This window comes from Eucyclogobius newberryi, unplaced genomic scaffold, assembly GCF_026437365.1.
Source record: "Eucyclogobius newberryi isolate DKJ021-1_F unplaced genomic scaffold, fEucNew1.0.hap1 SCAF_17, whole genome shotgun sequence".
Taxonomy (NCBI): Eukaryota; Metazoa; Chordata; class Actinopteri; order Gobiiformes; family Gobiidae; genus Eucyclogobius; species Eucyclogobius newberryi.
The window spans coordinates 3999764-4143942 of NW_027315801.1; the positions used below are offsets into that span (position 1 = coordinate 3999764).

Consider the following 144179-nt stretch of genomic DNA (forward strand, 5'->3'; position numbering starts at 1 on the left):
GTTAGTTCTTTTGGTCGTGTTTTAAAGAGCGTCTGACCCTTGTCTCCCGTTGCAGGACGATCTCTCCCTGGAGAAGCCATCTGCCGTGGGGCTGAGAGAGCCTGCCTCGCTGGCCCACTCGGCCTACTCTCTGGCCGCCTCTGCCTTCTCGTCCCAGGACAGCCAGCTCTACATCAACGGGGCCGGGCTGAGCTACGGGTACCGCACCTTCCCCGCCATGGGCGCCATGACGCACCCAGTGTCACTCACCACTGCTCAGACCAACGGTGAGGAGACCAGGGTGCTGGTGCATGAACGGAAACACATCTCGTCACAAGTGATTCTGTCCATCAAAAGAACGCTTCAAGACTCTAATCACTGCCCACATTCTGCACAAATATTAGAGAATAAGCTGAAGCCAAAGCGTTTACACCTGAAACTTACATGTGCATTACAATCTGTTTCAATCAAAATTAATGTGTCTCATCGTTTTCATTAAAATATTTACTTCAACACCAACATCGATGTTTAAAAAGAGTGTGCAAACACGTGACACACGGCCTGAAGAAGGAGCAGGTTTCGACCCGCAGATCAGCAGCTTGAACAGCTTCTTAATCAATTCCATTTTCAATATTGACCTTTATTTAAACCATAATCGTCCCACTGACATTTGGAATCTCCTGCTCGAGATATGAGCCGATGAACTCATGTTAGTGATACTGTTTAAATGACTTAAATGACTGATATTATATTGTATAGAGCGGTACATAGAAGAGACTCAACAGCCTCTTCACCAGAGGCTTTATCAGCACAGAAGACACTGGAGTTCAGGACCACAGAGCGTCGTGCATCTTAAAGCCTCTAACTGCTCTACTGAAGACAGTGAGGAGAAGAATCTAATCTGATCTTTGTTAAAAAAAGAAAAAACATCTTTCTTTATTGACACGGGGGGTTAAGATTGAACCTTCTTGTTGTTTATAATGGAACTTGAATCCCTGGAGAGGTCGACACCCAGAGAATTCAGATGCTAACCAGTTACACAGTGAGGAGAGAGAGTGAGAGTCAGGGACAATAGGAGGCTGATGGCCCATTAAAGGACTGAGGTTTAGTTTCCGGTGAAACCAATAACACCTTTTCATCAGGAGGTCCCGCCCGGTGGGCAGGGCCTACTCAGAGTAGGATAAATATCTGAGTTCCCAGTCTGGAGTTGCAGATTGAGAATGACTCTTGGATGAGAGTCGAAACGTTGAGAGTCCAGATGATGTAACTGAATGTGTCACATGACCCCTGAGTAATGTAACTTAGTAACTAGTAACGACTCCATTCTCCCTCCTCTGCAGGACCCACTGACCTCAGCATGAAGTCCCTGTCCTCCACCCTGACCAACGCCCACGCTGCCAACAGCCTCATGGGGCGGGGCGGCGGCGGCGCAGCAGGAGGAGGCGGGGCATCCACCCAGCTCAGCCAACCGGAGATCACGGCCGTGCGTCAGCTGATCGCCGGATACCGGGAGTCGGCCGCGTTCCTGCTGCGCTCTGCCGACGAGCTGGAAAATCTCATCCTCCAACAGAACTGAAGACTCTCCTCAGCGTTTGGGAAACATCCGTCTTGTGTTTTGTCTCTTTCCTCCTCAGAACTGAAAAGACGCTTTTCCACCGGGACCAAGAAGGAGCCAATCATTCCTAATCAACAAAAGAAGATTCCTTGATTGAACGTGTGTGACTTCTGTCTCCTCTCGCCTCACAATCAAAGCTGCGCTGGTTTAACGAAGCGCAGGGAGGCGGCGCCGAGGAGCCCGCGTCCAGGAGCCTGCGCCCAGGAGCCTGCAATGAGGAGCCTGCCTTTTAAAACTCTGAACAAAAACCTAATCAAAAATGTTTCAAACTCAGCCACTGTGGAGGGCCTTGACTGACCAAGGCCCTGACCAACACTCTTGACCAATGCCCTGTCCAACGCCCTGACCAACACCCTGACCAACATCCTGACCAACGCCCTGTCCAACGCCCTGACCAACATCCTGACCAACGCCCTGTCCAACGCCCTGACCAACGCCCTGTCCAACGCCCTGTCCAACGCCCTGACCAACGCCCTGACCAACGCCCTGTCCAACACCCTGACCAACATCCTGACCAACGCCCTGTCCAACGCCCTGACCAACGCCCTGACCAACGCCCTGTCCAACACCCTGACCAACATCCTGACCAACGCCCTGTCCAACGCCCTGTCCAACGCCCTGACCAACGCCCTGACCAACGCCCTGTCCAACACCCTGACCAACATCCTGACCAACGCCCTGTCCAACGCCCTGACCAACGCCCTGACCAACATCCTGACCAACGCCCTGTCCAACGCCCTGACCAACGCCCTGTCCAACACCCTGACCAACATCCTGACCAACGCCCTGTCCAACGCCCTGACCAACGCCCTGACCAACGCCCTGTCCAACACCCTGACCAACATCCTGACCAACGCCCTGTCCAACGCCCTGACCAACGCCCTGACCAACGCCCTGTCCAACGCCCTGTCCAACACCCTGACCAACATCCTGACCAACGCCCTGTCCAACGCCCTGACCAACGCCCTGACCAACGCCCTGTCCAACGCCCTGACCAACATCCTGACCAACACCCTGTCCAACGCCCTGACCAACGCCCTGTCCAAGGCCCTGTCCAACGCCCTGACCAACACCCTGTCCAAGGCCCTGACCAACACCCTGTCCAAGGCCCTGTCCAACGCCGTCCTGTGATTCTCTCAATTAACACAAAAAAAACAAACAAAAGACTCCCTGATGCATTTTGAGTGATTTAATTTGGGAGTTTTTCTATCTTTTCCCTCAAGTGACTGAAGAAACAAAGACTTCTTACAAAACAAATGGGTTTAAAGATTTCTTTTTTTCCTGAAGATAAAAAGGATGTTTGGTTGTGCTCGCTTGTACATAAGCTGTGTGTCAATAGCACTTTTCCTATCACCAACTCCTCCCTCCTAAAGCTAACCCAGGGAGCTACTAATTATTACTTAAAGCTCCCATATTGTGCTAAACCTGCTTTATTTTTCTTTCTAATCTTGCGTTTTCCTATGTCTAAAATCTCCTTTGAGCTGCTTCTGTTTCGTTCGCGTTTCAGTTTTTCTGTACGTGGCTGAAAACGTGAACGCTAAACGTGCTAACCCTCGCGTCTGTTAGCCGAACGTGCTAGCTAGCGCTCCGTCTGAAGTCCGTACGCTCTCACCAAACCCATTTCACGGCTAAAGCTGACGTCGCAGCATGTAACTAACCGGGATGCTTTTCAGGTTTGAGTTTTCTAATGGTAAAAACCACTTGGCGCTCCCCTTTGTCGTCAGCAGAGGGCGCAGGAAGTAGTCGAGCCGTCTTCTATGCACCAAAATCAGGGTTGAATTTTTTGAATCAGTTTTCTTCCCGTCTGCATACATTTTAATGTGAAATATCAACATTAATGTGTCTGGAAGTTTTTTGTTTTGTTTGTTTTTTTCCGAAATGGACAAAAAAAAAGCATAATATGGGAACTTTAACTTGGCTTACTTATGCATCGAAAACTACCAGGAAATACCTCAGATGAAACCTGCCAATATCATTTTTAGTGATTTTTTAAAAAAGGCTTGCTTATGAAGCCTTTGAGGGTTTTGCAGGAAAAGTGGGAGGGAACGAATCAAAATTTGCGCGAGATTTTTTAAGTTTTTTTTTTTTACTTTTGCGTGTTTGCTGTATATATTTACCAATTGGAAAATTTCTCAGTGACAAAAAATGTACCTCCCGTTTGGAATTTTTCAGCCAACAAAACCTCAGCTACGTTCTCCGCCTCTTCTACCATTGGACCTATACTTTACGTGGACCTAAAGCCCCGCCTCTTTTCTAAAAAACAAAAAGGGGGCGGGGCCTCTGCGCTCAAGTCTTAACTGTGTTTCGTCTGTTGAACTAAAAAAAAGAAAAAGAAAAAATGGCCATTACTTGTCGTTCTTATTGCTCTACTCTGATTATAATGTCGAACTCTTCATGCTGCTGCTGCTATTTTAAATGTTTTTTTGTGGTTGTTTTTTTGGGGAAACTCCTGGACCTTTCTGCCATACACAACGTCAACCTCAAACGGGACGGTGAAAATGTGTCCCGCGTCAGACATAGCCAAAACGACCAAGCTCCTCCTACGACAAAAGCCACCCAGGATTCCTTTAGCCCGGCTTGTTTCTCTCTTCTTTTTTTGTGTTTTTGAATCATACAGGGCTCAATCTTGTGCATTTTGTTTAGTTTGGAGGTTTTACATGAAGAAATCTGTGTCGTTTACCACAAAACAAAAGACGGTGCACTGCAAAAAAAGCCATTTCGATTCAAGTAAAATGGCGTGAATTCAGAATATTTGATTTTTGAGTGGTTTTAACTGGTTTATACTGGTTTTCCTATTCAACTTTGGCGTTCTTGCTCCACGGATCATTTTGATTGAATTAAACTGCCGTAAATGTATTCATATGCCGTAAAAACTTTAGTTCCACTCAAATCGTGATGTATTTTCTGAATTCACGTTAGTTCGAATTGTCTGTGAAACGACGAGGTTGCCAAGGAAAGCCCGAACAGTGGAGCTAGCAAGACGGTATTCGATTGGTGAAACGTGTCAAAAACAAAAAATGTGTTTCAGAATTCCTATTGTTTTTTTTAATGGAGTTTTGTGTCTATTGTTTGCACTGAGTTGTGAGCTGAAGCGGGCGTGTCGTGAGCTGAAGCGGGCGTGTCGTGAGCTGAAGCGGGCGTGTCGTGAGCTGAAGCGGGCCTGTCGTGAGCTGAAGCGGGCGTGTCGTGAGCTGAAGCGGGCGTGTCGTGAGCTGAGGCGGGCGTGTCGTGAGCTGAAGCGGGCCTGTCGTGAGCTGAAGCGGGCGTGTCGTGAGCTGAAGCGGGCGTGTCGTGAGCTGAAGCGGGCGTGTCGTGAGCTGAAGCGGGTGTGTCGTCGTGAGCTGAAGCGAGCGTGTCGTGAGCTGAAGCGGGCGTGTCGTGAGCTGAAGCGGGCGTGTCGTGAGCTGAAGCGGGCGTGTCGTGAGCTGAAGCGGGCGTGTCGTGAGCTGAATCGGGGGCGTCGTGAGCTGAAGCGGGCGTGTCGCGAGCTGAATCGGGGGCGTCGTGAGCTGAAGCGGGCGTGTCGCGAGCTGAAGCGGGCGTGTCGTGAGTCGTGAGCTGAAGCGGGCGTGTCGTGAGCAGAAGCGGGCGTGTCGTCATGAGCTGAAGCGGGCGTGTCGTGAGCAGAAGCGGGCGTGTCGTCGTGAGCTGAAGCGAGCGTGTCGTGAGCTGAAGCGGGCGTGTCGTGAGCTGAAGCGGGCGTGTCGTGAGCTGAAGCGGGAGTGTCGTGAGCTGAAGCGGGCGTGTCGTGAGCTGAAGCGGGCGTGTCGTGAGCTGAAGCGGGCGTGTCGTGAGCTGAAGCGGGCGTGTCGTGAGCTGAAGCGGGCGTGTCGTCGTGAGCTGAAGCGGGCGTGTCGTCGTGAGCTGAAGCGGGCGTGTCGGGCGTGTCGTGAGCTGAAGCGGGCGTGTCGTCATGAGCTGAAGCGGGCGTGTCGTGAGCTGAAGCGGGCGTGTCGTGAGCTGAAGAGGGCGTGTCGTGAGCTGAAGCGGGCGTGTCGTGAGCTGAAGCGGGCGTGTCGTGAGCTGAAGCGGGCGTGTCGTGAGCTGAAGCGGGTGTGTCGTCGTGAGCTGAATCGGGGGCGTCGTGAGCTGAAGCGGGCGTGTCGTCGTGAGCTGAAGCGGGCGTGTCGTCGTGAGCTGAAGCGGGCGTGTCGGGCGTGTCGTGAGCTGAAGCGGGCGTGTCGTCATGAGCTGAAGCGGGCGTGTCGTGAGCTGAAGCGGGCGTGTCGTGAGCTGAAGCGGGCGTGTCGTGAGCTGAAGCGGGCGTGTCGTCATGAGCTGAAGCGGGCGTGTCGTGAGCTGAAGCGGGCGTGTCGTGAGCTGAAGCGGGCGTGTCGTGAGCTGAAGCGGGCGTGTCGTGAGCTGAAGCGGGCGTGTCGTGTTGTTTCTTGTTGGATTTGACATTTGCGATGCAGATGATAATCAAAAGCATTGGCGCTTCTTTGTGTTGTGACACTTCAATCCACCACCAGATGGCGCCCTCGAACTTCGAGCTGAACTCTTATAGACCAATCACCAACCCCCAATTGAAGAAAAAAAAAAAACTTGTAATCTATTTAATTTAACTAAAACTAATTAGATGTGTTTTTGAATGTTTTTTTGTTGTTGTAATCGTTTTTGATAAAAATGGAAAGCTGTTTTTAAAACAATTGTGAATCAGTTTTGACGACGAGAAATATACAAAAAACAAAACACATTTGGAGGAGAGAAGGAGGATCCTGTGGTGTCAGAGTATTTGTATTCCAATATCAGTTAGTGCCCTTTGTCCTAAAAATATGAATTATTTAAGTTTTTAAATGAATTGTATTAATTTATTACTATGTGAACCCAATCGGCGTACAATCATATTTTATTTTATTTATTCATGTTTTTTTGGAAGTGACACCAAAATGGCGTCGTCCTGCTCTCCACTCTGGACCTCACTGTGCTCCGCCCACTGCCATGCCCCGCCCCCTGTCTCTGGCGAATGGCTGTCAATGTTTTTCTGTTTTGTTTTTTACATTATTCTTCAAATACTACAACTCTCAAATCTACTCTGAAGTCGATCCTACTGCTGTTTTGTGAATGAGGCTTGAATATTTATTTATTTGATTCTTTGTGTTCGATTTAAAGAGATTGTTTGTGTTGATTAAATTGAGACTTGTGTTTATGGACTCGGAGTGTTCCAGTTGATTTGAATTCAGGAAGAAACAAAAAAAAAGCCGTTGGAATGAACCTTTTTTGACCGTGTTCAGACCTACAATACAAACGTACACACCGTATATTTCTTTACATTCATTTACGGTTATGATCTAATATTATTTTTAACTGAAGGAAACGGTTGCTATGTCACACAGGCCACAATGAGGTCACAATAACCACAAGGTGAAGCCACAAGGACAAGATGCAGGATCAAGTCAATATCGACGGAAAATCCTTTCACCATTTTTAACCTTTCAAAATAAAAGAGAGCATTTATCACATGTGAACACAGCGGCCAAAGGTGACGTCCACGATCTTATTGCTCATAACACCTAATATTTCACTTTTTAGTCAATAAAGCCGCGGCTCTCGGTGGAAGCGGGCGACGCGTCTTGCCAAAGGACACGGCGGCAGTAGGACCGCGCAGCAACTGTGCCCCAATGATCTCTACCGCGCGCTCCGAGCGTTATAACGATGACGACAATGGCGACGTGCGAAGTTTGACGCCAACGGAATGGAAGGGACTATTTCATCCGTTTCTCCTGTCGACGTTTAGTGCTCAGGTTTTTCTTTTTTCCTTCTTTTTGAGCCTGGGGCGCTTCACCATCAACCGCTGCACCTCAGACAAACATTTGATACTGTAACAAGGAATAAGAGCAAATGACAATCTCTACCAAGGTCTAATTTGCTTACGGTCGGCGTCGCGTTCCGGCTGCACGATGTTCGCCGCAGCCTGAGCCGTAACTGCCCTTTTAACCGTTAGGCTTTTCAAAATGGCCGCCTCGTCTCTATTTCTGTTCTCAGTCGCCATGTCCGCTTCCTCTTGGTGTTATTTAATAGATATATTTTGTAGTGCGGGTCGAGTGGTCTTTTTTTTTTTTGAGAAGACATTTTGTACAATTGCTGGTCGTTACCGGATACGAGGGAGGTCAAAATGCAAAGATACAACCGGCGTCATGAGCAAGTCCATCGCCAAATTCTCGTCATGTTTCACTCAGTGCTGTCAATATTTAAAGGTGTACTTCTCCAGTTACAGGAGTCTCTATAAAGGCTGCAACGATTAATCAACTAATCGCGACTAATTGATAATAAAAGATAATCATGTTGTGTTCTGTTCTGTATTGTTGTAATTGTTCTCTGGACTATACGGACTCTAAAACACATGGAAATGCCTTTTTATAACAAAGACAGTGGCATTATCAAATCAAAATGTCCAAAAATGATAAAGGATTAGTCGTTTCCATCAAAAATACATTTTATTCGTAAATATCCTCTACCTAGAAGCATTCAGTTGCCATATTTCACCCTTTATTTGGCTGAGAATGTGTTTAAAAAGTCTCAATGTGCAATAGAAATAAGTGTTTCACCAGTCGACAAATCAAAAACATAATTGCTGACTAATCAAGTACTAAAATAATCCTTAGTTTCAGCCCTTGTTTGTATTATTCAAAAAGACAGTGAAAAACGTGCACATCGCCTTCTCCGTAGATCTGACTAAAAGGTAAAAGGTTTAATGCCGTGCTGTGGAAAATCCCACAAACGGCGCAATAACATCTCCATGGAGACAGGCAGATGGCTGCGTAGTTCACTCGAAGTTTAGGTAGAGAAGGTTTGTCTTGTGCGTTTGACCATCACCAGAGGATCACCAGTTCAAGGTCGAACTGTCAGATCTAATGTAGCGTTTTTACCTTTTTAGGACTATCCTTGTGACGGAAGAAACGGGTCCATGGACTTCCTGTTCACTACTGCCATAGCCCCGCCTCCTCAGAGTGGCATTTTTACTGTTGAAAAATTGCTGTGAACATTTGTTTTAATCTTTACGTGTAGTTAGCGTTTTTTGAACATTGTGTGGGCGGGAGTAGGGGGAGGGTGAAAACGGGACTTTTTTTTTAAAGCACTCGAGCCGCGATTCAAACGTGCAAGAATCAATCAAAATACTACTTACTACTACCATTTCAAAAGCACCTTAAAGTACATTTTACATATGTCTCCTTTAAGTGTTTTACATGGAGAGAAATGACATGCAGTTGACAAAAATGTGTGATTGGATGAGACAAACTTGACCAGAAATATATAAAAACATCATTTGACGAAAGCGTAAACACCATTGTCACACCACTCGTTGCTATGACGTTGCATTCCTCAAACATCCCCAAAGGACCATGTCTCCCGAGGTTTTCCCGTCCCGCCTCAGTTCTTTAAAGGTTATGTTTACTTGCCCCGTCTCCCGGTATCGATTCATCCGCTGTCGGTGCCGGAGAGTCGTACTTTATCGTTAAACGTGGGCGACTCTCGATGGGTCAAAGCGTCACCGTGACCTGACGCAGACAGATTAAGCATCGTTATGGGAACAGCCGATGTCCAGAACGAGGCACGGATAAATCAAATTATTTTTTTTTTTTTAAAGAATCCACTCCGTTGCAGCAAGAAGTTTCCAGGGTCAAGTCCCGATCCTTGTGGGACAACTTCTGTTTTTTCCGAAATGCAAGACCAATTTCCAAACTAGGACCGAAAAAATATAACTCAACGTTAACTTAGTGACGCTCTTGAGAAGGGTAATGTTGCTTTAGGATTTTTTGTTAAATCTTATATTAGTTTGTGTTGTACTGTAGATCAAACTTGATGCTGGTTGTATCCTTGCAAAAATGCTCATAAACACAAATGCTTTTTATTTTTGTATCGGATGTACAGAACAACATCAGTCGGAAACGATATTATCTTTTCATTTTGGTGCTCGTTCTTTTTCATTCAATTCTCTGACACGTTCTGGTCTGGACCGTTGATTGTCTCGAACCGGGAACGGCCCAACGTGAGCGGGACCTGGTCATGATTTTACTCAGTGGAAGTGTGATGTTTACATGTACAGACGTTTGACCATTCTGTATATTTTTGGGGTTTTGCTTTGCATTGTTTATCTCTTTTTTGGTCCAAAGTCTCCTGATACTCAAGGGAAATGGGACCGCGTACGAAATCAGACGTAATTCACAACAATCTGTGGAAACTGCCTATAAACCATTTGATATTTCGGCAAACGTGCTTTTTTATTGTTTGGGATTGGACTAAATTGACTTCCGTCTCATCACTGTTGATACTAGTGATTACAGTATTTGTTTTTTTGACCATCTGCAGTAAAATACAAGTTATTTGACATGCATTTGACCCTATTTTGCTGAAACATAATTTTGCCTGAAATTTGAGCAAACAATTGAACTCATAATTTAAAAGTAAATCGTTTTGGAATTGTCGTAAAAAAATGGAATCCAGACAAATAGGTTGAAATCGGCTTGTATAATAGACACATTACACTTAAGTATTTCTGTAACTACAACTACGAAAGCTCTTGTTACATCTAAGATCCGAAGATTTTTTAACCTTTTATTCACGATTTAATGCTTAAAATAAAATAGTAATTGTTCGCTGACACTTCTTAAAGGTACAAGGTTGTCCTATCGCGCCCTTGAAGTTTCTAATGTCCGAGCTCAATTCCACCAGAACACATGTTTGTTATTGAAGTTTTATCACAAAAAGTATCAAGTTGTTGTTTTTCTCTGACTCTTGTTCTGACCAACGCGTAGAGAATGAAAAGCCATCTCTGACCCACCGACCCGTGTGCAAACTAAACTACAAAACATCTAAACCTCAGGAACAAGTCGTCTAAAGCCCATTTCCCTGTCCACACCAAATCACATCATTTGATTTCAAGTATTTGTTTTGATGCATTTACGGCGACAAAGAATGTGCACATCAGTTTTTAGAAATATCTAGTCGTTTTGACTAGATTTATTCATTGTAATTAAATACTAATATTCCAGACTAGTTTTGAAAGGACTCGAGTTCAGAAAATTCAGGGGGAAAAAACGTTATTTTATGATAAATCAAAATAAAACTTGAATACATTTTCTGAAATCAAATATTTGTAATGGCAACATTCGTTCTTGCAGTGAAAATGTGAATTCCTTTCTTGCGGCAAAACATTTAGCCAATTTTTTATTAAATTAAAAATATATATTAATTGAATTGTATTGCTTTACTTTTCTTGGTGTTTCTTTGTCTGTTTTGCGCTGAGCCGGAAACATATCACTTTGGTCCATGACAATGAAACAAACAGAGTTTTCTTTGTGAAGTCTGAACTGCTGAAGCTGAATCGTGACCGTTCATGTTTTTGTTGAATTGTTGATTTTTATTTTTTCTGGTTTTCTCCCGAGCTGTACGTCACAAAGCTTAAATATACTAATAAACCGTGTGCTATCTATCAAACGATGCATCTTTGTGTCTTTATTGTAGCTTTGCATTCATTTGGGGTTCACACAATATTTGATGGTGAAAACGTGAGTTGAAGAGCAGAGGAAATGTTCTTTCTGCATCAAACCCTTGTCCGGGATTAAACCTCCTGAAAAACACTTTTGGGTTTTGAGGGAACGAGCGATACGAGGCAGATGTATAAGATATTTTATATTTAGTCTTGTAAAATACATAATTAGAAAGCAAATTATAAAAAAGAGTGTCAGGCTCTATTCATTTTTAATTCAGTTTATTATGGCAACATATATTATTATATATGTTATTCTGCCTCTTGAGTTTAAAGGATGAAAGTGTTTCAACCAAACTACTGCCACACCTGAGACACAACCAAACTACTGCCACACCTGAGACACACAACCAAACTACTGCCACACCTGAGACACAACCAAACTACTGCCACACCTGAGACACACAACCAAACTACTGCCACACCTGAGACACAACCAAACTACTGCCACACCTGAGACACAACCAAACTACTGCCACACCTGAGACACAACCAAACTACTGTCACACCTGAGACACACAACCAAACTACTGCCACACCTCAGACACACAACCAAACTACTGCCACACCTGAGACACACAACCAAACTACTAACACACCTGAGACACACAACCAAACTACTGCCACACCTGAGACACACAACCAAACTACTGCCACACCTGAGACACACAACCAAACTACTGCCACACCTGAGACACAACCAAACTACTGCCACACCTGAGACACACAACCAAACTACTGCCACATCTCAGACACACAACCAAACTACTGCCACACCTCAGACAAACAACTAAACTACTGCCACACACAACAAAACTACTGCCACATCTCAGACACACAACCAAACTACTGCCACACCTCAGACACACAACCAAACTACTGCCACACCTGAGACACACAACCAAACTACAGCAACACCTGAGACACACAACCAAACTACTGCCACACCTGAGACACACAACTAAACTACTGCCACACCTGAGACACACAACCAAACTACTGCCACACCTGAGACACACAACCAAACTACTGCCACACCTGAGACACACAACTAAACTACTGCCACACCTCAGACACACAACTAAACTACTGCCACACCTGAGACACACAACCAAACTACTGCCACACCTCAGACACACAACCAAACTACTGCCACACCTCAGACACACAACCAAACTACTGCCACATATCAGACACACAACCAAACTACTGCCACACTTGAGACACACAACCAAACTACTGCCACACCTCAGACACACAACCAAACTACTGCCACATATCAGACACACAACCAAACTACTGCCACACCTCAGACACACAACCAAACTACTGCCACACCTGAGACACACAACCAAACTACTGCCACACTTGAGACACACAACCAAACTACTGCCACACCTCAGACACAACCAAACTACTGCCACACCTCAAACACACAACCAAACTACTGCCACATCTCAGACACACAACCAAACTACTGCCACACCTCAGACACACAACCAAACTACTGCCACACCTGAGACACACAACCAAACTACTGCCACACTTGAGACACACAACCAAACTACTGCCACACCTCAGACACACAACCAAACTACTGCCACACCTGAGACACACAACCAAACTACTGCCACACCTCAGACACACAACCAAACTACTGCCACATCTCAGACACAACCAAACTACTGCCACACCTCAGACACACAACCAAACTACTGCCACATCTCAGACACACAACCAAACTACTGCCACACCTCAGACACACAACCAAACTACTGCCACACTTGAGACACACAACCAAACTACTGCCACATCTCGGACACACAACCAAACTACTGCCACACCTCAGACACACAACCAAACTACTGCCACACCTCAGACACACAACCAAACTACTGCCACACTTGAGACACACAACCAAACTACTGCCACATCTCAGACACACAACCAAACTACTGCCACACCTCAGACACACAACCAAACTACTGCCACATCTCAGACACACAACCAAACTACTGCCACACCTCAGACACACAACCAAACTACTGCCACACCTCAGACACACAACCAAACTACTGCCACACCTGAGACACACAACCAAACTACTGCCACATCTCAGACACACAACCAAACTACTGCCACACCTCAGACACACAACCAAACTACTGCCACATCTCAGACACACAACCAAACTACTGCCACATCTCAAGACACACAACCAAACTACTGCCACACCTGAGACACACAACTAAACTACTGCCACATCTCAGACACACAACCAAACTACTGCCACACCTCAGACACACAACCAAACTACTGCCACATCTCAGACACACAACCAAACTACTGCCACACCTCAGACACACAACCAAACTACTGCCACATCTCAGACACACAACCAAACTACTGCCACATCTCAGACACACAACCAAACTACTGCCACATCTCAGACACACAACCAAACTACTGCCACACCTGAGACACACAACCAAACTACTGCCACACCTCAGACACACAACCAAACTACTGCCACACCTGTGACACACAACCAAACTACTGCCACACTTGAGACACACAACCAAACTACTGCCACATCTCAGACACACAACCAAACTACTGCCACACCTCAGACACACAACCAAACTACTGCCACACCTCAGACACACAACCAAACTACTGCCACACCTCAAACACACAACCAAACTACTGCCACATCTCAGACACACAACCAAACTACTGCCACATCTCAGACACACAACCAAACTACTGCCACACTTGAGACACACAACCAAACTACTGCCACACCTCAGACACACAACCAAACTACTGCCACACCTCAGACACACAACCAAACTACTGCCACATCTCAGACACACAACCAAACTACTGCCACACCTGAGACACACAACCAAACTACTGCCACACCTGAGACACACAACCAAACTACTGCACACCTGAGACACACAACCAAACTACTGCCACATCTCAGACACACAACCAAACTACTGCCACACCTGAGACACACAACCAAACTACTGCCACACCTGAGACACACAACCAAACTACTGCCACACCTCAGACACACAACCAAACTACTGCCACACTTCAGACACACAACCAAACTACTGCCACACTTCAGACACACAACCAAACTACTGCCACACTTGAGACACACAACCAAACTACTGCCACACCTGAGACACACAACCAAACTACTGCCACACCTCAGACACACAACCAAACTACTGCCACACCTCAGACACACAACCAAACTACTGCCACACCTCAGACACAACCAAACTACTGCCACACCTCAAACACACAACCAAACTACTGCCACACCTCAGACACACAACAAAACTACTGCCACATCTCAGACACACAACCAAACTACTGCCACACGTCAGACACACAACCAAACTACTGCCACACCTCAGACACACAACCAAACTACTGCCACACCTCAGACACACAACTAAACTACTGCCACATCTCAGACACACAACCAAACTACTGCCACACCTCAGACACACAACCAAACTACTGCCACACCTCAGACACACAACCAAACTACTGCCACACTTGAGACACACAACTAAACTACTGCCACATCTCAGACACACAACCAAACTACTGCCACACCTCAGACACACAACCAAACTACTGCCACATCTCAGACACACAACCAAACTACTGCCACATCTCAAGACACACAACCAAACTACTGCCACACCTGAGACACACAACTAAACTACTGCCACATCTCAGACACACAACCAAACTACTGCCACACCTCAGACACACAACCAAACTACTGCCACATCTCAGACACACAACCAAACTACTGCCACACCTCAGACACACAACCAAACTACTGCCACATCTCAGACACACAACCAAACTACTGCCACATCTCAGACACACAACCAAACTACTGCCACATCTCAGACACACAACCAAACTACTGCCACACCTGAGACACACAACCAAACTACTGCCACACCTGTGACACACAACCAAACTACTGCCACACTTGAGACACACAACCAAACTACTGCCACATCTCAGACACACAACCAAACTACTGCCACACCTCAGACACACAACCAAACTACTGCCACACCTCAGACACACAACCAAACTACTGCCACACCTCAAACACACAACCAAACTACTGCCACATCTCAGACACACAACCAAACTACTGCCACATCTCAGACACACAACCAAACTACTGCCACACTTGAGACACACAACCAAACTACTGCCACACCTCAGACACACAACCAAACTACTGCCACACCTCAGACACACAACCAAACTACTGCCACATCTCAGACACACAACCAAACTACTGCCACACCTGAGACACACAACCAAACTACTGCCACACCTGAGACACACAACCAAACTACTGCACACCTGAGACACACAACCAAACTACTGCCACATCTCAGACACACAACCAAACTACTGCCACACCTGAGACACACAACCAAACTACTGCCACACCTGAGACACACAACCAAACTACTGCCACACCTCAGACACACAACCAAACTACTGCCACACTTCAGACACACAACCAAACTACTGCCACACTTCAGACACACAACCAAACTACTGCCACACTTGAGACACACAACCAAACTACTGCCACACCTGAGACACACAACCAAACTACTGCCACACCTCAGACACACAACCAAACTACTGCCACACCTCAGACACACAACCAAACTACTGCCACACCTCAGACACAACCAAACTACTGCCACACCTCAAACACACAACCAAACTACTGCCACACCTCAGACACACAACAAAACTACTGCCACATCTCAGACACACAACCAAACTACTGCCACACGTCAGACACACAACCAAACTACTGCCACACCTCAGACACACAACCAAACTACTGCCACACCTCAGACACACAACTAAACTACTGCCACATCTCAGACACACAACCAAACTACTGCCACACCTCAGACACACAACCAAACTACTGCCACACCTCAGACACACAACCAAACTACTGCCACACCTGTGACACACAACCAAACTACTGCCACATCTCAGACACACACCTGTGACACACAACCAAACTACTGCCACATCTCAGACACACAACCAAACTACTGCCACACCTCAGACACACAACCAAACTACTGCCACATCTCAGACACACAACCAAACTACTGCCACATCTCAAGACACACAACCAAACTACTGCCACACCTGAGACACACAACCAAACTACTGCCACACCTGAGACACACAACCAAACTACTGCCACATCTCAGACACACAACCAAACTACTGCCACACCTCAGACACACAACCAAACTACTGCCACATCTCAGACACACAACCAAACTACTGCCACACCTCAGACACACAACCAAACTACTGCCACACTTCAGACACACAACCAAACTACTGCCACACTTGAGACACACAACCAAACTACTGCCACACCTGAGACACACAACCAAACTACTGCCACACCTCAGAAACACAACCAAACTACTGCCACATCTCAGACATACAACAAAACTACTGCCACATCTCAGACACACAACCAAACTACTGCCACACCTCAGACACACAACCAAACTACTGCCACATCTCAGACACACAACCAAACTACTGCCACATCTCAGACACACAACCAAACTACTGCCACATCTCGGACACACAACCAAACTACTGCCACATCTCAGACACACAACCAAACTACTGCCACATCTCAGACACACAACCAAACTACTGCCACATCTCAGACACACAACCAAACTACTGCCACACCTCAGACACACAACCAAACTACTGCCACATCTCAGACACAACACCAAACTACTGCCACATCTCAGACACACAACCAAACTACTGCCACACCTCAGACACACAACCAAACTACTGCCACATCTCAGACACACAACCAAACTACTGCCACACCTCAGACACACAACCAAACTACTGCCACACCTCAGACACACAACCAAACTACTGCCACACCTCAGACACACAACCAAACTACTGCCACACCTCAGACACACAACCAAACTACTGCCACACCTCAGACACACAACCAAACTACTGCCACACTTGAGACACACAAACAAACTACTGCCACATCTCAGACACACAACCAAACTACTGCCACACCTCAGACACACAACCAAACTACTGCCACACCTCAGACACACAACCAAACTACTGCCACACCTCAGACACAACCAAACTACTGCCACACCTCAAACACACAACCAAACTACTGCCACACCTAAGACACAACCAAACTACTGCCACACCTCAAACACACAACCAAACTACTGCCACACCTCAGACACACAACCAAACTACTGCCACACTTGAGACACACAAACAAACTACTGCCACATCTCAGACACACAACCAAACTACTGCCACACCTCAGACACACAACCAAACTACTGCCACACCTCAGACACACAACCAAACTACTGCCACACCTCAGACACACAACCAAACTACTGCCACACCTCAGACACAACCAAACTACTGCCACACCTCAAACACACAACCAAACTACTGCCACACCTAAGACACAACCAAACTACTGCCACACCTCAAACACACAACCAAACTACTGCCACATCTCAGACACACAACCAAACTACTGCCACACCTCAGACACACAACCAAACTACTGCCACACCTGAGACATACAACCAAACTACTGCCACACTTGAGACACACAACCAAACTACTGCCACACCTCAGACACACAACCAAACTACTGCCACACCTGAGACACACAACCAAACTACTGCCACACCTCAGACACACAACCAAACTACTGCCACACCTGAGACACACAACCAAACTACTGCCACATCTCAGACACACAACCAAACTACTGCCACACCTCAGACACACAACCAAACTACTGCCACATCTCAGACACACAACCAAACTACTGCCACATCTCAAGACACACAACCAAACTACTGCCACACCTGAGACACACAACCAAACTACTGCCACATCTCAGACACACAACCAAACTACTGCCACACCTCAGACACACAACCAAACTACTGCCACATCTCAGACACACAACCAAACTACTGCCATATCTCAGACACACAACCAAACTACTGCCACATCTCAGACACACAACCAAACTACTGCCACACCTCAGGCACACAACCAAACTACTGCCACATCTCATTCACACAACCAAACTCTTGCCACACCTCAGACACACAACCAAACTACTGCCACACTTGAGACACACAACCAAACTACTGCCACATCTCAAGACACACAACTAAACTACTGCCACACCTCAGACACACAACCAAACTACTGCCACATCTCAAGACACACAACCAAACTACTGCCACACCTCAGACACACAACCAAACTACTGCCACATCTCAGACACACAACCAAACTACTGCCACACCTGAGACACACAACCAAACTACTGCCACATCTCAGACACACAACCAAACTACTGCCACACCTCAGACACACAACCAAACTACTGCCACATCTCAGACACACAACCAAACTACTGCCACACTTGAGACACACAACCAATCTACTGCCACACCTCAGACACACAACCAAACTACTGCCACACCTGAGACACACAACCAAACTACTGCCACACCTCAGACACACAACCAAACTACTGCCACACCTCAGACACACAACCAAACTACTGCCACACCTCAGACACAACCAAACTACTGCCACACCTCAAACACACAACCAAACTACTGCCACATCTCAGACACACAACCAAACTACTGCCACACCTCAGACACACAACCAAACTACTGCCACATCTCAGACACACAACAAAACTACTGCCACACCTGAGACACACAACCAAACCACTGCCACACTTGAGACACACAACCAAACTACTGCCACACCTCAAACACACAACCAAACTACTGCCACACCTCAGACACAACCAAACTACTGCCACACCTCAGACACAACCAAACTACTGCCACACCTCAAACACACAACCAAACTACTGCCACATCTCAGACACAAAACCAAACTACTGCCACACCTCAGACACACAACAAAACTACTGCCACACCTGAGACACACAACCAAACTACTGCCACACCTGAGACACACAACCAAACTACTGCCACACCTGAGACACACAACCAAACTACTGCCACACCTGAGACACACAACCAAACTACTGCCACACCTCAGACACACAACCAAACTACTGCCACACCTCAGACACACAACCAAACTACTGCCACATCTCAGACACACAACCAAACTACTGCCACACCTCAGACACACAACCAAACTACTGCCACATCTCAGACACACAACCAAACTACTGCCACACCTCAGACACACAACCAAACTACTGCCACACTTCAGACACACAACCAAACTACTGCCACACCTCAGACACACAACCAAACTACTGCCACATCTCAGACACACAACCAAACTACTGCCACACCTCAAACACACAACCAAACTACTGCCACACCTCAGACACACAACCAAACTACTGCCACATCTCAGACACACAACCAAACTACTGCCACACCTCAGACACACAACCAAACTACTGCCACATCTCAGACACACAACCAAACTACTGCCACACCTCAGACACACAACCAAACTACTGCCACACCTCAGACACACAACCAAACTACTGCCACACCTCAGACACACAACCAAACTACTGCCACACTTGAGACACACAACCAAACTACTGCCACATCTCAGACACACAACCAAACTACTGCCACACTTGAGACACACAACCAAACTACTGCCACATCTCAGACACACAACCAAACTACTGCCACATCTCAGACACACAACCAAACTACTGCCACACCTCAGACACACAACCAAACTACTGCCACACCTGAGACACACAACCAAACTACTGCCACACCTCAGACACACAACCAAACTACTGCCACACCTCAGACACACAACCAAACTACTGCCACATCTCAGACACACAACCAAACTACTGCCACATCTCAGACACACAACCAAACTACTGCCACATCTCAGACACACAACCAAACTACTGCCACACCTCAGACACACAACCAAACTACTGCCACATCTCAGACACACAACCAAACTACTGCCACACCTCAGACACACAACCAAACTACTGCCACACCTCAGACACACAACCAAACTACTGCCACACCTCAGACACACAACCAAACTACTGCCACACTTGAGACACACAACCAAACTACTGCCACATCTCAGACACACAACCAAACTACTGCCACACCTCAGACACACAACCAAACTACTGCCACACCTCAGACACACAACCAAACTACTGCCACACCTCAGACACACAACCAAACTACTGCCACATCTCAGACACACAACCAAACTACTGCCACATCTCAGACACACAACCAAACTACTGCCACATCTCAGACACACAACCAAACTACTGCCACACCTCAGACACACAACCAAACTACTGCCACATCTCAGACACACAACCAAACTACTGCCACACCTCAGACACACAACCAAACTACTGCCACACCTCAGACACACAACCAAACTACTGCCACACCTCAGACACACAACCAAACTACTGCCACACTTGAGACACACAACCAAACTACTGCCACATCTCAGACACACAACCAAACTACTGCCACACTTGAGACACACAACCAAACTACTGCCACATCTCAGACACACAACCAAACTACTGCCACATCTCAGACACACAACCAAACTACTGCCACACCTGAGACACACAACCAAACTACTGCCACACCTCAGACACACAACCAAACTACTGCCACACCTCAGACACACAACCAAACTACTGCCACATCTCAGACACACAACCAAACTACTGCCACATCTCAGACACACAACCAAACTACTGCCACATCTCAGACACACAACCAAACTACTGCCACACCTCAGACACACAACCAAACTACTGCCACATCTCAGACACACAACCAAACTACTGCCACACCTCAGACACACAACCAAACTACTGCCACACCTCAGACACACAACCAAACTACTGCCACACCTCAGACACACAACCAAACTACTGCCACACTTGAGACACACAACCAAACTACTGCCACATCTCAGACACACAACCAAACTACTGCCACACTTGAGACACACAACCAAACTACTGCCACATCTCAGACACACAACCAAACTACTGCCACATCTCAGACACACAACCAAACTACTGCCACACCTCAGACACACAACCAAACTACTGCCACACCTGAGACACACAACCAAACTACTGCCACACTTCAGACACACAACCAAACTTATTGAATCCCACCCCTGTCTTAAATAAGAAATTAAAGCATAAATCAAAAGGACAACAACATAATATTAAATTCTTGTTGTTGTTGTTGTTTTATGGCGGTTGGCATCCAAGCGTTGCATTACCGCCAGACTTTATTCCTCAGACTTTGTCGTATTCTTTAGAAGTTCTTCTTCCATTACTTTGGTGTTTCAAAGCCCATGAGTTCAAAGCACGTTAGAGCATTACCGCCAGACTTTATTCCTCAGACTTTTCGTAGTCCTCAGACTGTCGTAGTCCGTAAAAGTACTCCTTCCATTGCTTTGGTGTTACAAAGCCCATGAGGTCATGATATGTCTTTGTGACTAGAATAGTTGTTGTTGTTTCAGAGACCGACAGGCTTTATTCCAGGGAGACTCATCTTCATCTTCCTCTCCTTCTTTGACGTTCGGTGCTTCCACCGTACAGCTTTATTCTTTAGGCTTCATTCTATAGGCTTTAATATTTCCACTGATGTCGCCGCTTGGTAGCCGTGCGTCTACGAGACTGGACGAGGACAGGAGACCACCCCCACTCCCATCTCGTCACTCTGATCACTCTTTGACTCCCCAAAAGCAGACCCCATCACTCCGACTCCCATTTAGCGCCTTTAGCCTGTTTTCTATATCTGCCCAATCAAGCTCCTTTGTTCCAAGGAATCTCCCTGCAGCTTTAGCAATGATCCTGATCCTTTCAGTTCTGCTTTGAGTCTGAGCAGCACAGTTTACAACATCCACCATAAAGAGTACAAAATCCTCTCTATCCACAACCAGGGTATTCTCATTAATTCTGGAACCTGCACACTTGGGACCTCCACTCTTGAAACCTTCACACTTCTTGGGAGCCACGCTGGCCTTTCTCATTTCGCCCTGGCTGGGAGCAGCGCTGGCTCCTCTCTCTGTATTTACTCTAAACTCGTTACTTGAAACTTTCTTGACTGCATCTGCATAGGATATACCTTGAGAGACCTTTATTTTATGCACCTCAGCAGCTCTTTTGCTAAACCGGCATCCCCCGTAGGCAGAGCTATGTTCTTCCCCACAGTTACAGCACTTCAGTTTTGCTCCCACGTCACACTTCCCATACTCGTGATCTCCTGCACATTTACCACATCTTTGCCTCCCTCTATAGACCGCTGCAATATGCCCAAAGCGCTGGCACTTAAAGCAACGCAGGGGCGGAGGAACATATGGCCTAACGTCATGGCACATGAACCCAATGAACACCTTACTAGGCAGGCACCTCCCTTCAAGTGTTACCATTACCGACAAGCTATCACATCTTACCCCAGACCGGGTCACCTTCAACCGCCTAGCGTCCACCACCGTAGCTCCAGTCAAATTCTCCTTAACTTCATCCACAGACGTCGCCGTAGGGACACCTACGATAACCCCTCTGACCGTGTTTCTTTCAGCATCAGACACAAGAATGTCCTTTCCACCCAGACGTTTAGTTCCAATCGCCTTCCGTTGCTGAGCCGCGTCCTTGCACACGACCAGCAGCGAGCCATCTCTAAGGACACTCGCACGCTTGATCACTCCCACAGCTACAGTTAGGCTCTTTGACAATGCCACTGAATTCCACTCCTTAAAGGATGCACTATCCTGTGCAAGCTTTATGATCACCTTACAGTCTCTGCTCTCACCCCGGATATCAATAGCTTCAGCCTCATCCTGCTGCTCATTCCCGGAACCCTCGGACGAGCTAAGGGACTTTTTACGTTTCCGGGCACGTGCAGCCAGAAAAGGCTGCTCCTCCACGCCGTCCAGAACGTCTTCGACCACCGATCCACTCTCCTCCGCCATCTCCCGCGTCCAAGTGTTACATTACCGCCAGACTTTATTCTTTAGACTTTATTCTTTAGATTCAGAAGCACAGAATCTTCTTGTTAGAGAAGTTAAAAGAGACTTTAAAGTTCCCTCCTGATGTCAGATGGTGCTTTGAGTTCAAAGTTTACTTAGAATCTTCACGCTCCACTTTGATCACTTTGACGGCTAAAAGCATAAAAACAACAGCAACAGTACGTGATGGTCATGTAGCGCTTGGATACCAACCGCCATAAAACACAGAGGAAGAAGAAGAAGAAGAACCAACCGCCATAAAACACAGAGGAAGAAGAAGAAGAAGAACCAACCGCCATAAAACACAGAGGAAGAAGAACAACAACCAACCGCCATAAAACACAGAGGAAGAAGAACAACCAACCGCCATAAAACACAGAGGAAGAAGAAGAACAACCAACCGCCATAAAACACAGAGGAAGAAGAAGAACAACCAACCGCCATAAAACACAGAGGAAGAAGAAGAAGAACAACCAACCGCCATAAAACACAGAAGAAGAAGAACAACAACCAACCGCCATAAAACACAGAAGAACAACAACAACAACCAACCGCCATAAAACACAGAAGAACAACAACAACCAACCGCCATAAAACACAGAGGAAGAAGAAGAAGAACAACCAACCGCCATAAAACACAGAAGAAGAAGAACAACAACCAACCGCCATAAAACACAGAAGAAGAAGAACAACAACCAACCGCCATAAAACACAGAAGAAGAAGAACAACCAACCGCCATAAAACACAGAAGAAGAACAACCAACCGCCATAAGACACAGAAGAACAACAACAACAACCAACCGCCATAAAACACAGAAGAAGAACAACCAACCGCCATAAGACACAGAAGAACAACAACAACCAACCGCCATAAAACACAGAAGAAGAACAATAACAACAACCAACCGCCATAAGACACAGAAGAAGAAGAACAACACCAACAACCAACCGCCATAAGAAACAGAAGAAGAAGAATAACAACAACCAACTGCCATAAGAAACAGAAGAACAACAACAACAACCAACCGCCATAAAACACAGAAGAAGAAGAACAACTAAACCCAAACTACATTCGAGCTGAAACCTGTCCCAAGCCACGGCCAGACCACACTGACCAGACCATGGAGACCAGTAAAGACCCGAGCCCTAGTGAAGGCCCAGCAGAAGCATCCACAATGGAAACATGTGGAGCACTGGTGGAGAGGACCCAGGGAGAAGCCCCGGGTGAGACGACCCGGGGAGAAGCCCCAGGTGAGACCCAGGGAGAAGCCCCATGTGAGACCCAGGGAGAAGCCCCTGGAGAAGCCCCGGGTGAGACCCAGGGAAAAGCCCCGGGTGAGACCCAGGGAGAAGCCCCGGGTGAGACCCAGGGAGAAGCCCCAGGTGAGACCCAGGCAGCAGCTCATCTTATGGAGAACCTGTTGGTTCTGATTCAGAAGATTGAGTCAGATGAAGATGGAAAAGAAGCTGAGGCTTTCAACATGTCCGAAAAAGAGATAAAATCCCGACTGAAGAAGAAACAAGAGGACAAGGAGCTGAAGAGAAAAGAAGACATGTTAGAGATCGCTAACGCCACAATTGAGACGCTGAGAAGAAAGTTAGCAGAGCAGCAGAAGGTGACGGAGCGGCAGAAGCAGCAGCTGGAGGAGCAGGCGGCAGCGATGGCCTCCATGGAGGAGATGAAGCGAGCTCTGCAGCAGGAGAGCGCTGGCCTGAGGAGAGCCATAGAAACCATCATGGAGCAGATCAAACTCCTGACAGAGCAGAAGGAGAAGAGATGGAAGAAGTGGTGGAGATTGTTACGCGCCACACAAACAGATCGATACTGACACAAACACACTAACAAACACTGACACACTCAACTCCGGCACTCACACCTCCACCTTTGAGTGGCAGGTGTTCAAAGAGGCACTTTTGGATCACTTGGAATGGAAAAGTCCTCTTCAGGACTTCAGGGAGTTCCAACTTTGGTTTGTAAATCTCCAGGTGAAAATGCTCTTCATATGTTTTGGGCATGAGCTCTTTTTTGTTTAGTATTTTGTTTGTTCTGTTGTAGTTCATTTGTTTGTGTGTCGGGGTCAGAGAGACCAGAGAACAAATGTACAAGAATGATTTCAATAATAAAATGGCTTTTGAAAGAAAAAAAAAAGACCACTAACATATTTTAATGTCAATGACTTTCTGGGTTTAAGTGAGCGGTCGAATTAAACTGACAAAGATGAGTCAAAATAATACTATCCACCTACAAGAAACCCACTGAAATGACTTAGAACATCCAAAATGCAATAAATATGGCTATTACAGACTTTACTATTTAAACATCAGAGGGGTGTGGCCTGATCTTGAGCAGCCTTTGAACACAAAGATAGAGATGACACTTTTGTACTTGTCAATGACATTTGGAAGTGTATTTACTGTGTGAAATGCTCCACCTCACTTTATACTGAAGTTGTGGGTCTGATTGCAAACCACTCTGGGGGAACCCTTGTTTGTGGTGGAGATTGGAATTTACATGTTCAGACGACATTAGGGCCGTATTTTGCCCCCGGACTTAGCGTTAACAGGAGCTTTTTCCAGAGGACGTTCCAGGGCGCTATTTCCTTTCCGACCTTAACGCTGGCGTGAAGAGGCTGGATCCCGAAGCGCACCCTATCAGACCTCAGCGATGACCCGCATTAGCCATCGCCAGGCCTCGGAGCCCTCGGTGATGGTTGTCACCCAGAGTTTACAGGCAGAAATGTGTGCGTGGACTTCTTGTGTGTAACTGTGTCCTTGAGATGGGATTGTGTCAATTTAACTGGACTAAACCAAGACCAGGCCCAGGACAACTAGGACTGCATGAGTCACGTGCAGCACCGCACTGTAACGCACAGCTGGACACATGAGACTTGGTGGGATGCTACGTGGTCCCGAAGGAGAGAGGACAGAACGTTTGACCGTACGTCCGCATGAAGTTCCTTGAAGGCCAAGGATTTTGGGAAAATGTGACGTGACAGTGGGGATTTATCCAGTTTTCCAAATAGACATTACTCTCTAAGCTGAGCACATGAGTTTGCACGGGTCCAGTCTGGCCCTGACCATGCCGTACAGGTGACCAATGCTGGAGTGTCCAGTAAAGAGCATTAGGCGCCGAGTGCGTAGAGAGTTACGAGAGTGGGAATGGAAAAAATAACCAGGTAAAATTGGACTCTTCATTATTTTGTAGTTTATAGTTTGTGTTATTTATGCCCATGAAGGTTGTTTATTATGATCATCTCGTCCATATGAAGATAGTGCACTCCACCTCATATTAATAAGAATCACACCGCCCTGCGCTGTCTGCAGCGCCCACGCTAATGCTAAAGGGCAAATATACCATCCCTCTGAACTTTAGAACTATGTGCTTAGGCCTCAAAACTCCTGCTATGGACACAATAAATGGATACATTTGGAATGTACTTTTGGCAGGAAAAAAGGTCATCAACAAAAAATGGTTGACACAAACAACCCCAAAGGTCACGGACTGGACTGACATTGTAACAGACATTAGAGGGAAAACTAACATCGTGACTAAGTTTGGAAATGGACAAAATGGGACATTGGACTTTTTGTGCCCTACTTTTCTTTGGATGTCTTTATGACTTGTATGACTTTCTGTTGTGATGCCTTAATAATGTAATGATTTCAGCTCATAATTATATTTTATATCAGTGATCAGAACAAGAAATGTCTAACTTCTGTTTGCGTACAGCTTTTCCATTTTGGCTGATTCGTTTGTTTGTAAGTCATAGAACAATAAAGTGAGTGACAGTATTTAATCAGTCCTTTATTTACAGTGAAACAATACATTGCACATGACACTGGGTGATCTGTGAACAAAGCCCAACATACACCATAAACAGCCCAAAAAGTGTGTACAAGTGTGTACAAGTGTGTACAAGCGTGTACAAGCGTGTACAAGTGTGTACATGTGTGTGTACATGCGTGTGTACAAGCGTGTACACAAGTGTGTACAAGTGTGTACAAGTGTGTACAAGCGTGTACAAGTGTGTACAAGTGTGTACAAGTGTGTACATGTGTGTACAAGCGTGTACACACTTGTACATAAATTTATGTATTTATTTATTTGTCTATGGGAGTTTTTATTTTATTTATAGGAGATCTTCTACTGAAAGTGTTTTTCAGACTTCCTATAAGTGATCTGTTCTTCTGTATCTACCTATGTATCTACCTGCGTTGCACCAATGAAATTTCCCCATGTGGGACAATAAAGGAATATCTTATCTTATCTTATCTTATCTTACAAGTGTGTACATGTGTGTACATGTGTGTACAAGCGTGTACAAGCGTGTACATGCGTGTACAAGCGTGTACAAGCGTGTACAAGTGTGTACATGTGTGTGTATCATCATGTGACCTTTGCCTGATCCTCTGCCGTAAAGTGAACGCCAAAGACACACCTCATCACGTAGCCCCGCCTCCCCGGAGCAGGTGCCCCCCTCCCTCTCCTCCCTCCCTCCCTCCGCCCGTGCTCCCGTGCCCCCCCCCGTGCTCCCCCCGGTTCCACTCGGCTCCGGTTAACCCCAGATTAACTCGGGATTAACATTTTCTGGAGAAAGTCCCGACTCCCTCCGATTATTGAACGTGTTGTTGGGTTTTTTCCACATTTCATTGATTCTTCCGCGGCTCCTTCGCCCGTTCCTACCGCGCCGCCTCCGCCGCTCCTCCTCGCGTTCACCGGGCGGAGCGGACAAACCGGTCGGTCCGGTGGCAGTAGTTTGCTTTCTTTTTCCCTGGGATAAGAGCGGCTGCAGCAGCGGCAGAGGCGTCATGTTGCGGGACCCACACCGGTGACGAGGAGCATGGAGGGCTGCTGCCGCTCCTGCATGCCGTGCTGCCGCCGGCTCTGGGACTGGATATGGCCCGGGTTCCGCTACCCGAACGTGTCCCGCAACGGCAACAGCAACGGCGGCGCCACGGTGCTGGAGAACCCCGCCGCGGAGATCCGCACCGTTTCCGGGGACCTGCGGGCGCCCGCGGGGGTTACGGTGCCCGCCGCGCCGTCTCCGCAGAAACGGCCCGCGCAGCTGTACCAGGCGCTGTACGACTTCGATGCGCGGAGCGACGACGAGCTGTCCGTGCGCGGCGGGGACAAGCTGTCGGTGATCGAGAAGCGCGGGGAGTACGTGCTGGCCAAGAAGCTGACGGGCCGCCTGGAGTCCGGACTCATCCCGGCGAACTATGTGGCGCTGCTGCAGGACGAGTTCTCCAAGCACAAGTGAGTGTCCCTGAACGCACCACGGGAGGGTCTTGTGTGTGCCCCGGTGCAGTTAAAACATAAAGAATGATAAAGAATGCAGCAAATGTACCGTATTTAAAGGTGGAATAGACGATATTTTTCAGCAATTTTTTTATCATATTTCCTCGTGGCGTGGATAAATCATTTGTCCTGCCACGTATCAATCATAAAACGCACCTACCGCTCACCTGCAGCCGCGTCAGGCTCGTCCCCACGTTTCCGCGTGCCTAAGCGCATGGATCTATCATAATATAGTTCCCTCAGTGTACGGGACAAAATGAAGACGGAGAAAGACAGTTCGAGCTGACGCAGAAGTGGACGGAAATCTACGGGAGACGAGAGATGCGATGCGCTCCGTTACGCTAATAAACAAACGCACGTGTGTGTTGTATCAGTCCGCACGGGGAGTGCGCATGCGCACTTCAACCCACGTTCTCAAATCGCCGAAAAATCGTCCATACCGCCTTTAAGTTAGAAAAATGTATATCTGGAGTAAAGTAAAAGTATTTCACAGATTGTATTTATGTTCAGTAGCATGTAGCGTCAAAGTGAAGTTACATGGATAAAATCTATGAAAATTACTGCATTTTCTTTTATTTTAACTTCCCTTTACGTAACTTTTTAAACTTAAAATAGAATGTTTGTTGTTTTGTAATTTTGGGTGTTTTTTTTGGGACATTATCAAAATAGAGTTATATTCTGGCTTTTTAAAAACTTCAAAATTATTATTATTGTTATTTATGTATTTTTGTCATTACATTGTGGTGACCAGACGTCCCCATTTGCCCGGGACAGGGTCAGATATGAGCCCCGTGTCCCTTGTCCCAGCAGCTAATTTGTCCCAGTTTCTGACCCAGCAACAGTATGTGTTGTCTCTTTAGCTAAAATAGAGAAAATGAGAATACGCCACAAATGCTTAAAATCTGCTCACATCACATTACATTAAATCACATTTCATTACATTAAATCACATTACATTAAATCACATTACATTAAATCACATTACATTAAATCACATTACATTAAATCACATTTCATTACATTAAATCACATTACATTAAATGACATTACATTAAATCACATTACATTAAATCACATTACATTAAATCACATTTCATTACATTAAATCACATTACATTAAATCACATTACATTAAATCACGTTACATTACATTAAATCACATTACATTAAATCACATTACATTAAATCACGTTACATTACATTAAATCACATTACATTAAATCACATTACATTAAATCACATTACATTACATTAAATCACATTACATTAAATCACATTACATTACATTAAATCACATTTCATTACATTAACTCACATTTCATTACATTAACTCACATTACATTAAATCACATTACATTAAATCACATTTCATTACATTAAATCACATTACATTAAATCACATTACATTAAATCACATTTCATTACATTAAATCACATTACATTAAATCACATTACATTACATTAAATCACATTACATTAAATCACATTACATTAAATCACATTTCATTACATTAAATCACATTACATTAAATCACATTACATTAAATCACATTACATTAAATCACATTACATTACATTAAATCACATTACATTAAATCACATTACATTACATTAAATCACATTACATTACATTAACTCACATTTCATTACATTAACTCACATTACATTAAATCACATTACATTAAATCACATTTCATTACATTAAATCACATTACATTAAATCACATTACATTAAATCACATTACATTAAATCACATTACATTAAATCACATTTCATTACATTAAATCACATTACATTAAATCACATTATATTACATTAAATCACATTACATTAAATCACATTACATTACATTAAATCACATTATATTACATTAAATCACATTACATTAAATCACATTACATTACATTAAATCACATTTCATTACATTAACTCACATTTCATTACATTAACTCACATTACATTAAATCACATTTCATTACATTAAATCACATTACATTAAATCACATTACATTACATTAAATCACATTACATTAAATCACATTACATTAAATCACATTACATTAAATCACATTACATTAAATCACATTTCATTACATTAAATCACATTACATTAAATCACATTACATTACATTAAATCACATTTCATTACATTAAATCACATTACATTAAATCACATTACATTAAATCACGTTACATTACATTAAATCACATTACATTAAATCACATTACATTAAATCACATTACATTACATTAAATCACATTACATTAAATCACATTACATTACATTAAATCACATTTCATTACATTAACTCACATTTCATTACATTAACTCACATTACATTAAATCACATTACATTAAATCACATTTCATTACATTAAATCACATTACATTAAATCACATTACATTAAATCACATTACATTAAATCATTCATTACATTAAATCACATTACATTACATTAAATCACATTTCATTACATTAAATCACATTACATTAAATCACATTACATTAAATCACGTTACATTACATTAAATCACATTACATTAAATCACATTACATTAAATCACATTACATTACATTAAATCACATTACATTAAATCACATTACATTACATTAAATCACATTTCATTACATTAACTCACATTTCATTACATTAACTCACATTACATTAAATCACATTACATTAAATCACATTTCATTACATTAAATCACATTACATTAAATCACATTACATTAAATCACATTACATTAAATCATTCATTACATTAAATCACATTACATTAAATCACATCTCATTACATTAAATCACATTACATTAAATCACATTACATTACATTAAATCACATTACATTAAATCACATTACATTAAATCACATTTCATTACATTAAATCACATTACATTAAATCACATTTCATTACATTAAATCACATTACATTAAATCACATTACATTAAATCACATTACATTAAATCACATTACATTACATTAAATCACATTACATTAAATCACATTACATTACATTAAATCACATTACATTACATTAACTCACATTACATTAAATCACATTACATTACATTAAATCACATTACATTAAATCACATTACATTAAATCACATTACATTAAATCACATTACATTAAATCACATTTCATTACATTAAATCACATTACATTAAATCACATTACATTACATTAAATCACATTACATTACATTAAATCACATTACATTACATTAAATCACATTATATTACATTAAATCACATTACATTAAATCACATTACATTACATTAAATCACATTTCATTACATTAACTCACATTTCATTACATTAACTCACATTACATTAAATCACATTTCATTACATTAAATCACATTACATTAAATCACATTACATTACATTAAATCACATTACATTAAATCACATTTCATTACATTAAATCACATTACATTAAATCACATTACATTAAATCACATTACATTACATTAAATCACATTACATTAAATCACATTTCATTACATTAAATCACATTACATTAAATCACAGTTAGCATGATACATTCATTACTATTTAAGCACTAGAATCGTCAAAAATACTTAAAATCAGATAAATATAAATTCTAAAACAAAATCACATTTACGGGACCAAATGTGACTGAACAGTTTTTCCAGGATTATGAGTTTATTCTGAAAACTGTTCATGACGACCACATGGAAAAGTAAAGACCAAAAAACATTTGCATGAAAAGAGTATTGCTTTTGAAATCAGCCTATTTGTTGGTATTGAAATTAAGTTTATTGTTCTTTCTTTAATGAGTTTAAATTCATCTTTTAAAGTAAATTGAGTTGCGTTTGGTTATTAAACAAACACAGGCAAAAATGCAATAAAATGTCATATATTTGAATGATTATTTTGAAGTAGGGCTCAGAAACGCGGCGATACGAAAACAACACTTTTTCTTATTCCCTATTGGTCGGTCTCTGAGAGGCTCTGAGTGACAGCTGGATAAACCAATCACAGAGCAGTGTGAGCCCTCAGAAGAAACAGACGACTTTAGCTCTGAAAAGCAAAAGAATAATACAAAGACCTGGTGTAGTACTAGTTAGTCCTCGTTCAGACCTGGTATAGTACTAGTTAGTCCTAGTTCAGACCTGGTATAGTACTAGTTAGTCCTCGTTCAGACCCGGTATAGTACTAGTTAGTCCTCGTTCAGACCTGGTATAGTACTAGTTACTCTTAGTTCAGACCTGGTGTAGTACTAGTTAGTCCTCGTTCAGACCCGGCATAGTACAAGTTAGTCCTTGTTCAGACCTGGTATAGTACTAGTTACTCTTAGTTCAGACCCGGTATAGTACTAGTTAGTCCTCGTTCAGACCCGGTATAGTACTAGTTAGTCCTAGTACACGCTCCTGATCTGATCCGTGAGGATTTTACCGACATAAAAATAATAGGCGGCAACATTTAAACAAACGCAATGAAAAAAGAAGACCAGAACAAGACCAGAATGCAAACAACGGTAGACATCCAACAAATAATAAAGCAAAAAAAGGCACAAAACCCAAAGAAAACGTCCCATTGAGTCCAAAGTCTGTCAAATGACTCTTCTTTTCCGTCCTAAACAATTAGACTTCTCTCGACACCTGTTCTCAGACCTGAACCACAGATTGAGAATGACTCTTGGATGAGACACTCTTAAACTGTGTCCGGATGATGCAGCCGGACACTCCTGGACGAACGAGGATCACGCCAACTTAATCCACCTCATGTTTCCTGTAGTAGAATGAATGGAAGTCGGGAGTGTATGTTTTGGGAACGACTCCTGCACCATTTGTCAGTGAACCAAGCTTTTACTTTTACAGTGTATAGTGGCAAACATATTTAAAAAAATCAGTGCCACGTATCGATCTCAACAGAACTTATCATTTTCTCTGGATTCTAAACCATCGACACCATGAAGACGATCACACGCTGAGCTCACGTGGGATCGTCCTGAAGTGTGGCATCGTCATATTTGGCAAGAGAAAAACCTTGATTTCCCGTCTTCTTCTTACAATAGAACAGATTACAGTGAGTGACAGACGTGAACATCTCTGAACAAGTGCGGGCGCTGCAGCGCTGCAGAGCCGCTCCTGCTTCATTATTCATCCTCGCTGTAGGGCCCCGGCATCCTCACGTTTCACCCGTCTCCCTTCTCTCCGGTCACACGTGCAGTGTTCGATGAAGCGGGCGGAACCTGAGCCAGTTCCTCTCGCCTGGACTGACCACACCCGGAGCCGGACCCGGAGCCGGACCCGGACCCGGAGCCGGAGCCGGCCCCTCTTCATGTGGAGGAGCAGCGGCTCTACTCCGAGCCCCCCACGTGTTTACACCAAAATGTTTTAAAAGATAATCAGATAAACGGCCCTTACCATGGTGCGGGTGACGAGTTTAAGTTGTGTAGACGGCACCATAAATCTGTCAAATCCTGATTAATATTAAAAGTTTCCCTGGAGATGTTTGTGAGGAATAGACTTTTTTATAAAGCGCTGCATCTTTAACATTTATTGATAGTGAGTTTAATGATCTTGATGAAATGGTGAAACGGTGTTCAGATGGAACTGATGTGGAGCGGTTGTACGTGACAACACCTGATGCTCACTTGAAAGTCATTGGTTAACTTGATATAACAATGAAATCACAACCTAATCAACAGTTCAAAGTTCAATAATGCAAACACTGTTTTGAAGACTCAAAATGTTTTCTCTCGCCTCATTGATAAACTCTACTCTACACGACTCTAATACAGATTCTGAGCTGTTTTGAGAATAATTCCACAAACAAAAGCCCAGAAAGTCACGACAGAACTGCATCTGTGGCTTTGATCTCATTTCTCCATCATCTGTTCACATCTGCACAACCGTCTGAAACGTCGATTACATTTTTTATCATTGCGGCTGACGCAGTTCGTTTCTCAATTAAAGCGTTCAATAACTGATGAAAGTCACATGAGTCATGAATAACATACACACACTTGTGTGTAATAAAGATGTTTGTGTTTAATGTAATTATTTATAGACCACGAGAATGAAGAAAATGAAGGATTTTATTGTTTGGTCTCAATAATCGTGAATATTCATTAACCCTTCACGTCTCCCCATCCCTCCCTCCCTCCCTTCATCCCTTCATCCCTCCCTCCCTTCATCCCTTCATCCCTCCCTTCATCCCTTCATCCCTCCCTCCCTTCATCCCTTCATCCCTTCATCCCTCCCTCCCTTCATCCATCCCTTCATCCCTTCATCCCTTCATCCCTCCCTCCCTTCATCCCTTCATCCCTCCCTCCCTTTATCCCTTCATCCCTCCCTCCCTTCATCCCTTCATCCCTCCCTCCCTTTATCCCTTCATCCCTCCCTCCCTTCATCCCTTCATCCCTCCTCCCTTCATCGCTCCATCCCTTCATCCCTCCCTCCCTTCATCCCTTCATCCCTCCCTTCATCCCTCCTTCATCCCTCCCTCCCTTCATCCCTCCTTCATCCCTCCCTCCCTTCATCCCTCCCGCCCTTCATCCCTCCCTCCCTCCCTTCATCCCTTCATCCCTCCTTCATCCCTCCCTCCCTTCATCCCTCCTTCATCCCTCCCTCCCTTCATCCCTCCTTCATCCCTCCCTCCCTTCATCCCTCCCTTCATCCCTCCATCCCTCCTTCATCCCTCCTTCATCCCTCCCTCCCTTCATCCCTCCCTTCATCCCTCCCTCCCTCCCTTCATCCCTCCCTCCCTTCATCCCTTCATCCCTCCCTCCCTTCATCCCTCCCTCCCTTCATCCCTCCTTCATCCCTCCCTCCCTTCATCCCTCCCTCCCTCCCTTCATCCCTCCCTCCCTCCCTTCATCCCTCCTTCATCCCTCCCTCCCTTCATCCCTCCCTCCCTTCATCCCTCCCTCCCTTCATCCCTTCATCCCTCCCTCCCTTTATCCCTTCATCCCTCCTTCATCCCTCCCTCCCTTCATCCCTCCCTCCCTTCATCCCTTCATCCCTCCCTCCCTTTATCCCTTCATCCCTCCCTCCCTTCATCCCTTCATCCCTCCCTCCCTTCATCCCTTCATCCCTCCTCCCTTCATCCCTTCATCGCTCCATCCCTTCATCCCTCCCTCCCTTCATCCCTTCATCCCTCCCTTCATCCCTCCTTCATCCCTCCCTCCCTTCATCCCTCCTTCATCCCTCCCTCCCTTCATCCCTCCCGCCCTTCATCCCTCCCTCCCTCCCTTCATCCCTTCATCCCTCCTTCATCCCTCCCTCCCTTCATCCCTCCCTCCCTCCCTTCATCCCTCCCTTCATCCCTCCCTCCCTTCATCCCTCCCTCCCTTCATCCCTCCCTTCATCCCTCCCTCCCTTCATCCCTCCCTCCCTTCATCCCTTCATCCCTTCCTCTTTTACAAACTCTTATTTGCCCTAAAGCATGTGACACTCCTCCTCCCTCAGCCTGTACCGTCTGTGCCTCAGAACCTGCTGCATATTCCAGAAGATGCTCTAATATTCTATGCACTATTGATTCTGTCTGAATATGAAAATGCACTGGAGGAACAGACTGAGCATGTGCAGAGAAGTGAAGCTCTAACTGAGCATGTGCAGAGGAGAAGCTCTAACTGAGCATGTGCAGAGAAGTGAAGCTCTAACTGAGCATGTGCAGAGAAGTGAAGCTCTAACTGAGCATGTGCAGAGGAGAAGCTCTAACTGAGCATGTGCAGAGAAGTGAAGCTCTAACTGAGCATGTGCAGAGGAGAAGCTCTAACTGAGCATGTGCAGAGAAGTGAAGCTCTAACTGAGCATGTGCAGAGGAGAAGCTCTAACTGAGCATGTGCAGAGAAGTGAAGCTCTAACTGAGCATGTGCAGAGAAGTGAAGCTCTAACTGAGCATGTGCAGAGGAGAAGCTCTAACTGAGCATGTGCAGAGAAGTGAAGCTCTAACTGAGCATGTGCAGAGGAGAAGCTCTAACTGAGCATGTGCAGAGAAGTGAAGCTCTAACTGAGCATGTGCAGAGAAGTGAAGCTCTAACTGAGCATGTGCAGAGGAGAAGCGTTAGTTAAAAATACAGACATTTAACAACACAGAGGGTTTATTTGTGTAATGAATTGATGGGTGAAGTGATCTTATTTAATCCTTTAGACCAGGCGTGTCCAAACTTCATGTCCCTGAGGGCCACAAACAACCCGACGATGTCGAATTTGTCGACTCACAAAGTGAATCATTGTAAATTTTGCATTTGACATTGTTTTGATGCCTCCACACCTTTAATAAGAATTGAAGTTGACAGAAAAAAGTACTTATTTTTGTTGTTTGGACCGACTTAGCAGGAAGCCAGAGGGCCAACAAAAATTGGTCTGAGGGCCGCATTTGGCCCCTGGGATGTAGTTTTGCCGTGCGCGTGCGTGTGTGTGTGTGTTTGTTCTGTCATAACGTTTCAATATATAATTATCTTCACTACATTTTAGTTCAGTGAGTGGTCCGACCTGTAGGGGGCGCTTTCATCTGTGAAGAGGAACGAGATACTTCATTACTCGAGCAGTAGTAATATGCTGTACCAAAACTACTCTGAGAAGTACCGTTTGAACTTGTTATTGAGTAGATTTGAATACTTATTGAAACACGATGCGTAAATAGCCCAAAAAGTGTCCGGTCGTTCCCACGGCGCCGTGTTTGCGTTGTGGGCGTGTTTGTGTTATCTCTTCATCTCGTATGTACATTTGCAGCAGCGCCCGCTCCAGAACTGTGTCAAAGTCGACCTGGAGGCACGTGGGGGAGAGAGAGTGCATTTACTCTCCTCCGCAGTCACAAATCTGACCTTTTAACCGACAGGAGCAGTTAGAAAATCAAACACAGCGACGCGCCACTCGCCCTTTAAAGTCCTTTGTCTTTTATTCATGCTGTAATTGCGTCGTTCTCCAACAGTTTTGAGTTCGAAGAATAAAACGAGTGAATGGATCGTAGACATAGAGACTGAGCATGTTTGGAATGATTTTGTGAGATTTGTTGTTTAAATTTGGCTCCAGCAAAAAAAGAAAAGCTCGTGAGAAGCTGTGGTTCCAAAAAACACATGGAAAGCAAAACATGAGTTTTTATTTATTGTTTATTGTGAGGCCAAAACTGTAAAATGAACTGTACACGTTTTTATGATAAATTATATCAAAATATTGTCTCGTTGTCGTGGTAATTGCGTCTCATTCCTAATAAAGCGGATGCAGATTTGACCATGAAAGTGACTAAGGCTGGGATTCCTTTTGTCTTTACCATTAGAATAAGTCAAACACAGTCAAAAAGTCTAAGGAATAAAGTCTGGCGGTAATGCAACACTTGGATGCCAACCGCCATAAAACAACAACAACAACAACAACAACAACAGTCCAAATGTTCATTCCAGTAAAGCTCAGTCACAGTGAGCTTCTCTCTCTGTCACTTCCATGGATCTGTGCGAGTGCAGCCTCTGCAGCTGAGGGCCAACTCACCCTGACTCCGCCCTCAAGTCCAACCCAGGACCCTCAATACTGTGAGGCTGAAGCACTAACCACTGCACGGCCTCAGCTCTGTGTGTCAGGCTCTTCATCTGTCTCTAAGTCTGAGGGTCCGGCTAAGAAGTACAGTCTGAAGTACAGTCTGAAGTACAGTCTGAAGTACAGTCTGAAGTACAGTCTGAAGTACAATCTGAAGTACAGTCTGAAGTACAGTCTGAAGTACAGTCTGAAGTACAGTCTGAAGTACAGTCTGAAGTACAGTCGGAAGTACAGTCGGAAGTACAGTCTGAAGTACAGTCTGAAGTCTGTAGTACAGTCTGAAGTCTGAAGTACAGTCTGAAGTACAGTCTGTGGTACAGTCTGTGGTACAGTCTGAGGTACAGTCTGAAGTACAGTCTGAAGTACAGTCTGTACTTCAGACTGTACTTCAGACTGTGGTACAGTCTGTGGTACAGTCTGAAGTACAGTCTGTACTTCAGACTGTACTTCAGACTGTGGTACAGTCTGTGGTACAGTCTGTAGTACAGTCTGAGGTACAGTCTGAAGTACAGTCTGTGGTACAGTCTGTAGTACAGTCTGTAGTACAGTCTGAAGTACAGTCTGAAGTACAGTCTGAAGTACAGTCTGTGGTACAGTCTGAAGTACAGTCTGTACTTCAGACTGTACTTCAGACTGTGGTACAGTCTGTGGTACAGTCTGAGGTACAGTCTGAAGTCTGTAGTACAGTCTGAAGTACAGTCTGAAGTACAGTCTGAAGTACAGTCTGTAGTACAGTCTGAAATGTGGCTGCTGGTGATGAGGACCACCTCCTCCTGTTGGTCAGTGAATGACGGGCTGATGTTTCGATCACCTGTGAAATATGAGCTTGAATAAGTTCTCTGTAATATTTATCATATGCATTATGTGGCCATTCTAGTATTTAAGTTTTAAAACTTCAAATATTGTTCTATATAAAGGCTTTGTTTGTGTGGACAACAGGATTTGAAAACACCCCGTCCAAATCATTGTGTCCGGTTGTACGGGGGCCGACGAGGCGTTCTCCAGACTAATAAAAAGTACTTTAAAAATGTGGTCATTATAGAAAGCCAATAAATATGATCACACTCCGCCACTTGGGAGCGGCGTATCGTGGCCTATTTTCCGACACTTTTATAAAATAAAGCGGCGCTTTTAACCTCGTCTGGCGTTACGCCGTGCGCCGTAAACGAGCGCCGTAATTTACGCCAGATGGCGCTCGGCGTTCTCTTAATTTACGCCATACGCCGCTCCTAAGTGGCGGAGTGTGATCATATTGGCTTCTCATATTATCGAGCGCCGTGGGCGGCGTGAGCAGAAAAGTGACACTACGGCGCGAGCTCGGAGGGTGATCTGGTGAACAGAGAATGGAAGTCGTTTACGTTATTGAGGGAAGCTTTCTTAACTATATCATAGCGTTGTATGTTGAATGAAAACACGATCTTTGTTTTTCAACCTGGCGGATGTTTTTTCAGCCTGGTGCTATCTTTTGGGTAGTGCGCCGCCGCCCGGTTATCTTCATACCTGGCGGTGTCTTTTCAGCATGGCGGGGCCAAAACCCCTCAGCAAGAACACTGTAATATTCCCTTTTTTCTAAGATGTATGAATAAAATGGCCATCCCTGCACTCGAAAATGCCCGTCCACATTTTAAAATACCCCGTCCAAAATACGGGAAGACGGCCCTCTATCTAAAAGCCTGGTGGACAGTCGAGTGAGCGGCTGGAGACTTCTCGTGCTCATCTTCACGTCCTCAAACACGTTGTATAGAATGTGCTGAGCTGTGTTTGTCGACAGTTTCAGTGAAACTTGAGCGCTGCGTCGCGCCCAAATCCACTGCACGGAGAGTAAATACAGGTCAGTCCCAGAGCAGGCTTCAAACAACTGCACAAGGACACTATTCTATGAAGTGCGTGTATAGTATCTTTTAAAAGTCATGATTTATTCCAGTATCAATCACATACTGGTGTTAATAAAGTCTAATATTGTTTTTTCAGCCTTTAAAAGAAAAGAAAAATAATATTAACATGACTCTTTGTCTAAATTAAGAAGAGAATGTGAAGAGATTACAACAACAACAAAAATGTGTCCTATTATTTTGCTAAATGATGATATATAATGTACACGGTATCGGTTCATACTTCATGTATTCAACACTATACTTCAACACTATACTTGTACTTGTACTGTGTGTTGAGTTGGACGTTGAGTCATGTGACGGGGCGTGGCCGGCCGGAACAGGCTGGACTGGCTGCTCACTGCTCCAAATACTTTCACATGTTTTCCTTATGGATTGTATATTATTTTTATCATATGCCTGTTGTTACGATTGGGCAGAGACTGGACCAATCACAGGGCAGCGTTGTGATTTAGGAGGAAGCCAAACAAACCAGGCCATTACTGTCCAAAATACTTGGTTTGGAGGTATTTTTTTATGTTTAATAAAAATAAAACAACAATTAACACAACAATACAGTCGCAAAACTAAACTAAAATATTCCACCTTCACCACAAAAAACAACAACGATAAACTAAAAAACGAAATAAGTAACATTGATACAGCATACATTAAAAAATAAACCGAAAACAACAGTATTTCAATGGGTTTTGGCCATATACCGTATTTTTCTGACTATAAGTCGCACCAGCCAAAAAATGCATAATAGAGAAGAAAAAATACATATATAAGTTGCACTGGAGAATGAAATGCTGTTGCAAGTGTGAAAATAACAAATAATATCACATAATAGTCGCTCCGGAGTATAAGTATAAGTCGCACCCCGGCCAATACTATGAAAAAAGGTGCGACTTATAGTCCGGAAAATACGGTATTTCTTTCCAAAATTATTCTATGTATTTATTTATGAAAAAAAATATGATTATTATTTATTTATTTTTATTATTATTTGGTTTAGAGATGTTTTATGACTCCACTGGTATGTTTGAGAGACACAAATGTAATTGAATAAATAAAAGACATTTAAAACTTTACTTTGGAACATTCCAGCACATGTTCCTGAGATGAGCCGGTGTTGGACCCTCCACCAGAAGATCGAGTGCACTTTTAAAGGCTAAATAGAAGATCATGTGCACTTTTAAAGGCTGAATAGAAGATCGAGTGCACTTTTAAAGGCTAAATAGAAGATCTAGTGCACTTTTAAAGGCCAAATAGAAGATCTAGTGCACTTTTAAAGGCTAAATAGAAGATCAAGTGCACTTTTAAAGGCTAAAATAGAAGATCAAGTGCACTTTTAAAGGCTAAAATAGAAGATCTAGTGCACTTTTAAAGGCTAAAATAGAAGATCTAGTGCACTTTTAAAGGCTGAATAGAAGATCTAGTGCACTTTTAAAGTCTAAATAGAAGATCAAGTGCACTTTTAAAGGCTAAATAGAAGATCTAGTGCACTTTTAAAGGCTAAATAGAAGATCAAGTGCACTTTTAAAGGCTAAATAGAAGATCTAGTGCACTTTTAAAGGCTAAATAGAAGACAAGTGCACTTTTAAAGGCTGAAAAGAAGTTATAGTGCACTTTTAAAGGCTAAAAAGAAGATCGAGTGCACTTTTAAAGTCTAAATGACAGAGATACCACTATACATCTGTCTGTGGGCGGAACAGTCGATGCTAAAAGAAAGATCAAGTCAATATTATCGCTGCTAATTTTGTCCTCGTTCCGTAAAGCGCGGCTACTTTCCCTGTGTTCGTTTTACACAAAGCTTGTGCTGACTGGATCCTCTGCCCTGTCCAGGTGGTACTATGGCAACATAAACCGAGGGAAAGCGGAGAAGCTGCTGATGGCGTCCCAGAACAAAGATGGCTCCTTCCTGGTGCGCATCAGCGAGAGCCACAGCGACGAGTACACCATATCAGGTCAGTTCTGTGGACACTACATCAGCACATATGAAGTAATCATATTAAGTCTCACTCAATGTCAATATACGGTATTTTCTGGACTATACGTCGCACCAGCCAAAAGATGTATAGCAGAGAAGAAGAAAAGAACATAAGTCGCGGGATATTTTGGGGATATTTCATTTTTAAAATCCAAGACCAAAATAATAACAGAGAAGGAGAACATGGTGAATAGGTGTACGTATGCTAACGCTAACACCTTCAGCTACATGAGGCACAGACAGAACTGTGGTAAGTGTCTGGTATGTTAACGTAACATATGAACAGTTATTCAGAGAACTATAGCATAAAGAACATGCTAACAAGTTTACCAAAGCATCAGTTTTACCCCAAATCACTAAATCCAATCAAATCCAATCCAACTTTATTTGTATAACACATTTTACCAACACAAATCCTCCAAAGTGCTGCACAAAGTACAAAACAAACACAAGCAAAATATGTTAAAACCCCCAAAAAATCCATTGAATTCTTCTTCCTGTGTCACTTCTAAACAACTCCACAAACTCCGGAGGTAGAGGAAGTGCAGATTCTTCTTCTGCATCGCTTAGAGCCTAGAGCGCCCTATTGTGGTTGCCAGAGTGAAAATAATGTGGTTTCGAGTGTCAAAATAACAAATAATATCACTTATAAGTCGCCAAAACTATGAAAAACGGTGCAACTTATAGTCCGGAAAATACGGTAAGTGTCCTATAAAGTCTCTGTGCCTGAATGCATTGTTTTGCATACTTTAAAGTACAAGAACCCCTTCATGGACCATCATTCTTTGCTCTTATTTTGAGTGACAGCCCAACACACAATCTAATGTTGAATGAAATGAGACTTATAATAGATTTTCTGCTTTGGATGAACATAAGAGGCACTGTGTAACTGCTCGTCTCCATGGAGATGTCATTGTTCTGCTTGAAATGATCCACAGTATGGCATGAAACCCGTCTTACATTTACTTTAAAATGGGTGCTTTTATTGCTCGAAACCATTCTGTGATGGCGGCTCTCCTCTCCACAGATCTGATTTGTCTAACGCTATACTGTGCGTCTGGGTGTTGCCTAGTACCTCACGATACGATACACACATCCTCAAACGGGCTCCACAACACAGTACAACGGTGTTAAACGCTCACTACAGTGTTAGGAAGAATACGTAGAACACGTATTTAGTTCAAGAATACTGAATACTTGCGTTAAAAGGTGTTGATCTAGACGGAGAACTGTACTGAATACTGTCACATTGTGCAGTACCTGACTTACTTAAATTATGATTTTAGTTATGTACAGTGACAAATACACAGGAATTTAATGTTCGCAATGCGCTTAAAGTCAGAATACAATCGTTCTAACTTCTATGAAATACCGTATTTTTCGGAGTATAAGTCACACCAGCCAAAAAATGCATAATAAAAAAAAAACATGTATAAGTCGCACTGGAGTATGACATTTTGCAAGTGTGAAAATAACAAATAATATTACATATAAGTCGCTCCGGAGTATAAGTATAAGTGGCACCGCGGCCAAACTATGAAAAGCGTTGCGACTTATAGTCCGGAAAATACGGTATTACCGAGTACAGCCCTCGACTAAACCTGTCAAATACCAAGTCTAAACCAAAAATAAACACGGTCCGCACAGGAAACATCACACACAAATGCAGTTGATTAGTTCATTAGCTTAATTAGTGAATCCATTTGTGTCCGTCCTGCTCCTCTGGCCTCGTTTGTGCCGTTGTGTTCTAGCGTTTCACAGACTGAGAACGAGCTGCGAGCTACGATTCAGGGCATTTCTCATGAAGTAGTGAAGCATTATAAAATATTTACAGCGGAGCGCATAGTTCAGACAAGAAAATGTAGAAAGATGAAGTCAAGGTCACAATATATAAACCCGCGGCACGATGAAGGATGAAGAATAACGGGTGGAGTCGAAGAGAAGACTGAAATATGGACTTATAGCGTTAGCATCCAAACATCTATAATAGAACAACTATAAAGAAGAACTGGGCTGTTTTGTGGACTGACGAAAGACTCGAGCGCACGAGAGTAACACCAGAGCCGCTGTAGAAAACATTCCAGCGTGAAGCATTGTTTTGGATAGATTATTAACGTTAGGAATTAGCGTTAACGTTGGCATACATGCTAACGGCCAAGACCAGAATGAGACGGGATATTTTGTTTTTTGAGCAGTTCAAGATGTCCCTTAAATACTTTGTGATTCAGAGCGTGGACCACATTGCAGGATTCAGTTCAGAAAATCAAGTCAAATGGTCAATATTCTTTTCAGGGCCGTCTGTAGCTTCAGGGAGACTTAACGCGAAGATTTAAAACGGGCCAAACGGCTTACGGAACTGTGCGCTCCAGCCATGACGGGATTAATGTTTTCCATAGTGGAAAAGGGCTTCACAGACAACCCCCGATGTTTACTGTGCCACTGTGTTACTCTCATGCAGGACGATCGGTGCATGTCGTCATAGTGTCGTACCGCGCCGTCATCAGTATTTGTTTTTATAAAGTTCTGGGTGGTTCACACTCGTTCGCGTATCCTGGGGTCTGATCAGGTTTTAAATATCTTGGTTTTGATTGTGTTGATGTAAACGCATGGTTCCAAGATAGACCCCTGTGGTACACCTCTGGTCTGAGGGTGGTGGGAAGGTCTGAGGGTCTGATGGCAGTGGGAGGGTCTGATGGCAGTGGGAGGGTCTGATGGCAGTGGGAGGGTCTGATGGCGGTGGGAGGGTCTGAGGGTGGTGGGAGGGTCTGATGGCGGTGGGAGGGTCTGATGGCGGTGGGAGGGTCTGATGGCGGTGGGAGGGTCTGATGGCAGTGGGAGGGTCTGATGGCAGTGGGAGGGTCTGATGGCGGTGGGAGGGTCTGAGGGTGGTGGGAGGGTCTGATGGCGGTGGGAGGGTCTGATGGCGGTGGGAGGGTCTGATGGCGGTGGGAGGGTCTGATGGTGGTGGGAGGGTCTGAGGGTGGTGGTGGGAGGGTCTGATGGTGGTGGGAGGGTCTGATGGTGGTGGGAGGGTCTGATGGCGGTGGGAGGGTCTGATGGCGGTGGGAGGGTCTGATGGCGGTGGGAGGGTCTGATGGCGGTGGGAGGGTCTGATGGCGGTGGGAGGGTCTGATGGCGGTGGGAGGGTCTGATGGCGGTGGGAGGGTCTGATGGTGGTGGGAGGGTCTGAGGGTGGTGGTGGGAGGGTCTGATGGTGGTGGGAGGGTCTGATGGTGGTGGGAGGGTCTGATGGCGGTGGGAGGGTCTGATGGCGGTGGGAGGGTCTGATGGTGGTGGGAGGGTCTGATGGCGGTGGGAGGGTCTGAGGGTGGTGGTGGGAGGGTCTGATGGTGGTGGGAGGGTCTGATGGCGGTGGGAGGGTCTGATCGCGGTGGGAGGGTCTGATGGCGGTGGGAGGGTCTGATGGCAGTGGGAGGGTCTGATGGCGGTGGGAGGGTCTGAGGGTGGTGGTGGGAGGGTCTGATGGCGGTGGGAGGGTCTGATGGCGGTGGGAGGGTCTGATGGTGGTGGGAGGGTCTGAGGGTGGTGGTGGGAGGGTCTGATGGTGGTGGGAGGGTCTGATGGTGGTGGGAGGGTCTGATGGCGGTGGGAGGGTCTGATGGCGGTGGGAGGGTCTGATGGCGGTGGGAGGGTCTGAGGGTGGTGGTGGGAGGGTCTGATGGTGGTGGGAGGGTCTGATGGCGGTGGGAGGGTCTGATCGCGGTGGGAGGGTCTGATGGCAGTGGGAGGGTCTGATGGCGGTGGGAGGGTCTGATGGCGGTGGGAGGGTCTGATGGCAGTGGGAGGGTCTGATGGCGGTGGGAGGGTCTGATGGCGGTGGGAGGGTCTGAGGGTGGTGGGAGGGTCTGATGGCAGTGGGAGGGTCTGATGGCGGTGGGAGGGTCTGATGGTGGTGGGAGGGTCTGAGGGTAGTGGTGGGAGGGTCTGATGGTGGTGGGAGGGTCTGATGGCGGTGGGAGGGTCTGATGGCGGTGGGAGGGTCTGATGGCGGTGGGAGGGTCTGATGGCAGTGGGAGGGTCTGATGGCGGTGGGAGGGTCTGAGGGTGGTGGGAGGGTCTGATGGCGGTGGGAGGGTCTGATGGCGGTGGGAGGGTCTGATGGCGGTGGGAGGGTCTGATGGCGGTGGGAGGGTCTGAGGGTGGTGGGAGGGTCTGATGGCAGTGGGAGGGTCTGATGGCGGTGGGAGGGTCTGAGGGTGGTGGTGGGAGGGTCTGATGGCGGTGGGAGGGTCTGATGGCAGTGGGAGGGTCTGATGGCGGTGGGAGGGTCTGATGGCAGTGAGAGGGTCTGATGGCAGTGGGAGGGTCTGATGGTGGTGGGAGGGTCTGATGGCGGTGGGAGGGTCTGATGGCAGTGGGAGGGTCTGATGGCGGTGGGAGGGTCTGAGGGTGGTGGTGGGAGGGTCTGATGGTGGTGGGAGGGTCTGATGGCAGTGGGAGGGTCTCAGGGCGGTGGGAGGGTCTGAGGGCGGTGGGAGGGTCTGATGGCGCAGATTGGCAGCCTTGCGTCCGACAGTGTGCCTCAGGGCACCTGTGGCTACAGCTTACCACTATCAAGTATCAAATGAGTCGTGTAAAACTCTTTGGATGTCTTGAAAGGCGCTACATGAGTTGGAGATCAACTGACTTCATAATTATTCCCTTTTGTTCTCTCGTACCATTGTTTACCCGGCCTTCTCCTTTACTCTCTCTCCCTCCCCCTCTCTCTCTCTCTCTCTCTGTCTCCCCCTCCTCCCCCTGGTCATGGGTTATCTGCTGCCGTAGCGTTTCTCGTTCTCCCTCTCTCTCCCTGCATGGTGTTGCTGCTGCTGCTGCTGCTGCTGCTGCTGCTGCTGCTGCTGCTGCCGCCGCTGCTGCTGGAGAAAGTGCCTGCTCAGGACTCTGCACACACGGGACAATCTGAGGGCAGGCGAGCCTTCCCTCTTCCCTTTGTTACAACAATCAACCCATTTAACCTATTTAAATGTCCCTTGCATCTATTTGATCTGTACGTAGCAAGAAGGACTTGATGTCAAGTCATGAGCTATAATATAACTTTGTCTGAAGCGTAGACTGTCTGTAAGGAGCAGAAGGGACGACAGTGCAGGGTAATGTGATACTGTGGAACATTACAAGCAAAGGAACATCATCTCCATGGAGACGAGCAGGCTTTGGACCCACGACCGGAAAAGTTACATAGTGCACCTTTTAAAGGACTCATTTGCTAAATTGACTTTTTTGAGCTTTAACCTTGTTGTAACATTGTTCTCATCAAAAACACACTGGAGTAGAATCTGGATTCATTCACACTTGTTTGATGCGTCCTGTTAGAAAGTCCTCTCCTGCTGAGCCTCAGAAAACACTCATTTGTGACATCCAGAGGTCTCCCGTGGTATTTTTAAGTTCTCTGCATTTATGCCTCAAATTTCAGTCATTACAAACTGCTATCTTACATTATCTTTTGTATATGTTCTCATGGCAACTCCCTCTGCTGCCGTGGCGTGCAAACACCGGTGACGAAATGCCTGACTGAGACAAAGTGTGATTATTTTCAGTTCTAAAAGATGCGAACAAGAGCACGTTTAACAACACAAAATAATGCATACGTGTCCTTTAAAGTGTCATGAAAATACACCTATAACACTTTCATATCCATACTTTGTGTCGTACTGTGTTGAGAGAGTGACGCGTCATCATCCCTCTTGCAGTGCGCAGCGAGGCGAAGGTGTTCCACTTCCGGATCCAGCGCTCGGTGATCGGGGCCTACCTGGTCTCAGAGAAGATCTCCTTCGCCACGCTGGGAGAGCTTGTCTCGTACTACCAGAAGAACCCGCGGAGCCTGGGGGTGCTGCTGCAGGAGCCCTGTGCCCAGCAGGTAAAGGGGGCGCGGGGATGGGCGGGGCAAACACCGTCATGCGCTGGCTTTGGATAGAACCACAACAGAAGTAGACTATAATTTTACATTTTGACCATTGTAACGTATTAGTCTAGAACAGGTCCATGGACTCTGATAAGCCCCGCCTCTTCATAGTGACGTTTAGATCTTTTTTTAGTGGCTACATGTGTCACTCAGAGTCTTCATATTTCGACTAATCACGACTGTGTACAGGGACGTGGGCGGGGATAGGGGGTAGGTGAAACGGGACTTTTCTGAGCCTCAGTTGCAGGACGATACAGGATTAACTCAAACATGCAGGAATCAATCCAAATACAATTCTGAGGAAACTGATCAGGTGGAAACACAGTTAGTTAAAGTGATTTTCCGCAATCTGAGGAAGACTGAGGATGACCAATCGGAGGAGTGGGTGGGGACACGTCTGTGTTTGAGTTGAGTTGCATTAAAGGGGATGTGACGGATGTTTGCGTTTCATGTAATTCAGTCCGATCTGTTTTGCCCCAGCACATGTTGTAAAAGGGTCAGAGTCGTGTGCTGTCTGCATCTAATTATAGAGCATTTATTCACAGCAAAGCAGGAAGTGCGCTGTTAGCATGCTAATTGTTGTTAGCCTTACCGTCACAGGCCTCTGAAAGCTGTGAAAAGCACGTATAAATGCTTTTAAATGCATTAGGTAAGTGAGGAATACATGTGGACTGCTGCAAAGAGTTATTAACTACTTCTATTGTTCATGTTTTAATACAAAACATCAAAGTTACAGCTCGTTTAAACCCAGAGGCACTGAATGAGAAGGGAACTGACTCTACAAGTCACTATTCGAGGTATTACAATGCAAATAAGCATTGTTATTTTGCTCATTTTTTACACTTTACACAAAATATCCTGGAAATTATGCATACAAACCCAGAGTTAATGTTATATATAATCCTTATTTTATTTATTTTTTGTTCTTTTAATTAAAACTTTAGAAAGTCGATGATGCTTTGTATTGTTTTAGCCCTGATACATTGGTCTGAGTTTTGTGGTTTGCAAATGATGAAATTGTAAAATGAGACAAAACACAAGGTGAAGATGATTGAGTCTGATTCATCTGCGAGAATGCGTGTCAGAGAGAATTTTAGCTTAGTTATAAATACGTCAGAGCTGCTAGATTCATGAATTGCACAAAATGTTCATAAAACTCTGGAAAATTAATCCCTCCACCAGACAGAGGATAAAGTAGAGGTTCAAAAGTGACTCAAGTAGGACTAAAATCCACTGATGTTACTTAGGTATACGTTAATCCAACAAATTTAGCAAAACAAAGCTAGCACACGTTAGCATCAACTGTTTCCTGTTCATCGCTGCATGGCACTCGTGTCAGGACTGAAAATATGATATTTCCAGTGCCCAATGCATCTTACATGATACAAGCCAGTACGTTTCATAAAGAGAGGTTAAAACACGGCGTAGAGGCTTTGCAGAGAAGTGAAGTCGTTTCCTGTTAGCTTTGACCACATCTCACAGCCACACAAACGTGGAATTACTGAATATATTGTCTGTGAATTGTTGAGATTATGATTAAAACGTTTGTTGCTCAGTGTGGAGATGCATTCTGCCTTTAGAAGAACCGGGCCGAACTGTGGCGAGGCGCTCCTGGGTGTTTGCTTTCATACAAAAAGGCCACACTTTTCTCTGATTGGCTCATCCATCGGTTAGACTCGTGCAGATGTGAAGGCGTTCATGTGGTCCTCAAGAACTATGAGCATTTTTGTATTTCAGAGTTGAAAAATGCACCTGAAGTCTCGCACAAGTCGGAACGTGAAGAACCGCTGCTCGACTTCCAGACGTCTCCTGTTGCTTGGAGACGGACCAACATCTGCTGATGTCTTTGACTAAACATTACAACACGTAGGGCTTTTCTGTGAGGAAGAGTAAAGGCCAACACACACCAAAGCGCGTCATTTCACGGCTCTTAAAAAGGTCCTTTCACCGTGAGTTTAATGTGAGAAATGAGAGACAGAATCAGAGTCAGAAAAGGTTTATTGCCGTTGTCAATGAACAAGATTCACAAACATAGGAACTTGTCTTGGTGATTCTGTGCAACATAAAACAATGAATAAGTCAAAAGAGAAACTATTTAAATCTGCTATGGGATAAGAAATAACAATAAGCTATCAGATGAAAAATAAGAATAAAAATAAGAATAATAGATAGGTATAGATCTATTATTCTTATTTACAAATGTACAGCTGAGTTAACATATGTAGTGCAGAAAGTGAACAGTGCAGTGAGTGATTCAATTATGGTTAAAGTGACACTTCTTAAAGGCGCAATGGACGATTTTTTGGTGATTTGAGAACTCAGGCGGAAGTGCTCATGCCACTCCCCCGTGCACATGCCACTCCCCCGTGCTCATGCCACTCCCCCGTGCTCATGCCACTCCCCCGTGCTCATGCCACTCCCCCGTGCACATGCCACTCCCCCGTGCTCATGCCACTCCCCCGTGCTCATGCCACTCCCCCGTGCACATGCCACTCTCCCGTGCACATGCCACTCCCCCGTGCTCATGCAACTCCCCCGTGCACATGCCACTCCCCCGTGCACATGCCACTCCCCCGTGCTCATGCCACTCCCCCGTGCTCATGCCACTCCCCCGTGCTCATGCCACTCCCCCGTGCTCATGCCACTTCCCCGTGCACATGCCACTCCCCCGTGCACATGCCACTCCCCCGTGCACATGCCACTCCCCCGTGCTCATGCCACTCCCCCGTGCACATGCCACTCCCCCGTGCACATGCCACTCCCCCGTGCGGACTGATACAACACACACGTGCGTTTGTTTATTAGCGTGACGGATTGCATCGCATCGCTCGTCTCCCGTAGATTTCCGTCTTCTTCTGAGTCAGCTCGAACAGTCTTTCTCCGTCTTCATTTTGTCCCGTACACTGAGGGAACTATATTATGATAGATCAATGCGCTTAGACACGCGGAAACGTGGTCCAGGGTGAGAAGGGTCAGCTGTGATCCGACCTGCTCGTCCCAGAGCCCTGGAGACGTACAGGTCCTGCAGAGATGGAAGTTTGCAGCCGATCAACTTCTCAGCAGAGCTCACAATGTGATGTAGTCTCTGTTTGTCCCTGGCTGTGGCTCCAGCGTACCACACGGTGATGGAGGAGGTGATGGAGGAGGTGAGGATGGACTCTATGATGGCCGTGTAGAACTGCACCATCATCTGCGTTGGCAGCTTGAATTTCCTCAGCTGTCGCAGGAAGTACATCCTCTGCTGAGGTGTGCAAGGCTGTGTGAGGAGAGGAACGATGTGGTTTGAGCAGGTCAGTAATAACTTCAGTGAGAGAGAGAGAAGGAGCAGGAGAAGGAGCAGGAGCAGGAGAAGGAGCAGGAGAAGGAGCAGGAGAAGGAGCAGGAGAAGGAGAAGGAGCAGGAGAAGGAGAAGGAGAAGGAGCAGCTACTCTCTCTGCTGCTGCAGCTCGTCTTTCTCCTCAGTTTGCAGCAGTGCTTCAGTCACAGAGACAGATCTGTCTCTACGTATCCAATAAGTGCAAACATCATGTAGCGCCACATCAAGTCTGGAGTGGAGTCTGGAGTAAAATGGCCTGTTGCATTTGTGTGTTTTTTCCAGAAGAGTCGCTGAGCCTGAGGACGGAGCCAGAGACGCATTTAATCTAAACATTTCAAAACTATATTTTTATTCTTATAGCGGTTTATTCTATCAGCATATGTGGGTGTTGACCAAAGGTGTAAAGGGGAGGAACTCTTTTTATTTATTTTTTAAGTGCACTATGTAACTTTTCTGGAGAACTTTTCCTGCTCGTCTTGACTCTTTATGGAGTTGTTATTGCTTCAGCCTGTTGATCTCCATGGAGACAAGCAGATGATACTAAGTTATGGGTCAGATCTGTGGAGAGGCCCACTCCCAATGATAATACATGATTTGAAGGTATTTTTTAGCAATAAAAAATCTGTGGAACATTCCAGGTAAAGCAATAAAATCTCCATGGAAACAATCAGCTGCACAGTAGCATTTTTCCATGTCGTCAAAACAGTTTTGGTAATGCACTTTTAATAGTTTCAAACTGCCAATTTACTCTGTTTTTATGAAAATGAATGAATGAAAAGTCAGAACGTTATTATTGGCATTGGTTTGATTCACCCACAAACGACATTTCAGGATTCAAAGTGCTTTTTATTTACTGATTTAAAACATTTAATCCTTGAAAAGAGATAGTCAAAGCTTTTATACTGAAATCCTTCGAGCGCGACGTGTCATTAGCACATCAGCATTTCTTTGTGCTAATTTTTCCCTCGACCCAAATCTGTCGCTCTTTGATCAGCGCTTTTCATTCCCACACAAAGAGCTTTCGAACAGTAAGAGGGACAAGTCGACTTCAGCTGAACAATGAACAACAGACGGGCTTCTAACGCTCATAACGGAGCCGAAGTATAACATAATATAAAGTGTCAAGTATTTATAGGGAATTATCGACATTTTGAAGTTGCGTCGATACAGGATTTATTTATGTAAGTCTCTGTTTAGTCATCACTTATTCTTGGTCCTGGCTGGTGATGTCACAATATCGTATTTTTAGTGTTTCGACTATTGTTAGAAAAAACATCACGATCTAACGATGATTCACGATTGTGACCGAAACGACAGTTCTTGAGGTCTGACACGTCTCTATTCCTCAAGTTTGTGACCGGCTTTACAAAATTAAACCTTCTGAAAGACAAAATAAAGTGAATATGACAAGAACATGTGATAAAAAAGTTTTTCAAATTTTAGGTCAGTTTTTTTGGCCTAGAGATTGAGCTAAAAAAATTTAATTTTGGTCCTAAAATTCTCATGATTATTATTTTGTGGTTCTTACGATTATATTGTGAGCTGAATTATCACAATTATTGATTAACCTAATAACGTTGACATCTCTAGTCCTGGCCACTGCAATCCCTGGAGCCAAACTCAAACAGAAGCGTGCAATCAGACCATTTAGTACAAAATCAAACTTTTCTCTCCTCAGATTAACAACGGTTTGTGCTTCACTCATTTATTCAGATTTTTCAGTCGCCAGTGATACGTTTCCATCTTTTCCCCTCTCCTTGTTAACAGGGACCATGCTTGTTCCTGATTGGCTAATCCACCTGTCAATCATGCTCATCTGAATTCAAGGACATGAAAAATTCAGATCATTTTCAGGCCAGATTTATGGTGTGTGTAATAAACGTGTGGCTCTAGTTGTGTTTATATCTTTCGGCCTTCAAACGAGAGCGTCGTGTCATGTCAGATCTGTGGAGAGGCGTCCCCGCTCACTTTATAAAATGCATGTTTTTACTGGATTTTTATGTATGCAATTGAATAAATACAAGAAAGATACGTTTATTGTGCGAAACAAACCAGGCAAAGCAATAATATCACCATGGAGACGAGCAGGCAGAAAATTCTCCACCAGAAATGTTATTTTGTACTTTGTTACTTTTGTTGTTGCCTTATGAACCGCACACATGTCATTTTCATTTGGCTGAATATAAACTGAATATAACCGGTTTTGTGTGAGTAAGTTTTATGTTTATAGTATTTATTTAATTTACAATAAGTTCGGTTGATTTCATGTAGTATTTGTTTTGTTGTTTGTCTGATCATTTCACTGATTTGTGTTGATTCACACTGAGCATGTTTCTGTGTCGTTTGCACCGTTTTAATCACAATAAATGACTGAACTTTAAATATTGTGTGGCGCCGTTTTCCTTCACACATTTTTAAGCAGTATTCCTCAAAAATGCAAATATATATATGTATGTAGGTCTAAAGTAAGAAATGCCATGTCTCAACAACATCAGAATGTCTTCATTTCATTTAGCTTCAGTTTGATCGTTTACACACTTAATAAACATCTTTTATGAATACATGTTTTTATCACGTAAAATGACGCATTACATTTCAAACCTGAGCATAACTTGACAATATAAATGCTATAGTCGGGGTATTTTCCCACGGGGCGGATGGAGTTTTTATTTTGACTGTAAACACGCTGAATTAGCAGTTTAAAGGGTAGGTATCATGCTTCTTTTTTTGCCTTTCTAAACCAATCATAGCTGCTTTTGGAACAGCACGACACATTCATCCACCTTTATTCAACATAATTCAACATTTACATTCGTGTCTTTACTCGCGCTCTCACTGGTTCTATCCAAACGGGCCGAGTGACCAACAGAGGGCAGCAGAGTTCAGCTTTGTCGAGAAACTTTCAATTCCTCCAACGTTTTGGGAGTAAATAAGAGCTCGCTTGGTTTAGAAAGTTCTCTGATTGGTCGGCGCTTCCTGGAGTGGGCGGGGCTAGTGAACGTAGGCGGAGCTTGTTGAAACAAAGCAACAGAAATTAAAGGATTACATGTGACGGAACGCAACAGTGTTTTTGATACGTACGGCGGTTAAACGGTTGATTTGATGAAAATGTGTGCGTTTTGTGTCGCCAGCGGGAGCTGTTCGACATGGAGCCCTGGGAGCGGCCCCGGGAGGAGTTTAAGCTCTACAAGAAGCTGGGGGAGGGCCACTTCGGACAGGTGTGGGAGGCTCTGTGGACCACGCAGAACAAGAAGGTGGCCATCAAGACTCTCAAACAAGGTAGAGACGCTGGACCGACGCTCGGAAGATACACAAAGTACTGTAAGAACTGCACGTATTCCTGCCTCAGCAAAGCAAGAGCAAAGGCCAAAGTGAAGAAGTACTTTATTAAGAATGAGTCAAGCTTCATCACCGGTTCATTCCAGCGCACGTCACACGCCCACACACATTATTTCTACAGAATCTTTGACGTTTTCTCAATCTTTGACGTTTTCTCGATCTGTGACGTTTCTCGATCTGTGACGTTTCTCGATCTGTGACGTTTTCTCGATCTCTGACGTTTTCTCGATCTGTGACGTTTTCTCGATCTGTGACGTTTCTCGATCTGTGACGTTTTCTCGATCTGTATCCGTCCCTATTCAAATAAACCCACTAAATAACGGCATATTGCTGCTTCTACGGGGCTACAGTGGTACAGTGGGTTCTTCAGGCCATAATCATCAGTAAAATCGGTTGAGACTGTAACCATATGTGACCAGATGTTGTGAACAGATGTTGCATGTTCTAATGAGATCCGTCCCTCTCCCGTGTCGTTCCTCAGAGGACACCAAGCAGGATGAGTTTGTGAAGGAGGTGACGGCTCTGAAGAACCTGCACCACCCCAAACTGATCCAGCTGCTGGCCATGTGCTCCAGAGGAGAGCCTGTTTACATCGTCACCGAGCTCATGACCAAAGGCAGCCTCAAGTCCTACCTCGACTGTAAGCCTGCCGCATATACACACTCTACACTTCATTTGGTACCACACTATAATATATCAATAACTACACCTTCATGTTCCTCAAAATCATGAAAAAATCAGGACTTTCTCTTCAGTCTGAATTAGCCTTGATTAAGTCTCAGTTTGCCATGAACAAGGTAAATTCACAATTCTAAAAGGCTGTGACTAAAGCCAGGAAACGTCTGTATTCAATATGACTGGCAATAGTTGACTTCTGGCGCCCTCTGTTGGCACGGTCTGGGATCGTGAAAATGCTTCTGAAAAGTCTTTGTCGGGAACTCATTTTTTAAGATACCCATATTTTCCGGACTATAAGTCGCACCTTTTTTTCATAGTTTTGGCCGGGGTGCGACTTATACTTATATTTATACTTATATACTTATACTTATACTCCGGAGCGACTTATATGTGATATTATTTGTTATTTTCACACTCGCAACCGCATTTCATCCTCCAGTGCGACTTATATATGTGTTTTTCTTCTCTCTCATGCATTTTTTGGCTGGTGCGACTTATACTCCGGTGTAACTTATAGTCCAGAAAATACGATACTTTTGTCATTCAGGACATAAAAATGGCATCTCACCCCAAGTATCCCTCGATCTCTCCGCGCGTTCGTAAACCAACTCCCGACCATAAAACGAGCGCGTATGTTGGCTAAACCGTCGACGCTCACAGAGTTTCTGGGTGTGTCTCGTTGGCGCAGCGCCGGAGGGCCAGGTGCTGACCTCCGCGCACCTCATCTACATGGGCAGTCAGGTGGCCGAGGGCATGGCGTACCTGGAGGACCGCAGCATCGTGCACCGGGACCTGGCCGCGCGGAACATCCTGGTGGGCGAAGACCTGGTCTGTAAGGTGGCCGACTTCGGGCTGGCGCGGATCATCAAGGTCAGTACGGGGCGCTCGCCGAGCTTCTCAGCGCGGGTGACGCCGGGGGGGCGGTCGAGGGGCCGTTAGCCAGGATAGAAGAAGATGTTTTTAAATTGCTCAAAGTTAAACGTATTTTCAGGACATCGTGGGCCAATTTGTCAAAGCCACGTTTTGACTGTCCCAGGACGTCACTCAAATATGACGCACGTTTTCTTCATAATTAAAGTCTGAATCGTGCCTAAATTATGCGATTTGATCATGAGGGCGATCTCGGTCATTAAAAAGACCTTTAGTCGTTCCGAGTTTGTTGTAAATACGACGTAAAATCAAGCGTTTGAGAAATGATTCTTTTCTGTTTATATCTGCTTCTCCACGTCTTGATTTATCCCCCCCCTCTCTCCCTCCCTCTCTCTCTCCCCCCTCTCTCCCTCCCTCTCTCTCCCTCCCCCTCCCTCTCTCTCTCCCCCCTCTCTCTCCCTCCCTCTCTCTCTCCCCCCTCTCTCTCTCCCCCTCTCTCTCTCCCCCTCCTCCCTCTCTCCCTCACCCCCCTCCCTCTCCCTCCCTCTCTCTCTCCCCCCTCCCTCTCCCCCTCTCTCTCTCCCCCTCCCTCTCTCCCCCCTCCCTCTCTCCCCCTCTCTCTCTCCCCCTCCCTCTCTCCCCCCTCCCTCTCTCCCCCCCTCTCTCTCCCCCTCTCTCTCTCCCCCCTCCCTCTCTCCCCCTCCCTCTCCCTCCCTCTCTCTCTCCCCCTCTCTCTCTCCCCCTCTCTCTCTCCCCCCTCCCTCTCTCCCCCTCTCTCTCTCCCCCTCCTCCCTCTCTCCCCCCTCTCCCTCCCTCTCTCTCTCCCCCTCCCTCTCTCCCTCCTCCCTCTCCCCCCTCCCTCTCCCTCCCTCTCTCTCTCCCCCTCCCTCTCTCCCCCCTCCCTCTCTCCCCCCCTCTCTCTCCCCCTCTCTCTCTCCCCCCTCCCTCTCTCCCCCTCCCTCTCCCTCCCTCTCTCTCTCCCCCTCTCTCTCTCCCCCTCTCTCTCTCCCCCCTCCCTCTCTCCCCCTCTCTCTCTCCCCCTCCTCCCTCTCTCCCCCCTCTCCCTCCCTCTCTCTCTCCCCCTCCCTCTCTCCCTCCTCCCTCTCCCCCCTCCCTCTCCCTCCCTCTCTCTCTCCCCCTCCCTCTCTCCCTCCTCCCTCTCCCTCCCTCTCTCTCTCCCCCCTCCCTCTCCCTCCCTCTCTCTCTCCCCCCTCCCTCTCCCCCCTCCCTCTCCCTCCCTCTCTCTCCCCCCCCCCTCCCTCCTCCAGGACAGTGTGTACACAGCCAGTCGCAGCACTAAGATCCCCGTACGCTGGACGGCTCCTGAGGCCGCGCTGCACCAGAGGTTCTCGGTCAAGTCGGACGTCTGGTCCTTTGGGGTCCTGCTCTACGAGATGATGTCCAGAGGAAAGACGCCGTATGAAAGTACACAATTTATTTACTCATGTAGTACATACAGTATCTTTTCTGATTATCATCAGTTAGATGTTGCAGTTGGTTAGCTTTAGCTAGCTTTAGAGGCATCTGATACAGACCTCTATGCAGAGTCAATTTCGATTATTGAGAAAATAATATGTATGCAAAAAATATTTCAAACCAGCCATAAAAAGCCAACGGAAGTGCATCAAACCAATTTAAGTACGTAAATAAATCTACTTATTAAATGTTTTGTTAAAAACAATTTAAAAAAGAAAGAAAAAGAGGATCATACCAGACCACATATAACCTGACCGGAGAAAGTTTATCTCCATGGAAACAACAACAACACTACCAGGCCATGTATTCTTTGGCAGTGGGGCATTCCAGCAAAGCGATACCATCTCCATGGAGACTATCATGAAGCAAACATAGTGCACCTTTAATAATCTGATGATGAGTAAAAAGGTAATAGAACAAAAAAACAACAACACACTTATCGCTGGTACAGACTTTGGAGTCGAACATTTCTCCCCAAATGTCTCCGAGTTGAGGAGATTGGTGAGTTGAAGTGTCCTTTACCTCCCCCTACAGTTAGCGCTCAAACGGCAGGACAGGTCACTCTCTCCCCGCTCACCTCTCGTGTCTCCCTCCAGGTAAAAGCAACAAGGAGGTGCTGGACATGCTGGGCCAGGGTTACCGCCTGTCCTGCCCCACGCGCTGCCCCCCGAACATCTACCGCATCATGATGGACTGTTGGGCCTTCGAACCCTCCAAGAGACCCTCCTTCCACGCCCTGCACAGCCAGCTGGACAGCATCTACGCCAAAATCTACTTCAAAACCATAGAAGTATAGTAGCGCTGGGGGCGGCGGCGACGGACTAAGCCGGACGCTCCTGTTCTTCTCCTCGAGGTTCTTCTTCTCCTCAAGGTTCTTCTTCTCCTCAAGGTTCTTCTTCTCCTCGAGGTTCTTCTTCTCCTCAAGGTTCTTCTTCTCCTCAAGGTTCTTCTTCTCCTCGAGGTTCTTCTTCTCCTCAAGGTTCTTCTCCTCCTCAAGGTTCTTCTCCTCCTCAAGGTTCTTCTCCTTGAGGTTCTTCTTCTCCTTGAGGTTCTTCTCGAGCCGAAGCCGACGAGAGAAGACGGGACGTTCTCTAGAGACTGGACTTCAAACCGCCAAGCTGTGACGCTCACGAGGCGTTTCCCGCGGAGACGGAGCGATGTCAAAAGCCCCTTTCAAACCTGCTGTGAACATCTTGGATACAAGTGTCGTTTTCTGATCACGTAGCTTCACTTTGTCTATATTTGTGAACCTTCTCGTAAGTTCATTTGAGGTCAGAGCTGAGAATGACAAACTGTAGCATTGAAAACAAGACTCATTTGCACCGTTTAAACTTTCAAAATATGAGGATTTAACAGGAGTTATTTAATGACTGGTGCAGTAAAAGAGATTTCAGATTTAAAGAAATATTTAATCATATTTCAAATCAAAATGTCCGGAATTGTTTTTTTCTGTGTTTTTTAAGGGGAGACACTAACATACGTTCAAGTGGAAACAGCAAAATCTAAATAAGTTGAATTATTTGATTTAATCCCCAGACTGGGACTTAACAGTATTTCCACAGATCGAACAGAAGGATTTGTTCATATCTATTTCCTAGTCTCATTAAATAGACGTTTCCTCTAATACATATAATATCTAAAAGTTTTTACACATATAATGCCTTTTTTTGCCTTAATTATATATGAACAAATGTGAGTAAACGACAGAGGAATTTTAGCATGTTTTCCTTTTCACCCGCAGTGTCTCGCCTTAGAAAAGAATCCACATAATCCCTGCACACTGGCTCCCTCTGTTGGTTCTCAGCGTGTACTGCAGTTTTGACGCTTATACCCAGTTTATAACACATTTAAACCATGTATTAGTCCTGTTTTAGACCTGGTTAAGTCCTGAATTAGTGATTTCAACACACATAGATTCAACCTTTTGGCAATTCTCTAATAACATGTTCCACCCAAATGTATCCAGGTTTGAACGCAGGTTTAAAGGGGCACAAAACCACTCCTACCTACAACTCGAGCACACCGGCAGCACCTGCAGCCGTTACTTTTCTATGTTTATACTGTTGTGAATGACTCTGCGTGCCATTATAATTGTCAGGAGCGTCTGACTGTGAGGCCAGGGCTAAAGCAAAGAGTGCAATAATGTGCAATAATGATCATGACAAAACAAATGTGTACAGTGTTGAAAAGGATCCGAAGCCAAACTGTCGCTGTCTTTTTGAAGGGCACATTATGCACAACTGTCTTTTTGGAGGTTTTGTCCCGTGTTCTGCCATCGTTCCCTCATCAAAATCACGTGGAATTGTATTTCGCTTCGTTCGCACTTGTTTCATTGAGTTTATGAAACAAACACTCACAAAACACTCATATTCCCCAGATTTGTGATGTCAGAGGTAAAGATCTGGACGCCTCCTGTTTTTAAGTCCATAAATCCTCACCAAACTCACTGTCCCCCCCCAATGGTAATTCCCTGTGCTGCCAGTAGATGGAGCGCTAACACAAATCCAGAAGAGGGAACGCCAGACTGGGAGAAAGTCATGTGCCGTTTTCAGTGTAAACATTATTTATATTTGTAATTAACAGCACTCCAGAGTTTAAAGGCCTAAAATAACAGAACAACTAAAGCATAACGTGTGTCTTTAAATGTATCTTTTTCTGAATACCAATATGCAATTGTAAGAGGAATTAAATGTTTTAGCTAAAAATGTTTAATAGAAATGACAGTTTTTCCAAATTGAAAGCACCTAAAAAGCTGCTGTATCATTTATTTTGTGAACCCACCGTAAACCTGGAAAAATCGGTGTAAATGAAAGCATTTTGTTACAGTCAATAGAAACATTTGCCCTCTAACCTGAAGCTTTGTGGTTCAGTCCTCCCGGCCTGCGCTGCACTGCTGGTGCGTCGTCATCGAACGTGAAACTTTTCTGGAAAAGTGCTTTAAACACTTACAATCGTAATAAACTGCAAATATCTCACATTATTTAACGCTTATTTAAGAACAAATGATCTAAAGTTTATTGTTACATTTTTTCCCCTTGTTAAATCTGTATTATTTGTATGAGTCTTGTTGGAAAAGTGGGCAGAATTACTGAAATAATGTAAACGTTGGTTTGAAGATATGCAACATTTCAATATTGAGTGCATTGTTTATAACTGAACGTGGGAAACAAAACTGCATGTTGTAAAGTGTAAAGTCACATTTATGCATTTTCACAGTCTTTCACACTTGCCCGATACATTTAAAGATGTTTTTATGGCCTGAATATCGTTATACGGGATACTACGGCGATATACCGGGATGTTCCTTTGTGCCCTCGTACAATCCACAGCACTGTTTGTTTTGTGCGTATTCACCACGTGTTGCGCGGCAGGAAAAGTGTTCGAAAACGATACGCAAATGTTGAAGCTGTGTTTCATTTAGCGACAAAACGGAAATGGATCCGTTCATTGGTTCAAATCAAAATGCAGATTTGTTGCTCTCGTTTACGGTGAATATCTCGAATGTGAACACGAATGAACAAAAATGTAATAATAACAACAGAATCATTTGTATTATTGCGCTGAACCGTAAAGCTTTGTGTTCCAAGAGATTATTATTATATTATTTCTAGTTTGTTTTTTTGTTTTGCACTACTCGCTCGCGGTCGTCTTCGGAGCGTGTCGGCTGCTTTGCCCAGGTTTTGAGGCGGGCGACGGCGCCATCTGCTGGTCCAAATTCTTGCGGACACTATCCCGGGCGTGCGACAGTATGAATGCCCCTCTCGTCTTGGTTTATAGTCCCCTTTTCGCTCTCGCACGCCTGGGAAACTGCTCCGAATTAGTTTGCGTTCCTGTTCCACATAATCACAATATTATTTCATTTTAGTGTCAAATGGCAACGCGCCAAGAATCCGAAGCGCGTATGGAGCCGAAAGACGGGCGTGCGGCTCGACCTGTGCGTTATTTTACATTATTTTAAGTTCTTAAGACATGAGACGCCAAAGCAAAAGCGCAAGAGCGTGTTTAAAAGGCCAATAACGAAACAAATAATGCAGAATGTTTGTCTTTTAAGTCCCGTGAACCGCTTAACCTCCCGCCAAAGACCCAAAGTAGCTCGCTAAAGGTTGAATGGAAAAGCAGAAATAAACAAATACGGTGACAACACACTGCAAAAAATATATCATGAGTTAAAAAAACAACAACATATTATTCTCCTTTTTACCAGGTATTTTGTTTTGCGTTATAACATAAGTATTTCAGAATTAAACCGCAATATTGATCAAAACAGAATAGAAACGGGTCCATTGATTTTCTGTTCAGCTTGAGAAGTGAATAAATCAAATATAAATGACAAAATTATAATTGTTTTAAGACCAGAGCGTGAAAAGACAAAATAAATAAACGAGAGATTAAAAGAAAATGCATGTGTCCCTGTCCTGTCCCTGTCCTGCCCTGTCCTGTCCTGTCCTGCTCCGTCCACTCAACATTCCACAGGTATCCATCCACTGTTGGAGCTTTACGTCCCAGTTACATTGTTTTAAAGCCAAATGTCAATCATCTCGGTTCAATATTCAGTCCAAACTACTAAACGTATTCCGTTGCCGTGTTACCATCCCCGGAACACACTGAAACCGCTCGACACGGTTGTAGAACGCCGTTTACGCGCACGCCAAACCGATTCCTGCAGCTTAAATGTCACGTAAACGGCTACGTCCGATGTGAGCGGTCTGATGTCTTTCTCACACGTGCAGGTTTGACAGGGGCACTGATGCGGGGGGGGCGGAAAGGGCAAGCTAATGCGGCAAAGACAAACACCAGAGTTATTCTTTTACAACGCATTGTACTTTGTCTTCCTGTTCCTGTCGCCGATGCAACGTACAGTTCCTCTGCATGTTCTGCACAAAACTCGTGAGGGAACTGGGAGCCATACCAGACCCTTTCGGCTTCGGGGACGTGTCAACAGTTTATTATGCTAATAAAGTATTTTCCGTATATTGTTGCCGTGCGTCATGTCTGCTTCCCCCTGCGGGACAAAAAAGGAAGTGCCGCCGCTGTTATGGTAACGGAGGAAGAATTGGTTTACAGAGAAAAGTCGGCTACGGGTATTTTGTACCACTTTGTCTAATAAAAGCACTTTAATTCTCCTTAATAAAGCGTGAAAGACTTTATAAACTGTGTGTTCATGATGACGTCTTTAAACATGCTTTATTAAGGCTTTATTAAGGCTTTATTAAGGCTATTAAAGGTGTAGTTATTATAAAGTGTTGTCATGTCTTTACACAGTTGTAGAACACTGTCACTAACGCAACTGACTGACCATCCCACTTGCTCGTCTCCATGGAGATGTCAGGGCTTTGTTTGGATAGAATGTTCCACAGTATGACATTTACTCAATTACACATGTATTTACTGCTTAAAATAAACCTTTAAAGTATGCATGTGACACTTTATTATCACTAAGGTACACTTCAATACTCCCGATGTTCTTAATGAAGTCAGATTCATTGATAAACTATGTGTTCATTATTAATTAAGTCGTTATTCATGCGTTATTAAGGCTAATTAAAGTGTATTCATAAAGTGTGACCCAGTTTGTACAGCTGAGGTGGCTAGACTGACATGTAAGGATAAAGTTGAAGCTCGGGGCCGTAGTGGAGACCTTCCAGAAGCTTGGACGAGTGGTAAGAACACGGCCTCCAGGAGCCACCAAGAAGAAGGCAAGAAACTGTGACTGTGGAGCCCGACTTTGAGCCTGTCACACCAGATGAGGATGACGGCGCTGACCCACGTCTCTGTCCACACTTCTGCAAAATGTCAAAACACAATGTTGACCTTTGACCTTCAAATGTCACCGTGGTTCAAGCCTCACTGCCTCTGTGTGCTAGTGTCGTGTCCTTTGGCAAGACACTCCCCGCAATCAGGTCTATATCAACTTTTATCATACAATCTACAGGGAATTTGTTATTTTCTTGCACATTTGAGCTGTACTGAAGTGTTTCATTTTGCAGTTTATTCTTGGTTGGGTTAGAAATAAATGATATTATACATTTAGGAAAGACTTTCACACATTTCCTGCTTTACGTTTACTGTGTCCGTGGCATAAAGTACTCACAATATTATCTTTTATCGTGATATTTTTCTGCCGTAATATAGTATTGCATTTTGAAATGTTTTATCCCACATTAATTGTAGTGAAAAGGTAATAGAGTAATGGTGGTTGCAGTGTGTTCATTTTACGGCTTGAGTTATTTGCTTACGTGATGAGACTTTTATGAAACTTACGGTAACGTCGTAAACGCGAAAGGAACAAAGTGTAGCTCAAAGTCATGCGCACCAGGTAATGTCAGTGTAGATAACAACCAACCTAAAGACTGAAATGTGAACAGTTTAAACACACTAACTATCTGAGGAGTCAAATATAATAAACATGACAGGTGAGGTTTGATCCTGTTTGTTTACTGTTCGGCCTTGTCTGCATCGATTAGTGTTTGGAAAAATGCTGTCATTATTAACGAGACGGTTTCACTGGACACACCTCTACAGACATGGTTTAAAATGAGGAGAATTTATTTAAATAGAAAATATCTTCTAATATGTGTTATTATAAGTCATCTACAAAGGCTTGTGAATGTCTTATAAGTGCATAAACAAATAACTAGTGCTTATTAATGCCTTATTAGTAGTTTACTAAGTATATATATTATTCAATTCAATTCAATTTATTTTTGTAATCCCCCAAATAACAACAGTAGTTTCCTTGAACTGCGAGAGTGAAAAACATATTAAACAATGTTCATAGGAAATTGGCAAATAATGTCCCAACATGTCGTGTCCCTAGACTTTCCTTTTGCAGAAACAAAACCCAGAAGGAGAAAGAAGAAATGTAGAACCTCAGGGAGAACCTCGGGGAGAACCTCGGGGAGAACCTCTGGGAGAAACTCAGGGAGAACCTCGGGGAGAACCTCAGGGAAAACCTCGGGGAGAACCTCAGGGAGAACCTCGGGGAGAACCTCAGGGAGAACCTAAGAGAGAACCTCAGGGAGAACCTCAGGGAGAACCTCGGGGAGAACCAGAACCTCAGGGAGAACCTCGGGGAGAACCTCAGGGAGAACCTCGGGGGGAACCTCAGTGAGAACCCCCTCCTCCCACAGATGTTCCTCCAGGCAGAAGAGAAAGTTCCTCCAGGCGTCACAAACTTTAGCCTTCTTAGATGACGTCACGTTTCCTTCCTCCGGTCGGTCCCGCCTCTCCTCGGGGCGCGTGCGCCTCTCACGTCTCCGACACCGGCGCGCGGCTCTGTCCCCTCGAGTGCGGCGCATTCCCGTCATTCCTCACGCTGAGTCTACCCGTCCGACAGGTGCGGCGAGCGTCCCGGCGCAGAGGAAGCGCGCTCCAGAGCAGGCACTTTACGCACGGGACTTTACACTTTTACGCACGAGGTTTGACACATTCACGCACGGATTTTACGCACGGGATTTGACACTTTTTTGTACGGGTTTGGACACTTTAACGCACAGGATTTGGACACTTTAACGCACGGGTTTGGACACTTTAACGCACGGGTTTGGACACTTTAACGCACGGGTTTGGACACTTTAACGCACAGGATTTGGACACTTTAACGCACGGGTTTGGACACTTTAACGCACGGGTTTGGACACTTTAACGCACGGGTTTGGACACTTTAACGCACGGGTTTGGACACTTTAACGCACGGGTTTGGACACATTCACGCACAGGGTTTGGACACATTCACGCGCGGGTTTTCCACATGGACGACTGCATGCGACGTGTCTGCCCGTGTCTGGTCGCGCTTTGGGACCGACTCCGGGGTGAGAAGAAGCCCGGGGATGGCTCCAGCGCTCCCGGTAACGCTGCCGTAACACCACCGCCTAAAACAATAACGCCGACGCCGAGCGCGGAGAGGTCAGCCGAGCCCGGGACGATGTACGTGGCGATGTGGACTTTTGAGGCGCGGAACGAGGACGAGATGTCGTTCCGCACCGGGGATCTGTTCAACGTGCTGAGCCGCGGCGGGGACTGGTGGAAGGCGCGGAGGATCGATAAGAACGGCCGCGTCCTGGGCACCGGGATCGTGCCGTGTAACTACCTGGAGCGGGCAGAGTCTCTGGCCACGCAAGGGTGAGTGTGGCCTTTGTGACTCACTTTAGCAGAGATTATGCCACTTTTCCATGGATTGTAGGCTGTATAAAGTGAGTCAAGAGAGTGTAAAATGTGTACTTTAAAGGGCCTCACAAGGACACGTGCCTCTAACATGTCCCGTCACGATTTGTCCCATTTGTGTACCTTTAAGAGACAACTCTGACATATTCATTTGCATAAAACTGTACCTTTATTTAGAGGTGCAATAAAGGAACTTGTTTCTCTTGTACTAATTCACAATTTGCTGTAAAATGAAGAAGACACACGTCATTTCAGATAAAACAGCAGAGCAGCTTCGAACAGGATCATTCTGGTAAAAAAAAGATGAAACAGAAACAGATTAAACATGATATTTTAATTACAAGGCCTGTGTAGATCATGTCAAAATACTTTATTTAGCAATTATGAGACACTATTAACAAGAGAACAAGAAATGATTCATCTATAATTCAGTTTTAACAAGATTTGCAGTTGAAGTCAGTGTGAGAACTACTTATAATTCAAATTGAAAATACAAACCTACACATTTAAATATGTTTAGTGTCGGGAAAAAGATATAGAATAATCAAAACAACACATTTTAAATCTCTCTATCATCTTTAATGTTAGTTGCAGTGCTGTGTTTTTCTCTTCGGTTCATAATTAGGGACCGTAAACTAATGACTCGTAACATAAAAAGCACATCTCTTTGGGGGCTTTTGGTGAGGGCTGTTGTGAACACTGGTGTGAGGCGGGAACTGGCTTTCCAGAATTAACAGAAGAGTTTAATTATTAGCAAGGCAATTTTACCAACAAGTAAAAGGACTAACATTATTCGTTATTCGTGACAACCTCAGTAGTTAAAGCAGCACTGTGTAACATTCCATGGAGACAGAGCAGGTTTTTTGCCATTCTTTGCAAAGTTAGAGGCAATGTTAGAAGTGAGAACATCTCCGTGGAGACGAGCAGGTGGCAGACCAGAGTGTTTTTCAAGTCTTTTCAGGACTATAAAAACACTAAGTCATTGCGTTTATTTAGATCTAATTTATGGCTGAAATATTACACGCTGAGGCTTTAATAAGCAAACTAAAGAGAGCTTTTTTCTGTCCACAAAGCTCCACATTATCAAATATAACAGTTTATTTCCTTAAAACTGGACTAAAAGTGAACCAAAAGTTGATGTGAATTTACCACAATGTCCTCCATGATATAATCCTGTTTTTCATTTTAGTGAGAGTCAATCTGTCAATCATCTGGAATTCAAACATGTAAACTGGCGCTGTGTCCTTCCACTGGGCCTTCTCACGTCTAATATCAATCCACGTACGTCATAAGGCGCTGGTACAGCTAGCAGCCCGGTGTAAACGCTCTCTCTTCTTTCTCACACTTATTGTGCTTTATCTCCTATATTTTGTAAATATAGTTAGTATATTTTTTCTATTTTACTGTACGATAGGGACACGCGCTGGAATAGTTTTTTAATTCAACTGTTTTTGACTTTTTTCGGCTGGATTTGAGCGTTTTTCGTTGCGTTCGTTGTGTTGTTGTGATGTGAGCTAGCTCCGAGCGAGCCCACCAGCCCCCCCCCCGCGCCCTCCGGCCGCGCTAAAGTACGGCGTGTCGTCGGTACACGTTTATATACACGTTTATATACACGTTTATATGAAAGAGGAACTTCACGAACGATCGGGACACGCACTGGAATTGCTTTAAATTAACTTGTTTTGACTTTATTCGGCTGGATTGAGTGTTTTCGTCGTGTCGTGGCGATGTGTCTTGGCTCTGAATCCCCCGGCTCCGGCCCCGCCCCCCGGCTCCGGCCCCGCCCCCCGGCTCCGGCCCCGCCCCCCGGCCGGCGCCGTACCGCGTTTACACAAAGGAGGAACTCATGAAACTGCGGAGAACAGTCGTCTTACCCGGAGATCGTCACGTTATCCCGGCGGACATCCTAAGGAGAACGCAACGAGGCAGACGGGCTGGACGTAAACTCCGAGAGAAGAGAGGGACAAACAGGAAGTCGGTTCCCGCCGTAGTCATGGGTAACGTGAGGTCCCTTCAAAATAAAATGACGGAAATAGCGAGCCTCATGCGGTCCCAGAGGATTTATAGGGACAGCAGAAATGCCTGACTCTATTGTAGGTTTGGACAATTTTCATCTGCTGCGGGCGGACAGAACGAGAGAATCCGGGAAGAAAAGAGGAGGAGGTCTGGCGGTGTATGTGAACACGAGCTGGTCCAAACCCGAACACTGCACAGTGAGGGAGCGGCTATGTAACAAGGATATTGAACTATTAGCTATTGGCATGAGGCCATATTATCTGCCCCGGGAGTTCTCACATGTGATTTTGATCGCAGTCTATGTGGCCCCGTCTGCCAATGCTGAAGATGCTTGTGAAGCACTGCTCTCCTGCACTTGTAGGCTGCAAACACAGCATCCACAGGCTCTCTTCCTCATCTCTGGTGACTTTAACCACGCTTCTCCCTCTTCTGTTCTACCAACATACACCCAGTATGTTACCTGCCCCACCAGAGAGAATAGAACATTGGACTTGTTTTTTGCCAACACCAAGGAGGCTTATTCTTCTTCCCCCCTCCCTCCCCTGGGCAGCTCGGACCACAACCTTGTACATCTGAGGCCTGTGTATGAACCCATCGTGCGCAGGCAGCCTGTGGTGTCCCGTGAGGTGAGGATGTGGTCTGCTGAGAGCGAGGAGGCTCTGAGGGACTGCTTCAGCACCACTGTCTGGACTGAGCTTTATGACCCACATGGGGAGGACATCAACACCATCACAGAGTGCATCACGGACTACATCAACTTCTGTTTTGAGAACATTGTTCCCTCCCGGACAGTGCGGTGTTTTCCAAACAACAAGCCATGGATTAACCGTGAACTGAAGGCTCTGCTGAAGGAGAAGAAGAGAGCCTTCAGGTCAGGGAACAAGGAGGAGCTGAGGACTGTGCAGAAGGAGCTGAGGAGGAAGATTAGGCAGGCTGAGGCCGGCTACAAGAGGAGGATGGAGGAGCAGCTGCAGCAGAAGAACATTCAGGGAGTGTGGAGGAGCCTGAAAACCATCTCGGGCTTCAAAATCCCCCCTGCCCAGACAGAGGGGAATCTACAGTGGGTGAATGATTTAAATGCTCACTTCTTTAGGTTTGATCAGTCACCCGCCCCTCCCCCTGCACAGCTGCATGCTCCCTCTTCCACAGCTGGACAATGCCCTGCATCCGTTCCTCTTCATTTCTCCATCCCGGACCATCAGCTCCCCACTTCGCCTGGACTCACCCATCCCCCCAGCACACGGTCCCCCTGCCAACCACTGACTGTCACAGCAGCACAGGTGAGGAGTGAGCTGAAGAGGATTAAAGTGAGGAAGGCAGCAGGACCTGATGGCATCAGCCCCAGGCTCCTTAAGTCCTGCGCAGATGAACTGTGTGGAGTTATGGAGCATGTCTTCAACATGAGCCTGAAGCTGAGGGTGGTACCACAGGTCTGGAAGACCTCCTGTCTGGTACCTGTGCCTAAGACACCACGCCCCAAAGACCTCAACAGCTTCAGGCCAGTGGCTCTCACGTCCCACCTGATGAAAACACTGGAGCGGCTAGTCCTGGACCACCTCCGCTCCACCGTGAGCTCAGCCATGGACCCGCTGCAGTTTGCATATCGGTCTGGCATCGGAGTGGAGGACGCTGTCATCTCCCTGCTGCACCGCTCTCTCTCTCACCTGGAAAAGCCTGGCAGCTCTGTGAGGATTCTGTTCTTCGATCTTTCCAGCGCCTTCAACACCATCCAGCCGCTGCTCCTGAGGGACAAGCTGGAGACGGCTGGTGTGGAGTTTGACCTGGCAGAGTGGATCCTGGACTACCTCACAGACCGACCCCAGTTTGTGAGAGCCCGGAACTGTGTGTCTGACACTCGGACCTGCAGTGTGGGGGCGCCCCAGTGCACTGTCCTCGCGCCCTTTCTCTTCACCCTTTACACTGCAGACTTCAGACATGACACGGACAGCTGTGTCCTGCAGAAGTTCTCTGACGACTCTGCCATCATCGGACTCATCACGGACGACGATGACGCGGAGTACAGAGGACTGGCGCAGGACTTTGTGGACTGGTGTCAGCGGAACCACCTCCTCATCAACGCGGGGAAGACCAAGGAGATGGTGGTGGATTTCCGCAGACGCCACCCCACTGCCCCCTCACCAGTGAACATCCAGGGACGGGACATTGAGAGAGTGGACTCATACAAGTACCTGGGTGTTCATCTGAACCACAAACTGGACTGGACTCATAACACAGACGCACTGTACGGGAAGAGCCAGAGTCGGCTCTACCTCCTGAGGAGACTCAGGTCTTTTGGAGTGATAGGGCCACTCCTGAAGACCTTCTACGACTCTGTGGTGGCATCGGCCCTCCTGTACGGTGTGGCCTGCTGGAGCAGCAGCATCACAGAGAGGGAGAGGAAGAGGCTGGACAGAGTCATCAAGAAGTCCAGCTCCGTCCTGGGCTGTGCTCTGGACTCGGTGCAGGAGGTGGGGGACAGGAGGGTCCTGGCTAGATTCACATCTATGCTGGACCATGAGTGTCACCCCCTGCAGGACACTCTCTCTGCTCTGGAGAGCAGCTTCAGTGAGAGACTGATCCACCCTCGATGTGTGAAGGAAAGGTTCCGTAGGTCTTTCCTTCCTGCTGCTGTCAGACTTTATAACAAAAACTGTTAGTACTGAACACTCGCAATACTGACCTAACCTAATACTGATGTGCAATTCTGTCATATGTGCAATTGCTGTTGGAATTCATGTGCAATTACTGTGAAATTCATGTGCAATCTATGTGCTGTCGTGACACATATTCATGTGCAATTACTGTCAGGATCACATGCAATGGTATTTATCCATCCATCCATCCATCCATTTTCTACCGCTTGTTCCCTTTCGGGGTCGCGGGTGACTGGAGCCTATCCCAGTGACTTCGGGCCTTAGGCGGGGTACACCCTGGACAGTGGCCAACTTGTCGCAGGGCCAACACAGAGACATAGACATTACAGACACTATAAGGCAATGGTATTTATTTATTTGTCTATGGGAGTTTTTATTTATTTATAGGAGATCTTCTACTGAAAGTGTTTTTCAGACTTCCTATAAGTGATCTGTTCTTCTGTATCTACCTCTGTATCTACCTGCGTTGCACCAATGAAATTTCCCCATGTGGGACAATAAAGGAATATCTTATCTCATCTTATGTATCTGCACACATTTGTACCTCAAAGTTCAAAAGGCCATATTTGTACTGCTGAGTGAAGGTGAACATGGGTAAAGTGGACACGTGATGGTAAATTCAACTTCATGTTTAGTAATAAATGAAATGTGTAAGTCTTGAATGTAACACATTTCTTAAAAGCTCTAGAGCTCTACTTTACTTCAGAGAACGAAAAGATCATAAATATGAATTAGGCTATTGAAGTTATTCCTTCTCAAACACAGTCCAAGGAGGTGGAGACACCACAAATATTCACTTTTAATTGTGAACACGAAAAACACAAAAGCAGCAATTGTATTTATTGTTTGGTTGAAGAGGTTGAGATGAAATTCATAATTTGAACAATTAAACAAGTATATAGTCCAGAGAGGTCTGTGTGTGATCTGTGTGTATGCTGCAGTCTGCAGTACTACTGTACTACTGTACTACTACTGTACTACTGTACTACTGTGCTACTCTGCTACTGTACTACAGTACTACTGTGCTACTGTACTACAGTACTACAGTACCACTGTGCTACTGTGTTACTGTGCTACTCTGCTACTGTACTACAGTACTACAGTACTACTGTACTACTGTGCTACTGTGCTACTGTGCTACTGTACTACAGTACTACAGTACTACTGTACTACTGTGCTACTGTGCTACTGTGCTACTGTGCTACTGTACTACAGTACTACAGTACTACTGTGCTACTGTACTACAGTACTACAGTACTACTGTGCTACTGTGCTACAGTACCACTGTACTACTGTGCTACTGTGCTACTGTGCTACTGTACTACAGTACTACTGTGCTAATGTACTACAGTACTACAGTACTACTGTGCTACTGTACTAAAGTACCACTGTACTACTGTGCTACTGTGCTACTGTACTACAGTACTACAGTACTACTGTGCTACTGTTCTACTGTACTACAGTACCACTGTACTACTGTGCTACTGTACTACAGTACTACAGTACTACTGTGCTACTGTACTACAGTACCACTGTGCTACTGTGCTACTGTGCTACTGTACTACAGTACTACAGTACTACTGTGCTACTGTACTACAGTACCACTGTACTACTGTGCTAATGTACTACTGTACTACAGTACTACTGTGCTAATGTACTACTGTACTACTGTACTACTGTACTACTTTAGTACTGTACTGTAACTTGTTCCTCTGTTTTTATACATAACTACTCTAATCTAGGTGAGATTCTTTCAGAAAATGCACATTTGATTATTTATTTATCGTGGTCATGAGAATTTAGGATTAAGTTTAATAGTTTATTGTCATAACTTAAATGTAACATTGTGTGTAATTGCCATAATTACATGCTATTAAACATTTAGAACAATAGAACCATGTCAATCAGCTGTATCACAGTTGGAGCACAAAGACCACATCAACATTAGGATTAAACCGGGACTAAACTCCACTATTTGACTTGCAGTGTGAACTAAAACAACTGGGAACGACTGTTCTGCAGATTAATGGCAGTGTAAGTTGTTTGTTTTGTAGAGTCTTCTTTGTCTTCACAGTGAAGATGAAGAATTGTAGAATTACAGCAGTCGTTACAGCAGTCGTTACAGCAGTCGTTACAGCAGTCGTTACAGCAGTCGTTATAGCAGTCGTTATAGCAGTCGTTACAGCAGTCGTTACAGCAGTCGTTACAGCAGTCGTTATAGCAGTCGTTATAGCAGTCGTTACAGCAGTCGTTACAGCAGTCGTTATAGCAGTCGTTATAGCAGTCGTTACAGCAGTCGTTACAGCAGTCGTTAAGCAGTCGTTACAGCAGTCGTTACAGCAGTCGTTACAGCAGTCGTTACAGCAGTCGTTACAGCAGTCGTTATAGCAGTCGTTATAGCAGCCGTTACAGCAGTCGTTACAGCAGTTGTTATAGCAGTCGTTATAGCAGTCGTTATAGCAGTCGTTACAGCAGTCGTTATAGCAGTCGTTACAGCAGTCGTTACAGCAGTCGTTACAGCAGTCGTTATAGCAGTCGTTACAGCAGTCGTTATAGCAGTCGTTACAGCAGTCGTTACAGCAGTCGTTACAGCAGTCGTTACAGCAGTCGTTACAGCAGTCGTTACAGCAGTCGTTAAGCAGTCGTTACAGCAGTCGTTATAGCAGTCGTTACAGCAGTCGTTACAGCAGTCGTTACAGCAGTCGTTATAGCAGTCGTTACAGCAGTCGTTACAGCAGTCGTTACAGCAGTCGTTATAGCAGTCGTTACAGCAGTCGTTACAGCAGTCGTTATAGCAGTCGTTACAGCAGTCGTTATAGCAGTCGTTACAGCAGTCGTTACAGCAGTCGTTACAGCAGTCGTTATAGCAGTCGTTATAGCAGTCGTTACAGCAGTCGTTACAGCAGTCGTTATAGCAGTCGTTACAGCAGTCGTTACAGCAGTCGTTACAGCAGTCGTTACAGCAGTCGTTATAGCAGTCGTTACAGCAGTCGTTACAGCAGTCGTTACAGCAGTCGTTATAGCAGTCGTTACAGCAGTCGTTACAGCAGTCGTTACAGCAGTCGTTACAGCAGTCGTTATAGCAGTCGTTATAGCAGTCGTTATAGCAGTCGTTATAGCAGTCGTTACAGCAGTCGTTACAGCAGTCGTTATAGCAGTTGTTATAGCAGTCGTTACAGCAGTCGTTACAGCAGTCGTTATAGCAGTCGTTATAGCAGTCGTTACAGCAGTCGTTACAGCAGTCGTTATAGCAGTCGTTACAGCAGTCGTTATAGCAGTCGTTACAGCAGTCGTTACAGCAGTCGTTACAGCAGTCGTTACAGCAGTCGTTATAGCAGTCGTTACAGCAGTCATTATAGCAGTCGTTAGCACACACGACCTTTGCACCCGCCTGGCTCTCCTGACGCGGCTTTCTACATTCGAATATACAGCTGTTTACAATCACACGCTGCATATATTTTATATATCGACAAAAGCTGGTTCACATTCTTGATCATTTCATATTTCAGGTTTTCAGGGACCAAGGCCAATATGTGAAAACTTGCCTTCAAAGTCAATGTAAATCCAGTCTTTTAATATTCACAATCGTTGTCCTTCTCAAACATTAGCTCCATTTTTTGACTGTACATAAATGATCATTTCAAATAATGATCATTATATTCTTTCCCATTATTGAACAGCCCAAAAGTCTCAGTTTTAGCAGTTACATTAATCATGAACCAGATGAAAACATTGCTTAACTGTAAATGTTAAAGGCACTATAAAATCACTATATAACCTTTTTGGTGCTTTTGGGGCGGGGACATTAAACTTTTATTAAATACAGGTGTTTTTATAGCTCAAATATACCAATATACAAATACTTGAAAAAAGACAAAATTAACAAATTGTGAATGGAGAATGACTCCATTTAGTAACTACTAGAGCTGTCGGACATTAGCCGTTTAGTAGATTACTCGGTCGATTGCGTTTTAGTCTTTTTATGTACAAATACACTGTTTTCTAGTACTTTTCTATACTTTTCCCATGTCTGAATGTGTTTTTGCATGAACTCTACATTAACCCTCAGACTTTTTTTTAAGGCTAATTAAGATGTAATTGTTGTTGATTTGTGTCCAAAGTCGATCTGCACAAACCAAATGTGCTGTCAATGTTTTTTGACTCTTTAAACCGGTTTATTTTAGTAATATTTTCACCGTGATGAGTTTCCAAGTGTTTTTCACAACTTTCAGAGGGAGCGAACAAGTTTTACCGTCACTTTGAAGCTAACGACAACTAGCATGCTAACAGCGCACTTCCTGCTTTGTGGGGGATAAAGCTTGTTTTATTTCCCCCCAAATACATACGTTTACAATATATCTGCACTGGGGCAAAACAGATTTGACTTGATTACAAAAAAACTGTAATTGTTGTTTGGCGATTACGGCAGATACGATATGTTGTGTCTTTATAAAAAAAATAAATGTAATACATTCTAAACAAATACTATTCAACTTAAATGACAAAATTGTATCCGTCACTAGCTATTTACGTAATAGAAAATCTTGTCAAGCTAACGGCTAGCATTATTGACGCACATTTGGCACGTGACCAGAAACGTTGCTTCAAACGGGAAGAAACGCCGTGACCTTCCACCTTTGAAGGAATTAAACAACCTCTTTGTTTCTCGTGTGTTTTGTTGGAATCCAGATGGTCCACATTTCCACATTGTGACGCCACTTCTCTCTTTTGTGTCTATCTTTAACAGGCAGAAGTGCTGTGGCCGAAAGCGCAGCTGCAGGTGTCAGAGCTATAGAATAAACCACAAGGTCATATTTGTGTTCGTCGTGGTCAGTGAACACAGCAGATTGGGTCAGAACGTGTGTCCGGCCCTTTAAAAGAGTGGAAACAAATGTAGGACGATTCAAAATTCCCAAATTGTGGCAAAAGTGAAGCAGAAGGAACTGAGAATGAAAAATCCAGGTGGTTTTGTTAGATATCAGAGATTTAAACACATTTACTATTGTGTTTTACTTTTTGAGGCAATTATTACGGACACTTTCCTTCCAAATCCAGATGTTTGGGTTTTACTGCACAGATACTCACAGAAAGTTGAGCCCTTAAGAGTTGTTTTCATTTTATCTACAGATATATTACATAGTTTAGGACAATTTATACTTGTGTCAAGCTCAAACACAATTCTGGGGATGATTGAAAGTGTATTACAGTCTACTTCATTTCCCCCATGCTGTAGTACTGTATAATAACAGCATATTGTCGTTTGCAGATGGTACTTTGGGACAATGAACCGTTTTGAGGCACAGGGCCACCTCATGGGGCCGGACAACGAGACTGGGGCCTTTATGATCCGACAGAGCGACAAAGAGTCCGTGGGATATGTGCTCTCAGGTAAAACTCCTAAGACTCCTTTGGTTTCCACCTGTAACACCTGTTTTCACCTGTAACACCTGTTTCCACCTGAAACACCTGTTTCCACCTGTTCCCACCTGTTTCCTTCTGTTTCCACCTGTTTCCTTCTGTTTCCACCTGTAACACCTGTTTCCACCTGAAACACCTGTTTCCACCTGTAACACCTGTTTCCACCTGTAACACCTGTTTCCACCTGAAACACTTGTTTCCACCTGTAACACCTGTTTCCACCTGAAACACCTGTTTTCACCTGTAACACCTGTTTTCACCTGAAACACTTGTTTCCACCTGAAACACCTGTTTCCACCTGAAACACCTGTTTCCACCTGTAACACCTGTTTCCACCTGAAACACTTGTTTCCACCTGTAACACCTGTTTCCACCTGAAACACTTGTTTCCACCTGAAACACCTGTTTCCACCTGAAACACTTGTTTCCACCTGAAACACCTGTTTCCACCTGAAACACTTGTTTCCACCTGAAACACCTGTTTCCACCTGAAACACCTGTTTCAGGTGACACCTGTTTCCACCTGTAACACCTGTTTCCACCTGAAACACTTGTTTCCACCTGTAACACCTGTTTTCACCTGTAACACCTGTTTCCACCTGTAACACCTGTTTTCACCTGTAACACCTGTTTCCACCTGAAACACCTGTTTTCACCTGTAACACCTGTTTCCACCTGAAACACTTGTTTCCACCTGAAACACCTGTTTCCACCTGAAACACCTGTTTCCACCTGTAACACCTGTTTCCACCTGAAACACCTGTTTTCACCTGTAACACCTGTTTCCACCTGAAACACTTGTTTCCACCTGAAACACCTGTTTCCACCTGAAACACCTGTTTCCACCTGTAACACCTGTTTCCACCTGAAACACCTGTTTCCACCTGTAACACCTGTTTCCACCTGAAACACCTGTTTTCACCTGTAACACCTGTTTCCACCTGTAACACCTGTTTCCACCTGAAACACTTGTTTCCACCTGTAACACCTGTTTTCACCTGTAACACCTGTTTCCACCTGAAACACTTGTTTCCACCTGAAACACCTGTTTCCACCTGAAACACCTGTTTCCACCTGTAACACCTGTTTCCACCTGAAACACTTGTTTCCACCTGAAACACCTGTTTCCACCTGTAACACCTGTTTCCACCTGAAAAACTTGTTTCCACCTGAAACACCTGTTTCCACCTGAAACACTTGTTTCCACCTGAAACACCTGTTTCCACCTGTAACACCTGTTTCCACCTGAAACACCTGTTTTCACCTGTAACACCTGTTTCCACCTGAAACACCTGTTTCCACCTGTAACACCTGTTTTCACCTGTAACACCTGTTTCCACCTGTAACACCTGTTTCCACCTGAAACACCTGTTTCCACCTGTAACACCTGTTTCCACCTGAAACACCTGTTTCCACCTGTAACACCTGTTTCCACCTGAAACTAAACAAGCCGAGCCAGTTAACCAACTGTTGATTATGTACCTTTTGAAATGCTTAAAGCAGTGCTTCTTCTGGTGCGTCTCCCTTAGGGGATAAGTGTATGCCCCCCTCCCCCCGGCCTCAAGAGAATGAGGACTGATAACCATAAAACAATAACGATTGCATTTTAACTATATAAACGCCTAAATAAACCTGAAATTACAGTAATGATGAGCGCTGAATACTACATGTAGTGCCTGTGTTGGTGTAACTATTCCATTGTAGAAAAGATTAAATTGTAGTCATCTGGTCTTGAAAAACAAGACCTTTTATATCTCATCCAAGAGTCATTCTCAATCTGTGGATCTGATCTTTAGCCATAGAGCACGACCTCCTGATATTAGCCTGTCTTGTTAATCTAATTGTTTGCCCTGTCAAATTTCACCTGAAACTAATCTTCTTGAAATCCTATTGTTGGGTGGCTGCAGCTCCCTCACCACTGATGAGTACCTGATTAGCATCTGTCTGTCTCGAGTTGTTCCTCGCCATGGTGACAAGATGTTATTGTACATTACAAATCGAACCTTAAACATACATTCCTGTTTAAAGGGGATTCTTTTTTCTAACAAAAATGTCCTCTACAACTCTTCTTTCAAACCATCTTTTCTCCTGCTTAGAATATTCAGCTCACTGTCTTCAAAAGAGTGGTTTGTGGTTTTAAGATGCAGATGCACGGCGCTCTGTGGTCCTGAACTCCAGTGTCTTCTGTGCTGATAAAGCCTCTTGTGTAGTGGCTTTTTAATCGCACCTGTAACGCTCTTTACAACTTTCTTTACTGCATTGGATAAAATACACTACTATTTGTCTCAGTATCTTGTCCTTAAGGTGAACAAGTTTTAGTCTTAAAATGTTGCCTAGTTTAAAATAAACAGGAATTACTTTTCTGTCTTTTTTTTTTCCTTATTTCTTTTTCAAACATTAAACAACAAATACAGACGTAAAACAAACTGACCAATGCAAAGATAGAAAGATGCTGTCTAAAAATCCTTTGTTTTTCAGACAGTCCAGACACATAAGGGACGTCTGTTTCCTTTTCGTCCTGTTTTTTGGCTCTTTTACCTTTGCAGAGAGAGTAACCACAGGCTGAGAGAGCATTCCGGACATGTTTTTACCCTCTTACCCTCTGAGCTGATGGGCTCTATGTTGGGCTGTCCTGATCACCCCCAGCAGTGCGTCATTTTGTGCTTTCTCTGTTTAAACATTTGCATAAACTGACATATTTCCCAGCAGTCACTTCTCCGAGCGCTCATTCAAGGTTCTCCTTTTGTGTTTTTCCCACTGACGCCGGCTGCAGCAGTGAGCAGTGGGCTGGGTTTACACAAGTTAAACAGATGCACAGGTAGATCAGGGCCACTGGACGACACAGCCGTGTTCTACTGGTGTCACGGTACCAAATGCTCCATTTTCACGTCTAATTTTCAGTCTAATATTCCCAAAGAAAAGTAAACACCAATAACTATTTACTTGGTTGCACATTATCCAATCAGGTGAATGACTTTCCAAACTAGTACATCTAAACGTTACCAGAATATAGGGAATCATTTTTTCTGAGGGAGGACACCCAGACCCCCAAAAATCAAACACCAAACATCAATCATGTCATCATTCTATTTTCACGGCACAATTGAAACTGATGGTGGCAACATTATCGTACTGTCCTGTAAAAAGGGAAGAGAGAAGAGGAAGTCATAGAAAGCATGTTGCAAATGTACACATTGAGGCCTATTAATATACATTTATGTCACAGGTTTATACGTAATGTGAGAAACCATGTGAACTCGCTCCATAGCGTGTTTATCATATTTTTGTTATGTCATTTGCTTTGTGTGATGAGAATGAGTTAAAGATATAAACAGAAAGACTGAAAGAAAAGTGGAAAAGGCAGGTTTATTATGAGAACTTGAGAGGTAGTTTGGTTAATTGCTCGTTGCTGTTTTACATCTATATAATTAGCATATCTAGCAGTTTGGTTAATCTGATAGATAATAGTAACTGTAAAGTAAGTTTATTTTTTTGTTTACAGAAGCAGAATTAGTTTCATCCAGTTGGGAAATTCTGGTGTTGCAAAGTTCAAGAACAGCAGGAAAATAAAAATATGCTATCAAAAATCATTTATAGACTATGCCTGTGGTTATGTACAGTATAACATATAGACTATGCCTGTGGTTATGTACAGTATAACATGTGGTTATGTACAGTATAACATATAGACTATGCCTGTGGTTATGTACAGTATAACATATATACTATGCCTGTGGTTATGTACAGTATAACATGTGGTTATGTACAGTATAACATATATACTATGCCTGTGGTTATGTACAGTACCTTGTACTATCTTGTTTTAGAGGTAGTAAACAGTCATAAAGCTGCAGACGCACCTTTGGTACTTTGGACCAGTTAAACTAATGTCAACAGAATCACACATGCCACTCCTCAATCAGTTTAATCAGTTTTCTCACACAGAAGAGATAAGAGTCTCAAAAATAAGTTGTTACATACTTAACATGCATACACATTTATTTGCAGTGCATTTTAAAAAAGGCTAAATAGTATTTACATGTATTGACAAGGTTTGCATTAAGCTTTATCCAGGACGGCTCTCTTTTATCCTCAGGCCATGTTTTTGACATACATGCTATAAATGATACAATACGAAATACCAAAACTAAGGTGTATATTGTATTTTAAACGCCAGATATATTTGCATATTAGAATAGCATAATAACAGTTCTCTTTGGATGTTTGCAGTGAGGTCGAGCATGCGGGTCAAGCACTTTAAGGTGATGAAGGACAGCAGCGATCAGTTCCACATCGAGCCTTCTCCTCACTTTCCCTCCCTGTTCGACCTGGTGGAGCACTACAGCAACTGCAGCCTGAGCAACGCTGGAACGCTGGGCAAGCCATGCAAACGGGTACGACTGAAAAGAGCACGACTGTGAACGCATAATACCTTCTACGAACAACTCTACCATTCACATTCATGCAACACTGCGATTATTTGCATAAGTGAGTGCCTTCCCCAAGGACACAATATCAGGAATCTGGATTCTGATGAAGCCAGAATTATTCTTGGTCTAAAATTTAGAAGAGCTTGCCCTGTGGCATGATGGGAGTGCATGGTAGAGAAGACCAAGCGCTCAAGGACGGTCTCTAGTGCGTACGGCAGCTGGAATGAGGTGGAGGGAGCTGAAGTGCGCTGAGCGGTCTTTGATGCATCGATTGATACACGATGGATTGAGGTGCGGGCTGAGAGATGTCTCCTCTGAGAAGGAAACAGCTGGAGGAAGAATGACGGAAGAGTGGACAGAGGTAGAACACTAACTGCAAAGATCTGTAAGATAGAAACGATTGAGGAAGGAGAGCGGAAGGTCAAAAGAGGGAATGTGACATGCTTAAGAGGGCATCCTTGAGTCCAACAGACGCGACAGCTCTGTAGAGACAGCATCCTTGAGCCCTGCGGAGGCTCTGTAGACAGCATCCTTGAGCCCTGCGGAGGTTCTGTAGAGACAGCATCCTTGAGCCCTGCGGAGGCTCTGTAGAGACAGCATCCTTGAGTCCAAAGGAGGCGACGGCTCTGTAGAGACAGCATCCTTGAGTCCAACGGAGGCGACGGTTCTGTAGAGACAGCATCCTTGAGTCCAACGGAGGCGACGGCTCTGTAGAGACAGCATCCTTGAGCCCTGCGAAGGCTCTGTAGAGACAGCATCCTTGAGCCCTTCGAAGGCTCTGTAGCGACAGCATCCTTGAGCCCTGCGGAGGTTCTGTAGACAGCATCCTTGAGCCCTGCGGAGGCTCTTTAGAGACAGCATCCTTGAGTCCAAAGGAGGCGACGGCTCTGTAGAGACAGCATCCTTGAGTCCAACGGAGGCGACGGCTCTGTAGAGACAGCATCCTTGAGCCCTGCGCAGGTTCTGTAGAGACAGCATCCTTGAGCCCTGCGAAGGCTCTGTAGAGACAGCATCCTTGAGCCCTTCGAAGGCTCTGTAGCGACAGCATCCTTGAGCCCTGCGGAGGCTCTGTAGAGACAGCATCCTTGAGCCCTGCGAAGGCTCTGTAGAGACAGCATCCTTGAGGCCTTCGAAGGCTCTGTAGAGACAGCGTCCTTGAGGCCTTCGAAGGCTCCGTAGAGACAGCATCCTTGAGCTCTGCGAAGGCTCCGTAGAGACAGCATCCTTGAGCCCTGCGGAGGCTCTGTAGAGACAGCATCCTTGAGCCCTGCGGAGGCTCTGTAGAGACAGCATCCTTGAGCCCTGCGGGGGTCTGTAGAGACAGCATCCTTGAGCCCTGCGGAGGCTCTGTAGAGACAGCATCCTTGAGCCCTGCGGGGGTCTGTAGAGACAGCATCCTTGAGCCCTGCGGAGGCTCTGTAGAGACAGCATCCTTGAGCCCTGCGGAGGCTCTGTAGAGACAGCATCCTTGAGCCCTGCGGGGGTCTGTAGAGACAGCATCCTTGAGCCCTGCGGAGGCTCTGTAGAGACAGCATCCTTGAGCCCTGCGGGGGTCTGTAGAGACAGCATCCTTGAGCCCTCCGGAGGCTCTGTAGAGACAGCATCCTTGAGCCCTGCGGGGGTCTGTAGAGACAGCATCCTTGAGCCCTGCGGAGGCTCTGTAGAGACAGCATCCTTGAGCCCTGCGGAGGCTCTGTAGAGACAGCATCCTTGAGCCCTGCGGGGGTCTGTAGAAACAGCATCCTTGAGCCCTGCGGAGGCTCTGTAGAGACAGCATCCTTGAGCCCTGCGGGGGTCTGTAGAGACAGCATCCTTGAGCCCTGCGGGGGTCTGTAGAGACAGCATCCCGGGGCCCGGCTGCGATCCTGGTGAGGATGCCGATGTGGCTCGGAGCGAGTGTGGCTATCTTTCAAAAGGAGCTGAGGAAGCTAACAGCAACACATGCATAAGGGCTTTTATGTGCATTTTTCGGACTTTGAAAAATGTACTGTGGTTGGTACAAATCATAAGATACTTGTTAGTGATGGGCAGAGTGAAGCCTCATGAAACAGCAAAGCGTTTGAAGCATTTGATGTTTCGAGGCTTCGAATCACAGTTGGAAACCCTTGTCCAGAGTTACATCTAGGGGTAAGTTTCAGTACTACCACATCTACAGTGGTTCAAACCACATTCATGTGCTGTGGTTGCCAATAAAATAACTTTGCATTTTAGTTGACTGTATCATGGATGCAACTATAATATTGATATTGGATTTTTGTTAGCTTCCTCAGCTCTTTTAGGATTTATTTTTTTACCTACATTTTCCTTCTGTGAAGTGATTTAATTTATTTGTACTTTTCTTCTCTTACTTTGGAAAAGCAGAAAAATCTGAGGACTGGGCAGTTCTTGACACACAAACTAGTCAAAAACCAAATGGGTCTTGAACTCACTGCATCCATGTGACTGTGTCTGAGGATCATTGTGAGGAAGCTGCACAAATTCTTGAGGATGTGAAAACTGATCCACAACTTCTGAGCAACAGGACATTTGCCCTGTGGCTGCCACAGTTTCTCCAACAGTTTGCACAATGGGCACTTTGACACGGTGTTATAAAGAAACGTGTCACATTTTTCCAGCAGAATTCTCTCCAAACATGTGATTTTGTCGTTCTCCACTGAGATGTACATATATTTTCCCATTCTTCATCAGCCAGAACAAAGTGAGCCTCTCTTTTCCCACCTATCTTTAATTTAATGAGTGGAATGGCTGCCCAACTCTTGTTAATACATCTGTATGATTTAAATATTATTATCTTTGTTTGGTAAAGAGCATTTTCTGAACTACTTCCTGTAAGGTCAGGTGTGTTTCTCCTCTTATCTTTTCAATTTCCTGTAGCATTTGAGGCCTACCCTTCTTGGCATGATCTACATCCAGCAATCTGCAGATCATTTAGCTTTTTCTCCCTTTTGTTTCTTTTTTTCCGAGGCTACGGCTATAATTTTGCCATCTCAAGGATGTGGGATGTCTTTTGAGTTATGTCTGTTTTTCTCCCTCTGGTTGTGTTTTAATTTGATTTTTGATCACACCACACATTGTGGTGTGATATTGGCGCAGACATGTTGGATTGTCTAACTTGGATAAACTCGGGGTTCTAAATGTTCCCCGGGTTTGTTGTTGTGTTGCTTTTAATGGCGGTTGGCAGCCAACTGAAAAGGTGCATTTATCCCTACATACTGTAGTTTTCCTTCTTCAAAGTATGTGTTTTACGCTATACCGTAATAAAAAATAAAAAATAAAAGGAGTGGGAAAGAGAAAGAGAGGTAGAAAGAGAAAGAAAGAGAGAAACTGGTATATGTTCATCTCAGTGGAGATCCAGTGTTTGGTGGTAATTCTGATGGAAAAGTGTGTCTGGTTTCTTTATTAGCCCATGTCAAAGTGCTCATTACTCACAGACTGTTGGAGAGAATGTGGCAGCAGGAGAAAACCACTATCACGTGTTTGGGATTGTCATGTTGTTCACAAGTTTTAAACTGAGATCAACAAAGCCTCACAGACACTGTATGACATCATCATCCCACTGGGCCTCAGAACTCCTGCCATGGACACAATCTCCGGAGAATTCTCCCGGCTGCTGCGAAAATGGCGCTCACAAAAAAATCAAGGACTGGAATAACATTATAATGCACATTCTGATTTGAAAATGAATAACTTTGACAGACTTTGTAGTAAATGGGACGTTTTCTTGGGTTTTGTGTGCCATGATTTTCTCTTCTTTTGTAAAAGGCCCAGGCCCAAAAAGTGTCCCATAATACATCATTACATCATGATGTAAGGTATCGTAACTGTGTATTATGGTAGCCTTTTTGGGCCTGGGTAAAGCCTTGTAGCACTGCAGACAGGCGCACACGAGTCCGCACTCCAGGAAAACGCATTGGCGCTCCTGACTCAGACACACCGTGCAGGCCGTGGGCGAAAAGCTCCTATCGTCCCAGTCCAGCCCCTGCAGCCTCGGCCTCTGCCGCTCAACTATCGCTCTCCGGTTTTGCTTGCTCTAATTCTTCCAAAAGACGTTAGCCCAAGTCAAGAACGCGGCCGCACTGAAAAAAACAGTGATATCCTTCCAACGCTGAACGCTAAGCTCTTGTTTATGCAGTAAGGTCTTGTAATCCAAGCGGCTGAGAATGTAGTCGTAGCCTTCCTGGGGCGGCTGTAACTTGACAACGTCCTTGTCGAGAACTAGTTCGCCGATACCGGTCAGGCTTTCTCCGACTAAGAGCATCTGCTCTGTCTGCAGGATGCCTTTCGGTCTCTCGCCGCTGGTGAAGTGAAATTCCTGGGCAGTGATCTCCAGTTTTATCTCTCCGGCCTTGTCTGGAAAAATGACTTGCACAGAGGCGTTCTCGTCCAGCGAGCCGATGGCGAAGGGGACATTTCTGTTGTACTCGGTGAGCAAGTCCTCTCCACCGTTCCTGTTGGAAAGTAATAAAGAAAAAGACTTACATGTATTATTTATTTATAGCTTATATAGAGTAGTTAGGCGTGGGCAATACTGAAAAAAATGTATTGATGTGTTTTTGGATTCTTATAGTCAATGTTTTAAAAATAGTCTACAAATGTTCCTGTAAAGGTTCAAAAATGTGAACGGAACATGAAATGAACCACAAAAGAGTAGAAATATCACATAATACCCTTCTTTGGAAGATCACACTTGGTGTTTGAAGTTGTTTTTAAAGTTTAAATGACGTTGTAAACTATTTTTTTTTTTTAAAATAAATCCCCAGTTTTGTGAATCCATGAATCACTGCCAGATTCTGACGTCAAACTGCATTCATTACAGCTGCACGCTACAATAGCATGTAGGGGCAAGCTGGCTTTTGTTTATGTCTCCGTGGTAATACCCTCTCCTGCCAGCAGATGGAGTGCAAACACAAATTTCTGATGCGAGAGTGGTTATGTTTAAGTTCTTAAACATAAGATGCCAAAGCAGAAATACACAAAGGCAAGTTTAAAGGCCAAAAATCAATAAAAATAAGCTCTAATATGTGTGTTTTGAGGATGTGCACTGCGAGCTGAACTGTTATGGGTCGTGCGTCGTGTCGCTCGTACCAGAGGTAATTGGTGCTATCCCACACAATAACTTTCTCATTCACCGTCAGGCACTTGTGCACGCCTTTGCAGTTGCTCACAAACTGGCTGTCTAGGGTTTTGTTCACAGCTTTCACTGGACCTGAGAGGAAACAAGTGCTGTTATAATGTTAAAAAACACAATAAAACGCACAGTAAGAAGGCGCTGTACTCACCCTCGATGACGACGTAAGGGATGCATCTGCCCGGGGATTCAGTCAAAATCTGTTTCAAGTCCTGGTCAATGGACACCTTTTTTGCTTCCTGTTAAAACATAGATAACAGGCTGAAAATATGTCAAATCCAAATATTTTCAGAGCCAATACCTGAAAACCTGGACAGATATATTGAAAAAGCAGCTCTTAAAATGAGATCCATGTGTCTGCATTTAATTATAGAGCGTTTTATTGTCCACAAACAGACTCTGTTAACACTCTAGCTTTCTCTTACCATTCGTCTGATATGATAAGACAAGATGATTAATCTTCTTAATCTGTGCTGGTCATTGTTAGTTTTACTGTGACAACAAGACTCTGTGATAATTAGGGGGCTCAGAATGTAGAAAGTCAAAGATCTTCCTGAAATATTGTTGATTGAAAATAACTCAAGTGGAGATAAAAATGTAACAGAAAAGAAAAGTACTGTTCCAAGTAAAGGTGGGCAATATGTCATTGTGGTCATTGTGTTCATTGTGGGTCCCCATTGAAGCCATTGCTATTCCTCTGGTCCTCACATGGGCTCGTCAACATTAAAGATAATATTCAAATACATACATTTTTTAATAACTAAATTGAAGATTTGCAAAATGAATAAACAAGTATCTTTATATAGCTGCAAACAGAGCGGAAAATTTGAACTTGCAGAGTCATTAAAAATACATATACATATACATGTACATACACACACACACATATATATATATACATATATATATATATATATATATATATATATATATATATATATATATATATATATATATATATATATATATATATATATATATATATATATCACCCACCGGAGTATAATTAAGACGGTGTTATGAAATGTGTATGTTCTGACCTTGATTCTGTTGGCGATGGCGGCGCTGTCCCTGTAGATTGAATAAAACAATGCAGGAAGGGCTGAACTTGCTGCCAAAACCGCATACTTAGCTATGGACATCCCGTTGTACAGATTCATCCTGTCAGACCGGAAAACACAAAGAAAACACATGTTACAGGCCATGTTCAAGTGTGTCAACAATTGTAATGTTGATTTTATGTCTCCATTTATAGAGGCGACTACGACGGCCCCCCATATTCTGGCCCTTAAAGTCCAATACAAGCTGAGCAATAAATTGGTTTGAGTTTGCATTATCATAAAAAGTGACTTTAATTTGCAATTGTTTGGACATTACCGACTTGGAGGTTTTCAGAGCTGCCACAGAGAGTTTGGATGAGGACACGGACACTGTGACGTTATACATTTGATTCTGTGAGGACAGCATTATACCAACACACACCAAAGTCACTTTCAACAGTGACAAACCCTGGTTCACATCCAAACTGAGGCAGTCGAGGCAGCAGAAGGAGGCAGCGCACAGGGCCGGTGACAGAGAGCGCTACAAAGATGCAAAGTACGGATTTAGCAGGGAGGTGTCGAGAGCTAAATCTCAGTACAATACGTGTCCGAAGCAGCAGTTCTCCAACAACAACCCGCCTCTGTGTGGAGTGGGCTCTGGCTTCTAACCAACTACAAGCCCATATCCCCCCCTGCTGCAGACGACAGAAAACCGGCCCAGCAATTCAACTCCTACTGCAGATTTGACACCCCCCTTCCCCACTTCTGGCAACCCTAACCCTACGGTCCATCCGGACCAGAACCTCCCGCCACAAGAACAGTTTCTCTCCCTCTGCCATTGGACTCATGAGCGCATCTTCAACACTTTCTCACTTTAATCATAATTCAATCATTCACCGCACTCTTCACTTTCTGCACTCCATCAGTATATCTGTACAACTGTCCATTTGTGCCTATTTGTTATTTTTATTCTTTTTTTTCTTTTTTTTGGTCTAATAGCTTGTTGTTATGACTTGTTCATTATTTGTTGTTTTATTGTTTTGTGTTCACCAAGACAAGTTCCGATGTTTTTGAATTTTGTTCATTGACAATGGCGACAAACCTAATCTGTTTCTGATTCTGTTTCTGATATCCAAGTGTTGTTGTGTTACAGCTAACTGAAAGGCTGCATTTACCTCCACCTACTGTAGTTGTACGCCGCTTATATTCTTCTTCTTTGGTGTTTTATGTCTGTTGGTATCCAAGTGTTACATTACCGCCACCTACTGTAGTTGTGCATATTCTGCTGTTGTGTTGTTGTTGTTGTTGTTGTTTTATGGCGGTTGGCATCCAAGTGTTGCATTACCGCCAGACTTTATTCCTCAGACTTTGTCGTAGTCGCTTTTAATGCCAGTTGGCCGCAAACTGAGGCCCGAGCCGCTGCTTTTATTACTTCAAAGTGCTTCAAAGCACATGAGGTCTTCCAAGTGCTTTGTCAAAGCACTGGAGGTCAAAGCACTGGAAGAACAACTTTACTACGAAAAGTCTGAGGAATAAAGTCTGGCGGTAATGCAACAATTGGATGCCAACCGCCATAAAACAACAACAACAACAACAACAACAACTTTTAGGACTACGACAAAGTCTGGGGAATAAAGTCTGGTGGTAATGCGACACTCGGATGCCAACCGCCATAAAACAACAACAACAACAACAACAACTTTTAGGACTACGACAAAGTCTGGGGAATAAAGTCTGGTGGTAATGCGACACTCGGATGCCAACCGCCATAAAACAACAACAACAACAACAACAACAACAACTTTTAGGACTACGACAAAGTCTGGGGAATAAAGTCTGGTGGTAATGCGACACTCGGATGCCAACCGCCATAAAACAACAACAACAACAACAACAACATTCATATGACATAAAAAAAAGCTTACTTATATAACACAGGGTTAAGTGGAAGGTTATAGAGTTCGGTGCGTCGTTGTAGTGTTACTCTACAACCTGACATGACTCCGGGCGGCGCAGCTGCAGTGGGTGGCGGTGTTGTGGCACTATGGATGCCGGCCGCTATGGAACACCAAAGAAGAAGAGACCAACAACAATCGTCTGTAGTCTAGACGTAGAACTGCAGTGGGTGGTGGTAATGTAACACTTGGATAAGAACTGCCATAAAACACCAAAGAAGAAGAAGAAGAAATAGGAAAAACCCTAACGAGGAGCTCTTTCAATAATGCAATAGTCTCTTTCGTCCCACAGTCAGCGAAAGACACGACCCCAAAAAGTAAAGGAGATGGCCATAAGAAAGGTGTGCCATGGTGGAAGAAATGAGGGCAAGAAATGAGGGATTTTAATAAAGCTGAACCTTTGGCCAAGTACTTTTGTGTCTGTTCACCGCTCTGACAATCTCAATGCAGAGATAATACTCATAAAGCAATATCTTTGAACACTTTTTAACATGCTCAGGTTAAGGGTGAACAATCTGAAGTTGGACATAATAAAATTCAATTCAGAATCACAATCAAAAAAGGTTTATTGCCAATGAACAAGAAAGAAAAATCTGTTTTTTAAATCTGCTATAGGATATAAATAAGAACAGGCGATAAGAACAAAAATAAAAATAGGCTTAATATTTGTTTGAATGAACATTATGCAGTGCAGAAAGTGAAGAGTCACATCCTCAGACATTGCACTGGTTATGTGCTCTGGTCTTGCTGGTTATGTGCTCTGGTCTTGCTGGTTATGTGCTCTGGTCTTGCTGGTTATGTGCTCTGGTCTTGCTGGTTATGTGCTCTGGTCTTGCTGGTTATGTGCTCTGGTCTTGCTGGTTATGTGCTCTGGTCTTGCTGGTTATATGCTCTGGTCTTGCTGGTTATATGCTCTGGTCTTGCTGGTTATGTGCTCTGGTCTTGCTGGTTATATGCTCTGGTCTTGCTGGTTATGTGCTCTGGTCTTGCTGGTTATGTGCTCTGGTCTTGCTGGTTATATGCTCTGGTCTTGCTGGTTATGTGCTCTGGTCTTGCTGGTTATGTGCTCTGGTCTTGCTGGTTATATGCTCTGGTCTTGCTGGTTATCTGCTCTGGTCTTGCTGGTTATGTGCTCTGGTCTTGCTGGTTATATGCTCTGGTCTTGCTGGTTATATGCTCTGGTCTTGCTGGTTATGTGCTCTGGTCTTGCTGGTTATATGCTCTGGTCTTGCTGGTTATGTGCTCTGGTCTTGCTGGTTATATGCTCTGGTCTTGCTGGTTATGTGCTCTGGTCTTGCTGGTTATATGCTCTGGTCTTGCTGGTTATATGCTCTGGTCTTGCTGGTTATGTGCTCTGGTCTTGCTGGTTATATGCTCTGGTCTTGCTGGTTATGTGCTCTGGTCTTGCTGGTTATGTGCTCTGGTCTTGCTGGTTATATGCTCTGGTCTTGCTGGTTATGTGCTCTGGTCTTGCTGGTTATATGCTCTGGTCTTGCTGGTTATGTGCTCTGGTCTTGCTGGTTATGTGCTCTGGTCTTGCTGGTTATGTGCTCTGGTCTTGCTGGTTATATGCTCTGGTCTTGCTGGTTATGTGCTCTGGTCTTGCTGGTTATGTGCTCTGGTCTTGCGCTCTGGTCTTGCTGGTTATGTGCTCTGGTCTTGCTGGTTATGTGCTCTGGTCTTGCTGGTTATCTGCTCTGGTCTTGCTGGTTATGTGCTCTGGTCTTGCTGGTTATGTGCTCTGGTCTTGCTGGTTATGTGCTCTGGTCTTGCTGGTTATGTGCTCTGGTCTTGCTGGTTATGTGCTCTGGTCTTGCTGGTTATGTGCTCTGGTCTTGCTGGTTATATGCTCTGGTCTTGCTGGTTATGTGCTCTGGTCTTGCTGGTTATGTGCTCTGGTCTTGCTGGTTATGTGCTCTGGTCTTGCTGGTTATGTGCTCTGGTCTTGCTGGTTATATGCTCTGGTCTTGCTGGTTATGTGCTCTGGTCTTGCTGGTTATGTGCTCTGGTCTTGCTGGTTATGTGCTCTGGTCTTGCTGGTTATATGCTCTGGTCTTGCTGGTTATGTGCTCTGGTCTTGCTGGTTATGTGCTCTGGTCTTGCTGGTTATATGCTCTGGTCTTGCTGGTTATGTGCTCTGGTCTTGCTGGTTATATGCTCTGGTCTTGCTGGTTATGTGCTCTGGTCTTGCTGGTTATATGCTCTGGTCTTGCTGGTTATATGCTCTGGTCTTGCTGGTTATGTGCTCTGGTCTTGCTGGTTATATGCTCTGGTCTTGCTGGTTATATGCTCTGGTCTTGCTGGTTATATGCTCTGGTCTTGCTGGTTATATGCTCTGGTCTTGCTGGTTATCTGCTCTGGTCTTGCTGGTTATATGCTCTGGTCTTGCTGGTTATATGCTCTGGTCTTGCTGGTTATGTGCTCTGGTCTTGCTGGTTATGTGCTCTGGTCTTGCTGGTTATGTGCTCTGGTCTTGCTGGTTATGTGCTCTGGTCTTGCTGGTTATATGCTCTGGTCTTGCTGGTTATGTGCTCTGGTCTTGCGCTCTGGTCTTGCTGGTTATGTGCTCTGGTCTTGCTGGTTATGTGCTCTGGTCTTGCTGGTTATCTGCTCTGGTCTTGCTGGTTATGTGCTCTGGTCTTGCTGGTTATGTGCTCTGGTCTTGCTGGTTATGTGCTCTGGTCTTGCTGGTTATGTGCTCTGGTCTTGCTGGTTATATGCTCTGGTCTTGCTGGTTATGTGCTCTGGTCTTGCTGGTTATGTGCTCTGGTCTTGCTGGTTATATGCTCTGGTCTTGCTGGTTATGTGCTCTGGTCTTGCTGGTTATATGCTCTGGCCTTGCTGGTTATGTGCTCTGGTCTTGCTGGTTATATGCTCTGGTCTTGCTGGTTATATGCTCTGGTCTTGCTGGTTATGTGCTCTGGTCTTGCTGGTTATATGCTCTGGTCTTGCTGGTTATATGCTCTGGTCTTGCTGGTTATATGCTCTGGTCTTGCTGGTTATATGCTCTGGTCTTGCTGGTTATCTGCTCTGGTCTTGCTGGTTATATGCTCTGGTCTTGCTGGTTATATGCTCTGGTCTTGCTGGTTATGTGCTCTGGTCTTGCTGGTTATGTGCTCTGGTCTTGCTGGTTATGTGCTCTGGTCTTGCTGGTTATGTGCTCTTGTCTTGCTGGTTATGTGCTCTGGTCTTGCTGGTTATGTGCTCTGGTCTTGCTGGTTATGTGCTCTGGTCTCGCTGCATGTGAAGCCCAGTCCTCAGATTTAGCTGCTTTTCCAAATAAATGCTTTTTAAAATTGACTGCATCACTCCACAGAAGGAACATTTAGGACAAAAATAAATTAAATAAAACCTTGATGTAAAAAATGACTAACTTTTGATCAAACATTAAAGTTTTTATATATTTTGTTATGTCATATTTAATTATTAGAATCTAATTGAAAACGGCCCATGATCCTCGTTCAAACTAAAGCGCTTGTTGACTGATTGTCTCTCTTTCGAGCCGAGACAACCAGAGATGATTGGGAGTGTGGTTGAAGAGTGGGGGAGTGGTCAACAGTAGAAAAGGACAGGACGGTCAACAGTAGAAAAGGACAGGACGGTCAACAGTATAAAAGGACAGGACGGTCAACAGTAGAAAAGGACAGGACGGTCAACAGTATAAAAGGACAGGACGGTCAACAGTAGAAAAGGACAGGACGGTCAACAGTAGAAAAGGACAGGACGGTCAACAGTAGAAAAGGACAGGACGGTCAACAGTAGAAAAGGACAGGACGGTCAACAGTAGAAAAGGACAGGACGGTCAACAGTAGAAAAGGACAGGACGGTCAACAGTATAAAAGGACAGGACGGTCAACAGTAGAAAAGGACAGGACGGTCAACACTAGAAAAGGACAGGACGGTCAACAGTAGAAAAGGACAGGACGGTCAACAGTAGAAAAGGACAGGACGGTCAACAGTAGAAAAGGACAGGACGGTCAACAGTAGAAAAGGACAGGACGGTCAACAGTATAAAAGGACAGGACGGTCAACAGTAGAAAAGGACAGGACGGTCAACAGTAGAAAAGGACAGGACGGTCAACAGTAGAAAAGGACAGGACGGTCAACAGTATAAAAGGACAGGACGGTCAACACTAGAAAAGGACAGGACGGTCAACAGTAGAAAAGGACAGGACGGTCAACAGTAGAAAAGGACAGACATTGGTTCTAAAATTGGCTGAAACAGAAGATCCAGGTTTTTGAAGTACCCGTCTGACAACTCCAAGTATGTTTTTGACGAGGGAACAACTTTGCAACACAAATAAAGCTTTAAAAAGTCTATTGTGCATGATACGTCCCCTTTAATACTTCTTGGAGTGGACGGATGTTCTATTGTCTCAGAAACCCCAAAGAAAGCGTTACCCAAAGTCACATGCTGTATCATTTCTGTGCAGAAGAAGCCGAAGCCCACGGAGCAGGACCTGAATGAGTGGGAGCTGCCCAGGTCGGAGTTCACCCTGGAGGAGGAGCTGGGCAGCGGGTTCTTCTCTGACGTCTACAGGGGGCGCTGGAAAAACCACATCAGCGTGGCCATCAAGATCCTCAAGAACGGTACGTCATTCTCTTATTCTGCCATTATCGCTGCGTCTTCCACGTGCTACCAACGCCTCTGTCATAAAAACCAACAGTATCGCGGGTTAGTCGCTGCTGAAGCTTGTTAAAGGTACGGTGGCCTGCACTCACTCTGATTGGATGATCGTCTTAAGAACCAAAACACAAAACTTCACTGTCATGTCATAAATCAGAATCACAATTGTTATCACTAAAAGCAATATTTGAACAGGTTTCCTTCGCACCAGGGAACGCAGACGGATCAGGTTTATGACATTTTTAATATTTCAAACAGACAGGAGGAGAACTGTGTAACTTCAAACTTCTTCCACGTGTATTTACCAGTTGCCGTCATCCACCTTTCTTTGACCACAACCCAACAGTTTTGAAATGTGAGATGTCGACATTCTTGTAATTCCTCTCAATACTGTGCAATACGCAAACGACTCAGTGAAGCAAATGACTCAGTGATTTTGCAACACAGAAGGGATTCCCCGCTCCTGCACAGAAAGGGAACCTGCCAGGAGACTGCGGTTGGCCCAGTCATAGTTTTGAACCATCTGCTGTTGATGGGATAATCGGACCGGTTGTTGCCCCATTTTAAGGACAAGAAAAGAGCTTTACACAAAACAAAATGTCATTCAAAGCTGGTAGAGAAGGTTTCACATGGACACTGTTTTAGACATTTTGACTTCCATCCAAAAGTCATTGTCCCTCCAGTCCCTTCATGTCCAATGAAGGTTAGATACATATAATCAATCGCTGCCAAGGATTAGGATTCCCTCAGAGTGGTTTACAATCAGGACAGAAGGTGACATCACTCCATAGTGGAGTACACACATTCAGCAGAGTAAAAACCTTTCCATTAACAGTTCCTTTCATCAGTACATATCTGCCATCTTTGTCTTTACATTCAAACTCTGTTCAAAAAATGAATACTGCAACTCCTCTCCTGTGTTTACCTCCCTATGATTAATAGTAAGATTTTTTCAAACAACATTTTGTTAGTTTTTGATATTCAAAGTCGTTCAATGTGTCTCTTGTAAAAAATATTATGACTATTCTTTCTTTTCTCCTTTTTGTTAAAATGTGTAATAAGAAAAGTCCCAATTCAAAGTCATCATCAACATCAAACTATATTTGGTTCCCCTTGAAATCGAGACGCTTTTCTTGAATAAATGTAAATGTTTTGCAATGACTAAAACACACCTCTATCATAATATAATACAGAGTGACAGTGGCTTAGTGGTTAGAGTACCCGATCGATTGACTGAGTACATGAGGATTGTTCTTTTGCAGACTCAGAGCTGAACCACCAGGAGTTTGTTCGGGAGGTGGAGATATTGAAGAGGCTGCGTCACCGTCACCTGATCTCCCTGTTTGCCGTGTGCACTGAGTCTGCTCCATATTACATCGTGACCGAGCTGATGGAGAAGGGCAGCCTGCTCCACGTCCTCAGAGGTCAGGGCTCTCTTGTGTACGGACGATCGATTGATGAATAAAACGCCACCGTCCACCTCACTAACCACCTCCTTTAGGTCCAGAGGGCAAGCACCAGGACACGGTGTCTCTGGTGGACATGGGAGCACAGGTGGCTGATGGGATGACGTACCTGGAGGAGAACAACTGTATCCACAGAGACCTGGCCGCTCGGAACGTCCTGGTGGGCGACGGCTACATCTGTAAAGTGGCCGACTTTGGGCTGGGCCGAGTCATTAAGGTACAACCGGGCGACGTGCCATTTTATTTGCTCTTCTAACACATATTGCATGTTATTCTTTTTTCAAGGAACCTTTTTATGTAACAGAAGATAAAAAGATTCCTTATAAGTGGAGCGCGCCTGAAGCCATCAGCCATGGGAAGTTCTCGAGCAAATCTGACGTCTGGTCATTTGGAGTTTTACTTTATGAAATCATTACGTGTGGAGGAAACCCTTATCCTGGTCAGTGCGCTCTCTTTTTAAAGATCTCATGGACTGTAAAAAGCATTTGTTGTGGACTTCACTGTCGATTTAGTGTGAGGATTGCCAAGCATTTGTTGATACAATCATGATTCATGTTTCACGACACAATGTATCCCAAAAGATTGATCTATTGCGATTCCATTTTTGCTTGAATTTTCAGGACTGAAAGTCAAACTTGTCAACCAGCTGTCTTATTGTGTCTTATTGTGTCTTATTGTGTCTTATTGCGTCTTATTGCGTCTTATTGCGTCTTATTGCGTCTTATTGCGTCTTACTGCGTCTTACTGCGTCTTACTGCGTCTTACTGCGTCTTATTGCGTCTTACTGCGTCTTACTGCGTCTTACTGCGTCTTATTGCGTCTTATTGCGTCTTACTGCGTCTTACTGCGTCTTACTGCGTCTTATTGCGTCTTATTGCGTCTTATTGCGTCTTACTGCGTCTTACTGTATCTTATTGTGTCTTATTGTGTCTTATTGTGTCTTATTGTGTCTTACTGTGTCTTATTGTGTCTTATTGCGTCTTACTGTGTCTTACTGTATCTTATTGTGTCTTATTGTGTCTTATTGTGTCTTATTGTGTCTTATTGTGTCTTATTGTGTCTTACTGTGTCTATGGGCTACTAATTGTTTTGATGAGAATGACGACTACTTTGGAAACTTTATAGAGTGAATAGCTAACGCTAAGGCCAAAAGTTACAAATCGTTTGCACAGGTTTTAAAAGGGCTGCGTGTGCTAAACTCGAGCAAAAAGCATGTGCATTTACCCAAGGAACAAGGCAATTTTCCCCAACGAACAAAATTGAGGTGGAGAAACTGCAAATGATAATGTTTTGTGGGCTCTGTACGATCTGAACGAGGAGCAAAACTGTACAAATGAAGCACGTCCCCGTGAATATCCTCAGAACTTCATATGTCTGTTTCTCCAAAAGGAGAAGCAGCACATTAGCACTTCCTCTGCACCCGCCGCAGCAAACTCTTTTACATATGCGATTTGCACCACTAATAAAACATGCAGGTTCTGGTAAATGAGGTGCAACACGCCCACAAAAAGCATGTGCACATTTTAAGTAGTACTCACAATTTAGCAGTAAATCTGGGCCTTTCAGTACTGATACTTCGGTAACACTGGGCACATCTGAGTACACTGTGACAAGTAGCACGTTACTGCCCTCTACTGTCATGGCAGGTTAGACCAACTTTGGAACGCCTTTGACATTTTTCAATATACTCTATTATATGAATATTTTAACGTTGCATTGTTCCAAAACAACCCACTGCAGTGATTATATTTTACGTGTTGCTATGTAGTATCTCCCACCTCTATAACAGACGCTTGAGCAATCCTGTATTTAGTCTTTCTCCATCTCCAAAGCTGGAAATATCTGCCCCTCTTTGTGCTTTCATAGTCTGAACACCTTCGCTAGTCTAAAACTCATTTTGGCATTGCAGGATTTCAATGTTGTCATGAACTTTTTCCCTTTTTTCAGCTTTTAACAACACAGAAGTTTTTGAGCACGTGACAAAAGGATACCGAATGCCCTGTCCACTCAAGTGCCCCGAGTTTCTCTATCAAATCATGACGGACTGTTGGGACGCAGAGCCCGCGAGCAGACCTACTTTCAGGTCACTAAAGCAGCGGCTGGACAACAGCATCGCGTCCTACGAGTGGGAGGAGAAGGACATGAACTGAACGAAAGAAATACATCACTGGACTAGTGCAATGCAAAGGGAAAGACTTGAACATGACAGTAGTTAAACAATGTATTATTGTATATAGAAAATGCTGCGACCTTGAGTTGTTTTGTCTAATTGGTTATAATTGTGTATCTTCATCAAAACCAGAAACGTCTTTGTTTATTTTTATTGTATCTGCAAATGTATTCTGATCATTCCTATGCTTAGCTTTCCTCTTTTAATCAGATTAGTACATTTAGTTACCAAGCACCACATTTTGTCTGTCTAGCACCAAATAGTACTGTTCTTAATCACGTCGTTGCCATGATTGTCTAAGGCTGCAGTTATTGTCTGTACAAATAAATGATCCCGTCCTTCTTTTTAAACTTGAAAGTGTTTCAGATCATGTGACCTCCACAAACAAGGTCTCGTTTCTTTTCTGTTTATGAACTCATAAGCTGATCTGCACTCTGCAGTGTGGGGCCTTTCTGTGTGGGGTGGTCCCTGGGTGGCTCTTTATGGATGGTCAACCTAAAACCTTCATCCAATACTCGCCCTGGACTCTGGCTCAAGAGCTGGAGAAAGGTAGCCTGGAAAAAGCCTGTTAAGGTTAGCTTAGCCCTTATCCTGATCGGCTCAACTGGGAGCCGTACAAGATGGAAGATGGAAGAGTACGGTTAAGGTACTTCAATAATCCCAGGTCTTACATTACTTATACACATAAATAAAGAAGTAAAAAACAGACCAGAGTCCAAACATTACCATAAAAAGTAATTTAACCCGTTTGTTAATGTATTTCTTCTGCCTCAGTATTTTAGCGTTGCCGGCAGGATCAATAAACGCGAGTCACTTCCTGTGCGTTGCCCTCTAGAGGATTGGAGTAATACACAGTTGTGTCATTGTTGAACTATTGTTAAAGTATTGTGTCCATAAAGACTGGAATGTTCCACAGTGTGGTATTAAACGTATCTATTTCCATGGAGACAAGCAGGAAACATCCTCAGGGCAGGCAGATTACAAGTCCGATCTGTGGAAAGGCAACCTTTTTTTGTTTTACAATAAAAACAATTCTAATTTAATATATGCAAGATTGATATATTGAACATAGGAACTTAAACCTGCATAAGACATAAACTCTTTCTGATTCTGATTCTAAGGAAAGTAAAAGAGGTTTATGAAATCCCTCATTCGTCTGGGACAGTTCCGTCTAAAAGACCCAGTTGTCATGTGGAAACTGTTATAAAAGACATTTCATCCAAAAGTCATTCTCGAGATGACTACAATGTAATATTTTCCCACAAAGTAAAAGAGATTATGCAGATGGCATCGGAACAATTTTGACAGGAAGTGGCAAAAATGACATCTAAAGGAACAAATTCAAGTAAACGGTGGAAAGCAGATTCTCATCCCACTGCAGCTCACAGCGACACTGAAGCAGACTTTAGGATCGCACACATTTCATTATTTATTCACCCTCCTTAAATAAGATCTTTCTGAATCTGTGTGTTGAGGAAATGAATTGTTGTGGGTGTGTCGGAGTGTCCTTTATCTCCCCCTCCCGTTAGCAATGAAGCTAAACTCTGCACTGTCACAACAACAACAACAACAACAACAGAGAAACGACTTTCCGTTTTCATTTTAAAATGCTATAACGTTAACGTGAGCAGGACAACAGCTCATGGTCTGGAACACTTCTCGACTAATGCGGTAAGAGTTTAAGAGTTTAAGAGTTTAAGAGTTTACTTATAACCGTTAGTATTGACCAGCTAAAAACCTGCAAATTATGAATAATCTAGAGTGCGTCGGCTGGTATCAATACATCAACCACATTTAGGGCAAAGCCTGGATAAAAGTCATTGTTGAGTGTGCAAACCTTTTGGTGCTTTAATTTAGATGTCAAAATGTCATCTGAGCTAAAGGCTAACTCACTTTAAGTTGTGCTCCTGTAAGTGACTCTAAACATCCTCTTTGACCTGTTTCTGGTGAGGAGGGCAGATAAATGACATGAACTGCACGAAATAAAGATGTTTATACTTTTATACGGCTCCATCATTCATTTGTCTGTGAAGGAACATTGTGGGTCGCATCAGCCAAGTCTGAGCAACGGGCTGAGGGAGAACTTAGTGTCCATGAAAACCACAACACAAGCCACTGAAAAACAGGCCATGGTCAATGGCTTGAGGCAGAAAAGAGCAGCCGCAAAATGTTCTGTTTGGCTTAACTACCTGTCAAATCGAGTGTGGCTCTACCAAAGATAAAAACAAGAGGTTCTTTAAACAAAAATGGTATATACTACTGGTAATACAAATGCTCAAATCTAACAAGTAAACCTTGTCTTTCATGTTCCATCTTCATCTGTATAATGCTGCTCCAGCTCCCTTGAAGAAATATGTCCAACTTTGCTCTGAACGATGGACCCGCTCCACAGCAGCAGAAAAGGCTCCGTCCCAAAAAGATCCTCTGCCTTTTCTTACAGTCGAATCAACTTCCAGACGGATGAAATGATCTGTAGATATTCATAACTTCACTCTAAACCTGAAAAAACACATTCTGATAATCAACGCTGCCGACATCAGTCAAGTTTAACTGTAATTTTGTTTTACCTTAGTCTGAACTGTGTATTGTGTACTGTGTAATTTACTGAGCTAATGTTAATAATAAAATGTAACGTGCTGTAATTGTAATGAACTTTTATTACTGGACGGCAGAGGGAAAGAAGCTCAATCTGGTGCAGATCATCTTTTCCCTTGAAGATTCACGATGTTGTGCACGTTCCCTGACAAATAAAGACTAAATTCATCTGTGAACCAGGAAGTGTTGCTGTAGTTTCTAAATAAAGCATTCCAGTCACAGTTTGCAGTATTTACCTGTCCGACAGGTGTGGTGAGGACACGCCAAGACATCTAAGGTGGAAGTCATAAGACGCGCTGGTACACACGGGACGGACATGGGGGACGGTGTGCGCGGCGGTGCCTGTTCCTGCCTGAACTCGCTGTTGGACCGGCTCAGGGGCCAAAAGAGGACAGAAGACAAGACCAACCAGGTGGTGCTAGGCCCGGTGCAGCTGTCCCCCGAAAAGACGCCGCGGACGGGATCCATCTATGTGGCACTGCGGGATTTCGTGGCGGGACAAGAAGATGAGATGTCCTTTCAGAAGGGGGAGAGGTTCACGGTGCTGGGACGCAGTGAGCAGTGGTGGACGGTGCAGAGAATGGACCGGGAGGGACAGGTCCGGGGAACGGGGAACGTCCCCTACAACTACCTGGAGAGGGTAGAGTCTTTGGAGACGCAACCGTGAGTTATATTTATGAATTATATCGACACTTGAATTGATTTACTGATTAACTCTTGGCAAATGCTCAAAATATGACAATCAGTGACTGAACATTTACCGTATTTTCCGGACTATAAGTCGCACCAGCCAAAAGATGCATAATAGAGAAGGAAAAAACATATGTAAGTTGCACTTGTAAAATGCGGTCGTAAGTGTGAAAATAACAAATAATATCACATATAAGTCGCTTTAAGTATATAAGTATAAATATAAGTATAAGTCGCACCCCGGCCAAAACTATGAAAAAAGGTGCGAGTTATAGTCCGGAAAATACGGTAATCTGCGATATTACAGCATATTGTACGTCAAAGAAGCATTCATATCATGTCTGCTATGTTGATTAACACTGAACATTTTGCTTTTTAACAGTCAGTTGGAGCTCTTTGCAGTTAATTGTCGGTTAATTGTTTACATAAACCCGGTGCTCGATGATGCATTGTGGGAGTAAATGCAGAGGCAACACAAGCACAAGTTTATCTTTAAGCCACAGCCTTCATCTTCCACGTATAATCCCATGTAAATAGAAAGTTAAAACCAGATCCACTTCATACAACACTGTGGAATGTTACGGCTACAACAACATTTCCATTGAAACGAGCAGAAGGTCGCTCCTCTAGGCCTCGTACGAGTCGGGTTTGTGGAGACACTGTGAAATCTAGTGATCGCGCTTTTACTCGACGTTCACTGTGCATGAGCGCGTTCTGCATCGCCCACTCAGCAGTGATAAAACTGGTTTCCTTTTCGGGAAATACTGAACAATGTGTGAGGAATGGTTCCAGGAAATCCGCAGACGGCACTGTCAGTAGAAAAGGGCAAACTCGGACGCAGAGAACCGCCTGAAAAGAGGCTTTGGGAACCACTCTAATCCACTAATACATTTAAGGGGGAAAATGAATTGAATTGACTTGAAACTCTATAATAATTACTCTTTAATTAGCCTTAACACGGCCTGAACAAAGACTTAATTCAAACTGTTTATGAAGCATGATTCAGGCTTATTTTATTATTACCCTAATCATCATTGGTGTGACACATTCTATTTTATTCAGTTTATTCAGCAAATATGTGACATTTTCATTCATTCCTTGTTATCTTTATGAAGGACACACGTACAGACTCGTGTTCCTTAGCAATTAGAAAATAGAAATATAAAGAGCGGGCACTGAAAAGCTGGTATTATTCAAGTACTTGCACCCAATGTTTCTCCACCTTCTCCACTTTCCCAGGTGGTTCTGTGGGATGTTGAGCCGCTCCGAGGCCGAGGATCTCATTATGAACTCGGAAAGTGAAAATGGGGCGTTCCTGGTGCGCCGCAGTGAAACTGAGGCGGGATACGTCCTCTCAGGTAAACACGTCACAAAGCTACAGTCAGGAGGGCATGGAACCATCTGTCCTTTTGTTTGACAGTCAAGTCTTGGACTCCAGTGAAACACTATAAGGTTGAACAGGACGAAGACAACGCTTATCACCTTCAGTCGTCGCCGCACTTCGCCTCTCTGGTCGACCTGGTGCACCACTTCACTGACACTGGCTTGGAGGGGATCGGGAAACTGGGAGAATTATGCACCAAGGTAGAACAACTTTCAAAAGGCCCATCTTTATATTGCTTTTTACTATTTGAAGTGCACTTTAAATACATTTATCGTTATTACTGTATGTCTATTTTAAGTCAAACTAATTCAAATCAAGTCTCAACTTAATGGAGGTTTTTAGCTGGCGTTAAAAGCACTGCTTTTCATGACTCGAGTAAAAGTACAGATGTATATTCAGATTTGCATGTTATTATCATGCTAATACAGTATTAAACAAACGATGTATTCGTGTTCATGTTATAAGTAATCCATCATTCAAGCTGTGATTTTATTTATGTAGGTCTAAATGTGTTATTATTATTTCTATTATTACTATACATCATTACATCACTCGTCGTACAGTCATTATCTAGGTGGATAAGCAACAGACTTACTGTCCCAAAATTGCAGGTTCTAGAGGTGTGGTCATTATACTGTAAGTTTATACTTCATATAATTCATTATATTCAGTCAATGTTAACAAGACGGTTCAGACAATTTCAGGGACAATTCCAGAAACAGCGGCAGAGACTTGAGGACAGACCGGAGCGAGCCAAGGCCAGTGCAGGGGCCCGTGCGGGGGCCACCTGTGGGGGGGCCACCTGTGGGGGGACCACCTGTGGGGGGACCACCTGTGGGGGGCGCTGTTCACTGGTCTGTACGTGGTCCATGGTCTGTGCTGCATTTGGTCCGTGGCTTCTGTGGTTTCTCTCCACACCACAGACCACAACAGAGACCAGACCATTGACCAAAGACGAGACCCCGTACTGACCAGTGAACAGCGCCCCCCACAGGTGGTCCCTGTATTGGTCCATGGTCCCTGCTGTGACAGGACCATCCACGCTTTTGGCTACGACCCCTTCTCAAAAAACACTTTAAACATTATATTTATAACTAACAACCAAGTGGACAACTCCTCTGTTCATGGAGGGGATTGGCTCAATGTGAAGGACCCTTATGCCCCCCCACGACAGGAACCATCTCTGCTCTTTAAAGCAAATTCAACTTATTATTTTGAGCTTGTCTGTCCAGAAACAGCCTGAGGTCCCAGACACGATGCCCGGCGTATCAGAGCTGGAGTTCTCTGTCCCGCTGGAGGAAGAACCGCTGTTCGTGGCACTGTGGGATTTTGAGGCCCGGCAGGAGGCGGAGCTTCCCTTTCTGAGAGCTGACCGGTTTAAGGTGCTGGGACGCAGTGAGCAGTGGTGGAAAGTCCAGAAGGTCGACCAAAGCCTACAAGTCCTGGCCTCTGGGTTTGTGCCAGGTATTTACCTGGAGATGGAGGAGACGCTGGAGGCACAACCGTGAGTGGGACCTACCGTCACTTAAAGGTGCTATGTAGAAAGATAACAGAAAACAGCTACACATTATGTCGAATTACTAAAGAAATCACCTATTTCTCATTATAAAACACCAGCCAGCTGAGCCATTACTGTCGTTACTGTCTGCAGATGAGAAAGGTTTCAGCTCCAGGATTTATACATTTCACTTTACATAGTAGAAAAAGCTTCAGTTGTAGTCATCTGGACTCAGTTTGAAAAATTAGACGTTTCGACTCTCATCCAAGAGTCATTGTCAATAAAAGAATTTAGATCGAGAACTCCGATATTAATACTGTTCTGTGGTAAGACCCGCCCATTGGGCGGAGCCTTCCTGAAGTAGAAAGAGTTGTTTGTTTCAATAGAAACTCCCCCCTTGTATCTACCGAGCCTATTCAGAATCTTAATGGGCTATTAGAAACCTCTTTGTCTTTGTGAGACCCTGGCTCAACCACCCTGAGTACCTGATTAGCATCTAAATGTCCTTGTCCTGGTCCTCTAGCTTTCCAGGGGTTCAGTATACCATTATAAATAACAGGAAGATTAAACCTAAGCCCTCCATTTCTGTTTAAAGAAGGTCTTTCTTTTTTAACAAAAATAGCTTCCTTGACTCCTCTTTCAAACCATCTTTTCTCCTGCTTAAAACCTTCACCTCACCGTCTTCAAACGAGTGATTAGAGGCTTCAAGATGGAGATGCACGGCACTCTGAGGTCCTGAACTAGTATTTCTTCTGTGCTGATAAAGCCTCTTGTGTAGAGGCTGTTTCGTCTCACCTATGTAACGTTCTTTACAGCTTTCTTCACTGCATTGGATCGAATAAACTACATTGCTCTGTTTTTGAGTCGGCAACTTGTCCTTAGGGTGAACCAGTTTTTGTCTTAAAGTGTTTCCTGGTTTAAAATAAACAGGGACTTCGTGTTGTCTAAAAATTCTCTGCAGTTTTTCCGACAGGCCAGACACATAAGGGATAGAATGGGCGGGTCTTACCACAGAACAGTATTAATATCGGAGTTCTCGACCTAAATTCTTTTATTGACAATGACTCTTGGATGAGAGTCGAAACGTCTACTTTTTCAAACTGAGTCCAGATGACTACAACTGAAGCTTTTTCTACTATGGAACACGCCTGGACGAATGAGGGATTACACCGACACATTTCACTTTACAGTACTTCTACTTCTTTCAACAAATATTCCCTTCAATACTTGGGCTCTGATTATACACAACTATACAACGTATTCTTTTGTGCAGATGGTTTTTTGGAACGCTGAGCCGCTCTGAGACTGAGGCCATTCTGAAGATCAAAAACCAAAACAGGGCTTGGCTCATTCGCCGCAGCCACAAGGACTCAGTGGGAATAGTCTTCTCAGGTACACAGATGCTAACAGCCACACACACTTTTTTCCACTTTATTATGTCGCTCGTGATGTTAAAATGTTGCTTCAGTCACAAATGTCAGTGTTTATAGGTTCTCTCTCTCTTTAACTTTCCCCCCAGGCAGATTTCAAAAGCCTGGAGGGCCATAAAGCATCAACAGACTCATTAGCACAACTGTCACGCTCGGTTTTAAATGATTATGTTAAACGAGAAATGCAAATAGCAAAAGGGACACAGGGCTAAACAAAAAGCAACGTCATAAACAGCTTTTAAAACGGCATACTCATCCCGTTTGTCCCGCTGCAATAGTCATTCTTTACATTTTGTACGTGTCCTGTCACATTTAGAGAGTTCTGAAGATTGTGGCGCTGAAAGAGGCGTGGCTCCTGTTCTCAGCTCAATCAACACATCCTGCTTCTCTGAGAACAGAACGTTTTAGATTTAGAGGCAGAGAAAGCGCCGTGGTCTCATTTTCACCTGAATAGAAGCTTTTACAAGACTATGTTTTCTGGACTATAAGTCGCACCAGCCAAAACAGAAAAGATAAAAAAACATATATAAGTCACACTGGAGTATAAGTCTCCAGGAAATTTATTAGATAAAATCCCAGACCAAGAACAGACATTTCATCTTGAAATGCAGTTTAAATAATAACAGATTAGAGAACATGGTGAATAGTTGTACGTATGCTAACGCTAACACCTTCAGCTACATGACGTATGCTAACGCTAACACCTTCAGCTACATGACGTATGCTAACGCTAACACCTTCAGCTACATGACGTATGCTAACGCTAACACCTTCAGCTACATGACGTATGCTAACGCTAACACCTTCAGCTACATGACGTATGCTAACGCTAACACCTTCAGCTACATGACGTATGCTAACGCTAACACCTTCAGCTACATGACGTATGCTAACGCTAACACCTTCAGCTACATGACGTATGCTAACGCTAACACCTTCAGCTACATGACGTATGCTAACGCTAACACCTTCAGCTACATGACGTATGCTAACGCTAACACCTTCAGCTACATGACGTATGCTAACGCTAACACCTTCAGCTACATGAGGCACAGACAGAACTGTGGTAAGTGTCTGGTATGTTAACGTAACATATGAACAGTTATTCAGATAACTATAGCATAAAGAACATGCTAACAAGTTTACCAAAGCATCAGTTTTACCCCAAATCACTAAATCCACTGAATTCTTCTTCCTCTGCGTCACTTCTAAACAACTCCACAAACTCCAGAGGAAGAGGAAGTGCAGATTCTTCTTCTGCGTCGCGTAGAGCCTAGAGCGCCCTCTTGTGGTTGTCAGTGTGAAAATAACGAATAATATCACATATAAGTCACTCTGGAGTATAAGTCCCCAGCCCAGACTATGAAAAAAAGGTGCAATTTATAGTCCGGAAAAAACAATATACAGTACTGGGGCAAAAAAGATTTGATCATTTTTAAGCTGCAAATGTTGTCTACACATATACACCATTTTGATTGACAAAATGGGAGCTTTAGATGCAGCGTTTTACTACAATGTCTTCTCTCGTGTTTCGACTTTCCTACAGTGAGCACACCGGTAAATCATTTTAAAATCCTCAAGAACAAGGAGAACAACTACCACCTGCAGCAGACGCCACACTTCCCGTCGGTGAGTGCCCTGGTGCAGCACTACAGCGGGCACAGCATCGCCTCCATGGGCATTCTGGGAGATCCCTGCGCGGCGAGATGACAGACGCTTTCACGAGCTCGTCGAGACGCAACAAATACGACAAGTCCAATACCAGTTGTTGCTTTGTTTTATACTTATGTATTTATGCCCGACAGTATTATATGCATAGAATAACCAGGAAAACCCACCTTAGGCATCAAGTTCAGTTTATTTGTAGAGATTGGAGTGTTTTGAGACACAGTGGAAGCGCTCCGAATGCCGTAAGGAAATATGCTTTTATATAACTCATCAAAAAGATTACAACAAAAACAACAACTATACAAATAAATACAGACATTTGCTTTTGCATTTTTCCGTCCTGAAAGGCACAGTACGTAACTTTTTAGTAAAAACAAAAATAAAAGCACATTTTTAATAGTCTTGTTTTTTATGTATATGTAAGATGTACAAAAACTGTTCAGTGTGAGTGGGCTTGCATCTCCAAAAACCTGACCAGTATAGTTTTAACTTTCTTTTCCCATGAAATTATGTGTGACTTTCCTCCTCGGGACGGTTACAGTGACATGAGGACTAGGGAGGACTGTGACGGGAATGTGTTTGAATAATGCAAGCTGGAGAAGTCTAATGCCCCACTGTGGAACCTTCTAGGCAAAGCAAACACATCACCACCAGACGTTATACAGCGCACCTTTACAGTAAATGAATGCACTTAAGTAAAAATAGAATGATAATATTGTGAAAATGTTACACTATTTTTCCCTGTTTCTGTTCTTAGTGTGATTTGCTATGAAATATTGAGATTGTAATAAAAAAAGTGTAATAAACTCTGATTCTTCCCACTGAGCGGTAATGACCAACTTTCACCACGAGGGTTCACTGTTGCACTCATAAACACGGTGTATTCTGCTGTGAACATGAGGTCATTGTTGTTTGTGTTGCCTGAAAACACCAAACAGGAAAATCAGGATTGTTCTGGAAGTTAGTGATAAACTATAACATAAGTAGAACAATATTTTACATTTCGTCCACTGTAAACCTCAATAATGATCTAAACAGCTCAGGAATAGAAACAGCTTCATATACCACACAACTGACAAGCCTCTTTACATATTTATTTCATTTTACTGTTGAAAAATTGTAACACAACATTCCTGTGGGCAGGGATAGGGGGTAAGTGAAAACAGGACTTTTCTGATCGCTCGAGCCTCAGTTAATATGTCTCGTTTAAGACATTCCATCCATGTTATAATCAGGGATGAACAATATATCGGTTCCAGTATTGTATCGGCCGATAGCCACCAAATGATGTGATTATATTTGTGGTCCTGACCGTGCCCCAGTCTGTGTGCTCTTGTGTCATTATCAGAGCCTCCTCATTTGTATTTTTGAACAAACTGAACCAAACTAACAATTAGGCTAAAATGTGGACATGCAATTATGATTTTATATAAGAGTAAATTAATAGTTATTATTTTTACTGAAGTAAAAAGTTCTTTACTTCAAGTAGATTTGTTGGCCCCGTAATATGTTAAAATCACAAATATCAGCCCATCCATGCTTTAGTTGGAGCTAGTCTCTGTATGAGTCCCACTGTAAGACAGTGTCAAAAGCAGCATCAGATCTAACAGAATTAAGACTGAGGCTTTGCCCGTGTCAGTGTTCAGGCGGATGTCATTTGTCACCTTGACAAGAGCAGTCTCAGTGCTGTGATGAGGTCTAAAACCTGACTGAAAAACATCAAATGAGTTGTTTATTAAGAGGAAATCTGTGAGCTGTTGGTAAACAACCTTTTCAAGGACTTTGCCCCAAAATGTCAGATTAGAGATGGGCCGGTAATGACTCAGTACTGCAGCATCAAGACTGCTCTTCTTTAGGAGAGGCTTTATGACCACTCCCCCTGACCCCTGACCCCTGCTCTTCCTTAGGAGAGGCTTTATGACCACTCCCCCTGACCCCTGACCCCTGCTCTTCTTTAGGAGAGGCTTTATGACCACTCCCCCTGACCCCCGACCCCTGCTCTTCTTTAGGAGAGGCTTTATGACAACTCCCCCTGACCCCTGCTCTTCTAAAGGAGAGGCTTTATGACCGCAGTTTTCAAAGACATTGGGAATGTTCCAGATTGAAGCGACATGTTAACTATGTGAGTGATGGTGCTAACAAACTGTTCAGCACAGACTTTATAAATCTGGAGGCTCACACATGGAGGCAGCTGTAGATGAACTCAGACTGGTGATGATCTCATGGACAGTTTTGTCAGTTACAGGTGCAAAGTGAGTGCAAACTCGCTTGGATGTGGAAAGCTGAGCTGGAGGGTTTGTTCATCTGTTTACTTTTGTAACATGACAGTTGTTACTGCAGCTTCCAATTATTTTAGAAAAATATCCTTCCCTAGTTTTACATAAACATAAATCCGTCCATATTTCTACAGAACAAAACCGTTTCACTCTTTAATGGACAAATATACTTGAGATGTAAGTAAGTACTACTCAGCTCTGCTTAAGTCATGACCGATCTGAAACAAACGAGAGCTAATGACACGTCTGCTTGTCCTGTACTTTTACAATGACGACATGTAAGGATCATGACATGAACATATAGAACATATAGAATATATAGAACATATAGAACATATAGAACATAAAGAACATAAAGAACATATAGAATATATAGAACATATAGAACATATAGAACATAAAGAACATAAAGAACATATAGAACATAAAGAACATATAGAACATATAGAACATATAGAACATAAAGAACATATAGAACATATAGAACATAAAGGACATATAGAACATATAGAACATAAAGAACATAAAGAACATATAGAACATATAGAACATAAAGAACATAAAGAACATATAGAACATAAAGAACATATAGAACATAAAGAACACATAGAACATATAGAACATAAAGAACATAAAGAATATATAGAACACATAGAACACATAGAACATATAGAACATAAAGAACATATAGAACATATAGAACATATAGAACATAAAGGACATATAGAACATATCGAACATAAAGAACATAAAGAACATATAGAACATATAGAACATAAAGAACATAAAGAACATATAGAACATAAAGAACATATAGAACATATAGAACATAAAGAATATATAGAACACATAGAACATATAGAACATATAGAACATATAGAACATAAAGAACATAAATAACATATAGAACATATAGAACATAAAGGACATATAGAACATATAGAACATAAAGAATATATAGAACACATAGAACATATAGAACATATAGAACATATAGAACATAAAGGACATATAGAACATATAGAACATAAAGAACATAAAGAACATATAGAACATATAGAACATAAAGAACATAAAGAACATATAGAACATAAAGAACATATAGAACATAAAGAACACATAGAACATATAGAACATAAAGAACATAAAGAATATATAGAACACATAGAACATATAGAACATATAGAACATAAAGAACATATAGAACATATAGAACATAAAGGACATATAGAACATATAGAACATAAAGAACATAAAGAACATATAGAACATATAGAACATAAAGAACATAAAGAACATATAGAACATAAAGAACATATAGAACATAAAGAACACATAGAACATATAGAACATAAAGGACATATAGAACATATAGAACATAAAGAACATATAGAACATATAGAACATAAAGGACATATAGAACATAAAGAACATAAAGGACATATAGAACATATAGAACATAAAGAACATAAAGAACATATAGAACATATAGAACATAAAGGACATATAGAACATATAGAACATAAAGAACATAAAGAACATATAGAACATATAGAACACATAGAACATATAGAACATAAAGAACATAAAGAATATATAGAACACATAGAACATATAGAACATATAGAACATAAAGAACATAAAGAACATATAGAACATAAAGAACATATAGAACATATAGAACATATAGAACATAAAGAACATATAGAACATAAAGAACATATAGAACATAAAGAACATAAAGAACATATAGAACATATAGAACATAAAGAACATATAGAACATAAAGAACATAAAGAACATATAGAACATATAGAACATAAAGAACATTAAAGAACATATAGAACATAAAGAACATATAGAACATATAGGAAGTTTGTTGATCCAAGCATGTTTTGTACAAGATGTGACTGTACGTACTCTGGTGGGGCATCTGACCTAAAACAAGTCATATACATTTCCCAAGTATCATCTTTACCTAGAGCCGTTCCCCATCAGTTATGAATGATTGAACTTGTAAAGAGGCGTACGTGTCATGTTTGCAGTCGTTTGAAGCAGATGGAGGAACATTGAAGTCGCTCGGAGTGAAGTGAAGCTGATGAAGAGAATCATTTAAATATCTAAGAATCACCTGTTTCTTTCCTCTTCTTCATAAATCTGTTCACACTGATGTAAAAGAACACGCGATGCCTCATTTCTGCTGCTCACGCTCTCTTCCAGGTCATTCAGGTCACTCCCGTCACTCCCGTCACTCCCGTCACTCAGGTCACTCCCGTCACTCAGGTCACTCCCGTCACTCAGGTCACTCCGGTCACTCCCGTCACTCAGGTCACTCCCGTCACTCAGGTCACTCCCGTCACTCAGGTCACTCCGGTCACTCCCGTCACTCAGGTCACTCAGGTCACTCCGGTCACTCAGGTCACTCCCGTCACTCAGGTCACTCCGGTCACTCCCGTCACTCAGGTCACTCCGGTCACTCCGGTCACTCAGGTCACTCCGGTCACTCAGGTCACTCCGGTCACTCCTGTCACTCAGGTCACTCAGGTCACTCCGGTCACTCAGGTCACTCCGGTCACTCAGGTCACTCCGGTCACTCAGGTCACTCCCGTCACTCAGGTCACTCCCGTCACTCAGGTCACTCCGGTCACTCCCGTCACTCAGGTCACTCCCGTCACTCAGGTCACTCCCGTCACTCAGGTCACTCCGGTCAGTCCCGTCACTCAGGTCACTCAGGTCACTCCGGTCACTCAGGTCACTCCCGTCACTCAGGTCACTCCGGTCACTCCCGTCACTCAGGTCACTCCGGTCACTCCGGTCACTCAGGTCACTCCGGTCACTCAGGTCACTCCGGTCACTCCTGTCACTCAGGTCACTCAGGTCACTCCGGTCACTCAGGTCACTCCGGTCACTCAGGTCACTCCGGTCACTCAGGTCACTCCCGTCACTCAGGTCACTCCGGTCACTCCCGTCACTCAGGTCACTCCGGTCACTCCGGTCACTCAGGTCACTCCGGTCACTCCGGTCACTCAGGTCACTCCGGTCACTCCCGTCACTCAGGTCACTCAGGTCACTCCGGTCACTCAGGTCACTCCGGTCACTCAGGTCACTCAGGTCACTCAGGTCACTCCGGTCACTCAGGTCACTCCGGTCACTCCCGTCACTCAGGTCACTCCCGTCACTCAGGTCACTCCGGTCACTCAGGTCACTCCGGTCACTCAGGTCACTCCGGTCACTCAGGTCACTCAGGTCACTCAGGTCACTCCGGTCACTCAGGTCACTCCGGTCACTCCCGTCACTCAGGTCACTCCCGTCACTCCCGTCACTCAGGTCACTCCCCTCACTCCGGTCACTCAGGTCACTCAGGTCACTCCGGTCACTCAGGTCACTCCGGTCACTCCCGTCACTCAGGTCACTCAGGTCACTCCGGTCACTCAGGTCACTCCGGTCACTCAGGTCACTCAGGTCACTCCGGTCACTCAGGTCACTCCGGTCACTCAGGTCACTCCGGTCACTCCCGTCACTCAGGTCACTCCCGTCACTCCCGTCACTCAGGTCACTCCCCTCACTCAGGTCACTCAGGTCACTCCGGTCACTCCGGTCACTCAGGTCATTCCCGTCACTCAGGTCACTCCCCTCACTCCGGTCACTCCGGTCACTCAGGTCACTCAGGTCATTCCCGTCACTCAGGTCACTCCCCTCACTCCGGTCACTCAGGTCACTCAGGTCACTCCGGTCACTCCCGTCACTCCCGTCACTCCCGTCACTCAGGTCACTCCCCTCACTCCGGTCACTCAGGTCACTCAGGTCACTCCGGTCACTCCGGTCACTCAGGTCATTCCCGTCACTCCCGTCACTCAGGTCACTCCCGTCACTCAGGTCACTCAAGTCACTCCAGTCACTCCGGTCACTCATTCAGATGGATTCCCGTTGGTCAAAGAAAGGCTTGTCTTCTTAGTTTATTCAGGAGCTTGACCGGGTCCAGAGCAGGTTATTCCAGAGACTCCCTGAAAGACAGGTTTGTGGTTAACCCCTAAGTTACCTCACTAACTTTAATCTACGCCCGCGTACCACAGTTTGAGAATCACCGGTCTACCACATGTCAATAAACAACAGCTGGGTTAGCATGATGTCACTTCCTGTCCTTGTCAAACTTGCTGAGTTCAGACCAAACAAAGCCATAAAACTCTTAGCGCTCACGCTGATGTTTACTCTTTGTTGCCGTGTGACGTGACCTTTGACCCCTGCACTGCGTCTCACAGACATGTTTGTGAGTGAGCTTTAAACTGTCACAGTGGCAGCAGGAGTCTGAGGAATCTGTCTGCGTTTGTTTGCACCTCCAGCGTTACCTTTGTACACAGTGACCTTTAGCACAGTTAGAGAGTGTGATGGATGAACAGATGTTAGATTCATTCAGAGGAACAGAGCAGACAGGCCACTGCAGGGCTTTTTTTACCCAGAGGGGGAGAAATGAAGGGGGAGGATGGGCACTAAAGGCTAACCCTGACCCTAACCCTAACCCTGACCCTAAGAAATTGATTTAGATCAGCGTCATAAGGCGCTGGTACAGCTGGCAGCCCGGTGTAAACGCTCTCTCTTCTTTCTCACACTTATTGTGCTTTATCTCCTATATTTTGTAAATATAGTTAGTATATTTTTTCTATTTTACTGTACGATAGGGACACGCGCTGGAATATTTTTTTAATTCAACTGTTTTTGACTTTTTTCGGCTGGATTTGAGCGTTTTTCGTTGCGTTCGTTGTGTTGTTGTGACGTGAGCTAGCTCCGAGCGAGCCCACCAGCCCCCCCCCGCGCCCTCCGGCCGCGCTAAAGTACGGCGTGTCGTCGATACACGTTTATATACACGTTTATATACACGTTTATATGAAAGAGGAACTTCACGAACGATCAGGACACGCACTGGAATCGCTTTAAATTAACTTGTTTTGACTTTATTCGGCTGGATTGAGTGTTTTCGTCGTCGTTGTTTCCCGGCTCGGGCCCCGCCCCCCGGCTCGGGCCCCGCCCCCCGGCTCGGGCCCCGCCCCCCGGCTCCGGCCCCGCCCCCCGCCCGGCGCCGCACCGCGTTTCCACAAAGGAGGAACTCATGAAACTGCGGAGAACTGTCGTCTCACCCGGAGATCGTCACGTTATCCCGGCGCAATACTGACCTAACCTAATACTGATGTGCAATTCTGTCGTATGTGCAATTACTGTTGGAATTCATGTGCAATTCATGTGCAATTACTGTGAAATTCATGTGCAATCTATGTGCTGTCGTGACACATATTCATGTGCAATTACTGTCGTGATCACATGCAATGGTATTTATGTATTTATTTATTTATTTGTCTATGGGAGTTTTTATTTATTTATAGGAGATCTTCTACTGAAAGTGTTTTTCAGACTTCCTATAAGTGATCTGTTCTTCTGTATCTACCTCTGTATCTACCTGCGTTGCACCAATGAAATTTCCCCATGTGGGACAATAAAGGAATATCTTATCTTATCTTATCTTATAACCTTTATTATACAGGGAGGGCATAAGAACATTTACACAATTACAAGTTAAACAAACACAGATACAATGGCAATAAAACAATCAATACAATTAACACACTTTTTTTAAACCAGAACTTTGAATTCAATTAACATAAGGAGAAGGAGAGAGGAAGAGGAGAAGAGAGGGAGAGAAAGAGAGAAGGGATGATGGAGAAAGAGAGAGGAAGAGGAGAAGAGAGGGAGAGAAAGAGAGAAGGGATGATGGAGAAGGAGAGAGGAAGAGGAGAAGAGAGGGAGAGAAAGAGAGAAGGGATGATGGAGAAGGAGAGAGGAAGAGGAGAAGAGAGGGAGAGAAAGAAAGAAGGGATGATGGAGAAGGAGAGAGGAAGAGGAGAAGAGAGGGAGAGAAAGAGAGAAGGGATGATGGAGAAGGAGAGAGGAAGAGGAGAAGAGAGGGAGAGAAAGAGAGAAGATGGAGAAGGAGAGAGGAAGAGGAGAAGAGAGGGAGAGAAAGAGAGAAGGGATGATGGAGAAGGAGAGAGGAAGAGGAGAAGAGAGGGAGAGAAAGAGAGAAGGGATGATGGAGAAAGAGAGAGGAAGAGGAGAAGAGAGGGAGAGAAAGAGAGAAGGGATGATGGAGAAGGAGAGAGGAAGAGGAGAAGAGAGGGAGAGAAAGAGAGAAGGGATGATGGAGAAGGAGAGAGGAAGAGGAGAAGAGAGGGAGAGAAAGAAAGAAGGGATGATGGAGAAGGAGAGAGGAAGAGGAGAAGAGAGGGAGAGAAAGAGAGAAGGGATGATGGAGAAGGAGAGAGGAAGAGGAGAAGAGAGGGAGAGAAAGAGAGAAGATGGAGAAGGAGAGAGGAAGAGGAGAAGAGAGGGAGAGAAAGAGAGAAGGGATGATGGAGAAGGAGAGAGGAAGAGGAGAAGAGAGGGAGAGAAAGAGAGAAGGGATGATGGAGAAAGAGAGAGGAAGAGGAGAAGAGAGGGAGAGAAAGAGAGAAGGGATGATGGAGAAGGAGAGAGGAAGAGGAGAAGAGAGGGAGAGAAAGAGAGAAGGGATGATGGAGAAGGAGAGAGGAAGAGGAGAAGAGAGGGAGAGAAAGAAAGAAGGGATGATGGAGAAGGAGAGAGGAAGAGGAGAAGAGAGGGAGAGAAAGAGAGAAGGGATGATGGAGAAGGAGAGAGGAAGGGGAGAAGAGAGGGAGAGAAAGAGAGAAGATGGAGAAGGAGAGAGGAAGAGGAGAAGAGAGGGAGAGAAAGAGAGAAGGGATGATGGAGAAGGAGAGAGGAAGAGGAGAAGAGAGGGAGAGAAAGAGAGAAGGGATGATGGAGAAGGAGAGAGGAAGAGGAGAAGAGAGGGAGAGAAAGAGAGAAGGGATGATGGAGAAGGAGAGAGGAAGAGGAGAAGAGAGGGAGAGAAAGAGAGAAGGGATGATGGAGAAGGAGAGAGGAAGAGGAGAAGAGAGGGAGAGAAAGAGAGAAGGGATGATGGAGAAGGAGAGAGGAAGAGGTGAACGGAGGGAGAGAAAGAGAGAAGGGATGATGGAGAAGGAGAGAGGAAGAGGAGAAGAGAGGGAGAGAAAGAGAGAAGGGATGATGGAGAAAGAGAGAGGAAGAGGAGAAGAGAGGGAGAGAAAGAGAGAAGGGATGATGGAGAAAGAGAGAGGAAGAGGAGAAGAGAGGGAGAGAAAGAGAGAAGGGATGATGGAGAAAGAGAGAGGAAGAGGTGAAGAGAGGGAGAGAAAGAGAGAAGGGATGATGGAGAAGGAGAGAGGAAGAGGAGAAGAGAGGGAGAGAAAGAGAGAAGGGATGATGGAGAAGGAGAGAGGAAGAGGAGAAGAGAGGGAGAGAAAGAGAGAAGGGATGATGGAGAAGGAGAGAGGAAGAGGAGAAGAGAGGGAGAGAAAGAGAGAAGGGATGATGGAGAAGGAGAGAGGAAGAGGAGAAGAGAGGGAGAGAAAGAGAGAAGGGATGATGGAGAAGGAGAGAGGAAGGGGAGAAGGGAGGGAGAGAAAGAGAGAAGGGATGATGGAGAAGGAGAGAGGAAGAGGTGAACGGAGGGAGAGAAAGAGAGAAGGGATGATGGAGAAAGAGAGAGGAAGAGGAGAAGAGAGGGAGAGAAAGAGAGAAGGGATGATGGAGAAGGAGAGAGGAAGAGGAGAAGAGTTTCATAAGTGGTTCTTTGGCTCCTTTTTCTCCTGCAAATGTTGTACCATCGTTTCATAAAAGTGTCGTCGGATGTAACATTCGTTCTTGTTTAGTTCCTGGTTAAGTCCCTGGTTTTGTCCCCGGTTTAGGTTCTGGTTTAGTTCCTGGTTTAGTTCCTGGTTTAGTTTCTGGTTAAGTTCCTGGTTTAGTTCTGGTTTAGTTCTGGTTTAGTTCCTGGTTTAGTTCCTGGTTTTGTCCCCGGTTTAGGTTCTGGTTAAGTTCCTGGTTTAGTTCTGGTTTAGTTCTGGTTTAGTTCCTGGTTTAGTTCCTGGTTTTGTCCCCGGTTTAGGTTCTGGTTAAGTTCCTGGTTTAGTTCCTGGTTTAGTTCTGGTTTAGGTTCTGGTTAAGTTCCTGGTTTTGTCCCCGGTGTAGGTTCTGATTTAGTTCCTGGTTTAGTCCCTGGTTCCTTTATTTGAAAAAGCACGCTCTGACCAGTAAAGAACTCTTTGGGTTTACATTTTGAATATATACGTTTGTTACTGCAGGTGTTCATTACTTTTTGGAGGAAACTTAAAATCTTGAATCAGAATATTATACCACACTATTCGTGCCCTTTCGATGCCCGTCTGCTCTTGGTCTCCGGTTACACGGCGTTGGCACCGGCAAAGTATAATTATGGACACGGACGGGAGCAATGACCTAATATAACCATGACTATTATAAAGGAACCTTTGGGCTTTGATTGGCTTTTTGACAACAAGAACTCTCTGAAGCTGTTTCTCACTGTGACAGAACTGACTTTTACTGACCTTCTTAAGATAAGATAAGATAAGATATTCCTTTATCAGTGCGATCTTAAACACAGGAGGTGAAGTAAAAGGTTTTGCAGGTGGGAGTTTGTTTACTGCAATAAAACACACCTCCATTTTCTTATGTTCTTTTTATAATGAAACAAAAAGCACAAAAAAACAAGACCAGAGACTTAAGTTCAAAGAGTTAAAATAAAGAATATTCATCTGTCCAGGAAATGTTGCTCCATCCCTGTCATTTCCTTATCATTGCCTTTTTTCTTCTTTTTATGTTTTTCTGAAGTACATTCCACAGGTATCCATGTGTCATTTCCATTGTCGAAGTTTTATGTCCGAGATACATCATTTAAAAGTTAAAGGAATGTTGGTGTTGGTCTGCAGTGCCTCTGTTATCTCAGTCCAGTATTTATGAATGAAACAACATGATAACAATGTGCAAGGTACTTTTATCACATATTTGTTGCTTCATGGTATGTTTATGTAGTTGTCCTTGAAGTAGACCATGGCATGTTAGACTGTTTGTGAGGCAGGTTTAAAGATGAATCAGTTCTTATTGTTCAGCGGCAAAGTCTGCTCCATATCACATTTTAAGAGCCACGTGATCCTTTATGTAATCAGCTTTACACACTCGCTGTAGACTTCTGCTGGAATTTACGTCAACAGAGGAAAAACATGACGCCACCGACAGCCTCCTAGTGACAGCAGTGGCAGTAAAAGTAGTATTAAAAGTGTAGTAGTAGTAAAAGTAGTAGTGATAGTAGCCCTGCTTGTAAAAGTACAGTACGCTGCACAGTTGTAGAATAGTAAAGCTTAAAGAAATAATGTCTATATGTGTAGTTGAAACAGTACCAAAAGTAGAAATGAAGCCTGCGTAAATTCAGCCTGGAAGACCTAACTCCATCCATCTCCAATCAACGCACCTCCTCGCTCCCAATCAGCGCGCAGCCGGTCCCACATAAACCCCCGTGCAGATGGCTCGGCCTCTCCTGACCGTACTGCGACCCACCACCTCCCCCTCTCCTCCTCTGCATCTCTCTCTCCTCTCTCTCCTCTCTCTCCTCTGCATCTCTCTCTCCTCTCTCTCCTCTCTCTCCTCTCTCTTCTCTCTCTTCTCTCTTACCTACCACCACCAGTCCCCAGACCCGGGGGGAGACGTCTAAACACGATCATATTACGGAGCGCCCGTAATCGCAATGTCTTCCGCCGGGGTCTGAGCGCCAAATAACTTTCGTAATAAAGCCTGCTAAACTGTCCTCTCTGTCTGTCTGAGTCTCTCCAGGGTGAAATAGAAAAAAAAAAATTCTGTCAACTGGAAATCAGCGGAGGATGAAAACAGTGTAACGTATTTCCCCTTGTTGTTTCTACCCAACAAAATAAAAATGGAACTAAACTTAGACTAAACAAGGAACAAGACCAGATCATGTCTACACAAGCTAATGCTAAATTAGAGTCACACACTGTGGGTTTCATTAGCCACGAGCTCCTCCAGATAGAAACGTTTTAGGCCTTGACTTAAAAGCTGATTCCACAACACAGGAGCTTATATTATGTTCCACCTCCTTCTGTGCTTTTTACATCAACAACATTCACTCAATTAGGTGCGATGTGATGATAGACTAAACTAGGAATAAACCCAACACTAAACCTGGTCTAGATCCGGACCAAACATGGATTATAACAGGACCAAATCAAGTCCACATGAAGACTAAAATGGGCTCAATTTAGGACCAAAGAGTCCTAAAGTGTGAATCCTTAGAGGGGACCACCCACAGTCCACAGTTTGGATGCTGTGGTACTATAGCTTCAGGATTGTTGATGTCATAAAACAGGTGATATTAGACTGCGTTATCCTCAGTGTGGGAGGAGGTCCTGATAGAAGAACAGACACATGATAACAAACCATTGATACAGAGTTCAGGACAGGCCGGCAGTTCTTAGAAACACTGTCGGAAACTTTTTACAAAAACAAGGTCTTCCTTTAAAGGGGAAAAGTGTTGCATAAATCCTATAAATAGATCGGACTTCTGTCGTGCATGTAACCACGTCGACACATTTGTTTTGGCCCACATCCATAGCGCGTTGTCGCGACAATGACTCCAGACACACGTTTCACAATATGGGTCAGCAAATGCTAAAAGAGGTGAGCGAGAGACCTTTTGACTCGGATGACACTCGAGCCCCAGACCCCACCCCACGAGGAGCATGCACTGCACATGGGCCCCGAATGTGCAGCATCACCTCCCCATGCAGCGCCTAAGCATTACTCCACACTTTAGCTCCACTCTCTGCTCCCACGCTCAGACGACCACATGCACAGGGCTCGCAGTAAGTTCTTTTGACACTCTCGCATGGGTAAGCTGCTCTAAATGTCAATGGCTTTGCGTTTGCTGATAAGCTATAACGCTAGTAGCTCCATGTCCGTGGGTTTCACGGCGGTGAGAGAGGAGCAGCGCTAGCAATCAACGATCAAACATATTCTATCGTTTGAATGGTGTTGAAGGCGGCGCCTTTAAACAGCGGCTTTTGGGGATGAGTTTGAATCACTGCTGTGGATCCCTCGCACTGTTTGTTTGCTTGTTTGTTTGTTGGGCCAGTGCCAGCATCTTCTGTCAACCAAAAAACAAAAGAGCAACAGGCAGCGACAAACCTACACGACACAGACTATATTCCCCTCAAAATGTATTTGATGTTCTTTGTTTGTAGATACCTTTCTGTCCTCTCTCAGACCAGTGTTTGTTTGTCGCATGCAGAAGAGTCACGTGACGTTGCTGTGACGAGTCTTGTGGCCAATGCAGTCTGACCTCTTTAAAACACAATCCCAAGTATGAGAAAGCAAGAATGCCCCCTCGTCTCGGTTTACTGAACTGTGGGCACGTTTCTTTTGCCTCTTTTATCCAACGCTGGTGTTTGATGTCCTCTCAATAACTTTAGTCTCCAATATACTCTCCTTTTTACTATTAGAAGAGTTAATAAAAGTTAATAGAGTTAATAAAAAAAATGTTAAATTAATTTTTAAGAGCTTTTCTCCTTCTCTTTGACCCTCTCAATGTTGCATTCCGAGTGATAAATGCATTTTTTTGAGTAATCTTTATTCTCCTGAATCAAAGATGCGATTGACTCTCCCCACACACATCCACTGAGATGCACCAACTTTGTTCTTCAACTGTTTTTGGATTTCATGTAGCCATTTTGGCTCTGCTCTGCAGTGATCTGCAGTTCTTCCATTGAAGTATTTCGCCCCGCCCATTTTTGCCTCTTTTGGCCACGGATCAGTTGTCATGGCACTTCCGGTCGAGCGGGATCTCCATTCACTTAAGTGGAGAACAAGGGAAAAGACTTGCCTCTAAAACATGCTCTTAAGTCGATTGATTTGTGTAAAATGTCCAATGTTAATGTGACCAAAAGGCAACACTGCATCAATTCCCTGGAAGATGGAGACTAGCTCCTCCCACCGTGTGACGACAGAAACATTCCCCGTGTGATCAGTCCTGACCAATGAGCCTGAGGCCAGGATACATCTTACTAAGCTGACCTTTGGACACTTTCAGGATTTAATCAGGATTTTCAAAATTCGTGCTCACAAATGGAAAAGAAACCCAATAAAATCCAACCTTTATGAAAGCTGTAGGTCCCTGTCAGTCCCAATCAGTCCCAACCAGTCCCTGTCAGTCCCAGTCAGTCCCAATCAGTCCCTGTCAGTCCCTGTCAGTCCCTGTCAGTCCCAATCAGTCCCAACCAGTCCCAGTCAGTCCCAATCAGTCCCAACCAGTCCCAGTCAGTCCCAATCAGTCCCAACCAGTCCCAGTCAGTCCCAATCAGTCCCAACCAGTCCCTGTCAGTCCCAGTCAGTCCCAATCAGTCCCTGTCAGTCCCAGTCAGTACCAATCAGTCCCTGTCAGTCCCAATCAGTCCCAACCAGTCCCTGTCAGTCCCAATCAGTCCCTGTCAGTCGCTGTCAGTCCCAATCAGTCCCTGTCAGTCGCTGTCAGTCCCAATCAGTCCCAACCAGTCCCTGTCAATCCCAGTAGTTCCCTGTCAGTTCCAATCAGTCCCAATCAGTCCCAATCAGTCCCTGTCAGTCCCAATCAGTCCCAACCAGTCCCTGTCAATCCCAGTAGGTCCCTGTCAGTCCCAATCAGTCCCTCACCAGCAGTTTGAGCAGTTTCACAAATATATATTGCGCTCTATGGGAGACTTCTTTCTGGGCCCGGCAGCTGTAGTACTGCCTTCAGCTCAGAGGGTCTTATCCAGGTCATCTTACAGATCCATGCATTCTCTGCAGTCGGCCGTCACTATGGTCCAGCAGAGCGGTGCATCCACAAAGAGCAGCTGCAGCAGTCTGTAGAGAGGAAAGAGAGAGTGAAAGAGACATACAGGGAGAGAGACACCCACACGGGGGGAGAGAGGACCCCATACAGAGACAGCCTTGTTCCTCTTGGTCCAGCTCAGGGCCCCAGCTGCTCATACAAGTGTGTGGAGGAGGATGTGCTTATGCAACATTCTGTGCCTATAGCCTATGGGAAAAGGACTTTGGATTTTTTGTGACCTAGCCTATATTCTAAGATGACAACAAAATGAACCATGCATTTGTTTGTTTACTAGAGTGAATTAAGTTTGAAGTAAAGTCAAATGTATTGTTTGGTGGTGGAAGATAGTTGTATATGAAATGGCAGGAGAGAAAGTGTATTCACGTTAATGTTAAAATAGCAGGTTGTGATTGGCTGACGCTGACAGGAACTATAAGCAAATACAGGTTGAAATGACCAATCATGCAATTATTAGTTTGTTATCACTATTTAGCGTACAACTACCGTAGTCAACTAGCAAAATGTATAGTTGTTATCCATGTTATCCATCCAAAAAGCTAAACACTATTGGTCATTGTCATTTTAAGGTTCTTCTTGCCCTTTAGGCTGAATTAATACCAATGTCTGGCCTTTCCTAGCAATTCTGTTTCTTGTATAGATCCTTTCAGCGTTTGTAAGCAGAACGCCGGTACAGTTCCATACATTAGAGCTAACGTATGGAACTAGCATTAGCCTCCAAACATCACAAACTTGGAAAAGCCCTGGTTGCTTTGGCGACTGACCATCAACCACACAAGAGTAACACCATATTAGAGTTAGAAAGCATTACCATGTGTAACAATGTTTAGTGTAGATTATGAATATTACTGATTATTAGTGCAGAAATTAGCGCAAAAGCTAACAACATTGTAAAAGTAATTTCTTGGATCTAATATTATGCTGGACAATAATGTACCAAAACAGTTTGACAGGGACATTTTGGTTTTATTTAACACATTTAACTTTAGAAACTGCAGCTGGATGATGAACTATGAATTATTTTGCTACGCCATTAAAATGAATCGGGTTGGACATTTACATTAGTACCAGGATAAATAACTATTCTAAACATATCCCTCATGGAAGAGTCGATTGCGAATTTCGACCGACATTTCAAGTTCTCTTTTAAAGCTGTTATGTGCTTTTTCTATGTAGATCGTTTGACATATTCAGCCTCAATATGAACCACACAAATCTTTTGTTGTCGTTTTGTTTGGTTGCTACATTCCTTTCCGGGGACATAGAGCAGTGCTGAAGTGTGCAGTAGCAGCAGCAGCAGCAGCAGCAGCAGCAGCCGAGGGGGAGAGAGTTGACCTACATTCTCACACAGAGCTGATCTATCCAACATACTGTCGCTCGTATACAGGCAGCACACGCACTGAGCCTTATGGGAGCGAGGAGTGCAAATGAACTCAACACAGATACGTTTTCATGTTGCATTTGATTGATTGCACACATGAGGGCTTCCTATGGGGCACCAGCCAAACTCGAGTCCTCATCCAGGTAGAACACAAGAGGGCATCCTATGGGGCACCAGCCAAACTCGAGTCCTCGTCCAGGTAGAACACAAGAGGGCATCTTATGGGCACCAGCCAAACTCGAGTCCTCGTCCAGGTAGAACACAAGAGGGCATCCTATGGGGCACCAGCCAAACTCGAGTCATCATCCAGATACAACACATGAGGGCATCCTATGGGGCACCAGCCAAACTCGAGTCCTCATCCAGATACAACACATGAGGGCATCCTATAGGGCACCAGCCAAACTCGAGTCCTCATCCAGATACAACACATGAGGGCATCCTATAGGGCACCAGCCAAACTCGAGTCCTCATCCAGATACAACACATGAGGGCATCCTATGGGGCACCAGCCAAACTCGAGTCCTCATCCAGATACAACACATGAGGGCATCCTATAGGGCACCAGCCAAACTCGAGTCCTCATCCAGATACAACACATGAGGGCATCCTATAGGGCACCAGCCAAACTCGAGTCCTCATCCAGATACAACACATGAGGGCATCCTATAGGGCACCAGCCAAACTCGAGTCCTCATCCAGATACAACACATGAGGGCATCCTATAGGGCACCAGCCAAACTCAAGCTTTTCTAATGGATAAATGCATAATAAACAGTGAAACAAAAACTTAAGGCTGTTTTAATCCCATGTCCTTTTTTAACACTACAATGTAACTCAACTCAAGGTGAAAGTATTCCAAGTATTCTCTGATTAGACCAAGCAACAGTATACATTACAAAATACATTTCGTGCAGGTATTCAGTATTTTGTAACTAAATACATTTTCAAAGTATTGTTCTAACACGGCAACAAGATAACAAGAGCTGAAGTCACAAATATATTCATGAAATGTAATCATATAACCCCTATAGTTAAAAGAAAAATCTCATCTCCTGCAGGTCAATAATATGTCATGCTGGTTATGCTATATTTAATCTAAGCGTCACAATTCATCTTTTGCCTAAAAACAAAAATAGGACAAACGTGTAACCAAAACAGAGCCGTGATCTTTGCACACGGCAGTCAGTACTTCCCCGAAAGTCAACACCAGCTCTTCATTTCCACACAAAAGCTAATGTTTTAAGAACACACACTGGGACAGGAAAAGAAAGGTTATCTAAAGCTAACATTGGCGCACTTATGGCCTCGATGATGTGGCCTGGATCTGGACCAGCCCAGATGACCATTAGGACTAGAATCCTGCTTTACATAAGGCATCACACACACAGGTCATGATTTCACGTTTGGTTCATTGTAAATGCGAATATGATCACATTAAACAACATGACAATAGAAATGGGTTCATTAACTACTGGCCCCGCCTCCTCATAGTGACATTTCATCGTAGCAGCACAAATAGGAATTTACTAATATCTTGCCATAAACTTCAACTTTGATGAGTTTTTAACCTTCTTACAACAGCGTTTACGCCATTTCCTCCATTGATCGATTCCTGCATGTTTGAGTAATTCTGTGTTGTTCTGCAACTGGAGGCTCGAGTGCTCAGAGAATTCCTGTTTTCACCTACCCTCTATCCCCGCCCACATCCCTGTGCTTAGTTGTGATTATGTGAAAAGTCTCGGGAGCTGTTTACACCTTTACACAGGATTTTTCACAAATCAGAAGTTTCGATGTGGTATTGGCCTCTCGTTGACGCGACAACGAGCTGCGTGTTCATTCGATCCGCGCGCCAGGACGAGAGTTCTGAAGTCATAAATACTGGACGCACCGGGCAGAGAGCGCAGGCCTGATCTGCGCAGTGATTGGCTGTCGGCGGGCAGCGTGCAGGCGCAGCTGACCAGACATCGCGGAACACTTCGGTCTCATTTTATCTACACAAGAAACTGTCCCAAACCTTCAGTCCACATCAATGCCCCAGAAAAGTACATGGTTATTATCATTTTTTTATATACAACAACACAACTGGAATACAGAAAGAGACACGACACACAAACGGCATTTGTAGTCCGGCGTGTTTGCCCCATTTGGTCCAAAGTCCAACAAATTTGACGATTTTTTATTTTGTTTGAATGTAATCTTCTTTATCAGGATTATTCATGTTTTTGTTTGTTTGTTTTTGAATGCACTTTTTACCTGTAATGATCTTTGAATAAACTTGCCCTGCCTAATGTTTTAGAGAATGAAATAGAACAGGACATCCAGTAAATGAAATAAAACAATATATTTAGAAAGAGTAGAAGTAGATCTTGTCCTTGTTTTTGTCAGATCCTGGGGTCCTGGGGCGCGGGTGAAGCCACCATGTCCATCCAGTCCGTTTTGTGTCAGAGCAAAGCCAATATTGACAGAGTCTGTAAATAGCATCGCTCGAGTAGAAAGGTTATAAAGGTTGAGTCACTGGAACCATCGATTTTCCTCGATCATGCCAACTTCTCGTGTTTAGAGTTCATTCATGAGTTTCAAGTTACAGATTGTGGGTTCAAAGGTCAGACTTTACAGGAATTGCCGGGCCAAAAATTGGTCAGTAGTTGGTATCGGTTATAGTTTATAGGTCCATGACATTCTAGGATTTGATGTCGCCTTTACAAGCCCTGGTTTTATTTTATTCCCCCCTTAAAATGAATGGGATGATTGACACAATGATGGACATTCATTTAAGCTATGAACTTGATGAACTTCCGCCAGGTTTTCATTTCATGTGAATAGGTCCAGCAATTATACAGAAACTAACCATAAACCAGGACACAAGACCCAGCAGAGGGCGCTAGGTGTTCATGAGGGGTTTCTATGAAGAACAAGATACTGTAAAGAAAAAAACAAATTGAAATGATCAGACGTTGTTTGGGATGAAATCATGGCACTATTAAAATGTACAGATGGTGTGTTGGTCTTTGGAACTGCAGCGAGAGAATATTTTCCCCCGAGAGCAATGTCAAAACAAACTGCTCGTGTTCGACTGACAGGACGTCTTCGCTTTCACCAAGGTTGGATTTTGTGGCAATTTATGCCTATTTCAGATCGTGACCTTTTTACGGCTCAAACTCCTTCACTTTTCTTAAAAACGGCTTTTTAACCTTTAGCTTTGGCTCGTGTTCATCGGCTCCAGCAGCTCTCGCTCTGATTGGTGGAAGCGGTCATTTGGTACGTGAGAGCACCACTGCCATGATGACGTAGTTGCAAGCCGGTTGTAGTGAAGAGGAAGAGTGATGCGAAGAGTCTGAGGAGGCTGCTGGTTCTGCTGCTGTGCTGGCGAGACCTGGCGAGGGAGAAAGTGTTGAATGAGGTGATTGGTTGAGAGGCGAAGGTAGCAGGCTGTGATTGGCTCACAGCGACGGGAGGAAAGAACGATGTGTAAACGCTGTCTTTTTGGATGAATTATAGTTCATTATGTTCCTTAGTTACGTCTACAACACAATAAGCTCCACATTTGTCCGTCTTTGTGTTTCAGGTTGAGGCGTTAGCTGCTGCTCTGCACTCATCATGACCAGTGTGAACTCTCCGGCCTGTCGGCTGGCGTGCACCAACTTTCACAGGAGTAAGTCTTCACCACATCTACACATAACATAGAACATGTCACATTTAGGACATTCGGGCTGGAGCTCTGACGCTCTCAGCAGCACAAACACTGGCTACATTCCTGTCAGTGTTATCTTTACATCCTTCACAGAGTCTAAAGCTGCTAAACTGTGGCCTTAAAGAAGACATATTGTGCTTTTTCTTTCATTTTTAGCTATAACTAGGGATGTTAAGATTATTCGGTTAATCAATGATTGTGATTACTCAGGTCACGATGTAATCACAACTAAAAACTAATAATCGGGACTATTATAGAAGCAAAGTTAAGTCATTTCAATTAAATATGTACTCCAAGAAACTTGTTTGTTTTTATGTGGCTGTTTGAATCCCAAACCTTTACTTTTGCTTTCAGAAAGTTTGATTTCAATGGTCACATAAGAGAAAATGAAGGATTTCACTTTTCCATTTTAATGTTTCTTTTCACAGTAATCGTAACATTTGGGACATCCCTAACAACAAGTTTTGTCCATTATAAACTATAATACTGATCTACAATGGCTTAATAATAGAAACAGGTCCATTGACTTCTCGGCCTGTCATAAGGTTTTAAAGGATCCAAGAGGCTTCTTCAGTCAAATTGGCCATAAAAAGTCTGTGTAAAACCTGGATTATGGAAAAGTACACGGATGCGGTGTCACTGTTGACGCGCGTGACACACACTGGAGCGTGTTGGTACATTACACACTATTCACTCAATGTCAACAGGTCTGAACCGGTCTGAACCCGCTCACGTCCACTCAGCACTTCGAGGAGAATTACTATTTTTATCAGCAACTTTCGGCACATTTTGTTCCAATCAGGAGCAAAAAATATACACCCCACACAGCCTCGAGCTCAGATGGTGAAAATGGCTTTGGAGTTCTGCCTGGGAAGTGTGTAAAGGTTTCCACGGCGACAGTGTAGAATCAAAGCAGCGACAGGTATCGTTTGAGCGAGGGATTCTTCTGATGAGACGCTCATGACACACTTTTGGATGGCTCAATAATGGAAATAGTTATACTGAATATTTTTTTACACAAATATGCTCAAAAGACAGTGGAAAAGCTTTTTGTGCATAAACATGTGCATAAAAAGTCCAGGATGTACCCCGCCTAAGGCCCGAAGTCACTGGGATAGGCTCCAGTCACCCGCGACCCCGAAAGGGCACAAGCGGTAGAAAATGAATGGATGGATGGATAATGCTTCTAACTGTTCTGTTTTTCACATTTTAAGATATTCGAAATCCAACACAAAACCTTTAAGAATGATTCATTTCAGGCTTTGTAACCACTGCATTCACTCATAGGAGCAGCGATTAGGCACAGAACGAATTACCCTGACTCTAAATCCTTAATTAAGTCCTAAATCTTAATAAACTATATGTTCACTCTTTTCTCTTTGAATTAATTATTTTAAAGATTAAGCACACTGCAATCTCTAGTTTGGACAATTATAATCCAATCTTAGCCTCCATCATTCCTCCCAAAGCCTGTTACCGCTTTTGTAAAATGTAATCAGCCTTGAGCGGCTCTTAAATGAAGGACTATAAAGGCACGTTTAACTGGAGTCTCACTGCTATCAATCTGCCCCAGGGCAGCTGTGGCTACAGAAGTAGTGTCATGAAAGATAGCCATATAAAACCAATTATTCATTAATTTTATGAATGAATAACATAAAGAGTGGTTAAAACACAGTGTAGAAGCTGTGCAGGAGGTGAAATAAATGCAGTAGTTTCTTGTCTCTACCTTTAGCCACGCCTCTAATTACTAAACGTCTTTGTGAAATGCTGAGATTGGCTTCATGATCAGTTGCTCATGTGACCTTTACCTCTGAACGCTCTGACGCAGTCTGGAGGGCCAGGACCTGTCGAAATGTGGCTTTAAGTTTGATTCATGGGAAAAGTGGGTCCCTAATGAGTGAAAAGGACTTTACCTGTGATAAAATGTGAGGCTCATCTTCCAGGGACACTTTTTCTTTTGATGGACGAGGACCAAACTGTCCCAGAAAGTGTTACTTGAGTAAAAATATCTTGTGCAGGTTTCCCCTCTGAAGTGGAGACATGTGGCCCAGAGAAAACCAGCTCCAGACAAGTCCAGCTCTGCATCTCCATGGCAACGCCCGCAGGTAATACTCCAAACTAGGACAGTGCACAGTTCTGGTGTTGTTTTGGAGTTATCTACATTTAATCTTAGTTTGGTCAATGTAAAAACAGAACTCAACTTTACTCATTCAAACTTTAACTGTTCTTATAAAAACACAAACCTTTCTCATAAAAACATAAACTTTTCTCATAAAAACATAAACTTTAGTCATGAAAATATAAACTTTTCTCATAAAAACACAAACTTTTCTCATAAAAACATAAACTTTTCTCATAAAAACACAAACTTTTCTCATAAAAACATAAACTTTACTCATAAAAATATAAACTTTTCTCATAAAAACACAAACTTTTCCATCCAAGCAAGTGCATTTCACTGCTGTATTTTTGTGACAAATTGAACACAGAAACTCGAGAAAACAAGGACAACTATAAATTGTCTGTTTATTTTCCAGGTTTTTCGTTGGACCTGAAGAAGTCTCTCTCGGTGGTCATCGTGCTGACCTCTCGTCCCTCTCTTCATCTCTTCTTGTCATCAAAGCCCAGCAGCCCCCGAGACCGAGGAATCAAATAAAGGATTTTTATTTGTTTGGCCCGTAGGCTTTATTTGATAGAACAGTGCAATGTGAAATGGGGATAAGAATGGGGAATGACATGCAGTAAATTGTCGCGAGCCGGATTCGAACTCACTGCAGCTTGCACCATAATGCAGGCATATGTGCCATCCACTGGACCACGAGCAGAACCCGAGGGATACAATTACCCACCAGCAGTGGGAAAAATGTGCTAAATGTGGTGCTCTAACCTTGCAATAGCATTACTAGGTACATGTGCTTCTGTTCAGGCTGAGCAAAATAATATGTCTGTTTGCCGTAACCCGACCGACCCGGTATGAAACTAGCCGACTGAAGAAGAAAAAAATCTGCATTTTGTTGAAAAAACGTCAATTTTTTTTATTTTTCAATTATTTCGCTGACTCACCGACCGGTCTTTCCTGAACCACCGTGTCAAATATTTTTATCACGTTGGTAAACCTGTCTTACATCCCAAAGGACTGATAACGCACCGCGCTGCACATGTGCGACTTCATTTTCAGTCCTCCACATGCTTCTGTTACTAAACAGAACGCGCATAGATGTCGTTATATTGTCTTTTATAAGTTAGACAGCCTCTGTCGGCGCCACTGACCTGTGCATAGTAATGTCACACTCTATCACAGATTGAAACAAGCCCAGCAGTTGTAGAAAAAGCTTCAGTTGTAGTCATCTGGACTCAGTTTGAAAAAATAGACGTTTCGACTCTCATCCAAGAGTCATTGTCAATAAAAGAATTTAGATCGAGAACTCCGATATTAATACTGTTCTGTGGTAAGACCCGCCCATTGGGAGGAGCCTTCCTGAAGTAGAAAGAGTTGTTTGTTTCAACAGAAACTCCCCCCTTGTTTCTACTGAGCCTATTCAGAATCTTAATGGGCTATTAGAATCCTCTTTGTCTTTGTGAGACCCTGGCTCAACCACCCTGAGGACCTGATTAGCATCTAAATGTCCTTGTCCTGGTCCTCTACCTTTCCAGGGGTTCAGTAACCCATTATAAATAACAGGAAGATTAAACGTTAGCCCTCCATTTCTGTTTAAAGAAGGTCTTTCTTTTTTAACAAAAATAGCTTCCTTGACTCCTCTTTTAAACCATCTTTTCTCCTGCTTAAAACCTTCACCTCACCGTCTTCAAACGAGTGATTAGAGGCTTCAAGATGGAGATGCACGGCACTCTGTGGTCCTGAACTTGTATTTCTTCTGTGCTGATAAAGCCTCTTGTGTAGAGGCTGTTTTGTCTCACCTATGTACCGTTCTTTACAGCTTTCTTCACTGCATTGGATCGAATAAACTACATTGCTCTGTTTTTGAGTCGGCAACTTGTCCTTAGGGTGAACCAGTTTTTGTCTTAAAGTGTTTCCTGGTTTAAAATAAACAGGGACTTCATGTTGTCTAAAAATTCTCTGCAGTTTTTCCGACAGGCCAGACACATAAGGGATAGAAACACCATTCCTTCTCTGTTCAGTTTCCCTTTTGTCCTGCTTCTTGGTTCTCTTCACTCTGTTGAGGGCCCAAGCGGGGTAACCACAGGCTGAGAGGGCATTTCGGACATGTTTTTCCTCTTTCTTCTTGCCCTCTGAGCTGGTGGACACACCTTGAGCTCTGTGTTGTAAGGTTCTGATCACCCCCAGCTTGTGCTGTAGTGGGTGGTTGGAACCAAAGAGCAGATACTGGTCCGTGTGTGTAGGTTCCCTATATACTTCTATTTGGAGTTTCCCGTCCTCTCCTCTGATCGTGGAACAATCAAGAAAGGCCAAGCGATTCTCCTTAGCGTCTTCTCTTGTAAACCTGATATGTGGGTCCACAGCATTGATGTGATCAGAGAAGGTTTCCAGCTCTTGTTTCTTAATTGTTACAAAAGTATCATCGACATAGCGGAGCCACAGTTTTGGGGCTATGCCTGAGAATCTCAGAATCGCTTGGCCTTTCTTGATTGTTCCACGATCAGAGGAGAGGACGGGAAACTCCAAATAGAAGTATATAGGAAACCTACACACACGGACCAGTATCTGCTCTTTGGTTCCAACCACCCACTACAGCACAAGCTGGGTGTGATCAGAACCTTACAACACAGAGCTCAAGGTGTGTCCACCAGCTCAGAGGGCAAGAAGAAAGAGGAAAAACATGTCCGAAATGCCCTCTCAGCCTGTGGTTACCCCGCTTGGGCCCTCAACAGAGTGAAGAGAACCAAGAAGCAGGACAAAAGGGAAACTGAACAGAGAAGGAAGGGTGTTTCTATCCCTTATGTGTCTGGCCTGTCGGAAAAACTGCAGAGAATTTTTAGACAACACGAAGTCCCTGTTTATTTTAAACCAGGAAACACTTTAAGACAAAAACTGGTTCACCCTAAGGACAAGTTGCCGACTCAAAAACAGAGCAATGTAGTTTATTCGATCCAATGCAGTGAAGAAAGCTGTAAAGAACGGTACATAGGTGAGACAAAACAGCCTCTACACAAGAGGCTCTATCAGCACAGAAGAAATACAAGTTCAGGACCACAGAGCGCCGTGCATCTCCATCTTGAAGCCTCTAATCACTCGTTTGAAGACGGTGAGGTGAAGGTTTTAAGCAGGGAGAAAAGATGGTTTGAAAGAGGAGTCAAGGAAGCTATTTTTGTTAAAAAAGAAAGACCTTCTTTAAACAGAAATGGAGGGCTAAGGTTTAATCTTCCTGTTATTTATAATGGGTTACTGAACCCCTGGAAAGGTAGAGGACCAGGACAAGGACATTTAGATGCTAATCAGGTACTCAGGGTGGTTGAGCCAGGGTCTCACAAAGACAAAGAGGATTCTAATAGCCCATTAAGATTCTGAATAGGCTAGCTCGGTAGATACAAGGGGGGAGTTTCTGTTGAAACAAACAACTCTTTCTACTTCAGGAAGGCTCCGCCCAATGGGTGGGTCTTACCATAGAACAGTATTAATATCGGAGTTCTCGATCTAAATTATTTTATTGACAATGACTCTTGGATGAGAGTCGAAACGTCTATTTTTTCAAACTGAGTCCAGATGACTACAACTGAAGCTTTTTTCTACTATGGAACACGCCTGGACGAATGAGGGCTTACACTGACATAAGCCCAGCAGTGTCATCACAACAAACATGGCGGCGCCCGTGTCCCCCGCATGTTCCCCGCACTCGCCTTCGCTACCAAGATAAAGGATAGCGGCGTAAAAAAGGTTGATTTAATTATCTTAAAATCGTGAGATTTAGTCTCCCGGTCGGGTCGATCGAGACGTTTTCCGTGATTGACTGTTGAAGCCTGACCCCTGGACTGCTGAAGCCTGACCCCTGGACTGTTGAAGCCTGAACCCTGGACTGCTGAAGCCTGACCCCTGGACTGTTGAAGCCTGACCCCTGGACTGTTGAAGCCTGACCCCTGGACTGTTGAAGCCTGACCCCTGGACTGTTGAAGCCTGACCCCTGGCGGTCACTCCGACTCAAAAAATTGCAAAATTTGGATCTTTTTTTTCGCCTTCAAAGTAAAAAAAATACGAATTTGCCTACCGTCCGACCCACTTGAAAAATGTTGACTCGGGTTACAGCAAACAGACAATTTATTTAGGGCAGCCTCAATATAAATCTTTTAATAATAATATAATCAATGTAAAACCAACATGGCTTCATCAGCCAAGACTCAAACTGGTTTGCCAATTATCTGTCAAATCAATCAAATTGCCAGTGGCTTCTTCCTCTTTTCTGGAGGAAGTTCCTCAAGGCTTTGTTTTAGGCCCTATTTTATTCTAAATTTGTATGAATAATCTATTTGTTAATTTCTCTATTGCCACTTTTATATCGATGTTGTATTGCACTTTATTGTTGTTCATCTTCACTGGCAGTGCTCATTGAGTCATTACAGTGCATTCTCCTCGCTCAGACTGCACCCGGTGTAGCGGCGACTGCTGAGTGGGAGCAGTGTCTCACAGAAGCTCATATTAGGACTGGAGCTGAGGTGCTCTGGCTTTAATTATTTAGAACCCTTTAGATGAAGTTCAAAATAAATCAAATAGAAATAAATAAGTAAATAAACATCAAGAACCAATCTTGAGTAGATTTGACAGGCTGAGTAGATATTGTACAGCATGACTCAAATGGGAGGTTAATCATCATTTTAGCATTACTTATGCTTACTTAATGAAGCCTCTAACACATCCCCAAGGAGGAGTTTAGGAGCATGAGGCAAGGCAAGTTTAGTTGTAAAGTCCAGTTTGTACACAAGGCAATTCAAAGTGCTTCACACAACAGGAAATAATGCATTAATCACACAGACATGCCAGAAATCACAAAACAGTTTAAGACATAAAAAGAGAAGAGTGCAAAGAAAATCCTTTCAGTCATATGCACAGCTAAACAAAACTGTTTTTAGCTTAGATTTGAACATTGTCAGGGTAGAACCTGTCTCACATCTTCAGGAAGACACCAGCAGGAGGCCGGTTCATGTTTAGTCCTGACTCTGGCACCAGCAGCTCATTAAAGGCAGTTGTATGAATAATGTGTTATGTTTCAGGGAGTGAGGTGTCCTCCAACATCTGAAGACAGTGAGTATGTTTTATTAGTTATATGTTAAACTGTTCTTGCTGTTGCTGTTCTTGCTGTCATTGACTTTCCTTTTGTCAAAAATGAAACTACAGATTACTACAGAACTATGCAATTTTGAGATTTAAAGCTGTACTGTAACATTCTCTAAAATTAAAATACTATATTTTGAGATAAAACAAATTTCTATCTCTTGCATCTGTCATTGACCTTTGATCAAAACACATATTTTAAGGTGTAACATGATGACAGATGTCAGAACATAACATGACAGATGTCATGTTATATAACTTAAGTGCAATGGAAACATATGGAGCTGATAAGTGGAAACAAAACAGTTTGAATAGAACTGTTCACTCTACGTAACAACCGTCCTCTCATCAACCTTCCATCAACCTTCCATCAACGTCCCATTAACCTCCCAACAACCTCCCATCAACCTCCCAACAACCTCCAAACAACCTCCCATCAACCTCCCAACATCCTCCCATCAACCTCCCAACAACCTCCCATCAACCTCCCATCAACCTCCAATCGACCTCCCATCGACCTCCCAACAACCTCCCAACAACCTCCCAACAACCTCCCATCAACCTCCCAACAACCTCCCATCAACCTCCAATCGACCTCCCATCGACCTCCCAACAACCTCCCAACAACCTCCCATCGACCTCCCTACAACCTCCCAACAACCTCCCAACAACCTCCCATCAACCTCCAATCGACCTCCCATCGACCTCCCATCAACCTCCCATCAACCTCCCATCAACCTCCAATCGACCTCCCATCGACCTCCCAACAACCTCCCAACAACCTCCCAACAACCCCCCAACAACCTCCCATCAACCTCCCAACAACCTCCCATCAACCTCCAATCGACCTCCCATCAACCCCCCAACAACCTCCCATCAACCCCCCAACAACCTCCCATCAACCTCCCAACAACCTCCCATCAACCTCCAATCGACCTCCCATCGACCTCCCAACAACCTCCCAACAACCTCCCATCGACCTCCCTACAACCTCCCAACAACCTCCCAACAACCTCCCATCAACCTCCCAACAACCTCCCATCAACCTCCCATCAACCTCCCAAAAACCTCCCAACAACCTCCAAACAACCTCCCATCAACCTCCCAACAACCTCCCATCAACCTCCCAACAACCTCCCATCAACCTCCAAACAACCTCCCATCGACCTCCCATCGACCTCCCATCGACCTCCCAACAACCTCCCAACAACCTCCCAACAACCTCCCATCAACCTCCAAACAACCCCCAACAACCTCCCATCAACCTCCCATCAACCTCCCAACAACCTCCCAACAACCTCTCAACAACCTCCCATCAACCTCCCAACAACCTGCCATCAACCTCCAAACAACCCCCAACAACCTCCCAACAACCTCCCAACAACCTGCCATCAACCTCCAAACAACCCCGAACAACCTCCCAACAACCTCCCAACAACCTCCCATCAACCTCCCAACAACCTCCCAACAACCTCTCAACAACCTCCCATCAACCTCCCAACAACCTGCCATCAACCTCCAAACAACCCCGAACAACCTCCCAACAACCTCTCAACAACCTCTCAACAACCTCTCAACAACCTCCCAACAACCAATCAGATATGGAGATATGTGTCTTGGCTCAGTTTAAACAACAGAGAAACTAGAATATTGTGAGGTCCTGTTGAATGCATCCTATAGGTGATGATAAGTGTGCACACATAAATGTACAAAAAATAAAAACGTGGATTTTAGGTTTAACTGGACAAATACTTCTCCAATGTTTCACCCCACAATATTTTTTAATTTCATCTACATACTTAAGCACAGAGACGACACCTTTTCATAGTAAAATAAAACAACAAACATCTGCTGCAATATCCACAGTGTTTATTGCCATGACTAAAACACACAGGCTTTTCTACCATGGAAACTGGAAAAGTAAAAATGTAAAATCAAATCTGACGTCAGTGGATTATTGAAAATGCACTTGGGTCTTTGGAAAAGTGGACACACAGGTTCCTGGTGGCGTCCTCACTGACCTGTAACACGTCCTCACACGTCCTCAATGACCTGTAACATGTCCTCACTGACCTGTAACACGTCCTCACTGACCTGTAACACGTCCTCACTGACCTGTAACATGTCCTCACTGACCTGTAACATGTCCTCACTGACCTGTAACATGTCCTCACTGACCTGTAACATGTCCTCACTGACCTGTAACACGTCCTCACTGACCTGTAACACGTCCTCACTGACCTGTAACATGTCCTCACTGACCTGTAACACGTCCTCACTGACCTGTAACATGTCCTCACTGACCTGTAACATGTCCTCACTGACCTGTAACACGTCCTCACTGACCTGTAACACGTCCTCACTGACCTGTAACATGTCCTCACTGACCTGTAACACGTCCTCACTGACCTGTAACATGTCCTCACTGACCTGTAACATGTCCTCACTGACCTGTAACACGTCCTCACACGTCCTCACTGACCTGTAACATGTCCTCACTGACCTGTAACATGTCCTCACTGACCTGTAACATGTCCTCACTGACCTGTAACACGTCCTCACACGTCCTCACTGACCTGTAACATGTCCTCACTGACCTGTAACACGTCCTCACTGACCTGTAACACGTCCTCACTGACCTGTAACATGTCCTCACTGACCTGTAACATGTCCTCACTGACCTGTAACACGTCCTCACTGACCTTTAACACGTCCTCACTGACCTGTAACATGTCCTCACTGACCTGTAACATGTCCTCACTGACCTGTAACACGTCCTCACTGACCTGTAACACGTCCTCACTGACCTGTAACATGTCCTCACTGACCTGTAACACGTCCTCACTGACCTGTAACACGTCCTCACACGTCCTCACTGACCTGTAACATGTCCTCACTGACCTGCAACACGTCCTCACTGACCTGTAACACGTCCTCACTGACCTGTAACACGTCCTCACTGACCTGTAACATGTCCTCACTGACCTGTAACACGTCCTCACTGACCTGTAACATGTCCTCACTGACCTGTAACATGTCCTCACTGACCTGTAACACGTCCTCACTGACCTGTAACACGTCCTCACTGACCTGTAACACGTCCTCACTGACCTGTAACATGTCCTCACTGACCTGTAACACGTCCTCACTGACCTGTAACATGTCCTCACTGACCTGTAACATGTCCTCACTGACCTGTAACATGTCCTCACTGACCTGTAACACGTCCTCACTGACCTGTAACACGTCCTCACTGACCTGTAACATGTCCTCACTGACCTGTAACACGTCCTCACTGACCTGTAACACGTCCTCACTGACCTGTAACAGTGGCAGTAACAGCGGCACATGGAGCATTGTTTGACTTTCCAGGCTCGGCCCCCGACACAAACCTGGGCCCCCGACACAAACCTGGGCCCCTGACAACAACCTCTACGTCAGCTCTCTACACAGGACTTCAGCCGACAGGGACCATTCCCCACGTATCGGGACAAATGCAGGACAAATACAGGACAAATGCAGGACAAATGCAGGGGCTTTTCTTATGGATACTTTATTAATTATGAAGTCCAGTTTGTCCAAAGTCTTGTCAAATTTGTCCAGCTCCAAGTTCATTGACAAAGTCCGTCACGAGTAGAATATTTACAGTATTTACAGCAAACGACGACAATCAAACGAAGTGTGTACAGGATCCAAAAACGTACAGCAAAAACACCAGGTTTGAAAACACAAGCAGATTTTGTTCTTTTTCTTTCCAAATACATTAACCTCAAGTGATAAAACTGATGTCAACAATGGAATACAAGAGAATTCATCGATAAAAATGATGATGATGATGATGATGATGATGGACGGGTTAGAGTTGGTTGGCTAGAGACTCAATATTGTTAAGGTGAAGACGAAAGACTTGCGGGTCAATGGGTGCCGCGTCAGCATGTAAGCGTATGGGACCAAGCAGTGAACATAGTGAAGACACATTATTGAGACTATTATGGTCTTATTCTAACATAACTATTACTAGGCTATAGTCTTTATATACATTTTATCTTATGTCTGGCCCCGGGACCCACCCTGAGCATCGACATGAGAGTTCTACACCCCAGACCTGGTTCATATTGGAGCTTTGGGACATTGAATGCTGGAGTGAGTTCTTGATTCCACTGAAATCTGTTTTTTGGGGTCTTTTGGGAGGTTATGGAAGAATTACCCTGTCGTTTGAGACGTTTTTGTCGGTGTAACCCACAATACACATTGCATCTGTACCAACACTTTAAACCCACGAGTACGCAATAACTTCAGGGCTTTGTTGTGGTGAAAGTTGGGTTGAAGAGACATTCCCAAAATGGTGGAAGCCCTGAATGTGCGTCGTGACCTGTGTGCGGCGTTCTATCCTCCTGACGGCTATACGTGTCAATCAGAGGCAACATTTCTGGTTCTACACTTCTGGGTAAACTCTTTGTTCGATGTAAGACTTGTCACGGAGCCAGAGGACATTGTGTCCTCCATCTGGGACGTCTCCAGGTGCGCTTGTTTCACTCCAGGCCATGAGCACATGTGTTTACTTTGGCTCCAGAACAGGCCTGTGCAAAACCAATGAGGTGTGACTAATGTGTAAGAACTTATTTAGACTGATGATGATGATCCGGAGAGCGGGTGGTTGTGTAAGCCAGTCAATCAGTAGCAGGCAGTGACTTTTATGGATGAGCAAGTAGTTCATCAGTGTTTAGTGGATAATATTAGCACGCAGAAGTGAAAAAAACTAACATTCGAGGGTGAGTTTCGAACTGCCAAACCTGTAGAGACTGCTGAGCGGTGTACATAGTCTCAGTAAATAGTCTTCACATGAACACGAGACACAGATCGCGTCGCTATGGTAAAAGCAGAATCAAGCTTCCCATGCAGTACTGCCCAGCGGCCTGCAGGGGACGCTAAAAGACGCCGTGAGTTCTGCCAAGCTTCAGCAGAAGAAGTGCTTATTATTAACATGATATATTTTGGAACAATTTAAATATAGTTGTGACACACGGTCATTTTTGTACTGGTCAATCACTGCTGGCCTTGATTGCCCTTGACCGCACGCCACTAGATGCTGGTATTTCATTTGAATGTGAAACGTGTGAACAATTGTATTTCATGTATTACTAGAAAAATGTTTTGGCGGTTTAGTTTTTTACTTCCTGGTTGGACATGACATGGTCCAATCTCAGTCCAAAGATGTTTTATTGCTTATTGCTGGTTTCAGGTGACATCACAACATTCCATAGGCCAATCATATTTTTTTTTATGTAATATAGCGAGCATTAAAGTCTAGTTTGTGTATTTTGGATATTTCCAGGCAACATCATTACATTATAGAATCTGAAAATAACCAATTTTACTTTATCTCCATAGATTTAAAGATCATGCCTTTAAGCAGCACCTACACACACCAAACCGCACAATCCTGAACTCCAACATGATTCTGATGATTCGTATGGTAAAAGTGGAATTTTTATACAAATTTTCAGTCAAAAACTCAAGTAACTAATGTGAAAAGTAAAATGAAGCCAGAAATACCTGGTTCAGTTCATTTTTCAGATTTAAAGGTCCCAAATAAGTGGATTTTTGGCTATTTTTACACACAAATTCTGTATGAAAATATTCTATGGTGAAACGTTTCTTACATTTATCTACTGTCTATAACTTAGCGCTGCTTTGTGTATTTTTTCCATCTTTTGTTCACAAACTGCCACTTGACTGGTGTAAAGCAGAATTAAATGTATTAGGGCGGCATCAAAAATAAAATCCAGGCAAATTAATCAGGTAAATCATGAAAATAATCAGCCAATTTTGTGCCAGTTTAAGTTCCACGTGAGTAGATTTACGTTAGTTTACCATAAACTAAGTCAAAATTCAGACTCACTGTAAATCCCACTGTAGCCTGATGCTAGCCTAGCACCAGTCCAATTGAAACCATGGTAACAGAAGAACTTTAACAGGGTTGTGCAAGATTTTAAAAGATGAGTTCAGACTATGGAAGAATTTATGTATGGTTGGTTTGACAAATGTACTGACAAAATAAAATCCAAAAACACAATTGTTCAATGAGTCTTACTTTAAAATAACATTACAAAAAAAAAAAAAAAAAAAAAAAAGTCAGAATATAAGCAAAACAACTTTATATAACCAAAATTATGTAAATCAAAAGGAAATCTTGACCAGTGTCAAATTTATATTTTTGTATAATTTATAGAGGGCAAGAAAATATTTAAGTAACCCAGAATTATCTATGCATTTTAAAATCAGTTAACTGCACAACCTCATCATGAATATAAATAGAAAATAGTAATATGCAGTGTGTAATTGAACAAAACCAGTCCACAGCAGAAGTCAGGCTGCAACAGTCGACTTTATTATAATGTCACAATGTGAAAAATGTGGCATGTTCAACGAAGGCATGTGTAAACACTGACAACAGTACAAATGTTACAAAATCTGGAGTTTGGCAAAACATGGGGTTAACAAAAAACACACACAGCCTATACTACAGTCGATATAGAAAAATAAAAAAAGAGGGGGGAAAATGAAATAAAAAAAGGAATTGAATGGGGTGGTCGTCCCGTCACCTAGCGTCAGGTGGTGCCGTGGCGGTTCAGGGTGAGGTTGGTCCCCCGGCGTCGCTGCTCTCGCTCACCTGCCTCTGCATCACCATCTCCCGGGCGACGCATGTGATCTGCCCGTTTGTCACCGCCCCCGAGACCCCCGCCCTGAGAGACAAAAGAGAAAGAGGTGATTCAACGTGACAAAAGAGACAAACAAAGCAACGTCCATAGAGTGCGTTTCCATGGATATCGGATGAGAAACTGGACCCGCCCACGAATCAGAACTACCGGTAAATGTATTTTTGAAAGGGAAAGGGTCATCAGAAGTGCAAACAGGAAGCAGAACGCCATGAAGAAATCTGAACACGGGAATAGCCGTTTTAAGTGCAGTTTCATAGTCCACATAACCCACATTTCTGTGGGTTGTGCGATTGAGGAGGGAAGACAGAATGAACACTTTAGTCACAGCTGAAGTCGTGAGGGCGGAGCACTAACACGACTCCAAAACAAACATCTGCAAAAAAAATTCAAAAAAAAAAAGACATGGTCTTGTACCTTGTATTAAAAAAAAAATAAAAAAATAAAACAGACTTTCTATCAGTATAGCATTCTCTCATTAGGACTGATGTTAGAACTCCCCCTAATGGCAGCAGAGGAAATAACCATGGGGAAATATGCCAAAGCTAGCTTGCTAAAGACATGCTAAAGTAAGAAGGCAGTTGTAATTAATGAGATTCGAGTCAGACGAAGATTTGACCTAATGAACAGCTGGGACTTGACAGTTTTCAGATGGAGATGTTTTTGAGGAGGGAAGCGTTAGCTCACTGTACTCACTTATCCACAGGAGTTAGAGAAAACTTACTGCAATAGTCATGAAGCAAATACTGTCAAAGTGCCATTTTCTAGCACGAACGTGAGGATTTCTCTGGTTTCTGTAACAAGGACTCGGCGTTTCCTCCTGTGACTGTGGGATTGAGGAGCGACTCACTTGTTCTGTGCCTCCTCCGTGAGCGGGGTCATCCCTGGCTGCTTCCCAAAGAAGAAACTGGACCACCAATGGCCCGAGTCCTGCTTCGGGAGACCTGCAATCACACCACACCATGCTTTAGGTCAGGAACATCTGTACTCACAAGTCAGATGGAAATACTGTCCTAGAAATAACTTTTGGCATTGCAAGTTTGATTTAAAACAGTTTGTATGTCAATGTATAGAAATAGTTGACAAATCGACCACAAAAATAATCCGTTGGTTGCAGCTCTACTCTTAAATGAAACAAGGATTTCTCTTCTGTCACGTTAGACAATATTTAACTTTTTTAGTCGCAAATGCCCCGTGTAAGTTGTTCCATTAGCGCAGTTCAGAGGAATCCTAACGAGGAGCCGGCGTTGTGTTTGGCCCAGTGTCAGAAAACAGTGTTCTTGACCTAGTTCTGGAGACAAACTCGTTTAGGGCGCGACGGGGCGTGGCGCGCCTTTAGGCCAGAGGTCTGACAGAACGGCAGAGTCAGAGGAGAAACTCGACGCCACCCGACAGATGCGGTGCTTCCCCCTCGAAAAAGGCGCGAGGGGTGAGGTTACCAGGCAACCACATTTAGAGAAGTGTGTCGAGAAGGTTTCGTCAGAGGAACCGCCAGCAGAAATACACTTTAGCTCTAGACCTGAAGTTGTGTTTCAATTGAATTAAACGTATACTTCCAACTGGTCATTTAGGGTCGATTACGTCAATATTCAGATACAATTGTGATGTTTCTCTTCAAAATACAATGGGAAAATTAAAATGTGAGATAATTTTTAAAGCTTCAGCTAATGTATGGCCAAACTAGAGACCAGTCCCAAAAGCTCAGTTTAGCACGTTAGAAAAGCAGCAAATGTCTGTTAAATTAATGGAAATATAGTTATTAAAAACACTAGAGCAATAGAGAAATTAAAAAGTACAAAGACAACAGAGCATCAAAAGAAACAAAACCCCTGCACATTTAATTTAAAATAAAAGTCCCATTTTTGTCCAGGTCGGTCAAGTTTCCCCATTTGTCTGTCACAATGTCCGTGATCGCTGGTGAGGTTTGTGTCAGCCATTTCTTTGATGGCTTTTTTGTGCCACACATTCCATGAAAGTTGTTCATTGTGTCCATGGCAGGAGTTGAGGCCTAAGTACATAGTTCTAAAGCTCAGGAGGGATGTCAATGACAGACAGGTTGTTAGTTTTGATTAGCTCCTTCCATGTTGCAAGCACAGATTTTACCCAGGGATTCTGTACTTCCGCCAAATGATCCAGCAACAACCATTTGTAATCTGTCAGTGCGGCCTGCACAGGAACCCCAGGCACAACATTACCCTCAATATTTTTCCATTGAGCTTGATATTCTGGGTCACACCAGCAACGCTCCGATTTGAGCTGAAAGTCTTTTTTTTAGACAATTGTAAAGTTTTGAATCAGATACGGAGTATTTTTCCTTGACATAAATCTAGAGCTTGCTTTATTCCCCTCATCAAAACAGCTAGTTGGAGATGGAAATTGGAAGCGTCTGAAATGGAGAAATCTGGGCAAAACACTCAATTTTATAATTTCAATCAAGGATAAGAGCAGACTCTTTCAATATCTTGGTTTATAGTAGTAAAGAGATTGTGTTTGCCATTGACGTTTGGAAGTCTCCCAGCTCACAGGATTGTTTTTATGATGTGGGTTAAAAATAAACCATTTTAATCATTGTTTTCATAAAATTAGTCCTTCAATATAATCTTACGGTTGGCCTTTTGGTTAAGTCTAATATTGACACATTTATGACAAGAGATTAAATGAAGTCTATGAATGCATCAAGTCTTTTTTTAAAAAAGGGAAACTGGACAGCCTTTGACCCAAAAAAAAAAGAGAAATGGATTAGTTGCAGTTTCTGGACCTGGGTGGTGGGGGATGACCTCTCCGCTGTACTCCGAACTGCCACACGAGCTGCTGCTGGACGTGGAGCCGATGCGCCCTGCAGCGCACACACACACAGGTGAAAACTGGGACTAAGAACCAGGACCACGCCCGGTCTACATCAGGCCCATGATACTATTATGATGGAACAGAGGCCAGGACACGTGTAAATGCAGCTGTAACACTGGCAACCTCATTCTCAGTGAGATGCAGCGGGGCCGTTCTGTGCGGATGAAACCGGTTTGAACTGCCTACACAGAGGGGAGGAGGGAGGGAGCGAGCGAGGTGGAGGAGGAGGGAGGGAGCGAGCGAGGTGGAGGAGGAGGGAGGGAGCGAGCGAGGAGGAGGAGGGAGGGAGCGAGGTGGAGGAGGAGGAGGGAGGGAGCGAGGTGGAGGAGGAGGAGGAGGGAGGGAGCAGGAGGGAGGGAGCGAGGTGGAGGAGGAGGGAGGGAGCGAGGTGGAGGAGGAGGAGGAGGGAGGGAGATGGAGGAGGGAGGGAGCGAGATGGAGGAGGAGGAGGGAGGGAGCGAGATGGAGGAGGAGGAGGGAGGGAGCGAGATGGAGGAGGAGGAGGGAGGGAGCGAGTGAGGTGGAGGAGGAGGGAGGGAGCGAGTGAGGTGGAGGAGGAAGGGAGGGAGGGAGCGAGGTGGAGGAGGAAGGGAGCGAGGAGAAGGAGGAGGAGGAGGAGGGAGGGAGCGAGCGAGGAGGAGGAGGGAGGGAGCGAGGTGGAGGAGGAGGAGGGAGGGAGCGAGGTGGAGGAGGAGGAGGAGGGAGGGAGCAGGAGGGAGGGAGCGAGGTGGAGGGAGGGAGCGAGGTGGAGGAGGAGGGAGGGAGCGAGGTGGAGGAGGAGGGAGGGAGCGAGGTGGAGGAGGGAGGGAGGGAGATGGAGGAGGGAGGGAGCGAGATGGAGGAGGAGGAGGGAGGGAGCGAGATGGAGGAGGAGGAGGGAGGGAGCGAGTGAGATGGAGGAGGAGGAGGGAGGGAGCGAGTGAGATGGAGGAGGAGGAGGGAGGGAGGGAGCGAGGTGGAGGAGGAAGGGAGGGAGGGAGCGAGGTGGAGGAGGAAGGGAGGAAGGGAGCGAGGAGAAGGAGGAGGAGGAGGAGGAGGAGGAGGAGGAGGAGGAGGGAGGGAGCGAGATGGAGGAGGAGGAGGAGGGAGGGAGCGAGCGAGGTGGAGGAGGAGGGAGGGAGCGAGCGAGGTGGAGGAGGAGGGAGGGAGGTGGAGGAGGAGGAGGGAGGGAGCGAGGTGGAGGAGGAGGGAGGGAGCGAGGTGGAGGAGGAGGGAGGGAGGGAGCGAGATGGAGGAGGAGGAGGGAGGGAGCGAGATGGAGGAGGAGGAGGGAGGGAGCGAGATGGAGGAGGAGGAGGGAGGGAGCGAGATGGAGGAGGAGGAGGGAGGGAGC

The 144179-nt window shown here is 44.4% G+C and overlaps 5 protein-coding genes and 1 pseudogene across 5 annotated transcripts in view; 4 read left to right on the top strand and 2 right to left on the bottom strand.

Annotated features, from left to right (window-relative positions):
• Nucleotides 1-1672, top strand: part of LOC140362641 (nucleolar protein 4-like) — a 244557-nt gene extending 242885 nt beyond the window's left edge. The window contains exons 11-12 of the mRNA XM_072448783.1: nt 56-266; nt 1320-1672. Coding sequence (XP_072304884.1) covers nt 56-266; nt 1320-1555 — 447 coding nt within the window. The 3' untranslated portion in view covers nt 1556-1672. The remainder of the gene's footprint in view (nt 1-55; nt 267-1319) is intronic.
• Nucleotides 1673-28052: 26380 nt separating this feature from the next.
• Nucleotides 28053-58411, top strand: srms (src-related kinase lacking C-terminal regulatory tyrosine and N-terminal myristylation sites). Its single transcript, XM_072448753.1, has 8 exons — nt 28053-28552; nt 41830-41951; nt 47683-47849; nt 54342-54489; nt 55031-55189; nt 55916-56097; nt 57366-57522; nt 58170-58411. The coding sequence occupies exons 1-8, from the start codon at nt 28137-28139 to the stop codon at nt 58367-58369; spliced, it is 1551 nt and encodes a 516-aa protein (XP_072304854.1). The 5' UTR covers nt 28053-28136; the 3' UTR covers nt 58370-58411.
• A 6898-nt stretch (nt 58412-65309) lies between these two features.
• ptk6b (PTK6 protein tyrosine kinase 6b) lies at nt 65310-97251 on the top strand. The gene is made up of 8 exons (XM_072448754.1): nt 65310-65694; nt 75673-75794; nt 80055-80218; nt 92811-92967; nt 94267-94428; nt 94506-94687; nt 94756-94909; nt 96418-97251. Exons 1-8 carry the CDS (start codon nt 65324-65326, stop codon nt 96618-96620), a joined length of 1515 nt encoding a protein of 504 aa, XP_072304855.1. The 5' UTR covers nt 65310-65323; the 3' UTR covers nt 96621-97251.
• On the bottom strand, nt 82164-86542 carry LOC140362511 (mitochondrial ubiquitin ligase activator of NFKB 1-like; annotated as a pseudogene).
• Nucleotides 97252-99551: 2300 nt separating the features above from the next.
• Nucleotides 99552-105947, top strand: LOC140362555 (uncharacterized). The gene is made up of 6 exons (XM_072448637.1): nt 99552-99898; nt 101165-101283; nt 101346-101509; nt 102542-102813; nt 104081-104199; nt 105784-105947. The coding sequence occupies exons 1-6, from the start codon at nt 99552-99554 to the stop codon at nt 105945-105947; spliced, it is 1185 nt and encodes a 394-aa protein (XP_072304738.1).
• Nucleotides 105948-139649: 33702 nt separating this feature from the next.
• Nucleotides 139650-144179, bottom strand: part of ppdpfb (pancreatic progenitor cell differentiation and proliferation factor b) — a 5995-nt gene continuing 1465 nt past the window's right edge. The window contains exons 2-4 of the mRNA XM_072448756.1: nt 142758-142835; nt 140850-140943; nt 139650-140026 (exon numbers count right to left, since the gene is read on the bottom strand). Coding sequence (XP_072304857.1) covers nt 139912-140026; nt 140850-140943; nt 142758-142835 — 287 coding nt within the window. The 3' untranslated portion in view covers nt 139650-139911. The remainder of the gene's footprint in view (nt 140027-140849; nt 140944-142757; nt 142836-144179) is intronic.

Coding starts and splice junctions, on each gene's coding strand:
- srms (XM_072448753.1), top strand. CDS start 28,137: ATGGAGGGCTGCTGCCGCTCCTGCATGCCGTGCTGCCGCCGGCTCTGG. Junction 56,098..57,365: donor GGCTGGCGCGGATCATCAAG/GTCAGTACGGGG, acceptor TCCCTCCTCCAG/GACAGTGTGTACACAGCCAG. Junction 57,523..58,169: donor AGGAAAGACGCCGTATGAAA/GTACACAATTTA, acceptor GTCTCCCTCCAG/GTAAAAGCAACAAGGAGGTG.
- ptk6b (XM_072448754.1), top strand. CDS start 65,324: ATGGACGACTGCATGCGACGTGTCTGCCCGTGTCTGGTCGCGCTTTGG. Junction 75,795..80,054: donor CGTGGGATATGTGCTCTCAG/GTAAAACTCCTA, acceptor GGATGTTTGCAG/TGAGGTCGAGCATGCGGGTC. Junction 92,968..94,266: donor CATCAAGATCCTCAAGAACG/GTACGTCATTCT, acceptor GTTCTTTTGCAG/ACTCAGAGCTGAACCACCAG.
- LOC140362555 (XM_072448637.1), top strand. CDS start 99,552: ATGGGGGACGGTGTGCGCGGCGGTGCCTGTTCCTGCCTGAACTCGCTG. Junction 101,510..102,541: donor TGGGAGAATTATGCACCAAG/GTAGAACAACTT, acceptor TTGTCTGTCCAG/AAACAGCCTGAGGTCCCAGA. Junction 102,814..104,080: donor GAGACGCTGGAGGCACAACC/GTGAGTGGGACC, acceptor TCTTTTGTGCAG/ATGGTTTTTTGGAACGCTGA.